Source organism: Leucoraja erinacea, chromosome 22 (genome assembly GCF_028641065.1).
Source record: "Leucoraja erinacea ecotype New England chromosome 22, Leri_hhj_1, whole genome shotgun sequence".
Lineage (NCBI taxonomy): Eukaryota > Metazoa > Chordata > Chondrichthyes > Rajiformes > Rajidae > Leucoraja > Leucoraja erinaceus.
This window is the reverse complement of record NC_073398.1, coordinates 36,249,768-36,391,851: the sequence shown is the minus strand read 5'-3', so window position 1 is coordinate 36,391,851 and position 142,084 is coordinate 36,249,768. Positions and strand designations below refer to the sequence as shown.

Below are 142,084 nucleotides of genomic sequence, written 5' to 3'. Positions count from 1 at the left end.
GAGGAAAGCACTTCAATGTAGTTTGTATCAGACGACATGTGTAGGAAGGAACTGCAGACGCTGGTTTAAACCGAAGGTAGACACAAACTGCTGGAGTAACTCAGCGGGACGGGCTGTATGATGGACTGGACTTTAGAGACACTGCAGGTACACAGACCCTTCGGCCCGACGAATCAATGTCGATTAGCGATCCCCGCACACTAACACTATCTTACACACTGGAGACAATTTACATTTACACCAAAGCCAATTAACCTACAAACCTGCACGTCTTTGGAGTGTGGGAGGAAAACGGAGCTCCCAGAGAAAACCCACGCAGGTCACGGGGAGAACGTGCAAACTCCGTACAGGCAGCACCCGTAGTCAGGATGGAACCCGGGTCTCTGGCGCTGTGAGGCGACATCTCTACATGCTGCGCCACTGTGATATATCTTCTCGATAGAAGTTATATTTGCTTGTGAAATACACCCCGCTAAACCAACTTTGACTCAAGACTCAAGTGTACAAGTGATGGAGATTATATTGTGAGTGAATTGACCTTTGCGCTTGAGATTGCATCAGTGGGGAGTTTTCCCCACGAGCTGCCACTGACGTTGCCTTCTGACTTCTGAGTTTTGGTTGAACACGTTCTGCCAGATTTATTTTCTTGGTAATCCTGTAAGTGTTTGCTGGTTTTAATGTGTTTGTATGGGTGTATATATATATATATATATAGAGAGAGAGAGAGAGAGAATCTCATTGTTCTGTTTGGGACACATGACAATAAAACATTCTTGACTATTGACAGTGAGAGCTGACACATTATTTGTGATAAATGCTGACTGAACTGATTTCAAAGCATGACTGAAATGTATAAGAAAGATTTGTAATGCTGGTTCAAATCAAAGTAGACACAAAATGCTGGAGTAACTCAGTGGGTGAGGCAGCATCCCTGGAGAGAAGGAATGGATGACGTTTCGGGTCGAGACATGCAGGTCTGTGAGACGGACTGGGCTACATCTACAATGGTGTTGAGTGGGGACAAAGAATGGGTGACATTTCAGGTTGAGATCCTTTGGGTCTCGCCCCGAAACGTCACCCACTCCTTCTCTCCTGAGATGCTACCTCACCTGCTGAGTAACTCCAGCATTTTATGACTGAGATGGACAATAGACAATGGGGTATAGACAATAGAAAATAGACAATAGGTGCAGGAGTAGGGCATTCGGCCCTTCGAGCCAGCACCGCCATTCAATGTGATCATGGCTGATCATCCCCGATCAGTACCCCGTTCCTGCCTTCTCCCCACATCCCCTGACTCCGCTATCTTTAAGTGCTCTGTCGAGCTCCCTCTTGAAAGCACCCAGAGAACCGGCCTCCACCGCTCCTATCCTCATGTTGTTGGCCTCTGTCTCTGCAGTCCGTTGCTTTGCTCGTTGTTTTTGAGCTTTCAGTAAACCAGGTGCATGTACAGCTTTAGGGAGATCTGCATTCCGGGGCAAGGTGTAAACTGTCGATAAGACAAACATTTCCTGACCTTCCCAGCTTGTGAATGCACAACTACTTGGAGACAGAGTCACATGGATCAGAAACAGTCCCTCTCCCCTCTCACCTTGGGTTTTAGATTCCCCTACCCTGGGGGAAAAACTCTACACAATCACCCTGTCTATTCCCCTCATGACCTTATGACAGCTTGGCTTGGGAACAGCTCTGCATAAGACCACTAGAAATTACAATGTAGATGTAGCCCAGTCCATCACACACACCACACTCCCCACCATTGTAGATGTAGCCCAGTCCCACACACACCACACTCCCCACCATTGTAGATGTGGCCCAGTCCCACACACACACCACACTCCCCACCATTGTAGATGTAGCCCAGTCCCACACACACACCACACTCCCCACCATTGTAGATCCGGTAGGCGGCGCGGCTCTGGCCAGCAGCGGCCTCTGCAGCCTGTCCACGTTTTTATTATTTTTTGTCTGTGTTTTTATGTAGTTTTTGTTATTTTATGTTGGGGTGTGTGTGTGGGGGATGGGGGTGGGGTGGGAGGGGGGGGGGGGAACTAGAATCTCTCCTGCACACACACACCCGACCCACCATCGTCGGGTCTCAGGTCCCACACACACCACACTCCCAACATGGAGCGGCATCCAACGGGAAGTCGTTGACCGGTACTCTGGTCCGACTCACCTCTTTGCGGTCATTGGACTTTGTCTGCCGAACTGATGCACTACACCACTATATTGGAGCAGCTGTGCTTCCCCTTTGCTCTACCTGTTGGACTGGAGTTTGCTGACTGCTGTACTGTATTATCTGACTGATTGCCACGCAGAACAAAGCTGCTGATACACCTAAATAGCTGCTACTGACGGGCTGCGGTACTGTTTAGTTTAGCACCGGGAGCCGGCGGATCCCTGGAGACCCTTCGGACCGCTTTTCGGCCGACCAGCGATGCAACGGCTACACAATTCTCCTGAAAAAAGTCACCACATTCCTCCCTCCAGAGATGCACCCTGACGCCTGCTGTTACTCCAGCATTTTGTGTTAACCTGACCACACTTGTCGTCTTTGGTGTGGGGCCGAAACCGACGCACCCGGAGAAAACCAGCTCGGCCAGGTTTGCGAGCGCACCCAGCGCAGGCAGGTGGGACACCAATGTTTGCCCGTGTGGACAAGTTGGGCCATCCCCACCCTGTTCCACATTGACTCTATGACTCTAGTGGTCAGGGTTTTCGGTAGAGACTCTGTATCAGGGGCAGCCAGTGGGGGCTTGGTAGAAGTCAAGAGATCACATTATTAGCCATTCGCCCTTCATCAGCTCCTGATGTCGTGGCTGATGTATCGACACCCTCCTAACCCCATTCAATTATGTTCTCCCTCTGGGGGGGACTAGTGCACAGTGGAGAGATAAGTTTTTTTGGCCTTCCATCACAGCCCCCACTGACTGTGATGTGATGTTTGTGTAAAATGTAATTATGTTGTGTCTCCATCTCCCTCTATTTGTGTGTAATGTATGGCTGCAGAAGCTGCATTTCGTTTGGACCTACATGGGTCCAAAAGACAATTAAAGTGTCACTTGACTCTTGACTCTTGTAGATGTAGCCCAGTCCCCCACACACACACCACACTCCCCACCATTGTAGATGTAGCCCAGCCCATCACACAGACCACACTCCCCACCATGGACTCCATCCACTCCATGCTGACTTATCGTACTTATCCTACTGTCCGATTCACCTCTACCCCATTGCGGACATTGGACTTTGTCTGTGGAACTGATGCGCTACAATGCTGAGAACTATATTCTGCACTATGTATCTTCCCCTTTGCTCCACTTGTTAGACTGGAGTTTGAACTGACTGTATATATGTACGGTATTATCTGAACTGATTGGATAGCACGCAGAACAAAGCTACACGTGACAATAATACACCTAAATAGATCTCTGAACCAACGGGGACTATACGGCCCGGTACTGTTTAGTTTAGTTTAGTTTAGTTTAGAGATACAGCACGGAAACAGACCCTTCGGCCCACCGAGTCCGTGCCGACCAGCGATCCCTGCACACTAACTACACACACTAGGGACACTTTACACATACACCAAGCCAATTAACCTACAGGTCTGAAGAAGGGTCTCGATCCAAAACGTCAACCATTCCTTCTCTCCAGAGATGCTGCCTGTCCCGCTGAGTTACTCCAGCATGTTGTGTTAACCTACACACTTGTCGTCTTTGGAGTGTGGGACGAAACCGGAGCACCCGGAGAAAACCAGCTCGGCCAGGTTTGGAGGGATATGGACCAAGCGCAGGCAAGTGGGACTAGGGCAGCTGGGACATGTTGGCCGGTGTGGACGAGTTGGGCCGAAGGGCCTGGTTCCACATTGACTCTATGACTCTAGTGGTCAGGGTTTCGGGTAGAGACCCTGAATCAGGGGGCAGCATGGTGGCGCAGCGGTAGAAGTCATTAGATCATGTGATAGGAGCAGAATTAGGCCATTCGGCCCATCAAGTCTACTCCGCCATTCAATCGTGGCTGATCTATCTCTCCCTCCTAACCCCATTCTCCTGCCTTCTCCCCATAACCCCCGACACCCGCACTAATCAACAATCTGTCAATCTCCGCCTTAAAAATATCCACTGACTTGTGGCCTCCACAGCCGTCTGTGGCAATGAATTACACAGATTCACCACCCTCTGACTAAATACATTTCTCTTCATCTCCTTCCTAAAATAATGCCCCTTAATTCTGGCGCTGTGACCTCTAGTCCTAGACTCTCCCACTAGTGGAAACATCCTCTCCACATCCACTCTATCCAGGCCTTTCACTATTCTGTATCTTTCAATAAGGTACGTTTTGGGTCGAGACCCTTCTTCAGTCTGAAGAAGGGTCTTGACCCAAAACGTCACCTATTCCTTCTCTCCATAGATGCTGCCTCACCCGCTGAGTTTCTCCAGCATTTTTGTCTACCTTTGATTTTTCCAGCATCTGCAGTTCTTTCTTAAACACCTCCAGATTCAGGGACAGTTTTTTCCCCCAGCTGTTATCTGGCAACTGAACCATCCTCTCACTATCTCAGGAGTTCCGCAAGGCTCGGTGCTGGGGCCGCTATTCTTCACGTTGTATATTAATCTTGGACGAGGGGATTGAAGACTTTGTGGCCAAGTTTGCGGGTGATACGAAAATAGGTGGTGGGTCGGGTAGTGTAGAGAAAGCAGGGACTCTGCAGAAGGACCTGGACAGGTTGGGAGAGTGGGCAGAGAAGTGGCAGATGGAATATAGTGTAGCAAAGTGTGGGGTCATGCATCTTGGGAATAGGAATAAGGGGTAGACTATTTTCTAAATGGGGAGACAATCCAGAAATCGGAGGTGTAAAGGGAATTGTGAGCTGGTGCAGGATTCCCAAACAGTTAATCTGCAGTCGAATCAGTAGTAAAGAAAGCAAACTCAATGCTAGCATTTATTTCAAGAGGGCTTGTATACACAAACAGGGATGTAACGCTGAGGCTCTATAAGGCGCTGGTCAGGCCACATTTGGAATATTGTGAGCAATATTGCTCACCGCCGACACCACTCCTCATGGCCGATCATCGGTTCATGAGTTGGATGGAATGCCGGGATTTGCACGTGACGTTGCGGGGCCCGGGCCAAAACTCCTCAGCTGGCCCCGCCGGCTGGGCTTTGTGTGCAGTCCAGCACCCGGGGCCAACTCATCATTCACCCAGACACGGCCCAGTCGGTCAACGAAATGCCGTCAGGAATTTGTCCCGTATTTTGACCTTTTCTCCCTTATTTGGGAACGAGAAAGTTGGCCACCCTGGTTATCGGGCTTCTGAGCGGCCCTTCCATAAGCTAGGGTACTGTCCGATTCACCTCTACCCCATTGCGGACACTGGACTTTGTCTCTGGAACTGATGCACTATAATGCTGAGAACTAGATTCGACACTACGATGCGATCCCAAGGGGGAAATTGGTCTGCCAATGGTCATAAAACACAAGATATATTAAATTAAAGTGACGAGTGAAAGGATTGGGGATTTTGCACTGGGGGGGGGGGGGGGGGGGGGGGGGGGGGGAAATCAGTCTACCCCACGACAGAAGGGGGAGGAGTTGTACAGTTTGATAGCCACAGGGAAGAAGGATCTCGTGTGATGTTCTTTGCTGCATCTTGGTGGGACCAGTCTGTTGCTGTATCTTCCCCTTTATGCCCCTGTCCCACTTCGGACACCTGAATGGAAACCCCTGGAGACTTTGCGCCCCACCCAAGGTTTCTGTGCGGTTCCTGGAGGTTGCAGGTGGTTGCCGGAGGTTGCAGGTAGTGGAAGCAGGTAGGGAGACTGACAAAAACCTCCGGGAACCGCACGGAAACCTTGGGTGGGGCACAAAGTCTCCAGAGGTTTCCGTTCAGGTTTCCTAAGTGGGACGGGGGCATTACTCTACCCATTGTACTAGAGTTTGGCTAGATTGGATTTACCGATGGTATTATCTGATCTGATTGGAAAGCATGCAACGCCAAGCTTTTCACTGTACCTCGGTACACGTGACAATATTAAACCTAAACTTACAGTATGTTCCTTATATTTGAGCGCTGTTAGTTAGTGGATCACAGATGGGAAGAAATTGGCCACAAAGAGTTCTCTTTAAAACTGTTTCTGTGATTATGTCAGCATTTTCCACATGAAGTCCTTCACCTCAATAATAATATTCCATTGTTTTGACTGCAGCTAACCAAGATAGCAGTAAAATATTTATCTTCTCAAACGCATAGACAGGGAGCTAGAGTACAGTAAATGCCACTCCGTCTAAACAATGATGTTTCTGAATCTTACAGCCTGAAGCCAAATCTATTTACGGACCATGCAATGAGACTGTCATTCACCATAACACCTCCTATTCATAACGCTATTCACCATTTTATAATTCCTGAAACATTGGTATGAGTGCAGGCAGGTGGGACTAAGGGGAAAAAAAAATTTGTTCGGCATGGACTTGTAGGGCCGAGATGGCCTGTTTCCGTGCTGTAATTGTTATATGGTGTTATATGGTTAAAATATTTACTTTGGTTCCTATAACTCAACACACAAAGGTTGCCATTATTATTTTGAAAGTCATAAAGTAGTACAGCACGGAGACAGGCCCTTCGGCCCACCTTGTCCATGCCGACCAAGTTAGCATACTGGGCTAGTCCCATTTGGCCTATATCCCTCCAAATGCTGCTGATCCATATATCTGTCCAAATGCCTTTTATAGGCGGTCAGGTGGTCCAACCAGTAACGCCTCTGCCTCCCAGCGCCAGAGACCCAGGTTCGATCCTGACCTTGGGTGCTGCCTGTGTGGAGTTTGCACCCTCTTCCTGTGATCATGTGGGTTTCCTCCGGGTGCTCCGGCTTCCTCCCATATCGTAAAGGCTTGTGGGTTTGTGGACGAATTGGCCACTGTAAATGTCCCTGAAGGTGCGGGGAGTGGATGAAAAAGAGGGATAGCATAGAATCAGTGTGAACGGGTGAACAATAGTCGACGTGGACTCGGTGGGCCGAAGGGCCTGTTTCCAAGTTGCTTAAGATGGAACTGCAGATGCTGGAAAATCGAAGGTAGACAAAAGTGCTGGAGAAAGTCAGCGGGTGCTGCAGCATCTATGGAGCGAAGGAAATAGGCGACGTTTCGGGCTGAAACCCTTTTACTGCTATCTTGGTTAGCTGCGGTCAAAACAATGGAATATTATTATTGAGGTGAAGGACTTGATGTGGAAATGCTCGTGCACACTAACACTATCCTACACACACTGGGGACAATTTACAATTTACCGAAGCCAATTAACCTGCAAACCTGCACGTAATTGGAGTGTGGGAGGAAATCGGAGCACCCGGAGAAAACCCACGCAGGTCACGGGGAGAACGTGCAAACTCCGTACAGACAGCGCCTGTAGTCAGGATGGAACCCGGGTCTCTGGCGCTGTGAGGCAGCAGCTCTACTGTGACTCCCCTAACGCTGCCCGATGCCCCTCTTCTGAAGCCATGTATCTTGTTTATCATTTCACTGAATCCTTGCTGTCACATGTGGATTTGTCCAACATCCCAGAGGGGCGAGGGGGGAGAGGTAAACAAAGAAGACACCAGAGACTTCACATGTTGGCACCTGGAGCAACAAACACATTGCTGGGGGATGTTCACACTGCTCCCAAAACGTCACCAATCCATGTTCCCTACAGATGCTGCCTGACCCGCTGAGTTACTCCAGCACTCTGTGAAACGTCACCTATCCATGTTCTCCACAGATGCTGCCTGACCCGCTGAGTTACTCCAGCACTCTGTGAAACGTCACCTATCCATGTTCTCCACAGATGCTGCCTGACCCGCTGAGTTATGGTGCAGCAGCATCTATGGAGCGAAGAAAATAGGCAACGTTTCGGGGCCGAAATCCTTATGGAAATAGGCAACGTTTCGGGCCGAAACCCGGACAATGAACTGGCCTCAACTACCCTCTGTGGCATAGAATTCCAGAGATTCACCACTCTCTGTGTGAAAAAAGTTCTTCTCATCTCGGTTTTAAAGGATTTCCCCCTTATCCTTAAGCTGTGTCCCCTTGTCCTGGACTTCCCCAACATCGGGAACAATCTTCCTGCATCTAGCCTGTCCAACCCCTTAAGAATTTTGTAAGTTTCTATAAGATCCCCTCTCAATCTCCTAAATTCTAGAGAGTATAAACCAAGTCTATCCAGTCTTTCTTCATAAGACAGTCCTGACATCCCAGGAATCAGTCTGGTGAACCGTCTCTGCACTCCCTCTATGACAATAATGTCCTTCCTCAGGTTTGGAGACCAAAACTGTGCGCAATACTCCAGGTGTGGTCTCACCAAGACCCTGTAACCACCTGGCAACAACAACCCACAGCGGCTCGTGACCTCCGGGGCAACAGCAAGAGAATGGGGTTGAGGGGGAGAGATAGATCAGCCATGATTGAACGGCGGAGTAGACTCGATGGATCGAATGGCCTAAATCTGCTCCTATGGCTGATGAGCTAATGAACTCATAAACAAACACAGAAGAGGCTGGAAGTACTCGGGCAACAATGGAGAGAGGAAACACTAATGCTTCAGGTCAGTCACCTTTCATTCTTTCGTGTTTGATAGATTCTGCTGCATTAAATATTTTGCTGAATGGAATGTTCACAATAAACCAGCCCCTGCTCCATCAAGCAACTCACATTCCTCAAACTACGGGCATTCGCCAAGTCATCGTCAAACCCTGAATCTTATTTATACTGATATTAGTAGGGAGAAAGCTGGAGATGAGAGATGCAGACAGGACAAAGGTAGACTAGTGGTCTCAACCCGAAACATCGCCCGTTCCTTCTTTCCGCAGATGCTGCCTGACCCACGAACTCCACATCGCCCGTTCCTTCTTTCTGCAGATGCTGCCTGACCCACCTGAGTTACTCCAGCACTCTGTGAAACGTCACCTATCCATGTTCTCCATAGATGCTGCCTGACCCGCTGAGTTATGGTGCAGCAGCATATATGGAGCGAAGGAAATAGGCAACGTTTCGGGGCCGAAATCCTTATGGAAATAGGCAACATTTCGGGCCGAAACCCTTCCGGGTTTCGGCCCAAAACGTTGCCTATTTCCTTAGCTCCATAGATGCTGCCTGACCCGCTGAGTTACTCCAGCACTCTGTGAAACGTCACCTATCCATGTTCCCCACAGATGCTGCCTGACCCGCTGAGTTACTCCAGCACTCTGTGAAACGTCACCTAACCATGTTCTCCACAGATGCTGCCTGACCCGCTGAGTTATGGTGCAGCAGCATCTATGGAGCGAAGGAAATAGGCAACGTTTCGGGGCCGAAATCCTTATGGAAATAGGCAACGTTTCGGGCCGAAACCCTTCCGGGTTTCAGCCCGAAACGTTGCCTATTTCCTTAGCTCCACAGATGCTGCCTGACCCGCTGAGTTACTCCAGCACTCTGTGTCTACCTGTAGACAAGTGCTAGGTGGGTACAGGTTGCCAGTCGAGGTGTTTGAGGTTTACTGGAACCTGCTGCAACCCAATGCGATGATGAGCTTGTATTGATGGGCGGGTAGAGCTGCTGCCTCACAGCGCCGGAGACCCGGGTTCCATCCTGACTACGGGTGCTGTCTGCACGGAGTTTGCATGTTCTCCCCGTCACCTGCGTGGGTTTTCCCCGGTTTCCTCCCACACTCCAAAGACGTACAGGTTTGTAGACTAATTAATTGGCTACTAAAACAGTAAATTGTCCCCAGTGTGTGTAGGATAGTGTTAGTGTGCGGGGATCGCTGGTCGGCGCAGACACAGTGGGCCGAAGGGCCTGTTTCCACGCTGTATCTCTAAACTAAATTAAAACATCAGCTGAAGAAACATGACTGAGCCTCAATCAGCAAGACCAGCATGGACTATCAATGTACAGAATCATGAGAGGAATAGATCGGGTAATCGAAGCTGGGAGGTCACGCTGCAGTTATACAAGACGTTGGCAAGGCCACATTTAGAATATTGTGTTCAGTTTTGGTCACCCTGATACATAGAAAAAAAACATAGGAAAATAGGTGCAGGAGGAGGCCATTCGGCCCTTCGAGCCTTGTTATAGGAAAGATGTTGTCAAGCTGGGGAGGGCACAGAGAAGATGTACAAGGGTGTTCCCAGGACTCGAGGAGCCTGAGCTACAGGGAGAGGCTGGGACTTTATTCCCTGGAGCGCAGGAGGATGAGGGGAGATCTTATAGAGGTGGATAAAATCACCAGAGGAATAGATCGGGTAGACGCACAGTCTCTTGCCCAGAGTAGGGGAATCGAAAAGCACAGGACATAACCATATAACCATATAACCATATAACAATTACAGCACGGAAACAGGCCATCTCGGCCCTACAAGTCCATGCCGAACAAATTTTTTTTTCCCCTTAGTCCCACCTGCCTGCACTCGTACCATAACCCTCCATTCCCTTCTCATCCATATGCCTATCCAATTTATTTTTAAATGATACCAATGAACCTGCCTCCACCACTTCCACTGGGAGCTCATTCCACACCGCTACCACTCTCTGAGTAAAGAAGTTCCCTCTCATATTACCCCTAAACTTCTGTCCCTTAATTCTGAAGTCATGTCCTCTTGTTTGATAGGTTTAAGGTGAGGGAGGAAAGATTTAATAAGCACCTGAGGCAGAACTTTTGGTAGATAGAGGGTGGTGGGTGCATAGAATGAGCTGCTGGCAGAGGTAGTTTAGGCAGGGATGATCATAATGTTTATTCAGGTCCATGGATAGGACAGGTTTAGAGGGATATGGGACTAGCGCAGGCAGGTGGGACTAGTGTAACTGGGACATGTTGGTGGGTGTGGGTACGCTGGGTCGAAGGGCCTGTTTACACTCTGTATCACTTTATGACTCCATGACACCCTAGCTGAGACTAATTAACTTTTTTGAGGATGAGGGGTAGAATTTAAAGGGATTAAAAGAGAGGACTAGAATAGAACTATGCTGGCTGGAGATGAAGAAACAAGGAACACCAGATGCTGGTTTACAAACTGATCATTCTGAAGAAGGGTCCCAACCTGAAACGTCACCTATCCATGTTCTCCAGTATTTGAGGCAATTATATTCACCAGGAGACACATCCGAGGATACAGCACAGAGCAAATGGATTTTTATTCCCACATCCCATCAAACTGGTCCAGTTCCATTCCTTGCATTATCTTCAGATCGCAACCTGACAATGGGAGCAGTCAGTGCGTAAAGCCGAGACAATTATTATTCCTGTGATCTATGCTGTTCACCATCATTCGTCAAGCCTGCCTCAGGCATACTCACGTTAGGTCATGAATTCATGAATGATAGGTGTGGAATTAGGCCATTCGGCCCATCAAGACTGCTCCGCCGTCCAATCAAAGCTGATCTATCTCTCCCTCCTAACCCCATTCTCCTGCCTTCTCCCCATTACCCCTGACACCCGCACTAATCAAGAATCTATCTATCTCTGCCTTAAAAATATCCACTGACTTGTGGCCTCCACAGCCGTCTGTGGCAAAGAATTCCACAGATTCACCACCATCTGGCTAAAGAAATTCCTCCTCATCTCCTTCCTAAAGGAACATCCTTTAATTCTGAGGCTGTGCCCTCTGGTCCTAGACTCTCCCACTAGTGGAAACATCCTCGCCACATCCACTCTATCCAGGTCTTTCGCTATTCTGTACGTTTCAATGGACCTTAATTGGTGCATTGGACAATCAACTGCCCTTGAAACCTTCAATGAGATCCCCCCTCATCCATCTAAACTCCAGCGAGTACAGGCCCAGTGCCGTCAAACGCTCATCATATGTTAACCCACTCATTCTTGGGATCAATCTTGTAAACCTCCTCTGGACCCTCTCCAGAGCCAGCACATCCTTCCTCACATATGGGACCCAAAATTGCTCACAATACTCCAAATACTGCAGTCTGAAGAAGGGTCTCGACCCGAAACGTCACCTCTTCCTTCGCTCCATAGACGCTGCCTGACCCGCTGAGTTACTCCAGCACTCTGTGAAACATCACCTATCCATGTTCTCCACAGATGTTGCCTGACCCGCTGAGTTACTCCAGCACTCTGTGAAACGTCACCTATCCATGTTCTCCACAGATGCTGCCTCACCTGCTGTTACTCCAGCATCTTTGTCTACCAAATACTACAAATCAGTTTACTGCTGAGTCAAACATTTGTGTTCACTTTAGAAGATGTGTGCACACTAAACAATTTATAAACTCCCCACAGATAACTACTGCCACCTCAGCAGCCACTTTTATAATCTACCGCTAATTACCTGTGGTGTGAGATTAATATAGTCATCATACTGGATTGCAACAGGTAACAGCGAATTTCAGGTAACAACAGGTAACAGCGAACAACAATATCATCTTCTGTGTGTTGGAAAGAACTGCAGATACTGGTTTAATTCGAAGATAGACACAAAATGCTGGAGTAACTTAGCGGGTCAGGCAGCATCTCTGGAGAGAAGGAATCCTCCTTTTCAGGCAGTGTCAGAACAGGTATAGCTTGACTGTATCACTTATCAATCTTTCTCCTGTCTGCATCTCACGTTTCCAACTTTCTCCATCCTAATATAATCAGTATAAGACACCTGAAACATATCCATGTCCATGTGCTCTCCACAGACTCTGTGAAACGCTATCCCTCCACAGATGCCCCCGCTGAGTTACTCCAGCACTCTGTGAAACGTCACCTATCCATGTTCTCCACAGACTGACCCGCTGCCTGGCCCGTGAGTTATGGTGCAGATGCAGCATCTATGGAGCGAAGGAAAAATAGGCAACGATTGCCTGGGGCCGAAACCCTTATGGAAACAGGCTGAAACGTTTCGGGCCGAAACCCGGAAGGGTTTCGACCCGAAACGTTGCCTATTTCCTTAGCTCCATAGATGCTGCTGCACCCGCTGAGTTACTCCAGCACTCTGTGAAACGTCACCTATCCATGTTCTCCACAGATGCTGCCTGACCCGCTGAGTAACTCCAGCACTCTGTGAAACGTCACCTATCCATGTTCTCCACAGATGCTGCCTGACCCGCTGAGTTACTCCAGCACTCTGTGAAACGTCACCTATCCATGTTCTCCACAGATGCTGCCTGCACCCGCTGAGTTACTCCAGCACTTTGTGTGTGGTGCTTTTTTTGTTAAATCAGCATCTGCAGTTCCTTGGCCCTTCACCTTGACTTCCAGGTTTAGTTTAGAGATACTGAACGGAAACTGGCGCGTTGGCCCACCGAGTCTGCGCCGACCAGCGATCCCTGTACACAAGGACTATCCGACACAATAGGGACCATTAACAATTTTACCAAAGCCAATTCCCCTACAAACATTTACATCTTTGGATGGCGGGAGAAAACCGGAGCATCCGGAGAAAACCCACATGGTAAGGTGAGAATGTACAAACTCTGTACGTAATCAGGATCGAACCTGGATCTCCGGCGCTGTAAGGCAGCAACTCTACCACTGCGCCACTTACAGGTAGAGAACAAAGCTGTAACAAAGCCCCCGACAACATTCCTTCAGCTTCCAAGTAACTAGTCCCAGTCTGAAGAAGGGTTCCCACTCAAGAATTAGGCCATTCGGCCCATCAAGTCTACTCCGCCATTCAATCATGGCTGATCTATCTCTCCCTCCTAACCCCATTCTCCTGCCTACTCCCCATAACCCCTGACACCCGCACTAATCAAGAATCTATCGATCTCCACCTTAAAAATATGCATTGACAGCAATGAATTGTGGCAATGAATCGCACAGATTCACCACCCTCTAGCTAAAGAAATTCCTCCTCATCTTCTAAAAAGAAAGTCCTTTAATTCTGAGGCTGTGACCTCTAGTCCTAGACTCCCCCACTGGAGGAAACATCCTCTCCACATCCACTCTATCCAGGCCGTTCACTATTCGGCAAGTTTCAATGAGGTCCCCCCTTATTCTTCCAAACCCCAGGTTGCAACCAGTATGAATGTCATCGTTGTATTGCAGGTACATACAACTGAAAGGGTTAAAAACCTGTTTCATAAATGGCCCTGACATAACCCTGCAGCTGTGATAAATGACTCCTTTACAGAGCCAAAAGCACCCACACATTTGGTGGTGGTGACTCAGCCAACACACCTTCCTTTCTGAGTCAGAAAGTGACAGGTTCAAATCCCACTGCAGGCAGGCACTGATCACCAGTGGCAGACACAAAATGCTGGAGTGACCCAGTGGGTCAGGCAGCATCTCTGGACAAAAGGAATGGATGACGTTTCAGGTCGAGACCCTTCTTGGGTCTGAAGAAGGGTCTTGACCCAAACCGTCACCTATTCCTTCTCTCCAGAGATGCTGCCTGACCCGCTGAGTTACTCCAGCAATTTGTGAAACATCACTGATCCATGTTCTCCACAGATGCTGCCTGACCCACTGAGTTACTCCAGCATTCTGTATCTATCTTCAATGTAAACCAGCATCTGCAGTTCCTTCTTTCCTACAAATATGGGTCACCAGTGGTCGGACTGACCCTCCGTTGCAGGGAAGAGGCATGTTGCGTGATGAGTGGCCACTGGCCAGTGGCTTTGTGCAAGAATCTAAGTTGTTTCGAGAGCACATGTAGATCCCACAAGCATGCAAAGTGCCCTCAAATGTTACATGTCCAAAGTGTCCACAACACGCTACATGTCCACAACACGCTACATGTCCACAACACGTTACATGTCCGGAGCGTCAGCAACACAGTGGACGCACGGTGGTGCAGCGGGTAGAGCTGCTGCCTCACAGCGCCAGAGACCCAGGTTCAATCCTGACTACGAGTGCTGTCTGTACGGAGTTTGCACGTTCTCCCCGTGACCTGTGTGGGTTTTCTCCGGGCGCTCCGGTTTCCTCCCACACTCCAGAGACGTACAGGTTTGTAGGTTAATTGGCTTTGGTAAATATTATAAACCGTCCCTAAGTGTGCAGGATAGTGTTGACGTGCGGGGTTTGCTGCACTCTACATATCTACATTCTCCAACATGCTACATATGAAGTGTCCTCAACACGCTACATGTGCAGAACACCCACAACATGCTACATGTACAGAGAATCCAAAACACGCTACACATCCAGTGCCCTAAACACACTACATGTCAAGAGTGTCCCCAACATGCTACGTCAAGAGTGTCCCCAACACGCTACATGTCAAGAGTGTCCCCAACACGCTACATGTCAAGAGTGTCCCCAACACGCCACATGTCAAGAGTCCCCTCAACACGCCACATGTCCAGAAGCACAAATCTTCTAGATCTTCACGAAATACTGCTCCTACTACACCCAATGCCTCACACCAACAAGCAGGTGGAACAAGCAGTTGATGGTTAAAGCTACATTGATTGTCATGTTATGGCAATGTGAGAACACAACAACAGATGCCTTGCCACAGGGCACGTGCCAAACCAGATCTGGAGGATTGCGTACAGTTTTAGGTTCCTTACTTAAGAAAGGATTTACTTGGCATCAGAATGTAGCCTCTAATTACCAGACTGATAAAAAAAAAAAACGACACATTGCTGGAGTAACTCAGCAGGTCAGGCAACATTTCTGGAGAAGGAACTCGACCCGAGACATCACCCATTCCTTCCCTCTAGAGATGCTGCCTCTCGCACTGAGTAACCCCAGCAATGTGTTTATCTGTGGAGAAGATGGATCGGTGATGTTTCGGGTCAGGACCCTTCTTCACACTGATTGTGGGGCTGGCGACAAACCTGGATGAGAGGTGGGAGTGGGCAAAGCCTGGCAAATGTTGCCTGATGCTTCCTGGGTTGAATCCAGAGGTGGCGGGGGGGGCTGTGGTATCAGGAGATGTTCGATGTCCCAAACTTGGGCGGCAGGAGGAAGAGTCGCTGCCTCACAGTCCCAGAGACCCTGGTTTTTTACACAAGGTGCAGGAGTAGGCCATTCGGCCCTTCGAGTCAGAATTTAGGAGATTGAGAGGGGATCTTATAGAAACTTACAAAATTCTTAAGGGGTTGGACAGGCTAGATGCAGGAAGATTGTTCCTGATGTTGGGGGAGTCCAGGACAAGGGGTCACAGTTTAAGGATAAGGGGGAAATCCTTTAAAACCGAGATGAGGAGAACTTTTTTCACACAGAGAGTGGTGAATCTCTGGAACTCTCTGCCACAGAGGGTAGTTGAGGCCAGTTCATTGGCTATAGTTAAGAGGGAGTTAGATGTGGCCCTTGTGGCCAAGGGGATCAGAGGGTATGGAGAGAAGGCAGGGTACGGGATACTGAGTTGGATGATCAGCCATAATCATATTGAATGGCGGTGCAGGCTCGAAGGGCCGAATGGCCTACTCCTGCACCTAATTTCTATGTTTCTATGTTTCTATGAGCCAGCACCGCCATTCAATATGATCATGGCTGATCATCCCCAATCAGTACCCTGTTCCTGCCTTCTCCCCTAAAAGTGTTTCCTCGTCCCCGTTCTAAATGGCTTACCCCTTATTCTTAAACTGTGGCCCCTGGTTCTGGTTTTTCTCACAGAGAGTTGTGAGTCTGTGGAATTCGCTGCCTCAGAGGGCGGTGGAGGCCAGTTCTCTGGATACTTTCAAGAGAGAGCTAGATAGGGCTCTTAAAGATAGCGGAGTCAGGGGATATGGGGAGAAGGCAGGAACGGGGTACTGATTGTGGATGATCAGCCATGATCACATTGAATGGCGGTGCTGGCTTGAAGAGCCCAATGGCCTACTCCTGCACCTATTGTCTATTGTCTATGTATATTGACAGGTGTGGAGGGATATGGGCCAAACGCAGGCAGGTAGAACTAGTGTAGCTGGGACATGTTGGCCGGTGTGGGCCAGTTGAAGGGCCTGTTTCCACACTGTATCACTCCAAATGGATGCTGCAGACTCTGTGTGTGTGTGTGTGTGTGTGTGTGTGTGTGTGTGTGTGTGTGTGTGTGTGTGTGTGTGTGTGTGCAGGCTGCAGTCTGCTGGAGTATTTTCCTCAACTCATAGATGGGGCTGTGAGACCGAGTCATTGTGACTGGGGACAGGAGGCGGGGAGACATGGTGAGGTGTTGGTCCCGGTGAAACAACGCACCTTTCCAAAAAACACCAGCTGTCGGTACAGCCCCCAGATCCAACAAACCTCGCCACCTTTATTCCCACTCCCTCTCTGTCCCTCCTTCTCTCTCTCCCCCTCTCTCCCTCCTTCTCTCTCTCCCTCCTTCTCTCTCTCTCTCCCTCCCTTCTCTCTCTCTTCTCCTCCCCCCCTCTCTCGCTCTTTCTCCCTCTCTCCTCTCATCCTTCATCCCATCCAACGCAGCACGCCATTGGAATAAGCTCTTCATTAAAAAACAAAAGGACCAACATTCACCACCACAGACATCAGCTCCGCCAATAACCCGGGCAGCAGCAATCACTGAATTATATAATTGCAGCAGGATTTAGATTTAGGGAGCAGCCACAATGCATTGTAACAGGGAATTCATTTGTGATTTAGGTGCAATATTTCCCAGATACAATAAGATATAGCTGTCATTGTGCGAGGCAGCTTTGGGCGAGGTGGGATAAATCATCTCTCGCAGATGCTGGTTTAAATCAGAAATACAAGACATGTTTTTCAGTGGCGTTGCCCAGAAGCCAGCGACCGTGGAGAGAGAAGCACATACATGATAATATGTTGGGGGTAAGGTGCCTCACTCACTCACCTTAGTGCAAGCCGGCAGTGCCCAGACCACAGCGGCTCCGTGCAGCAGGATCAGAGCTGCCACCCCGACCAGACCCATCGCAGCCGCTCTCCCTCTGCCCCTGATACACAGACAGACACACACAGCAGCTCCGACAATACACCCACGGCGCGCGTCCCCGCCTGCCTGCCTGCCTCCCCATGCGCGCTCCCGACGCACTGCAACGTGCACGCCTTGTATTGCATGTGCGATGTACAAGAGTGTGTCAGTCTGTCTGTCTGTCTGGGTATCTGTGTGTGTGTATGTTTCTGTGTGTGTTTGAATGTGTGTCTGTGTGTTTGTGTCTGTGTGTCTTTATGTGTGTCTGCGTTTATGTGTGTGTGTGTGTGTGTGTGTGTGTGCATGTCTGTCTGTGTATGCCTGTGTGTGTCTGTGTGTGTCTGTGTGTGCTGTGTGTGTGTGTGTGCTGAATGTGTCATGTATGTCTGTGTGTCTGTGTGTGTTTATGTTTCTGTGTGTGTTTGAATGTGTGTGTGTGTGTGTGTGTGTGTGTGTCTCTGTGTGTGTGTGTTTGTGTCTGTGTGTCTTTATGTGTGTGTCTGTATGTGTGTGTGTGTGTGTGTGTGTGTGTGTCTGTATGTGTGTGTGTGTGTGTGTGTGTGTGTGTCTGTATGTGTGTGTGTCTGTGTGTGTGTGTGTGTGTGTGTGTGTGTGTCTGTATGTGTGTGTCTCTGTGTGTGTGTGTGTGTGTGTGTGTGTGTGTGTGTGTGTGTGTGTGTGTGTGTGTGTCTGTCTGTGTGTGTGTGTGTGTGTATGTGTGTGTGTCTGTGTGTGTGTGTGTGTCTGTATGTGTGTGTGTGTCTGTGTGTCTTTATGTGTGTGTGTGCATGTCTGTCTGTATGTCTGTATGCCTGTGTGTGTGTGTGTGTGTGTGTGTGTGTGTGTGTGTGCTGAATCTGTCTATGTCTGTATATCTATGTCTTTTTATGTTTCTGTGTGTGTGTATGTCTGTGTGTGTGGAATCTGTATGTGTGTCTATGTCTGTTTATGTTTCTGTGTGGGTGTTTGTGTGTCTGTGTGTATGTCTGTGTGTCCGTGTGTGTGCCAGTGTTGAATATGTGTGTCTGTGTGAGTGCCTGTGTGTATGTCTGTGTGTCAGTGCTGAATATGTGTGTCTGTGTGGGTGTCTGTCTGTGTATGTCTGTGTGTCAGTGCTGAATATGTGTGTCTGTGTTTGTCTGCGTGTGTATGTCTGTGTGTCAGTGCTGTCAGTGCTGAATATGTGTGTGTGTGTGGGTGTATGTCTGTGTATGTCTGTGTGTCAGTGCTGAATATGTGTGTCTGTGTTTGTATGCATGTGTATGTCTGTGTGTCAGTGCTGAATATGTGTGTCTGTGTGGGTGTCTGTCTGTGTATGTCCGTGTGTGCTGAATATGTGTGTCTGTGTTTGTATGCATGTGTATGTCTGTGTGTCAGTGCTGAATATGTCTGTGTGGGTGTATGTCTGTTTGTATGCATGTGTATGTCTGTGTGTGCTGAATTTGTGCCTGAGTCTATGTTTGTGTGCTTGTGTTAGGCTTTGTTCAGTTTAGAGATACAGCATAGAATCAGGCCCTTCAGCCCACCGAGTCCACGCCGACCATCGATCACCCATTCACACTAGTTCCCCATTATCCTATGTTCTCATCCAGACTAGCGGCAATTTACAGAGGGCCAATAAACCTACAAACTCACGGCCTGACATTTATCCTGCATTCTCCAGCTTTACAATCACAAGTTCAAGTCAAAGGAGTAGATTTAGGCCATTCGGCCCATCGAGTCTACTCCGCCATTCAATCATGGCTGATATAACCATATAGCAATTACAGCACGGAAACAGGCCATCTCGGCCCTACAAGTCCGTGCCGAACAACTTTCTTCCCTTAGTCCCACCTGCCTGCACTCATACCATAACCCTCCATTCCCTTCTCATCCATGCCTATCCAATTTATTTTTAAATGATACCAACGAACCTGCCTCCACCACTTCCACTGGAAGCTCATTCCACACCGCTACCACTCTCTGAGTAAAGAAGTTTCCCCCTCATGTTACCCCTAAACTTCTGTCCCTTAATTCTGAAGTCATGTCCTCTTGTTTGAATCTTCCCTATTCTCAAAGGGAAAAGCTGATCCACATCAACTCTGTCTATCTCTGTCTATCTCTGATCTCTGCTTCCTAATCCCATTTTCCTGCCTTCTCCCCATAGCCCTTGACATCTGTTCTAATTAAGAACGTGTCTATCTTTGCCTTCAAAACATCCACTGACTTGGTTTCCACAGCCGTCTGTGGCAATGAGTTCCACAGATTCACCACCCTCTGAATAAAGAAATTCCTCCTCATCTCCTTCCGAAAAGAACATTCTTTATTTCTGAGGCTGTGCGCTCTGGTCCTAGACTCTCCCACTAGTGGAAACATCCTCTCCACATCCACTCTATCCAGGCCTTATCACTATTCTGTGCGTTTCAATGAGGTCCCCCCTCATGGTTCTAAACTCCAGCGAGTACAGGCCCAGTGCCGACAAACGCTCATCATATGCTAACCCACTCATTCCTGGGATCATTCTTGTAAATCCAAACCCTTAGAGCAAATGATCATTTTGGAGGGGTGAAGGAAAGAGCGTTCACTTCGATCGCGGGCCTGTTTCCACCACCACACACAAGAAGCGACCAGACAGACACCATTGTATGCAGATGCCCAGACGCACGCTCAGCTCTTGTTGAACAACTTCTAATCTTGTGTGTGGACTCGACAAGAAGAAGATCATCTTGGAGAGGAATCCCGACTCGAACAGTCATCGAATCGTTCCCTCCACAGATATCTGCTAAGTGTTAGGAGGTGAGAAAGGGTGTGGTGTACCACAGGAGCCACAGAACCTCATATACAGGGCTAGACTCGTACCTGTCAACTGTTGCACAAAACACCTGTGTCATCTTGAACACAAATTGAGGTGTGTGACACCGCATTGTAGAGTCCAGGTTCACGAGCAGCTACCTCCCTGCAACCAGCACGCTATTTAACACTGCAACCTCCACACAAGCTTTGGGGCATTGGTTTTGTCTTCGCATTGATATTGTTACATAAATAACAAATATATGCATACTGTTACACACACGTGCATAAATATATAAAACAAATTTGCTGGCATTGATCTGAGCATTAAGGGCTCCATCCTTTATGCATTAAGTTTTATATTAATTTGTTCTATGCACCTTTTCATATCTACCAGTTCCCGCTCCTCTGACTCTCTGTCTGAAGAAGAGTCTCGACCTGAAATGTCACCTGTTCCTTTTCTCCAGAGATGCTGCCTGAACCGCTAAGTTACTCCAGCACTTTCTTTGTAAGCCAGCATCTGCAGTTTCCTGTTTCCTCCCTCTCATTCTTGTTTCCCCAATCCTGGGGAAACAAAACACTTTGTGCATTCACCCGATCTATTCCCCACATGATTCTAAACACCTCAGTTTCAGTTTCGTTTATTGTCCCGTGTACCGAGGTACAGTGAAAAGCTTTTGTTGCGTGCTAACCAGTCAGCGGAAAGACAACACATGATTACAATCGAGCCGTCCACAGTGTACAGATACAAAGGTTTCAAAGGACTTTTATTGTCAAGTGTACCAATTAAGGTACAGTGATATGTGAATTACCATACAGCCATACGAAAAAACAGCAACAAGACACACAACAACATAAAAGTTAACATAAACATCCACCACAGTGGATTCCCCACATTCCCCACGGTGATGGAAGGCAAAAAGGTCCAATCTTCTTCCTCTTTATTCTCCCACATCGGGGAAGTCAAACCATCCGTCAGGGCGATTGAAACTCCCGCAGCCGGCGGTTGAAGCCCCCGCGTCGGGGCAATCGAAACTCCCGCGACGGGGCGATCGAAACTCCCACATTGGGGCTGTTGAGACACCCATGGTTTGGAGTCCCCGAAGTCGGTCTCTGAATAGAGGCCGCGGGCTCCATGATGTTAAAATCCGCAGGTGAAGCTTCTCGGAGACGGTCTCCAGCAAAGGCCGCCAACTCCTCAATGTTTGGCCACAGTACGGATGGTGATACAATACGTGGAAAAAAACGCATCTCCATCAAGGTAAAAGATTAGAAAAAAGTTTCCCCCAACCCCCCCCCCCTAAATCTTCTTTTGTGTCCATCTTCCATGTTTCAAATGTTGACCTCGCTGTCATCGTCCATCGACAAGCTTCCGGTGGCAATCAGTGGGAGCCATCACTTGTTGCAGTAGATGATGGTGGTAGCAGAATTAGCATGGGATACTTCCAGTTTCCAACCTCGCCACATGGACGCTTCTGCTATGGGGCCCCCCGCCCACATAAAACAAGCTAAAGAACCCAAAAAAACATACATTTAACTCATACGGTTGGTGAAGCAGCCATTGCTGGTGCCACCTGGTACATGATAATTGAATAACGTTTAGTGCAAGGTAAAGTCCGATCAAAGTCCGATCAAGGATAGTCCGAGGGTCACCAATGAGGTAGATAGTAGTTCAGGACCACTCTCTAGTTGTGGTAGGATGGTTCAGTTGCCTGATAACAGCCGGGAAGAAACTGTCCCTGAATCTGGAGGTGTGTGTGCGTTCGTTTTCACACTTCTGTACCTCTTGCCCGATGGGAGAGGGGGGAAGAGGGAGTGGCCGGGGTGAGACTGGTCCTTGATGATGCTGCTGGCCTTGCCGAGGCAGCGTGAGGTGTAGATGGAGTCAATGGAAGGGAGGTTGGTTTTGTGTGTGTGTGATGGTCTGGGCTGCGTCCACAACTCTCTGCGATTTCTTGCGGGTCTTGGATGGAGCTGTTCCCAAACCGTGCTGTGATGCGTCCCGATAAAATGCTTTCTACGGCGCATCTGTAGAAGTTGGTGAGAGTTGTTGGGGACATGACTAACCTCCTGAGCAGGTTGAGGCTAAAACATGCCTGGAAAAAAACCCACCTCGCTTCTGAGGCGGTGGAAGAAAGGAAGGTGAGAACAAAGAGCTGACTCAGTCCATGTCTAGATTCAGCTTTCCAGATCCCTGCGTCAGAGTGCAGAACGTGGAAGCAAATGACAAACCTGCCTGGTTTACACAATCCTTGGATACATCAACTCAACTCAACACCCTGAAGGTCCTAGAAAGGACACAAGGCTAGTCAAAGTCAAAGTCAAAGTATCTTTTATTGTCATTCAGACCTTTCGGTCTGAACGAAATCTCATGCCTTTCAGCCATACATATAATAAAAATAACAAGAACTCACACAATAAACATACATTTAACATCCACCAGGATGTTAAATCCACCTAGTCCATAACGTCTACCTAACTTTGCAGGATGAGGATAGACCCGATAGAAGTTATGTATAAAATCATGAGAAGTTAAGATAGGGTAGACAGTCATAACCTTTTCCCCAGGGTGGAAATATCAAAGACTAGAGTGCATAGTTTGAAGGTGAGAGGGGTAAAGTTTAAAGGAGATGTGCAGGGCAAGTTTTTCCAAACAGAGGGTGGTGGGTGCCCGTCAGGAGTGGCAGTGGTGGCAGATACCTGTGTAAATGTTTCTTAAATGTTGTGATACTCCCTGCCTCAACTACCTCCAGAAGTGGCGGCACTGCCCAGCAGCTGCAGCTCGCCTGCAGTCAAGATTCAAGATTCAAGAGAGTTTATTGTCATGTGTCCCAGATAGGACAATGGAATTCTTGCTTTGCTTCAGCACAACAGAATATTGTTGGCATGAATAAATAGAGAACAGATCAGTGTGTCCATATACCAATGAATATATATATGTACACACATAAATAAACAGATAAAGTGCAATGGGCTATTAATGTTCAGAGTTTTGTTTCAGTTAAGTTTAATAGCCTGATGGCTGTGGGGAAGTAGCTATTCCTGAACCTGGATGTCGCAGTTTTCAGGCTCCTGTACCTTCTACCTGAAGGCAGCGGGGAGATGAGTGTGTGGCCAGGATGGTGTGGGTCTTTGATGATGCTGCCAGCCTTTTTGAGGCAGCGACTGCGATAGATCCCCTTGATGGAAGGAAGGTCTATTCCCTTTGTTTATTACTCTAAACGCATAAAGAGGAAGCGGTGAATGAGTAACTTTAATATTGTACGGCAGTTTCCGATATCGAGGCAAAAACAAATAATAATACCTTAATACTTTCAGTGAAAGGACAGCACGGTGGCCCAGCGGGTAGAGTTGCTGCCTCACAGCGCCAGAGACCCAGGTTCCATCCTGACTACTGGTGCTGTCTGTACGGAGTTTGCACGTTCTCCCTGTGACTGTATGGGTTGTCTGCCATCTGCTTCATGAGGTCCTGCCACTATCTTCTGTCCTCGGGTAGCCTGCTAGCTCTGACCAGAGAGTTGATGTTCTTTTTGCTGCAGTCTGCTCTCAGGCAGTCACTCCATCTTTTAGATGGTCTTCCTGGGATGTCAGGACTTTCATATGAAGAAAGACTGGATAGACTCGGCTTGTACTCGCTAGAATTTAGAAGATTGAGGGGGGATCTTATAGAAACTTACAAAATTCTTAAGGGGTTGGACAGGCTAGATGCAGGAAGATTGTTCCCGATGTTGGGGAAGTCCAGAACAAGGGGTCACAGTTTAAGGATAAGGGGGAAATCTTTTAGGACCGAGATGAGGAAAACTTTTTTTCACACAGAGAGTGGTGAATCTGTGGAACTCTCTGCCGCAGAGGGTAGTTGAGGCACAGTTCATTGGCTATATTTAAGAGGGAGTTAGATGTGGCCCTTGTGGTTAAAGGGATCAGGGGGTATGGAGAGAAGGCAGGAACAGGATACTGAGTTGGATGATCAGCCATGATCATATTGAATGGCGGTGCAGGCTCGAAGGGCCGAATGGCCTACTCCTGCACCTATTTTCTATGTTTCTATGTTTCTATGTTTCCTCTCGGGCGGTTTCCATGGACACGTGCCTCAAATGCTAGTTTGGGAAAGCGTGATGGTGGATATTGCCGAAGTAACGTTGTCTTTTTGTCCGCGCTGTATCTGTATACCAAACCTAAACTGAACTGCGCTATTTGAGATGAGCCTCAATATTTTAGAGTCAAGAGTCGGGAGAGTTTTATTGTCATGTGTCCCAGATAGGACAATGAAATTCTTACTTTCTGCAGCACAACACAATATGTAAACATAATACAAAACGGCAAATAAAAGTTCAATGTGTCTATAGACCATAGACAATATATACACAATAAATACACAGATATAGTGCAATAGTAATAATAGTGTTAATGTTCAGAGTTTGTTTGTTGTCATGTTTAATAGCCTGATGGCTGTGGGGAAGAAGCTGTTCCTGAGTTCCTGTACCTTCTTCCCAATGGCAATGGTGAGGTGAGTGTGTGGCCAGGATGGTGTGGGTCTTTGATGATGTTGGTAGCCTTTTTGAGGCAGCGACTGCGATAGATCCCTTTGATGCTGGGGAGGTCAGAGCCGGTGATGGACTGGGCAGTGGTCAGCATGCTCTCTACTGTGCACCTGTAGAAGTTCGAGAGAATCCTCCTTGACATACCGGCTCTCCGTAATTTTCTCATGAAGTAGAGGCACTGATGTGCCTTCTTTAAGGGCCTGTCCCACTTACACAACTTTTTCGGCAACTACTCACCCGCCATGCGTTCTACTCACTACTCATTACTCACTCGTTCTACAGAAGATGCACACAGTACTCACTCATCTGGAAAACAAAAACACCTACGCCAGAATCCTGTACATTGACTTCAGCTCAGCCTTTAACACCATCATCCCACAGAGACTTGTGGAGAAACTAACCCTGCTGGGCCTCAACACCACCCTGTGTCACTGGATCTTGGACTTTCTGACAGAGAGACCGCAGTCAGTCCGTGTTGGCAAGAACACCTTGGGCTCGATCACGCTGAGCACCGGCTCCCCTCAAGGCTGTGTGCTCAGCCCGCTGTTGTTCACACTGCTCACACATGACTGTGCTGCCAGATTCAGGGACAGTAAGATCATAAAATTTGCAGGTGACACAACAGTGGTGGGACTCATCAGCGGAGATGACGAATCAATGTACAGGGAGGAAGTAAAACAACTAGTGGACTGGTGCGGCAACAACAATCTAGCATTAAATGTCGACAAAACAAAGGAGATGGTTGTCGACTTCAGGAGGTCGCAGCCAAACATACACCCCTCAACATCAGTGGCACCACGGTGAAGAGAGTGGAGAGCATAAAGTTCCTCGGTGTGCAAATTACAGACAGTCTCACCTGGTCCAGGAACAACACGGGGATTGTCAAACGGGCCCATCAGCGACTGCACTTCCTGAGGAAACTCAAACAGGCCTCACTCCCTACCAACATCCTCAGGACTTTTTACAGGGGCACGGTGGAGTCTGTACTCACGTACTGCATGAACACGTGGTACAGGTACTCTAACTGTAACTGCTCAGACAGGAAGGCTCTGCAGAGGGTAGTGAGGGGAGCAGAGAGGATCATTGGCGTCTCCCTACCCTCGGTACAAGAACTGTTCCAGAGCCGCTGTCTGAAAAAAGCTCTGAGAATAGCTAAGGACAAACTGCACCCCCTCCACACACACCTGGATCTCCTGCCATCAGGCAAGAGGTACCGTAGCATCAAAACCCGAACTACCAGACTGCTAAACAGCTTCCTGCCACAGGCTGTGAGGCTGCTAAACAGTCACTCTGTACTCACAGTCACTTGATTCTGCTGCTTTGCACTGACATTTTAATAACTCTGGCACTGGCCACTCAAATCAGCTGCCATGGACATTTTAATGACTGTTTTTACTGTATTTTAATGTTGCTGTTTTACCTGCTTTTAACTATTTATACTGTTTCATCTGGGACTGGATTGATTTTACTGTTATTATGTGTGAAATGTTTAAGTTTTATGTGCGATGCTCAGGTATTCCCTGGGAAATGTCTTCTCATTTTGCACTGTACAGTTGTTGCTTTGCAAGATGACAATAAAAGATTGATTGATTGATTGATGGGTCGTTGCAGGTCGCCGAAAATGTTCAACATGTTGAAAATCCAGCGGCGACCAGAACAAGGTACGACTCTTTGGGCGACCACTCACGACCATAAAGGTTCACATGTCTCCAGAGTGTCGCCTGTATAGTCGTGAGTAGTTGATATAAATGGGATTGTGGGTCCCTATCCTCCCCCTTCCAAAGTCCACAATCAATTCCTTGGTTTTGCTGGTGTTGAGGGCCAGGTTGTTGTGCTGGCACCATTTGGTCAACCGGTCAATCTCACTTCTATACTCTCTCATCACCATATGTGATTCGTCCATTATTGACATTAAATGGATTGGATTGGATCCACATATATTGGATGTAGATGGCAGAATTATTCTTCATTTACTGTAATAACTGACCAGAAACAAGCAGATCACTATCGCTAGTCTCTGCTGATTTTACCTCTCCCCATCCCTGGCCGTCCCTGCATGCTCCATCTAACTAATCCCCCCGTGTTAATCCCTGACTTTTAACCTTTTCCACCAGGATGTCGCTGGCCTCCAGGATGTGCCTGCTCTGTTTGATCTGCAGAGTGGGTGGGTCACATCTACAGTGAACAAGTTGAACTAGCACAGCCTGAACAGCAAGAATCTTCTCACAAAGAAGTCGACCTTTGTCAATACATGTTTCAGAGACGGAGTGGTAAAAGAGGCACATGATATGCTTGCCTTCGCTTATCATGGCATTGAGTTTAAGAGTCAGGAAGTCACGGTGCAGCTTTATCAGAGATTTGGTCAAAGGAAGGACATTCTTGCTTTGGGGGTGTGCAGCGTAGGCTCACCTAGTTAATTCCCAGGATGGTGGGATTGATAAACGATGAAAGAATGGGTCGACTGGGCTTGTTTTCACTGGAATTTAGACCGATAAGAGGGGATCTTATAGAAACATATAAAATTCTTCAAGGATTAGACAGGCTAGATGCAGGAAAGATGTTCCCGATGTTGGGGGAGTCCAGAACCAGGGGTCACAGTTTAAGAATAAGGGGTAGGCCATTTAGGACTGAGACGAGGAAAAACCTTTTCACCCAGAAAGTTGTGAATATGTGGAATTCTCTGCCACAGAAGGCAGTGGAGGCCGATGTTGGACATAGCTCTCAGGGCTAATGGACTCAAGGGATATGGGGAAAAGGCAGGAACGTGATACTGATTCTGGATGATCAGCCATGATCATATTGAATGGCGGTGCTGGCTCGAAGAACCGAGTGGCCTACTCCTGCACCTATTTTCTATGTTTCCCTGTTTCTATGTAAAAAGACACAGTGCTATCATAATTCAGCGGGTAAGGCAGCATGGACAGGTGATGTTTCGGGTCGGGACCTTTCTTCAAACTCTCACTTTTTCACTTAACAACTTCTCTCGCGACTCATTTCACTTTTTCAATGGACGTCCAGTCCTTTTACACTTCCATCCCACACCAGGGCGATCTCAGGACCCTCAGGTTCTTCCTCGAACAAAGACCCTATAAGATTGCTTACAATCTTACAACAAAAGGCAGCTTACAACACAGCGGTATGAATATTGATTTCTCTAACTTCAAGTAACCCTTGCATCCCCTCTCTCTCTGTCAATAGACAATAGACAATAGGTGCAGCAGTAGGCCATTCGGCCCTTTGAGCCAGCACCGCCATTCAATGTCATGATCATCCCCAATCAGTACCCCAATAGATAGTAGACAATAGGTGCAGGAGTAGGCCATTCGGCCCTTTGAGTCCCTACCCCACCCTAGTTGTCGTAGTAGTTAGAAACATAGAAACATAAAAAATAGGTGCAGGAGTAGGCCCTTCGAGCCAGCATCGCCATTCGATATGATCATGGCCGATCATGCAGAATCTGTACCCCGTTCCTGCTTTCTCCCCATATCCCTTGTTTCCGTTAGCCCTAAGAGCTAAATCTAACTCTCTGTTGAATACATTCAGTGAATTGGCCTCCACTGCCTTCTGTGGCAGAGAATTCCACTGTTTCACTGTTATGTTGAGTTTCACTGTCTGCATAACTCATTATCACCAAGCCCAAGTCAACAATGGAGCATTGTGGGTTCCACATTACCTTGATAATCGTTGTTTTTTGCATATCTTTCATTCATTATCTTCACCAGATAAAAGGTATCCAGGGTCCAAGGGACCTCCCCAGAGGAGCATGGGAGAAGCTCAACTGACTTGGTACTGGAGTTGGGCGTTTCAATGCCAGAGCCCAGCCTGTGAATGCGGAGCAGAACAACAGACAGTCAACCATGTCATCTCTGGGTGCCCGCTCTACCACCCACCACATGGAGCTGTGTCAGGGCCTGGCAGACATTGGCGCCAACAGAGACAACAACCTGGCTGCTCAACACCTGGCTTGAGATCTAACTATTCCTTTGGTTTATGTTTCATTCGCAAGAAGAAGATTTGTTTGTCCAATACACCTTCCGTATCTCTCGGTCCCCTTTCCTCTGATCTCAAACTGAAGAAGGGTTTCGACCCGAAACATCACATAGAAACATAGAAACATAGAAATTAGGTGCAGGAGTAGGCCATTCGGCCCTTCGAGCCTGCACCGCCATTCAATATGATCATGGCTGATCATCCAACTCAGTATCCCGTACCTGCCTTCTCTCCATACCCCCTGATCCCCTTAGCCACAAGGGCCACATCTAACTCCCTCTTAAATATAGCCAATGAACTGGCTATAGCCAGAAATATAGCCAATCACCTATTCAATTTCTCCAGAGGTGCTGCCTGACCCGCTGAGTTACTCCAGCTTTTTGTGTCCATCTTCCGAATGAGATTCCCTCCGCTCTCTCCTCTGCCAGACAGAACTTATCTCCCTTTATCACTTATCCATGTTCTCCAGAGATGCTGCCTGACCCATTGAGTTCCTCCAGCACTTTGCATCTCATTTTGTAAACCAGTATCTGCGCTTCTTGGCGACTGTAGCGTTATAAGTCTTTGGTCAGGCTGCATTTGAAAAATTGTATGCATTACAGGAAGAATGTGGAGGTTTAGGAGAGGTTGCAGAGGGGGGTTACCACACGGGTACCACCATGTCAGTGCCAAATATGAATCCAACACTATCACTTATCTGAATTTTGAATTTACCAAGGTACAGAGGTGCAGTGAAAAGCTTTTGTTGTGCAGAAACAAGTCTGCCTGCACGTGATCCCTAAACCTCTATTCCCTGCATATCCACGTGCCTATGTAAAAGTCCCTGAGACATCGCCATCGCATTTGTCTCCAGCACCAGCCCCGACAGCACGTTCCATGCCCCACCACCCTCTGTGTAAAAAAAACCTTGCCCTGCACATCTCCTCCGGCATATAATAAGTCCTGCAGATAGACACAAAAAGTTGTAAATTGTAAAAAGTGTAGGATATTGCTAGTGTGTGGAGATCACTGGTCAGCTCATTGAACCAAAGGGCTTGTTTCTGCACTGTATCTCCAAACTAAACTCAACTTCGGAACATTGTCTTTGTATTTTTATTGTTTGTTTGTATAAATATATATATAAAAAATATATTATGTAAAAGAATATGTGTGTTATGATTGTGTTTATAATTTGTTTGATTGTTTTGTTGTTTGTCTTTTGCACAAAAGTCCGCGAGCATTGCCACTTTCATTTCACTGCACATCTCGTATGTGTATGTGACAAATAAACTTGACTTGACTTGACTTGACTATATATTACAAATATATATAATAATATATATATATATACTGAACTTTTTCTGTTGTTTATCATGCATTTTGCAGACTATGTTTACATACCTGTTGTGCTGCTCCAAGTAAGAATTTCATTATTCTGTTACAGGAAATATGACATTAAAACACTCAACACTTGAGATTATGGAATATGTTGATAAAGTTGTAGATAAAGGTTGTAAGTGTGTGCGCGTTTTGGTGTGGGGCGGCTTGTATGTGTGTACATGTATGTATGTGCGTGTGTATGTGCTTGTGGTGAGACGGCTATAAGTGTGCATGTATGTATGTATGTGTTTGGTCTGGGGTGGCGTGTGTGTGCATGCATGTATGTATGCGTGTATGTATGCGTTTGGTCTGGGGTGGCATCTGTGTGCATGTATGTATGTATGTATGTATGTATGCATGTATGTGTTTGGTCTGGGGTGGCGTGTGTGTGCATGCATGTATGTATGCGTGTATGTATGTGTTTGGTCTGGGGTGGCGTGTGTGTGCATGTATGTATGTATGTATGTATGTATGTATGTGTTTGGTGTGGGGTGGCATCTGTGTATGCATGTATGTATGTGTTTGGTGTGGGGTGGCGTCTGTGTGCATGTATGTATGTGTTTGGTGTGGGGCGTCCAGCATGTGTGTGGTGTATATGTTTAGCCTGTATGTGTATGAGCTGCAGGAATGTTACTGAGGAGGATGTGCAGCGGTAATGAGAAGGGTGGGAGTGAGGGGGAGGGTTAGTAGTGGTAGTGAGGGTGTGGGGCAATGGGAGTGGGAATGCGGTTAACTGTGGTAGTGAAGGTAGAGTTTGTGGTAGTGAGGAGTGAGTGAGTTGTAGCAGTGAAGGTGAGGGAGGGAGTAGGCTGTAGTAGTGAGGCTGCGGGGCGGGCAGGCCGCGTTGCCATGGCGGCAGTGGGCTGTAGTAGTGAGGCTGCGGGGCGGGCAGGCCGCGTTGCCATGGCGGCAGTGGGCTGTAGTAGTGAGGCTGCGGGGCGGGCAGGCCGCGTTGCCATGGCAGTAGTGGGGAGGAGAATGAGCTGTTGTAGTCAAAGATACTAGATGAGTCAAAGATTATAGAGCTCCTCTAGTATCTTTGGTTGTAGTGAGGCGGCGAGTGTGCGAGCCCCGCCCAGGCCGCATTGCCATGGCTGCAGTGAGCTGTAGTAGTGAGGCCGCGGGGCGGGTAGGCCGCGTTGCCATGGCTGCAGTGGGCTGTAGTAGTGAGGCTGAGAGTGTGTGCGGGGCGGGCAGGCCGCGTTGCCATGGCTGCAGTGGGCTGTAGTAGTGAGGCTGAGAGTGTGCGGGGCGGGCAGGCCGCGTTGCCATGGCTGCAGTGGGCTGTCGTAGTGAGGCTGCGAGGGTGTGCGGGGCGGGCAGGCCGCGTTGCCATGGCTGCAGTGGGGTGGAGGAGTGAGGCTGAGAGTGTGCGGGGCGGGCAGGCCGCGTTGCCATGGCTGCAGTGGGCTGTAGTAGTGAGGCTGCGGGGCGGGCAGGCCGCGTTGCCATGGCGGCGGGGCGGGTGCGGGGCGGAAGTGGACGGCGGGCGGGCGGGTTTCCGGCGGCAGGCGGGCGGCCTGGTGCTGGTGTCCGGCCCAATGTCGCCGAGTGCCCGCACCTGGAACAGGAAGTGAGGGAGTGAGGGGGGGGGGGGGGAGGGAGGGGGTGTGCGGGGAGAGGAGAGGAGTCTGTGGCGTCTGTGTGCGTGATCACCCCCTCCCCCCCCCCCCCTCCCCCCACTCGGCGCGGGCCGCACACCCGCCTGCAGCTCGGCCCCACCGGGGGAGGAGAGGGAATGAGGGTGGGTGAGGGGAGGGAGGGAGGGTGTGGGGGGGGTAGGGAGGGAGGGAGGGAGGAAGAGGGGAGAGGATGGAAAGGAGGTGTGAGGCTGGAGAGGGGAGGAGTGAGGGAGGTGAGGGGAGAGGGTGGGACAGATGGTGGAGGGGTGGGGGGGGAGGGTGAGGGGCAGAGTAGAAATTAGGTGCAGGAGTAGGCCATTCGGCCCTTCGAGTAGCTGTGGAGTGGGTGGGGGAGGGAGGGAGGGAAGTATGAGGAGAGTGGGTGGATGGAGAGGTGGGGTGAAGTAAGTGAGGGGGGGGTCAGTGGAAGGGGTTGGGGGTGGGTGGGCATGTTGTGGTGAGTGGGCATGTTGTGGTGGGTGGGCATGTTGTGGTGAGGGGCATGTTGCGGTGAGTGGGGCATGTTGTGGTGAGGGCATGTTGTGGTGAGTGGGCATGTTGTGGTGGGTGGGCATGTTGTGGTGAGTGGGCATGTTGTGGTGAGTGGGCATGTTGCGGTGAGTGGGCATGTTGCGGTGAGTGGGCATGTTGCGGTGAGTGGGCATGTTGCGGTGAGTGGGCATGTTGTGGTGAGTGGGCATGTTGTGGTGAGTGGGCATGTTGTGAGGAGTGGGCATGTTGTGGTGGGTGGGCATGTTGTGGTGAGTGGTGGGAATGTGGTAGTGGGGATGAGGGTGAATGTGGTGAGTGGGCATGTTGTGAGAGTGGGCATGTTTGATGTGAGTGGGCATGTGTGGAGGGGGTGAGTGGGCATGTTGTGAGAGTGGGCATGTTGTGGTGAGTGGGCATGTTGTGAGAGTGAGCGAGTGATGCGGTGAGTGGGCATGTTGTGGTGACTGGGCATGTGTGGTGATTGGGCATGTTGTGAAGAGTGGGCATGTTGTGGTGAGTGGGCATGTGTTGAGAGTGGGCATGTTGTGGTGAGTGGGCATGTTGTGGTGTGGCATGTTGTGGTGAGTTGTGTTGAGTGGGGATGTTTGAGAGTGGGCATGTTGTGAGAGTTGGCATGTTGCCGGAGACCCAGGGGCATGTTGTTGGTGAGTGGGCATGTTTGAGGAGTTTGCTATGGAGTGGGTGATGTGGTGAGTGTGGCATGATGTGGTGAGTGGGCATATTGTGGTGAGTGGGCATGATGTGGTGAGTGGGCATGTTGTGTGAGTGGGCATATTGTGGTGAGTGGGCATGTTGTGGTGAGTGGGCATGTTGTGAGAGTGGGCATGTTGCATGTTGGACCATGGGTGTGGTGAGTGGGCATGTGGTGAGTGGGCATGTTGTGAGAGTGGGCATATTGTGGTGAGTGGGCATGTTGTGTGGTGAGTGGGCATGTTGTGAGAGTGGGCATGTTGTGAGAGTGGGCATGTTGTGGTGAGTGGGCATGTTGTGGTGAGTGGGCATGTTGTGGTGAGTGGGCATGTTGTGGTGAGTGGGCATATTGTGAGAGTGGGCATGTTGTGGTGAGTGGGCATGTTGTGGTGAGTGGGCATGTTGTGGTGAGTGGGCATGTTGTGGTGAATGGGCATATTGTGAGAGTGGGCATGATGTGGTGAGTGGGCATGTTGTGGTGAGTGGGCATGTTGTTGTGAGTGGGCATATTGTGGTGAGTGGGCATGATGTGGTGACTGAAGTATGAATGGTGATATTGGGGGATGAGGGTGAAGTGCGTGAATGGGATACATGGACCGAGTGGGATGCAGATGGGAATGTCGCGGTTGTGTGGAGGGGAGTAGCAGGTGGTGGGGAGTACGGTGTGGACAGAGTGGTGGTGGAGAGGAACATAGCTGAACTGAGCGAGTGAAAGCCCTCTGTAACATGCTCCCTGTCTCCTTGTGCACTTTGCAATAAACGTATTGGTACTTTATTTAAAAAATATATCTTGAGCACCATGTGTTAGAATATGTTTAAAACATGAATAGATATAACTATTTTAAGCTGGAAAGAGTGCAGAGAAGTTTTGCAAGGATGTTTAAGGACGGCACAGTGGTAGAGTTGCTGCCTTACAGCGCTGGAGACCCAGGTTTGATCCTGTTCTTGAGTGCTCTCTTCACGGAGTTTGCTACGGAGTTTGTACATTCTCCCTGTGACTCCGAGGGTTTTCTCCGGGTTCTCCTGTTTCCTCCCACATCCCAAAGACGTGCAGGTTTGTGCGTTAATTGGCTTCTTTAAATTGTCCCTAGTGTGTACGATAGAACTAGTGTACGGGTGATCGCTGGACCGTGGGTCGAAGGGCATGTTTTCACACAATCTCTAAACTAAACTAAACTAGACTCGAGGGCCTGAGCTGCAGGGAGAGGTTGTGCAGGCTAGGACTTTATTCCTTGTAGTACAGGAGGCAGTGGTTTAAGATGAGAGGGGAAAGATTTAATAGGAACCTGAGGGGCAACTTTTTCACACCCAGGGTGGTGGATATATGGAATGAGCTGCAGAGGAGGTAGTTGAGGCAGGTACTATATCAACATTTCAAAAATAGTGGACGAGTACATGAATAGGAGTGATCTAGAGAGATATGAGGCATCTTGTTGACTTGGATGAGTTTGGCTGAAGGGCCTGTGTCCATGCTATGTGACTACTTAGTATTGTACATGGTCCAATACTTGTAGTTAGTGAAGTTTATGGCACGTGTATTTGTTGATATAATGTATTCAGATATATGTGACAGTCTGTTTATTTTTCTATTCTTGATATTGATGAATCATAGCATGACTCGTAAGTTTGCAGATGGCATTAAAATAGCTGGTATTGTAGACTGGAAACGATTGCTGTAATAGCTTTGTCATTAACGATAAATAGATCCTTGATGATGTCTGTATGTAACTTTTGAGGCAGTTTTAAAATTAAATTTAATACACTGGCAAGTCTCGACACATTTGTATGACAACACAAATTACAGTTTGTTTAACAGTTCGGATAAAGATTACATCAATGTGGTTTTGTCAAAGCTAATTTTTTGGCATTCATTGTGGTTAATCTAATTTGAGGTTCATTTATGTACGACCTTTTTAAAATTGGCACAAAATACTGCAGTAACTCAGCGGGTCAGGCAGCATCTGTGGAGAACATGGATAGGTGACGTTTCACAAAATACTGCAGTAACTCAGCGGGTCAGGCAGCATCTGTGGAGAACATGGATAGGTGACGTTTCACAGAGTGCTGGAGTAACTCAGCGGGTCAGGCAGCATCTGTGGAGAACATGGATAGGTGACGTTTCACAGAGTGCTGGAGTAACTCAGCGGGTCAGGCAGCATCTGTGGAGAACATGGATAGGTGACGTTTCACAGAGTGCTGGAGTAACTCAGCGGGTCAGGCAGCATCTATGGAGAACATGGATAGGTGACGTTTCACAGAGTGCTGGAGTAACTCAGTGGGTCAGGCAGCATCTATGGAGAACATGGATAGGTGACGTTTCAGAGTGCTGGAGTAACTCAGCAGGACAGGCAGCATTTGTGGAGAACATGGATAGTTGACGTTTTATTTAAGGCAAATTCTTTGTATGTGAATACTTGGCCAACAAACATACTTGCTTACTTTTGGGTCGGGATCCTTCTCCAACATTTTCTTAGTCTTGAGATTTTTCTTGGTAAGTTCAAGGAGCAGAATCATGCCATTCAGTTCAAGTCTGCTCTGCCGTTCGATCATGGCTGATCTATCTTTCCCTCTCAACCCCCCTACTCCTGCCTTCTTCCCATGACCTTTGACACCCATACTAATCAAAAACCTGTCAATCCTCTCGTTAAATGAATTCTGTAGCAATGCATTCCACATATTCACCTCCCTCTGGCTAGAAAAATTCCTCCTCCATTCTATCGGGCATTCTATCTCCTGTTATCAGGCAACTGAACCATCCTGTCAGAGCGGTCCTGAGCTACTATTTACCTCATTGTAGACTCTAGAACTATCTTGAATCGGTCACTTCTGGACTTACCTTGCACTAAATGTTGCACCTTTTACCGTGTATCTGTACACTGTGGACGGCTCAATTGCAATCATGTAAAGTCTTTCTGCTGACTGGTTAGCACACAATAAAAGCTTTTCATTGTACCTCGGTACACGTGACATTGAACCAAACAAACTAAAGGCACATCCTTTTATTCTGGGGTAGACACAAAATGCTGAAGTGACTCGGTGGGACAGGCAGCATCTCTGGGGAGAAGGAAATTGTGTCTACCTTCGATTTAAACTGGCATCTGCAGTTCTTTCATACACCTTTTATTCTGGGGCAGTGCCCTCTGGTCCTGGACTCTCCCAATAATGGAAACATACTCTCCACATCCACTCCAGTAAAGAGATGCCAAAAAGTAAATGAGTTTTCATCTATCCCACAGCTGACAATGGCTGATGTCTTTCTCGTCGTTATTTTTTTGCATATCTTTTATTCATTTATTCTATGTCTCTCTATATCACCGTCTATATTTCTCGTTTCCCTCTCCTGAAGAAGGGTCTCGACCAGAAACGTCACCTATTCCTTATCTCCAGAGATGCTGCCTGACCAGCTGTGTTGCTCCAGCTTTTTTGTGTCTATCTTCAGCTGTTAAATGCATCAGTGACAGCAGAGGGCAGCAGAAGCAAGCTGTGCAGCATGATTCAATCCTGCAGATGCAGGAAATCTGACACAAAAACAGAAATCGCCAAAAATATTCATCAGGTCATAGAGTCTTATAGTCTCTTTGTGTAAACCAGCATCTGCAGTTGTTTGTTTCAAAGAATTGTCCCACCCTTATCATTCCTTGACCATGTCTGGCAGAAGGTACAGAAGCTTGAAAGCGCGCACCACCAGACTCAGGAACAGCTTCTTCCCCTCTGTTATCAGGCTTCTGAACGGCCCTTCCATAAGCTAGGGTGCTGTCCGATTCACCTCTACCCCATTGCGGACATTGGACTTTGTCTGTGGAACTGATGCGCTACAATGCTGAGAACTATATTCTGCACTCTGTATCTTCCCCTTTGCTCCACCTGTTGGACTGGAGTGTGGCTTGATTGTATTATCTAATCTGATTGGATAGCATGTACTGTTCCTCAGTCAATGTGCCAATAATAATAATAATAACAAAAATAAACCTAATAAATAAACCCGATTAGCTTTGGAATTGGAGAAGGAAGCTGGTGAACCAGCGTTCAGTTCAGTTTATTGTCACGTGTACCGAGGTACAGTGAAAAGCTTTTGTTGTGTGCTAACCAGTCAGCGGAAAGACAATACATGATTACAATCGAGCCGTCCACAGTGTACAGATACAGGATAAAGGGAATAACGTTTATTGCAAAGTATAGCCAGTAAAGTCTGATCAAGGATCGTTTGAGGGTCACCAATGAGGTAGATAGTAGTTCAGGACCACTCTCTGGTTGTGGTGGGCGTGATGGACACGTTGGGTGATCAGTGGGCAGTATGTGCGGGCAGAATGGTTGCAGGGTGGGGTGTACTGCTGGCCTCTCCATGAATGCGTGCAACAGAAAGCTCTGCACATGCTGGACACTGAAATTAAAATAAGAAGAAAATGTTGGAATCACTCAGCAGGTCGGGCAGCATCTGTGGAAAGAGGATTATTTAATGATTCGAGTTACTTGGTCAGAACAGAAAATGTACAACCAGAATGTAGAAACATGGAACTGCGGATGCTAGTTTATTAAGGAAAGTGGGACAAAGTGTTGGAGAAACCCAGCGGGTCAGGCAGCATCTGTGGTGGACATGGATAAGAGACGTTTCGGGTCAGGACCCTTCTTCAGACTGATCTGAAGACTTGAACAATTAGAACTTGAATGACATTGATTTATCTCTCGTATTGATGATCTCTTATTCTTTCTCTTGTGTAGAGGGCGCAGCTTTAAGGTGAGAGGGAAAGTAGTTTAAAGAAATGTGTGGGGCAAGTTTGTTTTTATACAGAAACATAGAAACATAGAAATTAGGTGCAGGAGTAGGCCATTCGGCCCTTCGAGCCTGCACCGCCATTCAATATGATAATGGCTGATCATCCAACTCAGTATCCTTCTCTCCATACCCCCTGATCCCCTTAGCCACAAGGGCCACATCTAACTCCCTCTTAAATATAGCCAATGAACTGGCCTCAAATACCCTCTGTGGCAGAGAGTTCCAGAGATTCACCACTCTCTGTGTGAAAAAAGTTATTCTCATCTCGGTTTTAAAGGATTTCCCCTTTATCCTTAAGCTGTGACCCCTTGTCCTGGACTTCCCTAAGATCGGGCTGCTAGCCTGCTTGAATTTTGTAAGTAAGAGAGGGAAAGTCTATCCAGTCTTTCTTCATAAGACAGTCCTGACATCCCAGGAATCAGTCTGGTGAACCTTCTCTGCACTCCCTCTATGGCAATAATGTCCTTCCTCAGATTTGGAGACCAAAACTGTACGCAATACTCCAGGTGTGGTCTCACCAAGACCCTGTACAACTGCCGTAGAACCTCCCTGCTCCTATACTCAAATCCAGAAGGTGGTGGGTGCCTGTAACACGCTGCCAGGGGTGGGGGTGGAGGCAGATACCATGGTGGTGTTTAATAGGCTTTTGGATAGGTACGTGGATATGCAGGGAATGGAGGGATATGGATCACATGCAGGCAGAGGGGATTAGTTTAACTTGGCGTCGTGTCCGGCATGGACATTGTGGGCCGAAGGGCCTGTTCCTGTGCTGTACTGGTCAGTTAGTTTTAAGTGTGGGCACCCTTCCAGAATTTGGATTGTCCACAATGCCACTCGAGAAGATGGCTTGTCTCAAAGAGTATAGTGCTGGAGTAACTCGGCAGGTCAGGCAGCACCTCTGGAGACCATGGGCAGGTGAGGTTTCGGGTTGGGAACTCAACCCCATTGCGGACATTGAATTGAAGAAGGGTCCCAACCCGAAACGTCACCTATCCATGTTCTCCACAGATGCTGCCTGACCCGCTGAGTTACTCCAGCACTCTGTGAAACGTCAACTATCCATGTTCTCCACAGATGCTGCCTGACCCGCTGAGTTACTCCAGCACTCTGTGTCCTAAGATGAACTTCTTTATTCCTTTGACAATGTGCAGAAATTAGCTGGGGCAACAACTGCAAACAAGCTTTAAGATTATTTCAAGCAATTTTCAAAAAGCACGGGCAGTTCATAAGCACTAGAAAAAATGGAAGCCTATTTTCCTCGAAGTGTCAACTGAATTTCCCTAGGAAAATCTTTTTAATTAGACGATTGGTTTTCTTTAGCTGTGAGTATTTACTTGTTCTAACATTTGATGTGTTTTGTTGACTTTACAAGTGTGTGAATAATACATTGTTATTTCTGTGTGTTTCAGGTTGAGTATGAACACAATTGAAGGCGAATCTGACACAGTTACCTTGGAAACGATCAGCTCCGTAACTCTCGCCCAGGACACCGAAGGCAATCTAATCCTACATTGTCCTCAACACGGTACAGATAAACTGCGTCATTTGTTCCTTTTCTCCATATTTCTGTTTAAAGAATATTCAGAGACGTAAAGTTATTGATGCATCACCGGCTCGGTGTGTGGAGCGGTGCCTAGTTTAATGTTTCCCCTTCCTCTCTCGTCTGCTTCTCGTCCCTATTCTCCTTCCGTGCTCTCTCTCTCTGTTCTGGCTGTGAAGATCGGGGCAGCGGCCAGCATGACGGTGTCTCACGGGGCCACAGAGAGGTGGATGATCGGGGCAGAAGGAAGTCTGTGTAGATCCAACCTGCTTCAAACAACAGCTAACGGCAGTTTATGCTCCCAGATATTTAGTTTAGTCTAGTGATACAGTATGGAAATCTTCTGCCCACCGCGTCCGCGCTGACCAGCGATCACCCCGCACATCCGTTCTATCCCACAAACTAGGGACAATTCGCCCACAAACCTGCACTTCTTTGGAGTGTGGGAGGAAACCGGAGCTCCCGGAAAAAACCCACGCAGGTCACATGGGGAACGTGCAAACTCTGTACAGACAGCACCTGTAGTCAGGATGGAACCTGGGTTTCTGGTGCTGTGAGGCAGCAACACTGCTGCGCCACCGTGCCACCCATCTCTGGAGAAAAAGGATGGTTGATGTTTCGGGTCGGAAGCCGTCTTGAGACTGAAACTGAGGTGGCATCAAACCACGCTCTGATGCCGATTCTCTGTTGGAAAGAACGTCTTTTCCTCTTCCTTCTAGAAAGATCACCGCTTTTTAGTGCCTCACCTAATTTATTGGCCAAGATTGGGAATATTTCATTTCATTACTTCAGAAGTTGGTGTGGGCAAGTTGGGCAGAAGGGCCTCTTTCCGTGCTGCATCACTCTATGGCGGTATCGCACTGTTCATCCGACTGCCTCATGCTTCGTTGCTCTTGGGCATGGTAAAGAATTGTCCAAAAGTTATTGTAAAAATGACCTTTTCGTTCTCTGTGAAGCTTTTTATGTTATGTTTCATAAACAGAATCTGAAGATAATCAGGAACCTCTGCATAAAAGGCTTTGTTTGTCGGCTGAAGATGACGGCAGTCTCGAATCCACGGGGATTGCGGGTCCCTTTGCAGCAGTGCAGTCCATCGTTACTCTCCCAAGTAAGATCATCCCGCTTCCTCCTTCTCATTCAGTCCTCTTAATTCATTCAATAAGCCAGTTCGGTATTCCGAAAAACGCAAGGAATCATGGGATTTGTCACAGGTCACTCGCTATAAAGAAAAAGCGAACTGCATAAACTGTATATAAATTCTTATCTTCATTCATGATTTGTGTGTAAACGGTATTTATGTGTAAAAATATATTTAATCTGAGGAAGGGGGGTGCCGGGTAGCGGGGGCAGATGCGAGTGGGAGACGGGGAGAGACTGGCGCAGCAGCGGCCATCAGCCAGCGCGGAGAATAAGCGCCGACAGGACAGCGGAACTCTCCTGCAGACACCCGCCCAGTAAGAGCCCCTCTCCCGTTCCCCAGTCCCTGCCTCCTCTCTCCTGCCATCTATCCCGTTCACCACCACTCCTTTGCACCTGCCCTCCCCCACAGTGAGTGGGACCCGAATCCTTCGGCATCATCACAGGTCACAGAGCAACCTTGGCGGGCCCGGGACCGTCCGCTGAGCCTCTCGCCTTTTCCAGTGGCTGTGGGTTGGATCCCTTTGTTCCGGAGCAGCCGAGGGGGAGGGCAGGTGCGATTCTCCACAGAACCCGAGCTCCGGCCTCAGTCGGTGCCGCGATGGGAATCGCTGAGCAGCGGTCAACGGGATAGATGGCAGGAGAGAGGAGGCAGGGACTGGGGAACGGGAGAGGGGCTTAATGCTCCCCCACCCACCCCCGTGCGGGGCTGCAATTCCGGGACCGCCACCGGACAGTGATGACCACGTCTGGCCGCCCTTCTGCATGGACCAGTGGAGAAGGGAGAACTAGTGTCGCTAACTCCAATAGCAAATCAACAGTGCTTGCAGCACCGGAGAACCAGTTCAATCCAATGTTTATCTACAGTGACCTATGACCTGGGCATGCGCAGTCGGAATGCTGAACTCTCTTGTTATGTATAAATATAGGTTTAGGTTTATTATTGTCATGTGAATAGTTTAGTCTTGCATGCTATCCAAACAGAAGAAATAATACCATGCATAAATACAAGCAGGTTGGTGGTGGGTGTATGGAACGAGCTGCTGGAGGAGGTAGTTGGGGCAGGGACATTCAAAATGCGGGGAGTTGGAACAAGCCAGGTAGGGCATGTTGGTCAGCATGGGCAAGTTGGGCCGAAGGGCCTGTTTCCATGCTGTATGACTCTATAGGTCAAACTCAAGTACACAAACTCAAATAGGTAGAGCAAAGGGGAAGATACAGAGTGCAGAATATAGTTCTCAGCATTGTAGCGCATCAGTTCCACAGACAAAGTCCACTGTCCACAATGGGGTAGAGGTGAATCGGACAGCACCCTAGCTTATGGAAGGGCCGTTCAGAAGTCTGATAACAGAGGGGAAGAAGCTGTTCCTGAGCCTGGTGGTGCACGCTTTCAAGCTTCTGTATGTGTAGGGAAGGATACAAGCCAAATACAGGCAAATGATACGAGCTCAGTATGTCAACTGGGTTGGCATGGGCAAGGTAGGCCGACGGCCCTCTTTGCTGCACCAACTCCATGATTAAAAGCATCCTAAGGTTTTGCAGTGGATCTTGGCTGCAGCAATAATCACTGCCACATTTCCAATCCCCGTCCATCTGAACTACTATCCACCTCATTGGTGACCCCTCGGACTATCTTTGATCGGACTTTGCTGGCTTTACCTTGCACTAAACGTTATTCCCTTTATCCTGTATCTGTACACTATAAATAGCTCGATTGTAATCATGTGTTGTCTTTCCGCTGACTGGACAGCCCACAGCAAAAGCTTTTCACTGTACCTCGGTACACGTGACAATACTCTAAACTGAACATAAATTAAACACAAGCACTCCCATTAGCACATCACACGTTTATTCATCCTTGTTTTTTAGATTTACAAAATTGTCATGTTTTCCGATTCCCTTGGATTTGCCGTTTATTATTGTGAGCGTGTGTGTAATTTTTGTCATTGACAGTCTCGGACAACGATCACAGTTTTGAGGTAACCATGACTGGCGAGGCAGCTTCAGAACTGTCTCACGCCGACGACATAGAAGACACTGAAACTATTACTCAGATACAGGTAAAACTTTGTTCGTGTGTGTGTGTGTGTGTGTGTATATATGTGAGCGTTTTAGAGTGAACTGCAGATGCTGGAAAAATCGATGGTAGACAAAAATGCTGGAGAAACAGCTTGGAAGAAACGAGGTGAGGCAGGATCTATGGAGCGAAGGAATAGGTGATGTTTCAGGTCGAGACCCTTCTTCAGACTGATGTGGGGGGGAAGAAGGCTGGAAGAGGCGGAGACAGTGGGCTGAGGGAGAGCTGGGAAGGGGAGGGGAAAGAGGGAGAAAGCAAGGACTATCAGGTAGTCCTTGCTTTCACCCTCTTTCCCCTCCCCTTCCAGCTCTTCATCAGTCCACTGTCTCCGCCTCTTCCTTTACTCTTCCCCCCCACCCCCACATCAGTCTGAAGAAGGGTCTCAACCCGAAACGTCACCTATTCCTTCGCTCCATAGATGCTGCTTCACCTCCAGATTCAAGGACAGTTTCTTCCCAGCTGTTATCAGGCAACTGAACCATCCTACCACAACCAGAGAGCGGTCCTGAACTACTATCTATCTCATTGGTGACCCTCGGACTGTCTTTGATCGGACTTTACTGGCTTTACCTTGCACTAAACGTTATTCCCTTTATCCTGTATCTGTACACTGTGGACGGCTCGATTGTAATCATGTGTTGTCTTTCCACTGACTGGTTAGCACGCAACAAAAAAGCTTTTCACTGTACCTCGGTACACGGGACAATAAACTCAAGTAAACGGTGTGCTGATGGTTTCTTCATAGATCTTGCACAATGAGGATCAAATGGAGGGAATTTCGCCCCAGAACAACGAGGATCTCGATCCAGTCAGCCAAGCCTGGTTTACTACAAAAGAAGACAAGGATACGTTGCAGAACAAAGGTAGAGAGACGATGCTCTTGGAATAACCAATGATGAGTGCACTGGGCCTGCACTCGCTGGAGTTTAGAAGGATGAGGGGGCCCCTCATTGAAACTCACCGAATAGTGAAAGTGGATGTGGAGAGGATGTTTCCACCAATGGGGGAGTCTAGGACTAGAGGTCACAGCCTCAAAATAAATAGGAAGGAGAAGAGAAGGAATTTCTTTAGCCAGAGGGTGGTGAATCTGTGGGATTCATTGCCACAGACGGCTGTGGAGGCCAAGTCAATGGATATTTTTAAGGCAGAGATAGATAGATTCTTGATTACTGCGGGTGTCAGGGGTTATGGGGAGAAGGCAGGAGAATGGGGTTGAGAGGGAGAGTTAGATCAGCCATGATTGAATGGCGGAGTAGACTTGATGGGCCGAATGGCCTAACGCTGCTACTGTAACATAAACATTTGAACTCCTCATGATAAGTGTACATTTATCTGACGACTCTTTAGTGTTTTAGTTTAGAGATACAGCATAGACTCAGGTCCTTTGGCCCACCGAGTCCACACCGACCAACGATCACCATCCTATCCTACAGACTAGGCAGGGACAATATACCAAAGCCAGTTGACTTACAAATCTGCACGTCTTCAGCAGTTGGAGGAAACTGGAGAATCTGGAATAAACCTACACAGGCCACGGGGTGAACGTACAAACTCCGTCTCGACAGCACCCGAGGTCAGGATCGAATCTGGGTCTCTGGCACCGTGAGCAGCAACTATGCCCACTGTGTCCCTGGCGAAAAGGAAAATTCAGTCCTGCATACATAGCTATTAAAGTGAAAAGATTATTGTGAGGTCATAAAATGGTTCACCACCCTCTAACTATAGAAATTCCTCCTCGTCTCCTTTCTCCAGTATGCTGGAGTGTAATATTTTTAAATATATATTTATTCTGTTTCCAATCCAGGTCACAAGTGGAAGCAGGGGATGTGGTCGAAGGAAGAAATAGATGTTTTAATGAGCAATATTGAAAACTACTTACAGGTGAGTGAGTTACGATTGGTAATGTCCTTAACCAAGGCAGTTATTTTTAACCTATCTGGTGGTACAGCGGGGAAATGGACAACTTGATCCAAATGGTGCACGTTAGACACTTGCAGCTCCTGGTCGGCGCGGTGGTGCAGCGGGTAGAGTCGCTGCCTCACAGCGCCAGAGACCCCAGTTCCATCCTGACTATGGGTGCTGCCTGTACGGAGTTTGCACGTTCTCCCCGTGACCTGCGCGGGTTTTCTTCGGGTGCTCCGGTTTCCTCCCACACCCCAAAGACGTGCAGGTTTCCAAGTTAATTGGCCCTTTCTAAATTGCTCATGGATCTGCGATCAATCACTGCACTCTTTTACACCTCGACTGCCACACGTCTGTGCAGTGTGGACGGCTTGATTGTAATCATGTATAGTGTATCCGCTGACTGGATATCTTGCAATGAGAAAGCTTCTCGCTGTACTTCAGTAGACGTGACAATAAACTAACCTCAACTAGAATGGATGAGAAAGTGGGATAGCATAGAACTAGTGTGAGTGGGTGATCGCTGGCCGGCATGGTAGACAATAATACTGGAGAAGCTCAGCGGGTGAGGCAGCATCTATGATCACAGCCTCTATGATGCTGCCTCACCCGCTGAGTTTCTCCAGCATTTTTGTGTTCCTTCGGTTTTTCCTGCATCTGCAGCTCTTTCTTAAACAATGATTGGCATGGGCTCTGTTGATCAAATGGCCTGTTTCCCTTGAAGATCCTTTTAATGTAAGAATCACAGTGTAAAAATAACTCGTTCTGAAAAGGAAATTAGTTGTTGCATAACATGACTGACTTTAGACTTTAGAGATACAGTGTTGAAAAAGGCACTTCAGCCCACCGAGTCCGTACCAACCAGCGATCCCCGCACACTAACACTATCCTACACAATAGGGACAATTTACAGAAGCCAATTAACCTACAAACCTGTACGTCTTTGGAGTGTGGGAGGAAACTGGAGCACCTGGAGAAAACCCACGCAGGTCACGGGGAGAACGTGCAAACTCCGTACAGACAGCACCCGCAGTCAAGATGAAACGCGGGCCTCTGTGACGCTGTGAGGCAGCAGCACTACGCGCTGTGCGGCCCTATCCTTTCTTTGGGACCAGTGCAACGGATTAAAACCCTGAAGTCATGTTTTGCCTGTTTTCTCAAAAGATTCACGGACTGAGTGATGCCACAGAAGTCATATTTGAAATGTCTAAAGACGAAAGGAAAGATTTCTATCGAACAATAGCACGAGGTCTTAATCGGCCGCTGTTTGCGGTGTACAGAAGGGTGCTGCGCATGTACGATAACAGGAACCACGTGGGGAAGTAGGAAATATATTATCACATCATTTATTAAACATTGAAAGAATATTGACCAATAAATTGCTTAACAGTTTTCAATTGTTCTTTTTCCCAGGTACACTCCGCAAGAGATTGAAAAGCTTAAAGAGTAGGTATTTTGAGTATTATTGTTCTGTATTGAATTCTCCAATTTATCTCAATTTATTCTCACAGTCTTCTCGCTGCTGACCTATAGTCGCTAAAGATAGACACAAAAGGCTGGAGTAACTCAGCGGGTCAGGCAACATCTCTGGAGAGGAAGAATAGGTGACGTTTCGTTGGACTGAGAGTCAGGGGAAAGGGAAACACGAGATATAGGCTGTGATATAGGGAGATATAGAACAAATGAATGAAAGAAATGCAACCAAGAGTCACCTATTCCTTTTCTCCAGAGATGCTGTCTGAGTTGCTCCAGCTTTTTGTGTCGTTCTTTGGTTTAAACCAGCATCTGTAGTATTGTTGCTAAAGATGTTTACAGCCTTCAGTGTTGCTAATATCCAGTCAGATAATACCAGGAGATAATAGTGGAGGCACGGTGGTGCAGCGGGTAGAGCTGCTACCTCACAGCGCCAGAGACCCGGGTTCCATCCGGACTTCAGGCGCTGTGTGTGTGTGTGTGTGTGTGTGTGTGTGTGTGTGTGTGTGTGTGTGTGTGTGTGTGTGTGTGTGTGTGTGTGTGTGTGTGTGTGTGTGTGTGTGTGTGTGTGTGTGTGTGTGTGTGTGTGTGTGTGTGTGTGTGTGTGTGTGTGTGTGTGTGTGTGTGTGTGTGTGTGTGTGTGTGTGTGTGTGTGTGTGTGTGTTTTTTGCATGTTCTTCCTGTGACCGTGTGGGTTTCCTCCGGGTGCTCCGGTTTCCTCACACGTACTAAAGACGTGCGGGTTTGCAGGTTAATTGGCCCTCTGTAAATTGCCCCCTAGTGTGTAGGGAATGAAGGAGAAAGTGGGATTGGATGGAACTGGTGTGAGCGGGTGTGAGATTTAAGTCAGATGTCAGGGGCCACCATTCCCCACTGAGGGGAGTCTGCATTTGGAACAAACTGCCAGGCAAAGCTATAGAAGCAGAAGACTTTTAAAAGCTGTTTGGACAAATGTCTGGATATGCAGGGTTTAGGATATGGGCCAAATGCAGGCAATTGCGACGAGCCCAGGAAGCTAGCTTGCTCAGCATGGACAAGGCGTTTCTTGATTAGTACGGGTGTCAAACATTGCAGGAAGAAGGTAGGTTATTAATCTTGAGAGGGAAAAATAGATCGGCCATGATTGAATGGCAGAGTCGACTTGATGGGCCGAATGGCCTAATTCTGCTTGTATGTTTTAAAGACAGTCCACGGTTTGCAGTTGGGTGAGTGCCGTGCAGTGTTCGAGAGCATGATGGTTGTTAGGAAGATGCTGAATGGCCTATTTCTCATGTTCTTGTGATAGGAGCAGAATTAGGCCATTCGGCCCATTTAGTCCACTACACCATTCGATCATGGCTGATCTATCTCTCCCTCCTAACCCCATTCACCTGCCTTCCCCCCCCCGTAACCTCTGACACCCGTTCTAATCAAGAATCTATGTATGTCCGTCTTCTCCACGCAACCCTAACGGATCAAGAATCTGTCAATCTCCACCATAAAAATACCCACTGACTTGTGGCCTCCACAGCCGCCTGTGGCAATGAATCCCACAGATTCACCACCCTCTGACTAAAGAAATTCCTCCCCATCTCCTTCCTCAAGGAAGGTCCTTTTATTTTGAGGCTACGACTCAATAAATGACTGTGACTGAGACATTTCTGCTGTGCTTTGGCTATCGTTTAGGTTGCGATCCAAGCATGGCAATGATTGGGCAACTATAGGGGCTGCTCTGGGGAGAAGTGCTTCTTCTGTAAAAGACCGCTGCAGACTGATGAAGGACACCTGCAAAACTGGTAAAGTTCTCTTCTATTCATCTTCATAGGTTCTAGCAGCAGAATTAGGCCATTCGGCCCATCAAGTCTACTCCACCATTCAATCGTGGCTGATCTTTCTTTCCCTTTCAACCCCATTCTCCTGCCTTCTCCCCTGACACCCGTACTAATTAAGAATCCATCCATCTCCGCCTTAAAAACTACCCATAGACTTGGCCCCCGCAGCCATCTGTGACAATGAATTCCACGGATTAACCTCTGACTAAAGAAATTTCTCTTCATCTCCTTTCTAAAGGTACGTCCTTTAATTCTGAGGCTGTGCCCTCTTGATACTAGACTCTCCCACTAGTGGAAACATCCTCTCCACATCCACTCTATCCAGGCCTTTCACTATTCGGTAAGTTTCAATGAGGGTACCCCTCATCCTTCTAAACTCCAGCAAGTACAGGCCCAGTGCTGACAAACGCTCATCACATATTAACCCACTGATTCCTGGGATCATTCTTGTAAACCTCCTCTGGACCCTCTCCAGAGCCAGCACATCCCTCCTCAGATACGGGGCCTAAAGTTTAACTTTACCAAACTTTACTAAAACGCAAGGCTTCTAACTTCTGCATGTGGCTATCACTCTACACATTTCATATTACGTTAAATTCCACTGTCCAAATGAGTAAATGTTTCTGGTTTTATCACATGCTTCATACCAACTCCATTTTAAGAAGCTTAAAACATACAAGGAAGAGAGTTTTTGTCATTTGTACTGACAAAAGCAAAAACAAATTCTTACTTCTGCAACATAAATGAGTTTATTGTCACGTTTGGGGTGGTTTAGGTTGCGTTTAAGGCTTGGCTTATTAATGTCACGTTTACCAAGGTACAGTGAAAAGCATTCGTTTGTAGCATGCTATCCAGTCAGCAGAAAGACAATCGAGCCGTCCACAGTGTACAGATACATGATGAAGGGAATAACGTTTAGTGCAAGGTAAAGTCCAACAAAGTCCGATTAAAGATAGTCAAGGGTCTCCAGTGAGGTATATTAGTAGTTCAGGACTGCTCTTGTTGTGGTAGGATGGTTCAGTTGCCTGATAATAGTTGGGAAGAAACTGTCCCTGAATCTGGAGGTGTGCATTTTCACACTTCTGTACCCCTTGCCCGATGGGAGAGGGGAGAAGAGGGAGTGACTGGTCCTTGATTATGCTGCTGGGCCTTGCAGAGGCAGAGGAAGGGAGCTTAACAGGCCTGTAAATGCAATTACAGACAGATACATATATAATAATAAATGATACAAGAAATTAATAATAGTAATATTAGATAACCATGATAATGCAAAGCCGAAGTCCGTTGAACAACCAATGACCCGGTCCGTAGATGATCACAGTCGCTGAGGTCAGTGTTGTGCAGAGTTCAAGAGCCTGATGGTTGTTGGGAAGAAGCTGTTCTTGAACCTGGAGGTCCCGGTTTTCAGGCTCCTGTACCTTCTTCCCCATGGTGGCAGCGAGATGAGAGCGTGGCCAGGGTGGTGTGTAATCAAGAATCAGAGAACATAGGCTTAAAGTGAGCGGGGAAAGATTTCATAGGGACCTGAGGGGGTAACTTTTCCACACAGAGGGTGGTGGGAGTATGGAACGAGCTGCCAGAGGAGGTAGTTGAGGCAGGGACGAGCGACATTATACGAGGTTTGGACAGGTACATGATAGGAACATTTAGAGGAATATGGGCTAAACTCGGGCAAGCGTGAGCAGCTTAGTTGGGACATCTCGGTCGGCATAGGCAAGATGGGCAGAGGGCCTTGCTCCGTGCAGTGTCGGCTCGATCCTGCAGATGCTGGTTTACACCGAACATAGAACATAGACAGAATGCTGGAGTTACTCAGCGGGTCAGGCAGCATCTCTGGAGAGAAGGAATGGGTACCGTTTCAGGTCGAGGCCCTTCTTCAGACTGAGAGTCAAGGGAGAGGAAGACACAGAGATATGGAAGGGTAAGGTGTGAAAACAAGATATTGGGGGGACAAAGCTCAAGGAAATTGTAGAATAGATTGTTGTTAGCGAGGGGAAGGTGACAACGAGGCGTACAGAGATAACATTAAATCAGGAGGACAGTCAAACTAGCCAGAAAACTAGGATGGGGGAGGGATGGAGAGCGAGGGAAAGCAAGGGTTACTTGTTGGAGAAGTCAAGTGCCGTTTGACTCTGACTCTTCCACTTAGCCTGCGTTTGTTGTCACCAACCAATCTACTCTCCTGCTGTGATAGATCATAAAGAATGGTGTGTATTAAAAATAAATAAAAATCATAAGAATCAAAAGTAACTGCCTCCGGCACGGTGGCGCAGCGGGTAGAGCTGCTGCCTCACAGCGCCAGAGACCCGGGTTCAATCCTGACTACGGGTGCTGTCTGTACGGAGTTTGCACGTTCTCCCCGTGACCTGCGTGGGTTTTCTCCGGGTGCTCCGGTTTCCTCCCACACTCCAAAGACGTGCAGGTTTGTAGGTTAATTGGCTTGGTATAATTGGCCCTAGTGTGTGTAGGGTAGTGTTAGTGTGCGGGGATCGCTGGTCGGCACGGCTGGACTCGGTGGGCTGAAGGGCCTGTTTCTGCGTAACTTTGAACTCTAAAGACCAAACTGTTAGTGAAGACTTGTTTTCACTGCGACCTCTCTTGCAACACTTTGTCCGCTTATCCAAGTGATATGTTCACATTTCAAAGCAGGCTGTTTTGTTCCTGAACATGCTGTCTTACTGGCTAATTGATATTTTGTACATCATGACCACAGTAGCATTGGACACAGATCCATCCCAGCACAGTTTTAAAATGTTCAGAAAACTGTTTCAAAATGATTATGGGAGAACTTTCAAGTCCAGCATAATTGCGTTTTGGGGGTTCAACTGAAAGTTTAACAAATTACTTTCTAAAAGAGTGGAAAAAGTTAAGGAAGAAAGGCATGCATTCTCCAACACACGTTAGATAGATTGACTACTAGCTTAGTTTAGTGACACTGCGCAGAAACAGGCCCTTCGGCCCACTGAGTCTGTGCCGACCAGCGATCCCCGCAGTAGGGACCATTGCCTTTTGTTTTATACCAAGCCAATTAACCTACAAAACTGCACGTCTTTGGAGTGTGGGGAGGAAACCGGAGCACCCAGAGAAAACCCACGCAGGTCACGGGGAGAACGTACAAGTTCCGTACAGACAGCACCCGTAGTCGGGATCAAACCCGGGTCTCTGGTGCTGTGAGGCAGCAGCTCTACCACTGCGCCACCGTGTCACCCCATTAAAAATGAAAGACAAAGGCTTGTCTTCACACTTGAAGCTAACAGCAGCTTCCAGGTCTCTAGTCACATGAGGTATTTCATTAACTAAATTATATTTGGTTCCAAGATCTAAAACATGAGAACTCTCTTAGGAAGGAAAGACCTTGCTGTGTCTGCATGTTATGTGTAAATGACTATTGTATTATTAATTATTATTGATGAAAAATTGCTGTTTCAAATTAAAAAGTAATTTAATATTTTAGCTTAAAATTCCTAGTGTGTGATATTGATCTAGCTTAATTGGTTTATTTCAGTCACACAAGTACAAACTTTAATGTAATTTAATCTATATACTATAGACAATGCTGGAGAAGCTCAGTGGGTGAGGCAGCATCTATGGAGTGAAGGAATAGGTGACGTTTTGGGTTGAGACCCTTCTTCAGACTGATGTCTGAGAGTCTGAAGCAGGGTCTCGACCCGAAACGTCGCCTATTCCTTCGCTCCATAGATGCTGCCTCACCCACTGAGTTTCTCCAGCACTTTTGTCTACCTTCGATTTTACCAGCATCTGCAGTTCCTTCTTAAACATATAGTTCTGATATGATTCTTTACAACTTTTAGAGTGTCCCTTCCTCATATTTGCATTTTGCATTCTGTACTCTGAGTATGGTTCTGTGTTTGTGAATGGTAGAGATTTCTCATTTCTCTTTGCTCCTGGCATCAGTATTGGTTTCTGATTGTGGTGTGTACCAAGATGCAGTGAAAACACTTTGTGTATGCCTGCTCTCCAGCCAATTCGTACTGTACACGAGTACAGTGAAGCCACACACAAGCACAGCAGGACCTGCAAAGAGAAAAATACCAGAGTACACAATATAGTGTTACAGTGCTATAGGGTACAAATGCAAACATAGATAGGTGATGTTTTGGGTTGGCACCCTCCTTCAGAATGAAGATGGCCCTTCCATAAGCTAGGGTACTGTCCAATTCACCTCTACCCCATTGCAGACACTGGACTCTGAAACTGATGCGCTACAATGCTGAGAACTATATTCTTCACACTGTGTCTTCCTCTGTTGTATTTGAGTTTGACCTGATTGTATTTATGTACAGTATGATCTGATCTGTTGCTTAGCAACACCTTTCACCATACCCCGGTAGTACAGGCGGCAATAATAAAGATGAAGCTATTTGTTTGCCCCTCTTTTCCCAGGGAAATGGACGGGGGAGGAGGAGAGGCGGCTGGCTGAGGTGGTCCACGAGCTAACGGCGACGGACCCTGGCGATATCGTCACACAAGGGGTGTCGTGGGCCGCAGTGGCGGAGCGAGTGGGGACTCGATCCGAGAAGCAGTGTCGCTCCAAGTGGCTCAATTACCTCAACTGGAAGCAGAGTGGTGGCACGGAGTGGAGTAAGGACGACGAGATGAACCTCATTCTAAGGTAGAGGCACAAGGAGCTGCAGGTGCTGGTCTACAATAGAAAGACAAAGTGCTGGAGAAACTCAGCGGGTCAGGCAGCATCTCTGGATAAAAAGAATAGGTGACGTCACCTACCGGTCTAAAAAAGGCTCCCAACCAGAAATGTCACATATCCATGTTCTCCACAGATGCTGCCTGACCCGCTGAGTTACTCCAGCATTTTGTGTCTATCTTCAGTTTACACCAGCATCTGCAGTTCCTTTCCTACATAAGCATTTTTCTGGTTCTTCAGAGACAAATGTGCATCTTGACATGCTTCTAGAATCAAACATCGACCTGTTTTCAAGAGAGAGTTATATTTAGCTCTTGGGGCTAACGGAATCAAGGGATATGGGGAGAAAGCAGGAATGGGGCATTGATTTTGGATGATCAGCAATTATCATATTGAATGGCGGTGCTGGCTGGAAGGGCCGAATGGCCTACTTCTGCACCTATTTTTCTATGTTTCTATCTTTCTATCTTTTAATTGCCTTGGTGTAGAATAGCGGAGCTGAACGCCGAGGATGAGAGTGAGATTAACTGGGACATCATGGCGGAGGGATGGAGCAGTGTCCGATCCCCGCAGTGGCTGAGAAGTAAATGGTGGACCATCAAGCGACAAGTCACCAACCACAAAGACCTGACCTTCGCAGGTATGGAGACAGCAGCAGATATATTCTCCAATGTCAGGGAACTGATCAACATGCTGGAGTAACTCGGTGGGTCAGGCACTCTGAAACGTCACCTATCCATGTTCTCCACAGATGCTGCCTGACCCGCTGAGTTACTCCAGCAATCTGTGAAACGTCACCTATCCATGTTCTCCACAGATGCTGCCTGACCCGCTGAGTTACTCCAGCACTCTGTGAAACGTCACCTATCCATGTTCTCCACAGATGCTGCCTGACCCGCTGAGTTATGGTGCAGCAGCATCTATGGAGCGAAGGAAATAGGCAACGTTTCGGGGCCGAAATCCTTCTGGAAATAGGCAACGTTTTGGGCCGAAACCCTTCCGGGTTTCGGCCCGAAACGTTGCCTATTTCCTTAGCTCCATAGATGCTGCTGCACCCGCTGAGTTACTCCAGCACTCTGTGAAACGTCACCTATCCATGTTCTCCACAGATGCTGCCTGACCCGCTGAGTTACTCCAGCACTAAGTGATAGGTGGATACGGTTGAGGTGGTGGGGGAGGTTTGTTATACAGGTCCACCACCACCAGAGCCTTTCTGGATTATCCGTGTTGCCGGACCAGCAGAGGTCACGGCCTCCGAGAGGAGTCCAACGGTAGCGGATCGTTCCGCCTAGACCGAGATCCCGGCCCACAATGGGACAATGGGAACGGATCTGCCGGCTCAGGCCGTGCTGGAGTTCCAGAGCCTCGGCTGTAGGGGGCAGATTCCACCCACCGATTGGCCGCCTCACCCGGCCTAGGGGGTGACTTCCAGGGGGGGATTTGAAGTGCGTTCCAGTAATTTTGTCCGGATTCAAGGAGGTGCCAGACCAACAGTTGTGGGAATATCGGTGGCGGACCTGTATTAGAAATGCACGTAAACTTGATCGTTGGCCGTAGTAGCCTGACTTGGCAGCCATGGCGGACACCGCCTGGAGGCAGTACTACCCGCCGCTCTGACACTAGCATTGCTGCCGTTACAGAACTGGTGGAGAGTCTACGGCAGCTGGTGGAGAGCCTGAAGCAGCCGCATGCCGTCATGCACCAGCTGTGCGACGGGCAGACCGGGGCGGGCTCACGCCAATCCAACCCTGCAGCCGTGCAGCAGCTGCGCGTCCGCCTCACACAGATGGAGGAGAGCGGCAGCATGCCCAGCAGTCCGGTGGCAGCACTACAGATCCCAGTACAGATCACACATCTCGGTACGTCCCGTACAGTTCATTGGGTTGGGTTGGGTTTGTTGGATTGGTCTGGGTTGTTGGATTGGTCTGGGTTGGGTTGGGTGGTCTGGGTTGGGTTTTGTTGGTCTGGGTTGGGTTTGGGTTGGGTTTGGTTTGGTCTGGGTTGGGTTTTGGGTTGGGTTCTGGGTGGGTTTGTTTGGTCTGGGTTGGGTTTTGGTCTGGGGTTGGGGGTTGGGTTTTGTTGGTCTGGGTTGGGTTGGGTGGGTTGGGTTGGTCTGGGTTGGTTGGGTTGGGTTTGTTTGGGTTTTGTTGGTCTGGGTTGGGTTCTGGGGGGTTGGTCTGGGTTGGTTTGTGTTGGGTTGGTCTGGGTTTGGGTTGGTCTTGGTTGGGTTGGGTTGGTTGGTCTGGGTTGGGTTTGTTGGTCTGGGTTGGGTTGGTCTGGGTTTGTCTTTGGGTTGGTCTGGGTTTGTTTGTTGGTCTGGGTGGGTTGGGTTTGTTGGTCTGGGTTGGGTTGGTTGGTCTGGGTTGGGTTTGTTGGTTCGGTGTTGGGTTTGTTGGTCTGGGTTGGGTTTGGTTGGTCTGGGTTGGGTTTGGGTTGGTCTGGGCTGGGTTGGTCTGGGTTGGGTTGGTCTGGGTTGGGTTGGGTTGGTCTGGGTTGGATTGGGTTTGTTGGTCTGGGTTGGGTTGGGTGTGTTGGTCTGGGTTGGGTTGTGTTGGTCTGGGTTGGGTTGGGTTTGTTGGTCTGGGTTGGGTTGGGTGTGTTGGTCTGGGTTGGGTTGTGTTGGTCTGGGTTGGGTTTGTTTGAACAAAGTAGAACAATGACATTACTCTTTCAGCAGCAACGGGCGAGTCGTGCGGCACCAACACAGACTGTGAAACAATCACCCTCAACACTGGGACGCTGCAGAGGTTTGAATTCCTACCCGTAAGTATGATAAATCATCTGGGATTATAATGACCTGATCCTGATGAATTCTGATCGCTCTCAAGAATCGCCCAATACAACCGACCTCGTGGATGAATCTGGTTTTGCGGGAAACCACTAACATAGAAAGTTAATTGATTGTACTAAGATCTATGTTGTGCCAGAGGTGGCTGGTTTTAACTGAGATGACAGCCCTTGGCAGGGCAATGAGAGGTAGCCTGAATGCAATCCTGTGAGATGGTGATACAGCATGTCCATGCTGACCAAGGTACCCAATCTAAGCTTGCCCCATTTGCATGCATTTGGCCCATATCCCTATACACCTTGCATCAACCATCTCCTCTGGCAGCTCATTCTATACACCTACCACCAACTTGAGTGAAGAAATTGCCACTCTATAAGAATCTCTGGTTATTGATTCCCCTAGCCTGGATAAAAGACTTTGTCCACTCACCCCATCTATTCCCTTCATGATCTTATTCACCTATAAGATATAATCCTCATCCCGTGCAGTCCCAGCCAGCCCACATGTCCTTGTAGCTCAGCCTATAGATGTAGGACAAGAACAGGAACGAGGGTGAACAGTAAATCCACGTGTGCACAGAACCACTTCTATATCCAACCTGCATAACATCCGACTTGAGCAACACTCCGCGGGACGTAACGCTTACTTACGCGAGTCGGGGAGCGTCTGTAACAATGTGTTTAGTAAGTAATGCTGGATGATGTCAGGGTGGTGCAGCGGGTAGAGCTGCTGCCTCACAGCGCCAGAGACCCGGGTTCCACCCCGACTACGGGTGCTGTCTGTACGGAGTTTGCACGTTCTCCCCGTGACCTGCGTGGGTTTTCTCCAGCTGCTCCGGTTTCCTCCCACACTCCAAAGATGTGCAGGTTTGTAGGTTAATTGGCTTCGGTAAAATTATAAATTGTCCCTTGTGTGTGTAGGATGGTGTTAGTGTGCGGGGATCACTGGTCAGTGAGGACTCGGTGGGCCGAAGGGCCCCGTTTCTGCACTGATTTACAAGGATGTTGCCAGGACTCGATGGCCTGAGCTGTAGAGACGGGATGTGGAGGCGAGGACTTTATTCCTAAACTAAACTAAATAAATGATAGTAAATGTTTTGAATAAATATTTGAGTGAAGGTTATTTTTTCTGCTTGTACGTAGTCTTTCCGACTGCAACCCACAGGAACACCGGGAACCTACCTGATCCAGACCAGCTCGAGTCAAAGCCTTCCCCTCACACTGACCACCAGCCCAGCTGTCACACTCACCTCACCACCCTCCCCAGAACAGATTATCGTCCACACCCTCTCGGTAAGTCTAGCCTTGCGGAGTTAAAGTGACCATCATTACATGTCGCCATGTGTTTTCTGCGAGTTTAGTTTATTGTCACGTGTACCGAGGTACAGTGAAAAGCTTTAGTTTCGTGCTGTCCAGTCAGTGGAAAGACAATACAATCGAGCTGTCCGCAGTGTACAGATACAGGAAATAATGGTTAGCGCAAGACAATTGGCTGCAGAGTTGCTGCCTCACAGCACCAGACCCAGTTTCCATTCTGACTACGTGTGCTGTCTGTACGTTCTTCCCGTGAGCCCGTGGGTTTTCTCCGGGTGTACCGGTTTCCTCCCACACTCCAAAGACGTACAGGTTTGTAGGTTAATTGGCTTCGGTAATACTAAATTATCCCTAGTGTGTGTAGGATAGTGCAAGTGTACGGAGTGATTGCTGGTTGGTGTGGACTCGGTGGGCCGAAGGGCCTGTTTCAGCTGTAGTTAATGCATAGTTCCTTGAAGGTGGCATCACTGTTAGATAGGGTGGACAAAAGATTAATCAGAGTATTGGGTATAGAGGTTGGGAGGTCATGCTGCAGTTGTATAAGACGTTGGTGAGACTGCGTTTAGAGTATTGTGATCATTTCTGGACAGCATGTTATAGAAATATGTTGTTAAGTTGGAAAGGGTGCAGAGAAGATTTACAAGAATGTTGCCAGGACTAGAGGATCTGAGCTACAGGGAGAGGTTGAGCAGGCTGGGTCTCTATTCCTTGGAGCGCAGGAGGATGAGGGGTGATCTTATAGAGGTGTATAAAATCATGAGAGGAATAGATCGGCTAGATGCACAGAGTCTCTTGCCCAGAGAGGGGGAATTGAGGACCAGAGGACATGGGTTTAAGGTGAAGGGGAAAAGATTTAATTGGAATGTGAGGGGCAACTTGTCCACACAGAGGGTGTATGGAGGAGGAGGTAGATGTTCGATGTTGTAATTTATTCCTGTGCGGCAGGCTCTGGTCTCTCCCTCTATCGACGCAGACATTGATGAAGAAACAACACTCATCGTTTCCGCGGACCACAGCTTTATTCAGTCAGACGACATTGACAATGATTCGGTTTTGCCATTATCAACGTTGACTGGTAAGGAACCGTGACTGCGTGTCGTGTGATTAAATGCACATAGTTTCTGCCACCAACTCTGATCTGCATTCACTTGTAATTAGGATAGACCCTGGTCCCCACAAAGACTAGAGGGAATAGCTCTAAGGGCATCTCGGATACAGAACTCCTGTGGCTGCATCGACCCATTGCCTGCATATTCACGTGCCTAAAAGCCGTCTGAACACCTCTTGTATCTGCTCCTACCACCCATCCTGCATCACAATCCAGGCACCCACCACTATTTAAATAACTGCCTCACACATCTCCTTTAAACTGTACCCCCCCCCCCCCCCCCCCCACACAATTATACATACTGCTATCATGTTTCTCCACGATCTCTGACATCCCAGAGAAAACATTTCAAGAACCAGAGGACAGAGGTTTACGGCGAGTGGGGAAAGGTTCAATAGAAACCCGAAGGGGCAGCATTTTCCACAACGGTCAGTGGGTGTATGGAACGAGCTGCCAGAGGAGGTAGTTGAGGCAGGGACTATAACATTTAAAAGACATTTCAACAAGTACATGGATAGGAATGGTTGAGGGATGTGGGACAAGTGTGGATGGGCAACTTGGTCAGCATAGACGAGTGGGGCCCGTTTGTGCTGTGTGACTCTGGCCTGGATAGTGGATGTGGAGAGGACCTTTCCACTAGTGGGAGAGTCTCGGATTAGAGATCACAGCCTCAGAATTAAAGGACATTCTTTTAGGAAGGCGATGAGGAGAAATATCTTTAGTCAGAGTGTGGTGAATCTGTGGAATTCTTTGCCACAGATGGCTGTGGAGGCCAAGTCAGTGGATATTATTATGGTAGAAATAGATTGATTCTTGATTAGTACGGGTGTCAGAGGTTATGGGGAGAAGGCAGGAGAATGGGGTTAGGAGGGAGAGATGGACCAGCCATAATTGAATGGTGGAGTAGACTTGATGGGCCGAATGGCCTCATTCTTATGATAAAAGTTAAATTCAGTCGAGTGGGTGTAATTCCCCAGTAGTTTAATTGCCTTCCCTTGTATACAGGGGGTACCTCAGTTGGCATTTCCCTTGTGCCTCTGGATAGCACCAGCAAATGCCAATTAATGTGCCCGATAAAAACAAAAGGAAGGCAACTGTGGAACAATCAGCGTTAATGTCGCCTCTGAAACCCTGTGCGATGGTCAGATGGGAATAAAATCCCCAGGAAAGATTTTGGTTGGACTCTTCTGAGAAACCCAAACCTTGAAGCATTTTTAGTGTCAGCGTGATACAGTGTGGAAACAGGCCCTTCAGCCCAACTTGCCCATACTAGCCAACATGTCCCAGCCACACTAGTCCCACTTGCCTGCATTTGGTCCGTATCCCTCCAAACCTGTCCTATCCATGTACCTGACTAACTGTTTCTTAAACATTGCAATAGTCCCAGCCTCAATTACCTCCTCTGGCAGCTCGTTCCATACACCCACCACCCTTTGTGTGAAAAAGTTACCCCTCATTTTTTTTGAAAAGCTTGCAGAAGGATTGAACTGTTAGCGTTTGAAGATAGCCACAGTGACTAGTGGGGGGGATGCAAGGCTCAGTGCTGGGACTCCAGTGGAGGCCAAGTCACAGGATGTTTTCAAGAGAGAGGGGAGAAGGCAGGAACGGGGTACTGATTCTGGATGATCAGCCATGATACAGTGTGGAAACAGGCCCTTCAGCCCAACTTGCCCATACTAGCCAACAGTGCTGGCTCGAAGGGCCGAATGACCTGCTCTTGCACCTATTTTTTCTGTTTCTATGTTCCTACCTGACATGCGTGACCTTCCCATTGCAGATCCCATTTTACACCCACAAGGAGACTGCTCAGACATCATCAGCTCATCGTTGGAAAGCCCAGATCCTGATGACTAGAGTACCTGCAACAGCAACACTGATCATTCACCGTAGGGGGTGGGGGGTCCTGATATTTCTACTATGGTGCTGCCTTCAAACTAACCTGCAAAACGTTGAGAAACCTAAAAGAATCATTGTCATTTGATTTCAATTTTCTGTGGTGCAGATTAACTAAATGTGACATTGTGCTACGGAATACATTCATTAAATACAACCCCCTTCCCCCTTATTATGTTATCAAAGATTAACAGATAGGATTATTTATTTGAACTGTTTGTGAAATGGAAGTTATTTTTTTTACCGGATGAACTAAGTTTCACCATTAAAACTGTTTGTAAGTTTCTAGTTTAGGGATCTTCAGCTTAAAGTAATTTTGTACAAACTCTATCCCCAAAAGCTTTGAACCACATCACCCCTTGTTTAATAACAAGGAACTGCAGATGCCGCTTTGTACCACAGAAAGGCTCAGAGTGCTGGAGTAACTCCGCGGGTCAGGCAGCATCTCTGGAGAAAATGGATACAGAGACAATAGGTACAGGAGTAGGCCATTCGGCCCTTCGAGCCAGCATCACCATTCAATGTGATCATCCACAATCAGTACCCCATTCCTGCCTTCTCCCCATATTCCGTGATTCCACTAGCCCTAAGAGCTATATCTAACTTTTTTGAATGCATCTTGTGAATCAGCCTCCACTGCCTTCTGAGGCAGAGAATTCCACAGATTCACAACACTGTGTGAAAAAGTTTTTCCTCATCACAGTTCTAAATGGCCTACCTCTTATTTTTTAAACAGTGGCCCTTGGTTCTGGACTCCCCTAACATTCCTGCATCTTGCATGTCCAATCCCTTAATAATTTTATGTTTCTATAAGATCCCCTCTCATCCTTCTAAATTCCAGTGAATACAAGCCCAGTCTCTCCATTCTTTCATCATATGACAGTCCCGCCAACCCGGGAATTGACCTTGTGAACCTACGCTGCACTCCCTCAATAACAAGAATGACCTTCCTCAAATTAGGTGACATTTCAGAGTGATGGAGTAACTCATGCGGGTCGGGCAGCACTTCTGGAGAATGTGGACAGGTGACGTTTTGGGTCTGAAGAAGGGTCCTGATCAGAAACGCCACCTATCCATGTTCTCCACAGATGCTGCCTGACCCGCTGAGTTACTCCAGCACTCTGTGAAACGTCACCTATCCATGTTCTCCACAGATGCTGCCTGACCCGCTGAGTTATTCCAGCACTCTGTGAAACGTCACCTATCCATGTTCTCCACAGATGCTGCCTGACCCGCTGAGTTATTCCAGCACTCTGGGTCTTTCTTACCCATTGTTTCGATGGAGTGCACACACATTCATACCTCCTGTTGCCACTCTGTAGGATGTTAGAATGTCCCTCTATGTCTAACGAGTCAGATAAAAACAATATTCTGGTTCTGCCGCTCACAATAAATAGCAAACACAGAAAGGTAAAATTACAGACAAAACTACCCAAAGCAAACTGCACTACAGCAATGATAAATTTGATAAAATACTTAATTTCACAAACCCTCCACCAATTACCCTCAATAGTATTCACCTTATTTTTTAATGCACAAATGAACAGAAAGCATAATGCAAGTTCAATGTATATAAATTATTTTATTACTATTTATTCTTTAAAACAAAGTAAATGCTTTCTACAGTTGTGTTCTGCAGTACCAGTTCAGTCTTGGTTTGGCTGTGACTTCATTGTATAAACTCCATAGAGTTAAGTGGTTCCATGGTGCAATCATTTCCTTACTTAAAAGACAAAATAAACATTGGTCTTGCAGTATTCTTATTTCCATCTTGTTATATACTTTGTAAAAACTCATCATGGTCCGTCAAGTGCTTTGATTCAATAAAAGAGGGGGTGGAAATAATGCTGCTCATACAAAAAGAGAACGTGTTCATCTCAAAACGTTGGCAAAGTCTGGAATGTTTAGTGCAAAAAGGTTTAAAATGTACTTCAGCAAGTGTTTGTGCCCTTTGCCCCAGCCGGCATCATGTGCGGAGAGCTGGCTCCAAGTCCGGTTGGTGTTGCCGCTGGTGAATCTGCCTCCACCGAGGCCGTACGTGGCGACACGGACAGGCAGGTCAGACAGTGTGGACCAGTGTCCGTGACGCTCCACCTGCAAGCGCTCATACACAGGGTGCTCTCCCTCGCTGGCGAATGGTGGCTCTCATTTCCCCACATCATGGAAGTACAAGTTGGCACATATACACAACAGGAGGATGCAAAACAGGTTGTAGTAGATCAGGTTGCGGAATTTGGGCTCCAGATCTCCTTGGCGATACCAGCAGATCTGAAAAAATATTACGTCGGTGCAGCGTGAAAGAAGGTTCCTGGCATTAGAAAAATAGGTGTAGGAGGAGGCCATTCAGCCCTTTGAGCTAGCACCGCAATTCAATGTGATCATGACTGATCATCTAAAATCAGTAGCCCGTTCCTGCCTTCTCCCCATATCCCTTGATTCCGTTAGCCCCAAGAGCTAAATCAAACTCTCTCTTGAAAACATCCAGTGAATCGGCCTCCACTGCCTTCTGTGGCAGAGAATTCCACAGATTCACCACGCTCTGGGTGGAAATGTTTTACCTCATCTCAGTCCTAAATGGCCGACCCCTTATTCTTAAACTGTGTGGATGGCAGGCAGTCAAGGACCAACAGAACCATTGCAGATGGGCATAGAGTGGATGTGAAGAGGATGCTTCCACTAGTGGAAGAGTCTAGGACCAGAGGTCACAGCCTCAGAATTAAAGGACGCTCTTTTAGAAAGGCGAGGAGGAACTTCTTTAGGCAGAGGGCAGTTAATCTGTGGAATTCATTGCCACAGAAGGTTGTGGAGGCCAAGTCAGTGGATATTTTTTAAGGCAGAGATAGACAAATTCTTGATTAGAACATGTGTCACTGGTTATGGGAAGAAGACAAGAGAATGGGGTTGAGAGGGAGAGATAGATCCTGTGGATTGGAGGGTAGCTAATGTTATCCCACTTTTTAAGAAAGGCGGGAGAGAGAAAACAGAATTATAGACCAGTTAGCCCGACATCGGTGGTGGGGAAGATGCTGGAGTCAATTATAAAAGATAAGATAGCCGAACATTTGGATAGCAGTAACAGGATCGGTCCGAGTCAGCATGGATTTACAAAGGGGAAATCATGCTTGACTAATCTCTGGAATTTTTTTAGGATGAAACAAGTAAAATGAACAAGTAGTGTATCTGGACTTTCAGAAAGCATTTGATAAGGTCCCACACAGATCAGTGGGCAAAATTAGGGCACATGGTGTTGGGGGTAGGGTGCTGACATGGATAGAAAATTGGTCGGCAGACAGGAAATAAAGAGTAGGGATTAACGGGTCCCTTTCAGAATGGCAGGCAGTGACTAGTGGGGTACCGCAAGGCTCGGTGCTGGAACCGCAGCTATTTATAATATACATCAATGATTTAGATGTAGGAATTAAAAGTAACATTAGCAATTTGCAGATGACACAAAGCTGGATGGCAGTGTGAACTGTGAAGAGGGTTGGGTGAGTGGGCAAATGCATGGCAGATGCAGTATAATGTGGATAAATGTGAGGTTATCCACTTTGGTGGCAAGAACAGGACGGCAGATTATTACCTGAATGGTGTCAGGTTAGGAAAGGGGAAGTACAACAAGACCTGGGTGTCCTTGTACATCAGTCACTGAAAGTATGCATGCAGGTACAGCAGGCAGTAAAGAAAGCTAATGGCATGTTGGCCTTCATAACAAGAGGAGTTGAGTATGAAGGTGGAATCTCATGTAGATTGGGTGGTAAAGAATTTTGGTGTGCTGGCCTTTATAAATCAGAGCATTGAGTATAGAAGTTGGGATGTAATGTTAAAATTGCACAAGGCATTGGTGAGGCCAATTCTGGAGTATGGTGTACAATTCTGGTCGCAAAATTATAGGAAAGATGTCAACAAAATAGGGAGAGTACAGAGGAGATTTACTAGAATGTTGCCTGGGTTTCAGCAACTAAGCTACAGGGAAAGGTTGAACAAGATGGGTCTTTATTCTTTGGAGCGCAGAAGGTTAAGGGGGGACTTGATAGAGGTCTTTAAAATGATGAGAGGGATAGACAGAGTTGACGGATAAGCTTTTTCCATTGAGAGTAGGGAAGATTCAAACATGAGGGCATGATTTGAGAATTAAGAGACAGAAGTTTAGGGGCAACATGAGGGGGGACTTCTTTACTCAGAGAGTGGTAGCTGTGTGGAATGAGCTTCCAGAGAATGTGGTGAAAGCAGGTTTGTTTGTATCATTTAAAAATAAATTGGATAGGTATATGGACAGGGAAGGAATGGAGGGTTATGGTCTGAGTGCAGGTAGATGGGACTAGGTGAGAGTAAGTGTTTGGCACAGACTAGAAGGGCCGAGATGGCCCCGATGTTGCATGTGGCCCCTGGTTCTGGACTCACTCAACATTGGGAACATGTTTACTGCATCTAGCCCGTCCAATCCTTTAATGATTTTATATGTTTCTATAAGATCCCCTCTCATCGTTATTTCCTGTGAATACAAGCCAGTCGCTCCATTCTTTCATCCAATGACAGTCCCGCCATCCCAGGAATTAACCCGGGTAACCTATGCTGCACTCCCTCAATAGCAAGAATAAGGGATAGGCAATTTAGAACTGAGATGAGGAAAAACATTTTCACCCAGAGAGTTGTGAATTTGTGGAATTCTCTGCCTCAGAAGGCAGTGGAGGCCAATTCACTGGATGCATTCAAAAGAGAGATAGAGCTCTTAACAATAGCGGAATCAAGGGATATGGGGGAGTTGGCAGGAACGGGTTTTTTTGTGGATGATCAGCCATGACCACATTGAATGTCGTTGCTGGCTTGAAGGGCCAAATGGCCTACTCCTGCACCTATTGTCTACGTTTCTATGTAAGGTAATTAACTTAGAAACCTGTACATCTTTGAAGTGTGGGTGAAAACCGACGCGGTCACGGGGAGAACGTAGACAGCATCCGTAGTCAGGATGGAACCTGGGTCTCCGGCGCTGTGAGGCCGCAACTCTACCGCTGTGCCACCCACATTTGAGTACAGAACACATATTTCTCCCTCCTGTAGACACAAAATGCTGGAGTAACACAGTGGTACAGGCAGCTTCTCTGGAGAGAAGGAATGGGTGAGGTTTCGGGTCAAGACCCTTCTCCAGACACGCTACCTGTCCCGCTGAGTTACTCCAGCATTTTGTGTCTACCTTTGATTTAAACCAGCGTCTGCAGTTCCTTCCTGCACATCTTCTCCTTCCTGTTAATAATTAACACCAGTTCTGGGAAGGTTTCATATTCACCATCCACAGGAGTGACTAATGACCACACAAAGCAGATCACGAGATGTCAATACTTACAAGAACAGCAATTGACGTGCAACTCAGTACGATGCAGACAGCAAAGAAAATATTCAGCGGCTTAGGAGGTAATTGAGGGAAAACAAATGCACTAATGATCGTTACCTATGGGATGAAATTAGAAAGAAAACAGTAAGATGGATGAGACAAGGATTGATGCTGAGATTAGTACTTTCAACACAACACCGTGCCCTCTGGCAATCGATTCCCCTACTCTGGGCAGGAGATTCTGTGCTTCTACCCAATCCATTCCTCTCAAGGTTTTACGATGCGATACGATAGAACTTTATTTATCCCAGGAGGGAAGTTAATCTACCAACAGTCATAAAATACAAGATACATGAACTTAGTGACGAGTGAAAAGGATTGGGGATGTCAAAGATTGAGGGGGGGGGGGGGGGGGGGGGGAAATCAGTCTACCCCACAGAAGGGGGAGGAGGTGTACAGTTTGATAGCCACAGGGAAGAAGGATCTCCTGTGGTGTTCTGTGCTGCATCTTGGTGGAACTAGTCTGTTGCTGAAGGTGCTCCTCGGGTTGACCAGTGTGTCACGGAGGGGGTGTGAGCTGTATTGTCCAGGGTGTTCTGCAGTTTGAGGAGCATCCTCCCCTCCAAGACCACATGCCGTGAATCAAACTCCGCCCCCAGGATGGAGCCAGCCTTCCTGACGAGCTCATACACAAATGTACAGGAGGATTAACTACGCTAAAGTAATTCCACTGTACTTGGGTACACATGATTAAAGTACCAGTGAACCATTGGAACACACTGAGAAGCCATTGCTGATTCTAATTACAAACAGCCCAAGATTCCAGCCCTTGATACTTACTAATAGCAACAGTGAAGTGAGGACACCAACTACAATGTTGATGATTCGATCCTGAAAGAGGAAAAAAAAAGATCAATTAAAATCTCAAAGGTAGACAAAAATGCTGGAGAAACTCAGCGGGTGAGGCAGCATCTATGGAGCGAAGGAAATAGGCAATGTTTCGGGTCGAGACCCTTCTTCAGACTGATGCGAGGGTGGAGGGGGCAGGTAGTCCCTACTTTCTCCTCCCCTTCTCAGCTCTCCCTCAGCCCACTGTCTCCTCCTCTTCCTTTCTCCTTCCTGGATCTCAGTGGGCCGAAGTGCCCGTTTCTGGGCTGTATCTCTGAAGTCACTTATTTGCCAATGGTGTTTAATTCTCATGTGTACCATCAATTACTTTCTTACTTGCTGCAGCTTTATTGGTACATTTATGCAAGACACACAAATAAATATACAATCAATAATATACCGGTTGACTTTAGACTGGAGACGGACCAGTTTCCGTGCTGCATCTCAAGTCTAAAGTCAACGGATTTATTATTGATTGTCTATTTATTTGTGTGTTTTGTATAAATGTACCTATAAAGCTGCAGCAAGTAACAATACTGGATACAGCTCGGAAACAGGCCCTTCGGCCCACCGAGTCCACACCGACCTGCGATCCCAATACACCAGCACTATCCTACACACTAGGTACAATTTACAAATTTTACTGAAGCCAATTAACCAACAAACCTGCACGTCTTTGCAGTGTGGGAGGAAGCCGAAGCACCCGGAGAAAACCCACGCAGGTCACGGGGAGAACGTACAAATTCTGTCGAGTCAGGGTTGATCCCGGGTCTCTGGCATGGTGAGGCAGCAACTCTACCGCTGCGCCACCGTGTCACCCTATAACTTTGAGTGCAGCATTCTGTACTGTTGGAATGTAGGCCTAATAGATAACTAAATGAACACTAGGTTACAAAAAGCTAGTCGAGATCGTACAGCATCATGAATACAATAATCAACGTTCAGATTGACATTTAAGGTTAGATTACATCCAGGTTTTGGCATTTAACTGTAATGATGTTATTCACTCCAGAATCACAGGTTTTTATTAGATTTGCATTGCTTCTTATCACTGCACATTGTAAGGAACTGAACCTTAAACCTCAGCAGTATAAACATTGACTTCTCCAATTTCAGGTAGTCCCTGCTTTCTGCCCCCCTTCCCCGCCCCCCCCCCACCCCCTGTCTCCGCCTCTTCCTTTCTTCTTCCCCCCCCCCCCCCCCCCACATCAGCCTGAAGAAGACAAAAATGCTGGAGAAACTCAGCGGGTGAGGCAGCATCTATGGAGCGAGGGAATAGGCGACATTTCGGATCGAGCCATGGAGAGCATCTATGGAACGAAGGAATAGGTGACGTTTCGGGTCTCGACCCAGAACGTCGCCTATTCCTTCGCTCCATAGATGCTGCCTCACCCGCTGAGTTTCTCCAGAATTTTTGTCTACTGCACATTGCAATGTCATTCCACCAACAGAAGATGTGCAACTTCAGAGTTGAAACGTTGAGAGCAAGAGTAGAGAGAGATGGAGAGCATAATGACTGATTGCATCACAGCCTTGATCAGCAACTCAAAGCCTCACGAACAAAGGATCTGCTTCCAAGATACCACCCAACCCAGGCGACTATGTGCGTGCTGGCCACAGAAGCAGATCTTCACTCACATATTACAAATGCTCCACACCCTTACATCTTTACCCTTACAGCAGCATTTCTTACTTTAACTGATCTTCTTAAACTCCTCTCCATACTCTGTTAATGGTTCGATTGTAATCATGTATTGTCTTTCCGCTGACTGGTTAGCACGCAACAAAAGCTTTTCACTGTACCTCGATACACGTGACAATAAGCGACACTAAGGATTACAGAGTGGGAGACGCATCACGGTTCTACTTGGCTGTTCTTTCATATATCCTGTACAATGCTATGGATCAATTCACCTTGTAATATTATTTGTGTAGAAAGGAACTGCAGATGCTGGAGTAACTCAGTGGGACAGGCAACGTCTCTAGAGAGGGGAATGGGAGACGTTTCAGTTGAGACGTCTGAAGAAGGATCTCAACACGAAATGTAACCCATTCCTTCTCTCCAGAGATCTTGCCTGTCGCACTGAATTACCCCAACATTTTGTGTCTAGCTTTGATATATTATTTATGTTTAGTCTGCCGACTACCTTTTAATTTTTAATGGATAATTTTGTATGAATGTTTTAAAGTTTCCATTTATCCTGAATCTGAATATCCTTTGACAGCACATAATGGTTAATTGCTTTTATTTTTAATTGAAGCTTGTTTTTCTCAGTAGCAGGGAGCACCACCCAACCAATCTAATGGTGTAGGAAGGAACAGAAGATGCTGGTTTACACCAAAGATAGATACAAAAGGCTGGAGTAACACAGCGGGACAGACAGCATCTCTGGAGATCCTTCGCTCCAGAGATGCTGCCTGTCCCGCTGAGTTACTCCAGCTTTTTTTGTCTACCAATGTACTGGTGTTACAAATCCTTGTTCCACAAAGCTTGGCAGCTCTTGTAATAATGATCACACATCCGGTGCTATAGGGAAAAATAACTCAGCCCTATCCTGTTGTAATACATCTGTATTCGGAATTCCCAGTCAATCAGTACCTTCCGGTTGCTAGAATTCACAAAAAATACATTACATGGTTCTATCTGGAGTTTTTGTACATTGGAGATGCAATTTATTTAAAGTTAGTTACAATAATGGTTATCAAGTCTACTTGGCCATTCAAGTCTACTCCGCCATTCAATCGTGTCTGATCAATCTCTTCCTCCCAACCCCATTCTCCTGCCTTCTCTCCATAACCCAACATCGTACTAATGAATCCTACAACCTATCAATCTCCGCCTTATTAAATACCCAATGACCTGGCCTCCACAGCCTTCTCAGTGGTTGATACTCAGTGCAAAATCAAAGTCCACAGATCCTCTGATCCCTTCCCACCCAAACCCAGTTGCATTCCCCTACAACTGCAGATGTAACACCTGCGCCTTTACCTGCTCCCTCACCTCCATTCAGGGACTCCGACAGTCCTTGCAGGCGAGATGGAGGTTCATGTCAGGCAGCATCTCTGGAGAAAACAGGTGACGTTTTGGGTCAGAACTCACCTCAGACTGGAAGTCTGAAGAAGGGTCCCGACCCGAAGCGTCACCTATCCATGTTCTCCACAGACGCTGCCTGACCCGCTGAGTTACTCCAGCACTGTGAAAAGTCACCTATCCATGTTCTCCACAGATGCTGCACCCGCTAAGTTACTCCGGCACTCTGTGAAACGTCACCTATCCATGTTCTCCACAGATGCTGCCTGACCCACCGAGTTACTCCAGCACTCTGTGAAACGTCACCTATCCATGTTCTCCGCAGATGCTGCCTGACCCGCTGAATTACTCCAGCACTGTGACAATTTCTGTAAACCAACATCTGCAGTTCCTTGTTTCTACATATTACAAGATAACAATTATATACTCCTATTATACTAGTCGTTGTTAAATATAACTATAAAGTTTGAGTGTGTGCTTTCACAATCTAAAAATAATTTGCATTGAAAATGTAGTCAACTCCCTGAAGATGCAAAACAAGTTTGTGAACCTTAGTTTAAGAATTATTACCCCCCATGCACCTGGAAATAGAAATGTACAAAAATAGCAATGGGAGAAAACGTAAGCAGGTCACGGGGAAAACGTACAAACTCCACACAAACAGCACCCAGTCAGGATCGATCATGGGTCTCTGGCGCTGTGAAGCAGCAACTCTACCGCTGCATCACCGTGCCGCCCCAGATGTTATCAGGCAACCGAACCATCCTCTCACCAACTAGAGAGCAGTCCTGACCTCCCATCTACCTCATTGGAGACCCTCAGCCTATCTTTAATCGGACTTTACCTTGCACTAAACGTTATTCCCTTTATCGTGTATTACTGTGGATGGCTTGAATGTTATCAAGTATTGTCTTTCCGCTGACTGGTTAGCACGCAACAAAAGCTTTTCGCTGCACCTCGGTACAAGTGTCAATAAACGGAACTAATGTGCACAGGGATACTTCTGATAACCCGTCAACTTTCACCTTTATTATGTCAATTATTAATTTTAAACACTTCAATTATTTTAATTCAAACTAAAAACAGGCACGGTGGCACAGCGGTAGAGTTGCTGCCTCACAGCGCCAGGTACCCAGGTTCGATCCTGACTACGGGTGCTGTCTGTACAGAGTTTGTATGTTCTCCCTGTGACCTGCGTGGGTTTTTTCCCGGTTACTCCAGTTTCCTCTCGCACTCCAAAGACTTGAGTTTGCAGGTTAATTGGCTTTGGTTAAAAAAAAAAGTAAATTGTCCCTAGTGTGTAGGATAGTGCTGGTTGGCGGAGATTGCTGGTCGGCACAGACTCGGTTGGGGTGAAGGGCCTATTTTTGCTCTGTATCTCCAAACTAAAGTAACAAAATAAAGAAATGCAAGAGTCCTCTGGGCTCCAGTGACTCAGCTGAAACTAAATAAAAAAAATTGGCCAGCTTTCAAACGGCTGTGTGGAATGAGAAGATTTGAGATGGCAGTGGTAACTTGTACACGCCCTTACCCTCGCTGACGTCTCTCCAAACAAGGGCCGGTTGTCCTGTACACTAGTCCCGTATGACCTCGTGGCAAAGTCATCCATGGCAACTTTGGGCGGTGGTACACACTCATGCAGACGGTAATCTCACCAGCACTCCTTAGCCTTATCCCAAGCACATTGTGGAAACTGTATCTGCTTGAAGACATCGGACAGCTAGCGCTTCACGGGTTAGCTTTCTTCTTGGTTCTCATGGTGAACGACTCTGAGAAGTAAAAATCGAGACAGTTAGAACGAGCGAACCCTGCTGCTGCCGACTAGTCACAAGAAACAGAGTATCCACTGCACAAATGGACAGCGCATACGAGTACACTCCACTAAAGTAACCAAAACATCACATTATCAAATAAACCAGTCTGCTCCTTGCACAGATGCATTGTTATACGAGAACAAAACTCCTCATTAAGAACGACACAAGGCAAATAAGCTGCAATTAACTAATTAGCTTCACAACAAAAAGACATGTTCTAAAATGATTTTGTTTCCCTTTCCACTGAATCTCCGTCTGAAGAAGGGTTTCGATCCAAAACGTCACCTATCCATGTTCTCCACAGATGCTGCCTGACCCGCTGAGTTACTCCAGCACTCTGTGAAACGTCACCTATCCATGTTCTCCACAGATGCTGCCTGACCCACTGAGTTACTCCAGCACTCTGTGAAACGTCACCTCTCCATGTTCTCCACAGATGCTGCCTGACCCGCTGAGTTACTCCAGCACTCTGTATCTATCTTTGACATGAACTGCCATCTTTTTAAATTTCCCTCCTCCTCTTCTCTCCATATCTGACCCCCTTTTGTCACCTGTTCACCTCCAGCCTTTCACTTACTCCACCCATCTGCCCATCCCCCCCCCCCCCCATATCCACCTATCACTCGCCAGGGTTTGTCCCACCGCCACCTCTCTCTCTCTCTCCCCCAGGTTTCTCCCCCCTCCCCACTCCAGCAGTCTGAAGGGTCCCGACCCAAAACGTCATCTGTCCGTTCCCTCCACAGATCTGCCTGACCCGTTGAGTTCCTCCAGCACTTTGCGCTTTGATTGTGGCACAGAAGCAGGAGCTTTGTGTGTAATTCAGTTCCACTCATCTCCAAAGGTGAAAAAGTCCTGTCTCCACTACCCTCTAAAACTCAGCCCTACCCTAAACCCATGCCCTCTGGTTTCACACCCCACTGCTGTGGAGAAGGGTGTTTTGCTGAAAGTAAGCGTGCAGGTACAACAGGCAGTGAAGAAAGGATTTAAATTTAGGAGCAAAGAGGTCCTACTGCAGTTGTACAGGCCCCTTGTGAGACTGTACCTGGAGTATTGTGTGCAATTTAGGTCTCTTAGTTTGAGGAAGGACATTATTGCCATTGAGGGAGTGCAGCGTAGGTTCACCAGGTTAATTCCCGGGATGAAAGAATGGAGCGACTGGATTGTATTCACTGCAATTTGGAAGAATGAGAGGGGATCTTATAGAAACTTAAAATGCTTCAAGGATTGGACAGGCTAAATGCAGGAAAAATGTTCCCAATGTTGGGGGAGTCCAGAACCAGGGGTCACAGTTTAAGAATAAGGAGTAGGCCATTTAGGACTGAGATGAGGATACATTTTTTCACCCAGAGAGTTGTGAATCTGTGGGATTCTCTGCCACAGAAGGCAGTGGAGGCCAATTCACTGGATGTTTAAGAGAGAGTTAGATATAGCGCTAAGGGCTAACGGAATCAAGGGATATGGGGAAAAGGCAGGAACAGGGATCTGATTTTGGATGATCAGCCATGATCATATTGAATGGCGGTGCTGGCTCGATGAGTCGAATGGCCTCCTCCCGCACCTATTTTCTATGTTTCTTTGTTTGCCATCTACCCCTCATTGTGCATACGTCCTCCTGGGGAGGAGGAGAATGAGGGGTGATCTTGTAGATGTGCATAAGTTCATGGGGAATAGAGAGGGTGAACACACAGTCTCTTGCCCAAAGTCAGGGAATCGAGAACCAAAGGCCTTTCGTTTAAGGTGAGGGGGAAAAGATATAATATGAACCAGAGGGTGTATGGAACGAGTTCCCAGCAGAGGTAGTTGAAGCAGGTATGATCACAATCTTTAAAGGGCATTTGGACATGGATGTGGACAGGACAGGTTTGGAGGGATATGGGCCAAACGCAGGTAGGTGGGACTGGTGTAGCTGGGACATGTTGGTTGGTGTGGGCAAGTTGGGCCGAAGGGCCTGTTTCTACACTGTATCATTCTATAACTATGAATCACAGTGCCTGCATCAATACATGCTGTAGCCTCTCCAAAAAATGCAATCACATTAGTCGGATTGTGTCTCCCCCTAACAAAGCCATACTGACTGTTTGAAATTAATCCCGGTCTGATTAATCCCAATCAGAGGCCGATCTGATCGTTAGCAGTGGCTTTAGCCTGTGGTTCGCTAGCTTATCCCTACTGCCTTTCTTGAAGAAATAGCCCGGGTGGCGAGTAAATTCCTTCCATGCCCCTGGTCAACCTTGTCCTTGATAAAGTTGTGTGTACAAAGAAACTAAAGATGCTGGATCACACCAAAGATAGACAGTGCCGGAGTAAGTCAGCATCTCTAAAGGTCAGGCAAAGCTCCATGTTCTCCACAGATGCTACCTGACCCACTGAGTTACTCCAGCACTCTGTAAAACGTCACCTATCCATGTTCTCCACAGATGCTGCCTGAACCGCTGAGTTACTCCAGCATTCTGTGAAACGTCACCCATCCATGTTCTCCACAGATGCTGCCTGACCCCCTGAGTTACTCATGCACTCTGAAACATCACCTATCCATGTTCTGCACAGATGCTGCCTGACCCGCTGAGTTACTCCAGCACTCTGTGAAACGTCACCTATCCATGTTCTCCACAGATGCTGCCTGACCCACTGAGTTACTCCAGCACTCTGTGAAACGTCACCTATCCATGTTCTCCACAGATGCTGCCTGATCCGCTGAGTTACTCCAGCACAGTGTCTATCGTCGATGATATAGCGACCATTCGCACAATCCCCATACCCCTCTCGATTCAGCCCCTAAATTCTCTCTCGTGTCACATAATCAGTTTATGAAAAGTACATATAGATTGTGTCTGTTTTTTGTTGCTGCCATCTGTTTCCTTTACATTTCCTGTGTTTTAAACATAAATCACACAAAACCGGAAAGCGAAAAAGGTTCTTACAAAAGCAGAAGTTACACGATTGGGTGGTGGGTGTTTTGGACGTGGGGGTTTCTTGGAGCTGTAGTTGGCTTCCTCGCTGTGATGGCTGAACTATGCTACCTAGAACAGGCTGCTGTTTCATCTTCTTCACCAAATCATTAAGTTCTAGGAGTAGAATTAGACCATTCGGTCCATCAAGTCTACTCCGCCATTCAATCATGGCCGATCTATCTTCCCCTCTGAACCACATTCTCCGGCCTTCTCCCCATAATCCCTAACACCTGTACCAATCAAGAATCTATCTATCTACCTTTATTTAGTTTAGAAATACAGCGCTGAAGTAAGCCCTTCGGCCCACCGAGTCCGCACCAACCAGCGATCCCCGTACACTAACACTATCCTACACACATTAGGGACAATTTACATTCATACCAAAGTCAATTAACCTGCAAAAGTGCACGTCTTTGGAGTGTGGGAGGAAACCGAAGATGTCGGAGAAAACCCACAGGTCACAGGGGAGAAGGTACAACTCCGTACAGACAGCACCCGTAGTCAGGATGGAACCCGGGTCTCTGGTGCTGTGAGGCAGCAGCTCTACCGCTGCCGCCCTATCTATGCTGTAAAAATATCCTGGTGGTTATTCCTTTGCACGGTTGCTATCCCCAACCCTTGCCGTTTACAACCATGTGAGGGAAGAGGAGAAAGACTGAGAGCTGGCTGGCTCGTTCTGAGTTGATGCAAGCAGCTAACTCCCATCCATCTGAGCCACAGACCCCCAATAAATAATTGTGAAAGGCAAATCAACTCCTGCTCTTTTGCAGCGTTTTAAATCAAACGTGCAGCGGTTGAAACCACAGGCCATCAATATGTTCACTCCACAAACACATCTATTACGTTACTTCCTGCCATGAAACTCTCTGCTGTTGTCAGCTGAAACAATGGGGTCATGGTGAGAGAATAGTAAAGCATGGAGATGGAAAACGATTCTACAGGAGAGCACACTTCACACTTCTGGGATAATGTGGCTCACACATTTTAAAATAACCGTGCTTCTAAATTCAGCTAAATAATGTGGCTGCAAAACAATAGGACACGGGCGGCCCAGTGCCACAGCGGGCCGCCGTGTGTGTGTGTGTGTGTGTGTGTGTGTGTGTGTGTGTGTGTGTGTGTGTGTGTGTGTGTGTGTGTGTGTGTGTGCTCCAAGTGACTGTGTGGGTAGGGAGTGGATGAGCAAGTGGGATAACATAGAACTAGTGTGAACGGGTGACTCGGTGGGTTTTAGTTTAGTTTACAGATACAGCGCGGAATTCAGTCTGTCTGATTCAGTCTGAAGAAGGGTTCAGACCCAAAACAACTCAGCCTGTCCCACTGAGTTACTCCAGCTTTTTGTGTCTTTCATAGGAATGATTAATCAGCACTGCCTTGTAGGAGGCAATTGAAAATGGGTAACTTTAATGCTTAAGCCATTAATAAAAATAAAATTCTACGCGAGGTGGTCTTATAGAGGTGTATAAGATCATGTGGGGAATAAGGAGTGAAAATGCACAGTCTTTTACCAAGAGTAGGGAAGTCAAGAACCAGACATGGGTTTAAATTGAGAGTGGAAAGATTTAATAGGATGTGGTCATAGGAACCTGTTGGGGTGGGGTGTAGATGGAATGAGTTGCCAGAACAGGTTGTTGAGCAGGTACTATAACAACAATTAAAGGAAATTTAGACTAGTACATGCATAGGACAGGTATGGCCCAAATTGCAGGCAGGTGGGACTAGTGTAGATGGGGCATGTTGGTCAGCGTGGACAAGTTGGGTGACGGGTCTGTTTCCACTCTGTATGACTATGACCAGGCTAAGTGCTAATGATGAGGGGAGGTTAAACTAAGTGCTCTGTACGACTGAGATAGCGCAGGCTGTAGCCCATCCACATCAAAGCCATTTGCAGTGTTGTTAGTCTCCAGTGAACAGTCATTGCACAATCTCCACGTTTGATGATTTCCGAATAAACAAATAGCTCAGCTCAACATCAAACTCTGCAGCCAGCATTTGAATATTTGATATATATGCAAAGATACACAAAACAACCTCTTGTCCAAACTCAGCGGGTCAGGCAGCATCTGTGGAGAACATGGATAGGTGACATTTCACAGAGTGCTGGAGTAACTCAGCGGGTCAGGCAGCATCTGTGGAGAACATGGATAGGTGACGGTTCAGGGCGGGACCCTTCTTCAGACTGATTCTCCTCTCATCCACACAGACAGTGTATTCAGAACCCTAGTTTTTCCAATTCCATGTTCCGGAGTACAGCAAGTCTAGAGTTTAGAGATACAGCATGGGAACTGACCCTTCGGCCCACTGGATCTTGTACCAACCAGTGATCCCACACACACTAACACTATCCATCCTACTAACCAGCAGGAAATTTCAATAAACTTTCTTTGACCCAAAATATTCTCTCTCGTTTGTCCTGCAAGTACCTCCAGAACTCCCTGCTGTTATTTTGCATTTCAATCATCTGCAATAATTTGCTGTTGTACTAAAGCACATCTCAGTCAGAGAGGAGTCTATGCCCAATCATTGAACTCCTGGAATTTGCAACCTACTCATACATACATCTCCTTGTATCCTTTGAAAGACCTTTGTTAACCAGTAGTGTTACTATTAACCATCACTGTTTCTGCAGGAGTCTCCACACATCTGCCAACTTCTACCTGTATTAAATGCTTCCCAATTAGGGTTAGGGTTAGCAGATACAGCACGAAAACAGGCCCTTCGGCCCATGGAATCCGCACCGACCAGCAATCCCCACTAGGGACAATTTACACTTATACCAAGTAAACAAACACAAGCCAATTATCCTACACGTCTTTGGAGTGTGGTTGGAAACCAAAGATCTCAGAGAAAACTCACGCGGTGAATGTAAAAACAGGCAGCACCCGTATTCAGGATTAAAGCCGGGTCTCTGGCGTTGCAAGCACTGCAAGGCAGCAACTTTACCGGTGCACCACCGTTCTGCCCCAACGATGGGTGGAGTAGGTGACAAGGGCTGGAGGTGAACAGAAGACAAAAGGGCGTCAGATAACAAATGGAATGGAATACTTTATTGTCACGTGACTAGGCACGGTGAGATTCTTTGCTGGGGTGGGGCAGTGCAAGAAATGAGAGGCCTAAATTGTACAGGAAACATAAACAAGCTGCTGGAGTAACTCAGCATATCAAGCAGCAGCTATGGTGGGGGAACAGTCTATGTTTTTGATCAAAACACTGCATCAGGTTAACTGAATCTGAATTGTATAATGTTTCTTTACACTTCATTCCCATGGAGTCCAGAGTCAGTCTGATAATTCAACACTCCACAGCAAAGATGTGGTGTCCAGAACCATTAGGTGTGGTCCAGTCATGTAGTATAACGCCCTCTTACTTTAGTCATTTGGACAAGAGTACAAAGAGTGGTGGGTGTATGGAGCGACCTTCCGGAGGAGGTAGTTGAGGCAGGGACTATCACAATATTTAAGAAACATTGAGGCAGGTACATAGAAAGGACAGGTTTAAAGGGCTATGGGCCAAACTCAGGCAGGTGGGGCTAGTGTAGATGGGGCATGTTGGTCGGAGGGCCTGTTTCCCTGTTGTGTGACTGACTTAGAAACAAAATCATCGTGCGAACCTATTCATCCGTGACAATGTTATACACCAGCATCAAAGAGAGACATCTACTAGTGCGGCACAGCGTAGAGTTGCTGTGACCGCATGGGTTTTCTCCAGGTGCTCTAATTTCCTCCCACACTCCAAAGACACGCAGGTTTGTAGGTTCATTGGTTTCGATAAAGTTGTAAATCACCCCTAATTTGTAGGGATGGTGCTTGGGTACGGGGTGATCGCTGGTCGACACGGACGCGGTTGACCGAAGTGCCGGTTTCCTCGCTGTATCTCTAAAGTCTAATGAATCATAAAATGGAAGCACAAGACACTGCAGATACTGGAGTCCTGAGCAAAACACACAGCGTTTAAGGAACTCAGAAGGTCAGCCAGCTTCTGTGGAGGGAATGGACAGATAAATTGGCAATTCGGGACGCTTCTTCAAGCCGATGAGGTAGAGGCAAGAAGGCTGCTAGAAAGCAGTGAGTAGAAGCAGTGGAGGGCAACAGCGAGTGATAACTCACCCAGATCCACCGATCACTAGCTTCAGCCCCAGCCCCTTTTCCACCAGCCATCTCACTTCTACCTCATCAGTCTGAAGAAGGGTCCCAACACAAAATGTCATCTGTCCATTCCCTCCACAAATGCTGCCTGACCCACTGGGTTCATCCACAGACAGACAAAAATAAGACACAAGCAAAAAAATGACCATTGTGCTTACGCCACGTAAGCATAACAAAACTAATGGCGATATCTGTAAATTATCAACCACATATTGAAGATCACATGATGGACTTTGAGTTGTGCATGGGACAGGAGTAGAACACACTCCCCACCATTGTAGATGTAGCCCAGTCCATCACGCAGACCACACTCCCCACCATTGTAGATGTAGCCCAGTCCATCACACACACCACACTCCCCACCATTGACTCCATCTACACTTCACGCTGCCTCAGGAAAGCAGCCAACATAATCAAAGATTTGTCCCACCCCGGTCATTCCTTCTTATTCCTGCTATTAGTTTGGTATCATAGAATGAAAGTGTGGAAACAGGCCCTGTGGCCCAACTTGCCCATACCGGCCAACATGTCCCTGCTACACTAGTCCCACCTGCCCGTGTTTGGTCCATATCCCTCCAAACCTGTAAGCTCAGTTAAAAAGTACCCATTTAAAACACACAAAGTCAGTTACTGTTCACAAACAGTGTACTGAGACTTAAACACTGTCATAGCCATACGGCCCAACTCGTCGATGCTGACCTAAGCTAGTCCCACCAGTCAGAGCACCACCAGACTCAGGAACAGCTTCTTCCCCTCTGTTATCAGGCTTCTGAACAGTCCTTCCATAAGCTAGGGTACTGTCCGATTCACCTCTACCCCATTGCGGACATTGGACTTGTCTGTGGAACTGATGCACTACAATGCTGAGAACTATATTCTGCACTCTGTATCTTCCCCTTTGCTCTACCTAGACACAAAGAACCACAAATGCTGGTTTACAATCAGTCTGAAGCAGGGCCCTGACCTGAAACATTACCTATCCATGTTCTCCAGAGATGCTGCCTGACCCACTGAGTTACTCCAGCACTCTGAAACGTCACCTATCCATGTTCTCCACAGATGCTGCCTGACCCGCTGAGTTACTCCAGCACTCTGTAAAACGTCACCTATCCATGTTCTCCAGAGACGCTGCCTGACCCGCTGAGTTACTCCAGCACTCTGTAAAACGTCACCTATCCATGTTCTTCACAGATGCTGCCTGACCCGATGAGTACTCCAGCTTTTTGTGTCTATCTTCAGTTTAAACAGTCAAATTAAGTTCTTTCCTGAACACTTATTATCCGAGTCCTTTGGATAGCATGCAAAACAAAGCTTTTCACTGGACCTCAGTTCACATGACAATAATAAATGTAAACTTGCATCAGGTTGGCTTCACCACAGCCCAAGGCATAGTAGTGGTAGGCTGGCAGAAGGAATAAGGCCTATATATTTGAGGATGAAGTAGGGACCAAAGGGGGCTTCTCAAATACAGCAAGGCTAAAATAAATACCACACAACTTTCAAAACTCAAGCACTGTAACATGAAGGCATTTAGAAAAATACATTTTAACTTTTTGGGGATTAATTACAAATCCTTGCAATAACAACATATTAATTGTCCCTTCAGCAGACCAGTGTAAATGCCACGACAGGCAATAATAAAACCAAACCAGGGGCATCCTGAGAGGGGGTTGTGTGGATGCAGGTGGATTTGGGGGTGGGAAAGAAAGGGAGACCTTGAGTCTGGGGGTGGAGGGGGGGGGAGAGAGAAAGACAGTGGGTCTAGGGGAGGGGGTGAAGAGAGAGACACACATTGGGTGTGGGGTGTGGGAATGAGTTGGGGGGGAAAGATGCTAAGTCTGGTGGGAATGAGGGGATGACGGGGAGAATTGCTGGGGAGAGATTGGTGGGGTGGTGGGGGGTGGGGAGTGTGTGGTGGTGGGGGGGGGGGTGTGTGGGGGGGGGAGGGGGGGGGGGGGGGGGGGTGGTGGGGGGGGGGGGGTGGTGGTGGGGATGGGATGGGGGGGGGGGGGGGTAGGAGGAGGATAATGGAAGAATGACCCTGAGTGGTGGGATGGGAGGTATTAGCAGACCCCCTCACCTTCTATCCCTCCCTCACTGGATCCTACCCCCACCATTCCCTACTACTCAGCCCCACTCCTCCCTCCCTCCATTCTGCCTCCCCCACCCTCACCACATCCTCCCCCTCCCCTCAGCCTCTTCACTCCTCCCTCACACACCCTACACTCCACCTCCCCCACTAGATCCTGCTTCCCCTCTCACCTCCAGCCCTCATTCACTCACCCCTCCCCCCTCACTACCCCCCTCCCCCCATTACACCCCCCATTCCCACCCATCCCCTCACTCCCCCCCCCCCCTCTGTGTCCCCTCCACCTCCCGTCCCTCAGCACCCCTCCCCCCACTATCCCCTCCCTCACTACCCCCACACACATCTGTCCCCAGCAACTCACTCACTCACCCTCCCTTTCCAGTCCGCGTCTCCCCGCCCTCTCCCCACCAGCCCCCGCCCGGCGGAGCGCGCGCAAACACAAATGGCCGCCCGCTCTTAAAGGGACAGGACCAGCGCGCGCCCCCGACACACACAGGCGCGCCCCCCCCCAGGCGCGGGGAGGAGTGAGGCACGGTCTGGTCCGACCCCAGACCAACCCGACAGCCGAGGTGAGGTGAGGTGAGATGAGTTAGCCCAGCCTACCCGCTGTTGGTGGCTGTGCTGCAGTAGCAGTAGTGTCTGATGGTGAGGGGATGGGGGTATATTTGAGGGGGTGAGGAATATTTGATTTGGGGGGTGCAGGGTATATTTGAGGGGGGGGTGCAGGGTATATTTGAGGTGATGAGGTACATTTGAGGGGGTGGGGTGAGGGTATATTTGAGGGTGAGGGGAGGGTATATTTGAGGGGTGAGGGTATATTTGAGGGTGAGGTGAGGGTATATTTGAGGGTGGGGTATATTTGAGGGGGTGAGGGTATATTTGAGGGTGAGGGTATATTTGAGGGGGTGCAGGGTATATTTGAGGGGGTGCAGGGTATATTTGAGGGTGAGGGTATATTTGAGGGTGAGGGTATATTTGAGGGTGAGGGTATATTTTGGGGGTGAGGGTATATTTGAGGGGGTGAGGATATTTTGAGGGTGAGGGTATATTTGAGGGGGGGTGAGGGTATATTTGAGGGTGAGGGTATATTTTTGAGAGGGTGAGGGTATATTTGAGGGGGGGTGAGGGGGTATATTTGATTTGAGGGGTGAGGGTATATTTGAGGGGTGAGGGTATATATTTGAGGGGGGTGAGGGTGAGGGTATATTTGAGTGGGGTGAGGGGGTATATATTTTGAGGGGGTGAGGAGGGTATATTTGAGGGGGTGAGGGTATATTTGAGGGTGGGGGTATATTTGAGGGGTGAGGTGTATTTGAGGGGTGAGGGTATATTTGAGGGGGTGAGGGTGAGGGTATATTTGAGGGTGAGGGTATATTTGAGGGTGAGGGTATATTTGAGGGGGTGAGGGTATATTTGAGGGGATGAGGGTATATTTGAGGGGTGAGGGTATATTTGAGGGTGAGGGTATATTTGAGGGTGAGGGTATATTTGAGGGGTGAGGGTATATTTGAGGGTGAGGGTATATTTGAGGGTGAGGGTATATTTGAGGGGTGAGGTATATTTGAGGGGTGAGGTATATTTGAGGGGGTGAGGGTATATCTGAGTGCAGTGTGTGGTAATCGTGTCTGATTCTAACACCTCCTGTGTCATTGCATTTTCGATATCAACCGTTCTCAGTGTGAAAAATAAATTTATCCCTCAGATTCCCTGTAATACTCCTTCCTCTCACCTTAAACCCGTGTCCAGTCTCATGAAGGATTTCGATCACCCATTTCTTCTTTCCAGAGATGCTGCCTGCCTATTGAGTTACTCCAGCATTTTGTGTCCATCTTCGGTGTAAACCAGCATCTGCAGTTCCTTCTCAAACCCGTGCCCTCGTGTTTTTGATATCCAAACCATGGGAAAAATAGATCTCAATTATCTGTCTAATCTTTATGAAATGACAAATATTATCGCACTGTTAACAGAGGAGAGAGATCAGATCTCATCATGGTAGTTAGGAAAATTAAATTTAGTTAATAAATCTGAATTAAAATGCTAATCCAATAATGTTGACCGTGAAACAAGTGGTCTGTCAGAACAGAAAACAGTCCGAAGGAAAGAACTGATTTCAGTCTGGGCACCATGTTGCAGGAAAGATGTTGCCAAGCTGGAAAGGGTACAGAGACTAGACACAAAAAGATTCAGATTCAGATTCAGATTCAATTTAATTGTCATTGTCAGTGTACAGTACAGAGAACGAAATGCATTTAGCATCTCCCTTGAAGAGCGACATAGCAAACGATTTGAATTAAAAAAAAATAAGTGTAAGTGGGAGGGGGGGGGTGGTGATTGGCAGTCACCGAGGTACGTTGTTGAGTAGAGTGACAGCCGCCGGAAAGAAGCTGTTCCTCGACCTGCTAGTTCGGCAACGGAGAGACCTGTAGCGCCTCCCGGATGGTAGGAGGGTAAACAGTCCATGGTTGGGGTGAGAGCAGTCCTTGGCGATGCTGAGCGCCCTCCGCAGACAGCGCTTGCTTTGGACAGACTCAATGGAGGGGAGCGTGGAACCGGTGATGCGTTGGGCAATTTTCACCACCCTCTGCAATGCCTTCCGGTCGGAGACAGAGCAGTTGCCATACCATACTGTGATGCAGTTGGTAAGGATGCTCTCGATGGTGCAGCGGTAGAAGTTCACCAGGATCTGAGGAGACAGATGGACCTTCTTCAGTCTCCTCAGGAAGAAGAGACGCTGATGAGCCTTCTTGATCAGAGTAGAGGTATTGTGGGTCCAAGAGAGGTCATCGGAGATGTTGACTCCCAGGAACCTGAAGCTAGAAACACGTTCCACCTCCGTCCCGTTAATGTGGATGGGGGTATGCGTGCCGCCTCTGGACTTCCTGAAGTCTACAATGAGCTCCTTGGTCTTCTTGGAAAAAGCTGAAGTAACTCAGCGGGACAGGCAGCATCTCTGGAGAGAAGGAATGGGTGACGTTTCGGGTCGAGACCCTTCTTTAGACTGGTTAGGGATAAGGGAAACAAGAGATATAGGATACAGAGAAGATTTACAAGGATGTTGACAGAACTCAAGTAGGCTGGGTCTCTATTCCATGGAGTGCAGCAGGATGAGGGGAGATCTTATGGAGGTGTACAAAATCATGAGGGGAATAGATCGGGTAGACACACAGTCTCTTGCCCAGAATAGGGGAATCGGGAACCAGAGGACATAGGTTTAAGATGAAGGGGGAAAGATTTAATAGGTACATGAGGGGTATCCTTTTCACACAGAGAACGATGGGTGTATGGAACAAGCTGCTGGAGGTGGTAGTTGAGGCAGATATTATTGCAACGTTCATGAAACATTTAGATAGGTACATGGATAGGACAGTTTTCGAGGGATATGGGCCAAATACAGGTAGGTAGGACAAGTGTAGATGGGACATGTTGGTCAGTGTGCGCAAGTTGGGCTGAAGGGCCTGGTTCCATGCTGAGTGGCTATGAAAACAGGATACTTCAGAGAAAGCAGTGAAACATTCACAGATCAGGCAGCATCTGTTAAGAGAGGTGCAGGGTTAATGTTTCAGATCAATATCAGTCTGAAGAAGGGTCTCGACCCGAAACGTCGCCCATCTTTTCTCTCCAGAGATGCTGCTTGTCCCGCTGAGTTACTCCAGCTTTTTGTGTCTATCCAGTTTAAACCAGCATCAGCAGTTCCTTTTTACACAATAATCTTTCAGATCTTTCCAACATCTGCAATATTATGTTAAGAGAATATGCTAAATGATTAGCTTTTGTTCTCTATAGGTCTGTACAGCATTGGGATAGTTACAACCCAGTGGATGAATATTGATATCTCTAATTTCAATAAGAACTTGTGCATTCCCTCCCCTTAACATCTCTTCAGCCTCCCTCATCTTAGTCGTCCTACCAGTTCCACTGTTCACATCCTCTCATTAGCACATCTTCACCTGCCAACAATGGGCCATTGTGGGCTCCCTCCTCCTGAGGTCATCTGTTGATGGCCCTGAATTGTTGTGGCCTTTTCCTGCATCCAGTCCCCCCACATACCTCTTACCTTTCAGTCTGAAGAAGGATCCCGACCCGAAATGTCGTCTGTCCATGGCCCTCCATAGATGCTGCCTGACCCGCTGAGTTCCTCCAGTACTTTGTGTTTTTCAAGATAACTTTATTTTGTATTTGAATCAGTATGTCACCTTATCTTCAACTGAATGAAGTCATCACACGTAGGTTTACTCGTGGGCTGTCAAGATCACTGATTAAGGTCGTCCTGCTGAATTGGTGAAATGGAGTTTTAACTACATCATGTGAGGTTGGCCCTGTGGGGGAGTGATGCAAGCAGCCAGTATCTTAGCTTAATCTGAGTATAAGGAGCAATTTGTCAAGCTGTTGCTCCAGGGAAGATCAGTAAACCTTTGCAAATGCAATTGCGATCTTTTCCCTCTTCTTCAATCTCTTCAGTCGGATAAGTTATAGTTGCAGACTTCTAAATGTGAATTTAGACTCTAGGGCGCAATTCTATTATATATGGAGGCTGAGTGTAGTTTAGTTTAGAGAGACAGTGTGGAAGCAGGCCCCTTCGGCCCACCAAGTCCACAGCGATTGGGTGGAATGAAAGCTAGAAGAGAGAAAAATCATAAAATATTTCAGACAACATGTCAGCATTTGGGGATCGAGGGACTTTGGCAACTGCCCAAAAGTTAGAAGAAGGGTCTCAACCCCGAAACGTCACCCATTCCTTCTCTCCAGAGATGCTGCCCATCCTACTGAGTTACTCCAGCTTTTTGTGTCTACCTTCGGTGTAAACCAGCATCTGCAGTTCCTTCCTGCACATAAAAAATCTCATACTGGTTCCATCTGCTGGTGCTTCATTGCAATGGAGGAACCGTTGTAAATGGGTGATTGCAGGCGGTTGTGAACATTTCAGAGAACATGTCAGTATTTGGGGATCGAGGTACTTTGGAAACTGCTCAAAGTCTGAAGAAGGGTCTCAACCCGAAACGTCACCCATTCCTTCTCCCCACAGATGCTGCCTGTCCTTGAGTTACTCCGGCATTTTGTGTCTATCTTTCAATGGAGAGTGAAATCACTGAGACTGCTTAATCTCTGTAAGTTCCCATTCATGCAAACCTCACTAGTTGCCTCATTCTCTCCTGTTATCTGAGCAGATCTGACAATACATCCTTTATGTGTTGGGCGAGGTAAGGTCTGAGCTGCATTTTAGGAACCCCTCTTCCCATTTTAACCCCAAACTATTGGCAGCACGGTGGCGCAGCGGTAGAGTTGCTGCCTCACAGCGCCAGAGACCCGGGTTTCATCCTGACTACGGGTGCTGTCGGTACAGAGTTTGTACGTTCTCCCCGTGACCTGCGTGGGTTTCCTCTGGCGCTCCTGCTTCCTTCCACATTCCAAAGACGTGCAGGTTTGTAGGTTAATTGGCTTCTGTAAATTGTCCCTAGTGTGTGGGATAGAAGTACTTTATGGATGATTGTTGTTTAGCTTAGACTCAGTGAGCCAAAGGCCATGTTTCCGTGCTTTATCTCGAAACTAAACTAAATTATCTCTAAACTAAACTAAATTAATAAACACATCAGTTCTAGATTTGAAACTCTTTCCTGGACAATGCACATTTTGTTTTATTTATTGACCTCCTCCCAATCGTAAAAGCAAGTAAGAATATCCTTGTCCTGTCCGGGACATATGACAATAAAACACTCTTGACAATCTGTAGAAGGGTTCCGACCCGAAATGTCACCAACGTGGCCACGGTAGAGTCGCCACCTTACAGAGCGTACAGTGCCAGAGACCAAGGTTCGATCCTGACTACGGGTGCTGTCTGTACGGAGTTTGTAAGTTCTCCCCGTGACCTGCGTGGGTTTTCACCAGGACCTCCGGTTTCCTCCCACACTCCAAAGACGTGCGGCTTTGTAGGTTAATTGCCTTGGTATGAATGTAAATTGTCCCTAGTGTGTGTAGGATAGTCTAGTGTGCGGGGATCACTGGTCGTTGTGGACTCGGTGGGCTGAAGGGCCCGTTTCCGCTCTGTATCCCTAAATTAAACTATGAATGTACCTGTAATCAGGTGCTGAACACCTTCATAAAACAGAGTTCAGTGTGTACAAATGCACTGAACAGGTCCCTCACATCAAACTGGCCGTTTAATAGGACAGAATCATAAAGGTTTTAAAACACGAACCATTGATCTACCACTTGTTGTAATATCGTGCAGCGGGTAAAGCCGCTGCCTCACAGCTCCGGAGACCCGGGTTCGATCCTGACCTCGGTTGCTGTCTGTGTGTGTGGAGTTTGTATGTTCTTCCCGTGACCTGCGTGGGTTTTCTCCGGGTGCTTCGGTTTCCTCCCACATACCAAAGACGTGCGGGTTTGTAGGTTAATCGGCCCCTCTGTAAATTGCCCCCTAGTGCGTAGGGAGTGGATGAGAAAGTGGGATAACATAGAACTAGTGTGTACGGTGATCGCTGGTCGGCATGGACTCGGTGAGCTGATTCCACGCTATATCTTTTAATCAATTAAATTTCTCTGGTCTAATAAATTGCCTTTCATTTTCAGATTTAATAATAATACCTCAATTTACTTCAGTGTTGAAAATAAATGAGAAATTAAAAGTGATAAACAAAAAAAAATGCTAATAGTGTGAAGAAAAACCTAGAGCCACCTACGCTGCCTCCCAGTTTAAGTAAATGAAGCTCAGCAGTGATTTGGGGCAGCACGGTGGCGCAGTGGGTAGAGTTGCTGCCTCACAGCACCAGAGATCCGGGTTCCATCCTGTCTGTACGGAGTTTGTATGTTCTCCCCGTGACCTGCGTGGGTTTGGTTCCTTCCCACACTCCAAAAACGTGCAGGTTTGTAAGCTAATTTGGCTTTGGTAAAAATTGTAAATTGTCCCTTGTGAGTAGGACAGTGCTAGTGTGCGGGGTGGATCGCTGGTCGGTACAGACCTAGTGGGCCGAAGGGCATGTTTCCGCACTGTATCTCTAAACTAAACACAGAGCCATCACCTGCAGGTTACAACCCAGCGGTATGAAAAATGACCTCTAACTTCAAGTAACCCTTTCTTTCCCTCTCTCTCCATCCTTCCCCCATTAGTTCTCCGATTAGTTTCACTGTACTCCTGTTTAATTTTTACCGATTGTCCGCCTCGTTGTCACCTTCCCCTCAGCTAACAAGGAACCATTGGAGATTTTCCTTGATCTCCATCCCCTTTAGAGTCATAGAGTGATACAGTGTGGAAACAGGCCCTTCGGCCCAACTCGCCCACATCGGCCAACAATGCCCCAGCTACACTAGTCCCACCTGCCTGCGTTTGGTCCATATCCCTCCAAACCCGTCCTATCCATGTTCCTGTCCAACTGTTTCTTAAACGATGAGAAAGTCCCAGCCTCAACTACCTCCTCTGGCATCTTGTTCCATACACCCACCACCCAACCTCTGTATGAAAATGTTACCCCTCGGATTCCTATTAAATCTTTTCCCCTTCACCTTAAACCTATGTCCTCCGGTCCTTGATTCCCATACTCAGGGTAAAAGGCTCTGTGCATCTACCCGATCTATTCCTCTCATGATTTTGTACACCTCTATAAGGTCTCCCCTCATCTTCCTACACTCCATGGAATAGAGACCCAGCCTGCACAACCTCTCCCTAAAGCTCACACCCTCTAGTCCTGGCAACATCCTCATAAAGATTTCTCGTTTTCACTCCTTACCCTTCCCTATCTCTGTGTCTCCCTCTCCCCTGACTCTCAGTCTGAAGAAGGGTCTCGACCTGAAACGTCACACATTCCTTCTAGCCAGTGATGCTGCCTGACCCGCTGAGTTACTCCACCATTTTGTGTCTACCTGCCAGGTTAGCTTTTATAAGCATGGCTTGAGTGTAATACATTTCCGTTAACTTTTAACCTGAACAGGAAGGAGAATCACAACTTTGAGGATGAAAACCATCCAACCAAATAACTTTGTAACTGATTTATTTACACTAAAAAGTGTGGTGAACAAGATTGGTTCAATAGGCGTAGACCTTGACTTTTTGAACATCGTTGTCCTCACATTCCCTTTTCCTGCTGTAGTAATAGAAGGTATTGTCACGTCTCTGTAGCTTCTTCACATATCCTGTCTCCGGCCAGCGATCTACCTGCATCAACACAACATCTCAGTCTTGTCGCACTTCATGTCATTAACTCAGACCCGCGGCGCAGTGCTGAAGAGCGCTGGCTGGACAGCACTCAACAGATCCAACTTTACTGGCTTTACCTTGCACTAAACCTTAATCCTTTATCACGTATCTGGACACTGTAAACGGCTCCATTGTAATCATGTATTGTCTTCCCGCTGACTGGAAGCTTTTCACTGTACCTCGGTACACGTGACAATAAACTCAGGACATTTAGGCTGGAGCTATATTCTGCAGATGGTCATAGAGAAGGCAGCATGGTGGCGCAGCAGTAGAGTTGCTGCCTCACAGCGCCAGAGACCCGAGTTCAAACCTGACTTCGGGTGCTGTCTGTACGGAGTTTGTTTGTTCTCCCAGTGACCGCGTGGGTTTTCTCCGGGTGCTCCCGTTTCCTCCCAAAGACGTGCAGGTTTGTAGGTTAATTGGCTTCAATGAAAATTGTAAATTGTCCCTAGTGTGTGTAGGATAGCGCTAGTGTGCGGGGATCGCTGCTCGGCGTGGACTCGGTGGGTCGAAGAGCACTTTTCCATGCCGTATCTCTAAACTAAACTAAACCTACGGCAGAGTGCTAAAGAGGGCTGACAGTCTAGCACGCAACAGAAGCTTTTCACTGCACCTTGGTACACGTGACAATAAACTAAACTGAACTAAAAGGCACGTTTCTTGGTACATTTCCCGATCTCTGGCTGTGGTTCAATCTAGTGCAGGAATCGAGGTGATCAGGAATCACGTTGAGGCATTTATTTTACAAAATCAAGTTTGTTTGCAGGTACAAAATGGCAATTAAAACATAGAAACATAGAAACATAGAAAATAGGTGCAGGAGTAGGCCATTCGGCCCTTCGAGCCAGCACCGCCATTCAATATGATCATGGCTGATCATCCAACTCAGTATCCTGTACCTGCCTTCTCTCCATAATCCCTGATCCCTTTAACCACAAGGGCCACATCTAACTCCCTCTTAAATATAGCCAATGAACTGGCCTCAACTACCTTCTGTGGCATAGAATTCCAGAGATTCACCACTCTCTGTGTGAAAAATGTTTTCCTCATCTCGGTCCTAAAAGATTTTCCCCTTATCCTTAAACTGTGATCCCTTGTTCTGGACTTCCCCAACATCGGGAACAATCTTCCTGCATCTAGCCTGTCCAACCCCTTAAGAATTTTGTAAGTCTCTATATCGTAGAAACAAGGAACTGCAGGAGCTAAATAAACTAAACTCAAGAAATTTAGCCTGAGAACTATATTCTGCAGACAGACACGAAATGCTGGAGTAACTCAGCGGGACAGGCAGCACCTCTGGAGAAAAGGAGTGAATGACATTTCAGGGCGAAACCCTTCCTATATTCTGCACTCTGGTATCCTTCTCTGCATTCCACCTATTGTGCCTGTGTTTGGCTTGACTGTTTAGTTTAATTTAGAGATACAGTGCAGAAACAGGCCCTTCGGCCCACCGCATCCGCACCGACCAGCGATCACCCTGTATACTAGCACTATCCTACACACACTAGGGACAATTCACAGAGGCCCAATTAACCTACAAACCTGTATGTCTTTGTAGTGTAGGAGGAAACCGGAGCACCCGGAGGAAACCCACACAGGTCACGGGGAGAACACACAAACTCCGTTCAGACAACCCCGTAGTCAGGATCGAACCCGGGTCTCTGGCGCTGTGAGGCAGCAGCTCTACCGCTGCGCCACCGTGCCACCCCAAGAAAAGTCTGTAGAAGGGTCCCAATCCAAAATATTTCCAATCCATGTTCTCCAGATGCTGCCTGACCGCTGAGTTACTCCAGCACTCTGTGTCCTTTTTTGTAAACCAGCAACTGCGATTCCTTGTTTCTACATTTTATGTCTCAAGGGCAATTGAGGATGGGGAATAAATGCTAGCCTTGCCAGCAGAGGCCACACGTTATAAACAGAATACACAAAAATAACATACCCCATCAACTTTCTTAATTTGCTTGTATTCTATTTCATCCCTATATCCAGCTTGTTGGAACCTGTACAAGTTTTCTATTTCTTCAGTCCAATGTTTGGCCCGACTCATGAACTTTGGTTTAACTTCCATTCCATCAGGTCCAAAGGTGTGTAGCGACATAATGTAAAAAATACCTGAAGAGCAGAAGCAAGAACATTTTTTATGTACTGGTCTGAAGAAGGGATCCGATCCAAAACATCTCCTATCCATGTTCTCCACAGATGCTGCCTGACCTGCTGAGATACTCCAGCACTCTGTGAAACGTCACCTATCCATGTTCTCCACAGATGCTGCCTGACCTGCTGAGATACTCCAGCACTCTGTGAAACGTCACCTATCCATGTTCTCCACAGATGCTGCCTGACCCGCTGAGTTACTCCAGCACTCTGTGAAACGTCACCTATCCATGTTCTCCACAGATGCTGCCTAACCCGCTGAGTTACTCCAGCACTCTGTGAAACATCACCTATCCATGTTCTCCACAGATGCTGCCTGACCCGCTGAGTTACTCCAGCACTCTGTGATACGTTACCTATCCATGTTCTCCACAGATGCTGCCTGACCCGCTGAGTTACTCCAGCACTCTGTGAAACATCACCTATCCATGTTCTCCACAGATGCTGCCTGACCCGCTGAGTTACTCTGAGTTACTCCAGCACTCCAGATACACCACATCCACTGGCTCTCCCTTATCCATTCTACTTGTTACAACCTCAAAAAATTCCAGAAGATTAGTCAAGCTTGATTTCCATTTCATAAATCCATGCTGACTTTGACCGATCCTGCCACTGCTTTCCAAATGCGCTGCTATTACATCTTTAATAATCGACTCAAGCATCTTCCCCACTACTGACGCCAGTGGTAGAGGTGAATCAGACAGCACCCTAGCTTATGGAAGGACCGTTCAGAAGCCTGATAACAGAGGGGAAGAAGCTGTTCCTGAGTCTGGTGGTGCGCGCTTTCAAGCTTCTGTGTCCTTTGTCCAACTTGCCCACACTGACCAAGATGCCCCATCGACACTAATCCTCCCACTCCACATTTGGTGCCTATCACTAAACCTTTCCTATCCGATTAGCCAGGGTCACTGGTTGTTACCACCCACCACACGACAATTAGAAAGTGCTGGAGGAACTCAGCGGGTCAGACAACATCTGTGGAGGGAATGGACAGGTGATGTTTCTAGTCGGGATCCTTCTTCAAGAGAGGATTTGAGTTTTGGAGCAAGGAGGTCCTACTGCAGTTGTACAGGGCCCTGGTGAGGCCGCACCTGGAGTATTGTGTGCAGTTCTGGTCCCCTACTTTGAGGAAGGACATTTTTGCTATTGAGGGAGTGCAGCGTAGGTTCACCAGGTTAATTCCCAGGATGGCGTGACTGACATATGATGAAAGAATGGGTCGACTGGGCTTGTATTCACTGGAATTTAGGTTGAGAGGGGATCTTATAGAAACATATTAAATTCTTAAGGGATTGGACAGGCTAGATGCAGGAAAAATGCTCCCAATGTTGGGGGAGTCCAGAACCAGTTTAAGAATAAGGGGTCGGCCATTTAGGACTGAGATGAGGGAAACCTTTTTCACCCAAGAGAGTTGTGAATCTGCGAATTGTCTGCCACAGAAGGCAATGGAGGCCAATTCTTTGGATGTTTTCAAGAGAGAGTTAGCTCTTAGGGCTAACGGAATCAAGGGATATGGGGAGAAAGCAGGAACGGGGTACTGATTTTGATGATCATTCTTGATCATATTGAATGGCGGTGCTGGCTCGAAGGGCCGGATGGCCTACTCCTGCACCTATATTCTATGTTTCGAACCTCTCCCGCCACAGATGCTGTCTGACCCACTGAGTTCGTCCAGCACTTTGTGCTTTGCGCAAGATCCCTGCGGTTCCATCGTGCAGGCATCTGGAACTTACCCGGTCAACTGGTTGGACTGGGTTTGGCAGAACTGAGTCCCACTCTCTCATCCGCGACGTCCGAGAGGAGCTGTCACTGGACTGGCGATCGAAGGACACGCGTTCAAATCACACCAACAACCGCTGCCTGTGCAATGGAAAGTCACGACACTCAGTTTGCTCAACTTTAACTGTTCTGCTTGTTGGGGGGAGTCCAGAACCAGGGGCCACAGTTTAAGAATAAGGGGTAAACCATTTAGAATGGAGGTGAGGAAACACTTTTTCACACAGAGAGTTGTGAGTCTGTGGAATTCTCTGCCTCAGAGGGCGGTGGAGGCAGGTTCTCTGGAAACTTTCAAGAGAGAGTTAGATAGGGCTCTTAAAGATAATGGAGTCAGGGGATATGGGGAGAAGGCAGGAACGGGGTACTGATTGGGGATGATCAGCCATGATCACATTGAATGGCGTTGCTGGCTGGAAGGGCCGAATGGCCTCTACTCCTGCCCCTATTGTCTATTGTTGACATGTGTTGCAAAGCTCCAGATGCCACGTTGTTCTGAGGAATGCCTTGGCCAAATGATTGGAGCATTGTGTACAGATACCTGTTTCTCTGTGTGTGATGTTATTGTCTGTTATCTGCAAAACCAAAGGTGCCGATGCACGGGTCTGAGTAATGTAATTTAGGTGGTTTCAATAAAATCGCAAACAAAGGGTCTCGCCCAGAAACATCACCTATTCCTTCTCTCCAGAGATGCTGCTTGTCCCGCTGAGTAACTTCAGTAGTTTATGACTCCCTGACTTAGCGTTTTAAGGTGTGCACATATACTTGTTCGTTCGGTGGTATATAATCCCGTGCCGTCTGTACACTTGAGGAACTATGTCCCGGGGCAGTCCCTCCGTGATATCATGTATTAAAGTCTCGCTCTCCATCAGTCCGAGTCCTCGATTGATTTCTCTCACAATCAATTAAGCTGGAATCAAAAGTTAGTTTTACCAATGGTGACCCCACAACTATAAGCACGGTTTTGGAACAGCTCCATCCGAGACCGCAAAAAATTGCAGCCCAGACCATCACATGAACCAACATTCCCTTCCATTGACTCCATCTACACCTCACACAGCCTCGGCAAGGCCTGCAGCATAATCCATGACCAGTCCATTATCAAGGACTAGTCCAAGGTCCAGTCCTCCCCTTCGTACTGGAGTTGGGCGTTTCAATGCCAGCGTGTGGAGAGGGGGGCTTTCGGGTGGAGACCCTTCTTTAAATATGTGGTGTCATGAGATTCTTGCTACAGTGAACAGCATCATGTCAATGCCTCCTGTTATATCACCGCATGCATTATCAATTATATACAGGGTACATTTCAGTGAAACGTGTGTAATGGTATATCAGGCTGATCTAATCTTGCTCAGTCATACATCCAGCTATGTCTGAATAACTATCACCAGCCTTAAACAGAAGCTTGCAAGCGGGCACCACCAGACTCAGGAACAGCTTCTTCCACTCTGTTTAAGGAAGAACTGCAGATGCTGGAAAAATCGAAGGTATACAAAAATGCTGGAGTAACTCAGCGGGTGAGACAGCATCTATGGAGCGAAGGAATAGGTAACATTTTGGGTCGAGACCCTTCTTCCCCTCTGATACCAGGCTTCTGAACGGTCCTTCCATAAGCTAGGGTACTGTCCGATTCACCTCTACCCCATTGCGGACACTGGACTCTGGAACTGATGCGCTACAATGCTGAGAACTATATTCTGCACTCTGTATCTTCCCCTTTGCTCCACCTATTGGACTGGAGTTTGACTTGATTGTATCTATGTTTGGTATTATCTGATCTGTTTGGACAGCACGCAGAACAAAGCTTTTCACTGTACCTCGCTACACGTGACAACAATAAACCTTAACCAGTGTGAATTAATGCAGTGAGTTATGTGTTTGCTGATAAAGTCATAGAGTGATACAGTGTGGAAACAGGCCCTTCGGCCCAACTTGCCCACATCGGCCATCATGTCCCATCTACACTCTTCCCATCTGCCTGTTGGCCCATTTCCCTATACACCTGTCCTCTCCATGTCCTGCCTCAATTACCTACTCAGGCAGCTCGTTCCATACACCCACATGAAAAACAAAAACATAGAAAAAAATTGTTGCCTCAGGTTCCTTTAAATCTCCCCCCCCCCCCCCCCCCTCACTTTAAACCCACGTCCTCTGGTTCTTGATGAAATAAATGCATGAATAGTTTTCAAGAGTTAGATTTAGCTCTTAGGGCTAACGGAATCAAGGGATATGGGGAGAAAGCAGGAACGGGGTACTGATTCTAGATGATCATATTGAATGGCGGTGCTGGCTCGAAGGGCTGAATGGCCTACTCCTGCACCTATTGTCAATGTTTCTATCTGTAGTTTAGTTCTCGATTCCCCTACTCTGGGTAAAAGACTCTGTATATTGTCTGAAGAAGAGTCTCGACCTGAAACGTCACCTATTCCATAGATGCTGCCTCACCCGCTGAGTTTCTCCAGCATTTTGTATCTACTGTCCATTAAACTCCCCTGTCTGTTTCCTCTCTTGACCTTGTACACCTCCATAAAGCATATACTTGGGGAGCGGGGGCGGGGTAGGGATGGGGGTGGTAGTAAAAGGGAACGGTTGCCAATAACCTCGACAAGGGGAGAGGAGATTCATAACTGAAATCTCGGGTCCGGTTTTGTGGGAGGTTGGGTGAAGTTATGCAATAAATTACACAAGAGTGCTGGAGTAACTCAGCGGGTCAGGCAGCATCTGTGGAGAACATGGATGGGTGGCATGTCGGGTCGAGACTCCTCTTGAGTCTAGCTAACTTCTCTCTCTCTTTTCTCTTTCTTTCTCTCTCTCACACTTTCTTTCTTTATTTCTCTCTCTATCACCCCCGATGTTGTCCACCGCCCTGTATTCTGGAGGTGGATACTTACCGCGAGTATCTTGTGGCTTGTCAGTGAGCGAGGACGCACACACTCTGTGTGTATGTGTGTGAGTCTCTCTCTCTCTCTCGGCTCCTGTCGCAGCCCGGACGTTGGGAGTTTGCTGATGGAGTTGTTGTGCTCGGTTGCTCGGCAACGTTTGACGCTACAATATTCTGCCAGCACTGGGTAACGTCCGTGTGGAACTCCCCGCCCACCGCGTGTGGCAGCGCAGGGCTCCCCTGTCTGTCTGTCTGTCAGTGCCAGCCCAGAGTCTTAGAGTGAGTGGTACAGTGTGGAAACAGGCCCTTCAGCCCAACTTGCCCACACCGGCCAACAGGTCCCAGCTACACTATTCATAGAGTGATACAGCATGGAAACAGGCCCTTCAGCCCAACTTGCCCACACCAGCCAACATGTCCCAGCTACACGAGTCACTTCTGGTGAACTTCTACCGCTGCAGCACCATCGAGAGCATCCTTACCAACTGCATCACAGTATGGTATGGCAACTGCTCTGTCTCCGACCGGAAGGCATTGCAGAGGGTGGTGAAAATTGCCCAACGCATCACCGGTTCCACGCTCCCCTCCATTGAGTCTGTCCAAAGCAAGCGCTGTCTGCGGAGGGCGCTCAGCATCGCCAAGGACTGCTCTCACCCCAACCATGGACTGTTTACCCTCCTACCATCCGGGAGGCGCTACAGGTCTCTCCGTTGCCGGACCAGCAGGTCGAGGAACAGCTTCTTTCCGGCGGCTGTCACTCTACTCAACAACGTACCTCGGTGACTGCCAATCACCCCCCCCCCCCCCGGACACTTATTTTTTTTTTATTCAAATCGTTTGCTATGTCGCTCTTCAAGGGAGATGCTAAATGCATTTCGTTGTCTCTGTACTGTACACTGACAATGACAATTAAAATTGAATCTGAATCTGAATCTGAATCTGAATCACACCTGTAGAAACAATAGACAGTAGGTGCAGGTGGAGGCCATTCGGCCCTTCAAGCCAGTACCGCCATTCAAGGTGATCATGGCTGATCATCCAAAATCAGTACCCCATTCCTGCCTTCTCCCCATATCCCCAGACTCTGCCATCTTTAAACCTAGAACATAGAAACATCAAGTCAAGTCAAGAGAGTTTATTGTCATGTGTTCCAGATAGGACAATGAAATTCTTGCTTGCTTCAGCACAACACAATATTATAGGCATAATACAGAACATAGAAAAATCGGCGCAGGAGTAGGACATTCGGCCCTTTGAGCCAGCACCACCATTCAATATGATCATGGCTGATCATCCAAAATCAGTACCCTGTTCCTGCTTTCTCCCCATATCCCTTGATTCCGTTAGCCCTAAGAGCTAAATCCAACTCTCTCTTGAAAACATCCAGTGAATTGGCCTCCATTGCCTTCTGTGGTAGAGAATTCCACAGATTCACAACTCTCTAGGTGTGTACCTCCAGATTCAGGGTCAGTTTCTTCCCAGCTGTTATCAGGCAACTGAACCATCCTACCACAACTAGAGAGCGGTCCTGAACTACTATCTACCTCATTGGAGACCCTAGGATTATCTTTGATCGGTCTTTAATGGCTTTACCTTGCACTAAACGTTATTACCTTATCATGTTTCTCTACCTTCAAGTAACCCTTGCTTTCCCTGTTCCCTACCTGTCCCACTGAGTTACTCCAGCTTTTTGTATCTATCATATATCTGTACACTGTGGATGGCTCGATTGTAATCATGTGTTGTCTTTCCGCTTACTGGTTAGCACGCAATAAAGGCTTTTCACTGTACATGTGATAATAAACGAAATAAATTAAACTGAACCTGCCCGCGTTTGGCCCATATCCCTCCAAACCTGTCCTATCCATGTACCTGTCTAACTGTTTCTTAAACGATGGGATAGTCCCACCCTCAACTACCTCCTCTGGCAGCTTGTTCCATACACCCACCACCCTTTGTGTGGAAAAGTTACCTCTCAGAATAAATCTGTTAAAAAAGTTACCTATTAAATCTTTCTCCCCTTCACCTTAAACCTGTGTCCTCTGGTCCTCGATTCCCCTACTCTGTGCGTCTATCCTATCTATTCCTCTCATGATTTTATACACCTCTGTAAGATCACTCCTCCTCCTGCGCTCCAAGGAATAGAGACCCAGCCTGCTCTACCTCTCCCTGTAGCTCACACCCTCTAGTTCTGACAACATCCTCGTAAACATTATCTGACTCCTCTGTGTATACGTGGGAGCCCAGAGCTCCTGTCTGGACACTGCATTCCCCTCCTAGGGACATCTGCAATCCTTGGCTTTATCCTGCTCAAGAAACACACACCTGCAGACAAACTTGATCAGTACGGGTGTCAGAGGTTATGGGGAGAAGGCAGGAGAATGGGGTTAGGAGGGAGAGATAGATCAGCCATGATTGAATGGTGGAGTAGACTTGCTGTGCTGAATTCTACTTCTGTCACTAATACTGACTTTATGACTGGAGATGCTGGTTTACACCGAAGACAGATACAAAGTGCTGGGGTAACTCAGCGAGTCAGGCAGCATCTCTGGAGAAAAAAGAATGCAGATGTTTTTGGTCGAGGCCCATCTTCAGACGTTTCAGGTCAGGAATCTCCTTCTTTAGAGTCTGAAGAAGGGTCCCGATCTGAAACACCACCCATCTTTATTCTGCAGAGAAGATTTGTGACCTGCTGCCTTACTCGCTGCATTTTAATTTTGGACGAGGGGATTGAAGGCTTTGTGGCCAAGTTTGCGGATGATAAGAAAATAGGTGGAGGTAGTGTAGAGTAAGCAGGGACTGCAGAAGGTCTTGGACAGGTTGGGAGAGTGGGAAGAGAAGTGGCAGATGGAATATAGTGTAGCAAAGTGTGGAGTCATGCATTTTGGCAGTAGGAATAAAGTCGTAGACTATTTTCTAAATGTGGAGGGAATCCAGAAATCGATGATGCAAAGGGAATTGGGAGCTGGTGCAGGATTCCCAAAAAGTTAATCTGCAGTCGAATCGGTAGTAAAGAAAGCAGCATTTATTTCAAGAGGGCTAGAATACAAAAACAGGGATGTAATGCTGAGACTCTATAAGGCGCTGGTCAGGCCGCATTTGGAATATTGTGAGCAATATTGGGCCTCATATCTGAGGAAGGATGTGCTGGCTCTGGAGAGGGTCCAGTGGAGGTTGACAAGAATGATCCCAGGAATAAGTACATTAACATATGATGAGTGTTTGTCAGCACCAGGCCTGTACTCGCTGGAGTTTAGAAGAATGAGGGGGAACTCATTAAAACGTACAGAATAGTGGAAGGCTTGGATAGAGTGGATGTGGAGAGGATGTTTCACTAGTGGGAGAGTCTAGGACCAGAGGTCACAGTCTCAGAATTAAAAGACGTTCTTTAAGGAAGGAGGTGAGGAGGAATTTCTTTAGTCTGAGGGTGGTGAATCTGTGGAATTCTTTGCCGCAGACGGCTGTGGAGGCCAAGTCAGTGGATATTTTTAAGGCAGAGATAGATTGATTCATGATTAGTACGGGTGTCAGGGGTTATGGGGAAAAGCAGGAGAATGGGGTTAGAAGGGTGAGATAGATCAGCGATGATTGAATGGCAGAGTAGACTTGATGGGCCGAATGGCCTAATTCTGCTCCTATCATATATGAATTTATGAACATCACCCATTCCTTCTCTCCAGAGATGCAGCCCGTCCTGCTGAGTTACTCCAGCATTTTGTGTCTATATTTGATGTTGTCTGGCCTATTTTCAACACTTTGATGCAATTGCAGTAACAACTTAAGAAAAATCTACCATTCAAATGTGTTTGCAACATATAAATGTCAAATATTGTTAAAGCAGGAAATGTTTTGCACATTTGCTTTTTATATTTTGACATTGTAGACATTTTAATCCCCACTGCCCAGACAGACAGACAGACGTTCCTCACGGCCCAGACAAACGCTTCCGTGCTCACCGACTTCCGGGTTCCCCAGATCCCGCCCCCACCGCGCGCTGATTGGCCGGTCTGTGAGGCGGCCTGTAACAGTTTGCCCGCGGACGCGGCAGAGAGAAGGGGGGACACGGGGGGGAAGCGGCGGCGATGAGCTCGTTCGGGGGCCGCATGGCCGAGTATCCCAGCCTGTCCATCGACAGGTTCGACAGAGACAACCTGCTGGCTAAGGCCTTCTTCCTCTCCCACTGCCACAAAGGTGCGCATCGCGAACCCGACCCGACTCCTCTCCTCTCCGACTCTCTCCTCCCCCCTCTCCTCCCTCCCCTCTCCCCCTCTCCCCTCTCCCCTCTCCCCTCTCCCTCTCCTTTCTCTCCTTTCTCTCTCCCCCTCTCCTTTCTCCCTCTCCCCTCCCCTCTCTCTACCCCCCCTCATCTCCCAGCCCCTCTCCCCCACCTCCTCCCTCCCTACCCCCCTCTAACCCCTCACCATCATGCCTCCTCCTCCCCACTCCCTTTCCCTTCCTCCCTCCCTACCCCTTTCCCTCCTCCCCCCCCCCCCCCCCCCCCAACATCCCAAATGGTCTGGTTCTTGATTTCCCTACTCTGAGTAAAAGTCTATCTATTCACCTCTTAAACACCTGTAAGATCACCCCCTCCAAGGAATACAGTTCCAGGTTACAGAGAAAAAGTACACGGGCCTTAATGTGCTAGATGGGGAAAATCAGGACTAGACCCTAGCTGTACACAGAGTGCTGGAGTAACTCAGCGGGTCAGGCAGCATCTCTGGAGAAAAGGGATGGATGACGTTTCGGGTCGAGACCTTTCTTCAGACCGTGAGGGAGGGAGGGAGGGAGGACGGACTGTGAGTAATCGTGTTTCCCAACCATTGTGTCCGCAGATCACATGAAAGGGTTAAAAGCACCCGCTCTTCAGCGGCGCCTGGAATGCAGGTACGATCCCCCTACCTCCGTGTCCTGCCTGCTATTTGTCGTTGTGGCTGGCTGGTGTTTGTGGTGGGCAGATGTCTCAATAGTCAATGGTGCTTTATGCAATACATGTTACATGTGTGTGGCACGGTGGCGCAGCGGGTAGAGCTGCTGCCTCACAGCGCCAGGGACCCGGGTTCCATCCTGACTACGGGTGCTGTCTGTATGGAGTTTGTACGTTCTCCCCGTGATTGCGTGGGTTTCCTCCGGGTGCTCCGGTTTCCTTCCACATCCCAAAGACGCGCGGTTTTCGTAGGTTAATCGGCCCTCTGTAAATTGCCCCCTAGTGGGTAGGGAGTGGATGATGAAGTGAGATAACATAGAACTAGTGTGAGCGGGCGATCGATGGTCAGCGTGGGCTTGGTGGGCCGAAGGGCCTGTTTCCATGCTGTATCTCTAAAAACACAAAAATGCTTCTTTTCACGTTCACTCGCACAATGTCACCATCATGACATGACCATTATTCATTCACCATCTGAAACTGTCCCTAAGAAGGTCATGGTGAACTTTGTTCTTGAATTGCAACCAAAGACACTGTCCGTATACGATCACAGTTGCTGAGGTCAGTGTTGTGCAGAGTTCAAGAGCCTGATGGTTGTTGGGAAGAAGCTGTTCTTGAACCTGGAGGCCAAGGTTTTCAGGCTCCTGTACCTTCTTCCCCATGGTAGCACCGAGATGAGAGCGTGAGCAACATGGTGTGGGTCCCTGATGATGCTGGCTGCCTTTTTGAGGCAGTGACTCCTGTAGATCCCTTCGATGGTGGGGAGGTCAGTACTGTGATGGACATTCGATGGTGGGCATTTGAATTACTGAATTAATACTAAAGAATTATTCTTTATTTCCTTTTCATTTTAGTTTGAAGCTGAGACTTTACTGTTCACCAGTGACAAAGGAAATTCTACTAACAAGTAGCAAATACAAATTCTGGGAGAACTATATCGTAAGTTCCTTTCTCAGTACCCTTATAGGTCTAAGCGGAAGCTCAAAGGGGATAGAGCCTTTTCTGTTGCTGCCCCGGCACTCTGGAACACCTTGCCGCTGCAGATCAGACAGGCCCCTTCACTGTCCATCTTTAAATCCTCCCTAAAAACTCACTTTTATTCACTGGCTTTCGACACTGGCTGAGACATTGTTCCTGTTTTAGTGCTTTTAATGTCTTTTAATTTTTACTGTTTTTATAGTCCTGTCGTCTTAATGGTTTTAGTAGTTTGTAATAACTTTTTGTTGACTTCCCATGTACAGCACTTTGTGGTAACTGATGTTGTCTAAAAGCGCTTTATAAATAAAGTTATTATTATTATATATCCTAAATATCTTTAAACTTACCCTGGACATCTCTTTTAAACTTTGTTCCTCATTGTAGATGTAGCCCAGTCCCTCACACACACCACACACTCCCCACCATTGTAGATGTAGCCCAGTCCATCACACACACCACACTCCCCACCATTGTAGATGTAGCCCAGTCCATCACACAGACCACACTCCCCACCATTGTAGATGTAGCCCAGTCCATCACACAGACCACACTCCCCACCATTGTAGATGTAGCCCAGTCCCTCACACAGACCACACTCCCCACCATTGTAGATGTAGCCCAGTCCCACACAGACCACACTCCCCACCATTGTAGATGTAGCCCAGTCCATCACACAGACCACACTCCCCACCATTGTAGATGTAGCCCAGTCCATCACACAGACCACACTCCCCACCATTGTAGATGTAGCCCAGTCCATCACACACACCACACTCCCCACCATTGTAGATGTAGCCCAGTCCATCACACACACCACACTCCCCACCATTGTAGATGTAGCCCAGTCCATCACACAGACCACACTCCCCACCATTGACTCCATCTACACTTCACGCTGCCTCGGGAAAGCAGCCGACATAATCAAAGACTTGTCCCTGTCCCACCCCGGTCATTCCTTCTTCTCCCCGCTCCCGTCCGGCAGAAGGTACAGAAGCTTGAAAGCGCGCACCACCAGACTCAGGAACAGCTTCTTCCCCTCTGTTATCAGGCTTTTGAACGGTCCTTCCATAAGCTAGTGTGCTGTCCCGATCTTTGTCTATTGTCTTCCAACCTACCTTGCTGCAGACCTTGGACTTTTTCTCTGGAACTGTTGCGCTCCAATACTCACTCTTTCTTTGTCTTGACTCTACCTATTGTACTTGAGTTTGACCTGGTTGTATTTATGTGTAGTATAATCTGATTAGATTGGTCAGCATGCTAAACACAGCATTCCACTGTACCTCGGTACACGTGACAACAATGAACCTGAACCTAAACCAGATACTTCATGACTGTGAAGGATCCTAGAAGGGATGTGAAAGGCACTATTAAAACAAACATTTCACAAAGCCAGCTGTCCCATAGAAACGTAGAAATTAGGTGCAGGAGTAGGCCATTCGGCCCTTCGAGCCTGCACCGCCATTCAATATGATCATGGCTGATCATCCAACTCAGTATCCCGTACCTGTCTTCTCTCCATACCCCCTGATCCCCTTAGCCACAAGGGCCACATCTAACTCCCTCTTAAATATAGCCAATGAACTGGCCTCAACTACCCTCTGTGGCAGAGAATTCCAGAGATTCACCACTCTCTGTGTGAAAAAAGTTCTTCTCATCTCGGTTTTGAAGGATTTCCCCTTTATCCTTAAGCTGTGACCCCTTGTCCTGGGACTCCCCAACATCGGGAACAATCTTCCTGCATCTAGCCTGTCCAACCCCTTAAGAATTTTGTAAGTTTCTATAAGATCCCCTCTCAATCTTCTAAATTCTAGAGAGAGTATAAACCAAGTCTATCCAGTCTTTCTTCATAAGACAGTCCTGACATCCCAGGAATCAGTCTGGTGAACCGTCTCTGCACTCCCTCTATGGCAATAATGTCTCAAAGGTGTTGAGGATGTAGATTTTAATTGAAAATTCCACGAGAAATGTTGAAAGGGAAAAGTGCAGTAAATGTTTGTTTTTTTCAGGCTGCCATTGAAGTTGAAACTCCAACTCAAATCTCCTTGGTTGATGAAGCTGCAGGAAAGGTAGAGCTTAACCTTGTCCTCCCTCTGGTCCTCACTCTGGGCCAGATGTTCAAATAAGTATTATCATCTGAAAATGTTTTTTTTTAAATGGGTATGAACATTGTAGTGACAGAGTTACAGCATGGAAACATGCCCTTCGGCCCAACCTGACCATTCCATCCTAGACCCTTCTGCAGACCTAGTCGAGAGGGGGAGAGGGATAGACTCTTCTTCAGACCTAGTCGAGGGAGGGGGGAGAGGGAGATACAGAGATAAGGAAGTGCAAGGTGTGAAGACAAGGCAAGGGAGATGGAGATCAAGGAAAATGTGGAGTAGATCATTGTTGGCTTGGAGAAAGATACAACAACAGAGATAAGATGTAAGCGAGGACAGTCAGACTGGTCGGAGAACTGGGAAGGGATGGAGAAAGGGAAAGCAAGGGTTATTTGAAGTTAGAGAGTTCAATATACTTTGTATTTTCTGCTACTGAACCTTGACCTACTTTGCCCATGGTGCAAGCTAGCCTTGTTGTTGGCTTGTGGTTGTGAGAAAAGCCTTGCAGCTGTGCAGAGTACATTGTTGAACACATGCTCCCTCTGTATAACGCTCCAAGCACACACACTCGCCCTGTGGGACACCTGTTGTAGGGTACACTGCTGGTCTTACACTGCGTGGTTTATGTACTGCAAGTATTTAGGAAGGACAGATTCGAAACCTTCAATCAACACAGTATCAATGTAAAAACAAGGAACTGCAGATGCTGGTATACAAATAAAGGGCACAGAGTGCTGGAGTAACTCAGCGGGTCAGGCAGCATCTGTGGAGAACATGGATAGGTGACGTTTTCTATAAGGGCTGAAGAAACATCCCAACCACATCACAAATGCATGTTTTTAGTTTAGTTTAGAGATACAGCGTAGAAACAGGCCCTTCGGCCCACCGAGTTCATGCCGAACAGCGATCACCCCGTACACTAGTTCTATCCTACACACTAGGAACAATTGACAGAAGCCAATTAACCTACAAACCCGCACGTCTTTGGAGTGTGGCAGGTAACTGGAGCGCCCAGAGAAAACCCACGCAGTCACGGGGAGAACGTACAAACTCCGTACAGACAGCACCCGTAGTCAGGATTGAGCCTGGGTCTCTGGCGCTGTGAGGCAGCAGCTCTACCCGCTGCACCACCGTGCACCCTTCTCCAGAGATGCTGCCTGACCCACTGAGTTTGTGTCTCTTTTTGCTTCAATCAATACATTTTCACAGGAAAAAAATGATGGTGCAGCGGTAGAGTTGCTGCTTCACCGCGTCAGAGACCCAGGCTCAATCCTGACTATGGGTGCTGTCTGTACGGAGTTTGTACGTTCTCCCTGTGACCTGCGTGGGTTTCCTCCGGGTTCTCCGGTTACCTCCCACATACCAAAGACGTGCGGGTTTGTAGATTAATTGGCTTCTGTAAATTGTCCCCTAGTGTGTGTCAGATAGTGTTAGTGTGCGGGGATCGCTGGTCAGCGCAGATTCGACGGGCTGAAAGGGTCTGTTTCTGCACTGTAGCTCTAAACTAAACTAAATAAAAACTAAATAGCTTATGGGTCTAACAGCATCATAGAAAAATAGGTGTAGGAGTAGGCCATTCGAGCCAGCACCACCGTTCAATATGATCATGGTTGATCAACTAAAATCTGTACCCCGTTCCTGCTTTTCACCATATCCGTTGATTTTGTTAGTCCAAAGAGCTAAATCTAACTCTCTCTTGAAAACTGAGATGATATGGGGAGCAGGCAGGAACGGGGTACTGATTTTGGATGATCAGCCATGATCATATTGAATGGTGGTGCTGGCTGGAAGTGCTGAATAGCCTACTCCTGCACCTACATTTTATATGTTTCTAAACTAATGATCTGCCTTTTGATTGTTTTTGCGTAAAACTTACGGATGCTATTTTGACTTTGAACAGAAGGAAGACATTCTGGTGACTCTACTACCTGCAGGCCATTGCCCTGGATCCGTTATGTAGGTACCATTGTGTTTTATGCCATTGCTTTACCAAGCTCCGATCCTCAGTGCAATTATTAGTGTAGGAGCCTTTTATGTTTATTGTTGGCATATCATATTATTTTGCTGAGATATATCTTGCAGTATTATTATGGACACTAGGGGGGCGGCCATTAGACGCTGAAGAGGGTGTACATACACGGGCGGAGGGGACAGGGAGTGGCAGGCACAGGGAGGGAACGCATACAGTTCTCACCAGTCCAGGGACAGAGCAGTCAGCTACAACCTGTACGTTCATCTCTTTGTTTATACGACTATTTCCAGGGGGGATTTCAAGCACGTTCTCTTGATTCTGTCCGGATTAAAGGAGGTGCCGGACCAGCAGTTGCTGGAAAATCGGTGGTGGATCCATACAACAAACAATAATACATTAATACACACCGGAGATCCCAGTTCCATCCTGACCACGGGTGCTGTCAGTACGGAGTTTGCATGTTCTCCCCGTGACCTGCGTGGGTTTTCTCTGGGTGCTGCGGTTTCCACCAACATTTGCAAACACGTACAGGTTTGTAGGTTTGGTATAAATGTAAATTGTCCCTAGTGTGTGTCGGATAGCGTTAGTGTGCGGGGATCGCTGGTCATCGTGGACTCGGTGGGCTGAAGGGCCTGTTTTTGTACTGTATCTTAGTTCTGTTTAGAGGCACAACGCGGAAACAGGCCCTTCGGCCCACCGAGTCCACGCCGACCAGCGATCCCCGCACACTAACACTATCCTACATACACTAGGGACAATTTACACATACACCGCCAATTAACTTACAAACCTGGAGTGTGGGAGGAAACCGGAGCGCCCGGAGAAAACCCACTCAGGTCACAGGGAGAACGTGCAAACTCCATACAGGAAGCACTCGTAATCGTGATGGAACCCGGGTCTCTGGCGCTGTGAGACAGCAGCTCTACCCGCTGCACCATCGTGGCCGCGCTCTAAACTATCTAAAGCATGCAGGTACAGCAGTCAGTGAAGAAAGCCAATAGCATGTTGGCCTTTATAACAAGAGGCGTATAGGAGCAAAGAGGTCCTTCTGCAGTTGTACAGGGCCCTAGTGAGACCACACCTGGAGTATTGTGTGCATTTGGTCCCCTAATTTGAGGAAGGACATTCTTGCTATTGAGGGAGTGCAGCGTAGGTTCACAAGGTTAATTCCCGGGATGGCGGGACTGTCATATGCTGAGAGAATGGAGCAGCTGGGCTTGTACACGCTGGAGTTTAGAACGATGAGAGGGGATCTTATTGAAACATATAAGATTGTTAAGGGTTTGGACACGCTAGAGGCAGGAAACATGTTCCCGGCGTTGGGGAGGCCAGAACCAGGGGCCACAGTTTAAGAATAAGGGGTCGGCCATTTAGAACGGAGACGAGGAAATAATTTTTCTCACAGAGTTGAGAGTCTGTGGAATTCTCTGCCTCAAAGGGCGGTGGAGGCCAGTTCTCTGGATGCTTTTAAGAGAGAGCTAGATAGGGCTCTTAAAGATAGCGGAGTCAGGGGATATGGGGAGAAGGCAGGAACGGGATACTGATTGGGGATGATCAGCCACTACTCCTGCACCTATTGTCTATCTCTAAACTAACGGCCACTTTGTGCTGGGGTTGTGCTGTGTGCTTGGTTGCAGGTTCCTGTTTGAGGGGATGGGTGGCACGGTGCTGTACACTGGAGATTTCCGGCTGGCCAGCGGAGAGGCTGCTCGTCTGGAGTGGCTACACTCAGGTGGCAGGTAACGCAACATCAACCTTGACCCTTCCCAGTGTCAGCTCCTAACCCAGTCTAATGCACAAACCAGCACCCCTCACCCCCCCACCATCGACTCCATCTACACCTCTGAAGAAGGGTCTCGACCCAAAACCTCACTCATTCCCAGACTTGATGAGCCGAATGGCTGCAGGGACCCGGGTTTGATTTTCATGCTGTCTGTACGGAGTTTGTACGTCCTCCCATTCTCCTGCGTGGGTTTTCTCCGGGTGCTCCGGTTTCCTCCCACACTCCAAAGACGTGCAGGTTTGTGGGATGATTGGCTTCAGTAAAATTTGCCCTTCGTTGTAACTTGCCCACACCGGCCAACATGTCCCATCTACACTAGTCCCACCTGCCCATGTTTGGTCCATATCCCTCCAAACCTGTCCTATCCATGTACCTGTCTAACTGTTTCTTAAACATTGCGATAGTCCCTGCCTCAACTACCTCCTCCGGCAGCTCGTTCCATACACCCACCACCCTTTTGTGTGAAAAAGTTACCCCTCATATTATTTTTGAATCTTTTCCCCTTCACCGTGAACCTATGTCCTCTGGTCCTCAATTCCCCTACTCTGGGCAAGAGACTCTGTGCATCTATTTCTCTCATGATTTTATACACCTACATAAGATCACCCCTCATCCTCCTGCGCTCCAAGGAATAGAGTCCCAGCCTGCTCAACCTGTAGCTCACACCCTCTAGTCCTGGCAACATCCTCGTAAATCTTCGCAATACCCTTCCCAGCTTGACGACATCTTTCCTATAACAATGTGCCCAGAACTGAACACAATACACTAAATGTGGCCTCACCGACGTCTTATACAACTGCAGCATGACCTCCCAACTTCTATACTCAATGCTCTGACTGATGATGGACAATATGCCAAATATCTTGTGATGTGGGCGATGTGACTGCTGAAGATAGCATGTATTGGATGGCCCGAATGGCCATGACCGTTCTGTCATTCTTCTACCTCAGGGTCAAAGACATATCGACTGTGTATTTAGACACGACATTCTGTGATCCACGATTCTACCAAATCCCTAGCCGGGTAAGTATATCTGAACTTCAACGCACATCTCAGATTTTGACAAGAGTTTCATTTGTCCTCCCCGGGACCCCCAAACATGAGTTCATGAGTTCATATGTGGTAGCAGCAGAATTAGGCCATTCTGCCCATCAAGTCTACTCCGCCATTCAATCATGGCTGATGTATCTCTCCCTCCTGAACCATTCTCCTGCCTTCTGCCCGTAACCCCCGATGCCCAACCTGATGACATTGGTTTAAGGTGATGAGAGGAAAGACCTTACAGGAACCTGAGGGGCAACTTTTTCACACAGAGGGTGGTGGGTGTAAGGAACGAGCTGCCGGAGGAGGTATAACAACAGGGACTATAACAACATTCTATGCCGGCAGGGACTATAACAACATTCTAAAAGGCATTTGGACGGGTACATGGATAGACCATAGACAATAGGTACAGGAGTAGGCCATTCGGCCCTTCGAGCCAGCACCACCATTCAATGTGATCATGGCTGATCATACCCAATCAGTACCCCGTTCCTACCTTATCCCCATATCTCCAATCAGCAAGGTTAAGTCCCGCCATCCCGGGAATTAACCTTGTAAACCTTTGCTGCACTCCCTCAAATAACCCTTTACAATCTGATATGTTTCAATAACCCGGTTCTCTGGCGATGTGAGGCAGCAACTCTACCACTGCGCCACAGTGCCACTGTAAATTCATAAATTGACCCCAGTGTGTGTAGGATAGTGTTAGTGTGCGGGGATCGCTGGTCGGCACGGACTCGATGGGCCGATGGGCCTGTTTCTGCGCTGTATCTCTAAAGTGTGAACTCTGCAGCGGGTCTTGATGTATTAATGTTGGAGATGTCTGTGGGACTGAGTGTGTGGTTTGGTGCCCAGGAGGAGTGTCTGAACGGGATCATGCAGCTAGTCGGCAGCTGGGTCACCCTCAGCCCTTACCACGTGGTCTGGCTCAACTGCAAGGCGGCCTACGGATACGAGTATCTCTTCACCAACCTCAGCGAAGAGTTCGGCATCCAGGTGAGCACTTCATAAATCATAGCGGCACTATTAGGCCATTCGGCCCATCAAGGCAGGGGACTATCCCAACGTTTAAGAAACAGTTGAACGGGTACATGGAGAGGACAGGTTTCGAGGGGTATGGACTAAACGTGGGCAGGTGGGACTAGGGTGTGGGCAGGTGTGGGCCGAAGGGCCTGTTTCCACGCTGTAACACTCCATGACTCTCTAAGTCTACTCTGCCAGTTGATTGGCTTGGTATAACATTTTAATTGGCTTGACTGTATCTCGAAACTAAACTAAGCTAAAACTAAACCTTTCTCCCAACCCAATCCTTGTGAGGAAACAGGCCCTTCGGCCCATCGAGTCCGCGCCGGCCAGCGCTAACACTATCCCACACACACTAGGGACAAGTTACATTTATACCAAAGCCAATTAACCTACAAACCTGACGGTCAATAGACAATAGGTGCAGGAGTAGTTCATTCGGCCCTTCGAGCCAGCACCGCCATTCAATGATCATCCCCAATCAGTGCCCCATTCCTGCCTTCTCCCCATATCCACTGACTCCGCTATTTTTAAGAGCCCTATCTAGCTCTCTCTCGAAAACATGCAGAGAATCTGCCTCCACCGCCTACTGAGGCAGAGAATTCCACACGCTCGCAACTCTCTGTGAAAAAAAGTGTTTCCTTGTCTCTATTCTAAATGGCTTACTCCTTATTCTTAAACTGTGGCCCCTGGTTCTGGACTCCCCCAACATCGGGACCATGTTTCCTGCCTCTAGCGTGTCCAAACCCTTAACAATCTTATATGTTTCAATGAGATATCCTCTCATCCTTCTAAACTCCAGAGTGTACAAGCCCAGCTGCTCCATTCTATCAGCATATGACAGTCCCGCCATCCCGGGAATTAACTTTGGAGTGTGGGAGGAAGCCGGAGCACCCGGAGAAAACCCACGCAGGTCACGGGGAGATCGTGCAAACTCCGTACAGACAGCGCCCGTAGTCAGGATGGAACCCGGGTCTCTGGCGCTGTGAGGCAGCAGCTCTACCCGCTGCGCCAGTTCTAAGGTTAATTTCTGGTATGTGTTTCATAGGTTCATCTGAACAAGCTAGACATGTTCAAAAACATGCCGGAGATCCTGCACCACGTGACCATGGACCGCATGACACAGATCCACGCGTGTAGGCATCCCAAGGTAGCTGTGACCTCCGCACATTCTGCCAGTTTTGTTACTTGTTTCGCCGCTGTGAGGCAGCAACTGTGTGATGTTTCCACAGGAAGACTACTTTGTCCGTGCGAACAGGCTTCCGTGTGGGAACATCGCTGCGGACGGCACTCCCCTGCGCATCATCAGCATCAAACCCTCCACCATGTGGTTTGCGGAAAGGATAAAGAGGGCCAACGTGATAGTCAGGTGAGGGGACCCCCCCCCCCCCCCCCCAGTCTAGCCCCCCCCCCCCCCAGTCTAGCCCCCCCCCCCCCCCCCCGTCTAGCCCCCCCCCCCCCCTCCCCCGGCCTAGCCCCTCCCCTGGTCTAGCCCTCCCCCGGTCTAGCCCCCCCCTTTATGACTCTCTCCCGCCGAGAGGAGGTTCAGTGAAACGATTGTTAGTCTGCGCTTGTTCCTGCCGATGTATAGGGTGATGCAGCGGGTAGAGCTGCTGCCTTACAGCGCCAGAGTCCCGGGTTCCATCCTGACTACGGGTGCTGTCAGTACGGAGTTTGCACGTTCTCCCCGTGACCTGCGTGTGTTTTTTACGGGTGCTCCGGTTTCCCCCCACACTCCAAAGACGTGCGGGTTTGTAGGTGAATAGGCGTGGTTATGAATGTAAATTGTCCCCAGTGTGTAGGATAGTGTTTAGTGTACGTGGATCACTGGTCAGCACAGAGTAACGACTTCTCTAATTGTAAGTAACCCTTGGGTCCGCTCTCTCTCCGACCCTCACCCACCCTGGTCGTCGTACTAGTTTCACTGTCGTTCTGTTGAGATTCACTGTTGGCATCCGCTCGCTATCACCTTCCCCGCTGCCAACAATGGACCATTGTGGGCTCCACCTTTCCTTGACCATAGTTAATGGCTTTCATTCCTTTCATTCATTTTCTTCTTTGTGCCCTTTAACATCCCTCGTTTCCCTCTCTCCCGACTCAGTCTGAAGATGGGTCTCAAGCCCAAAACATCATCTATCCATGTTCTCCAGAGATGCTGCCTGACCCGCTGAGTTACTCCAGCACTCTGTGAAACGTCACCTATCCATTTTCTCCACAGATGCTGCCTGACCCGCTGAGTTACTCCAGCACTCTGTGAAACATCACCTATCCATGTTCTCCACAGATGCTGCCTGACCCGCTGAGTTACTCCAGCACTCTGTGAAACATCACCTATCCATGTTCTCCACAGATGCTGCCTGACCCGCTGAGTTTCTCCAGTATTCTGTGTCTGTCCCAAGATGACTATATCAGTCTTTAACTTCTAGTTCAGTTAGTCATACAGCGCGGAAACAGAACCCTTCGGCCCACCTTGCCCCTGCCGACAAACATGTTCCATCTACACTAGTCCCACCAGCCTGCATTTGGCCCATATCCAAAGAATAAGGGGTAGGCCATTTAGAACGGAGATGAGGAAACACTTTTTCACCCAGAGAGTTGTGAATTTGTGGAATTCTCTGCCTCAGAGGGTGGTGGAGGCAAATTCTCTGGATGCTTTCAAGAGAGAGTTAGATAGAGCTCTTAAAGATAGCAGAGTCAAGGGATATGGGGAGAAGGCAGGAACGGGGTGATCTGATTGTGGATGATCAGCCATGATCACAGTGGGTGGCGGTGCAGGCTCAAAGGGCCGAATGGCCTACTCCTGCACCTATTGTCTATCCCTCTAAACCTGTCCTATCCACGTATCTGTCTAAATGTCTTAAATATAGACACAAAATGCTGGGGTAACTCAGCAGGTCAGGCAGCATCTCTGGAGAAAAGGAATAGGTGATATTTTGGGTCGAGACCCGTCTTCAGACCCTCAGTTCCTCCAGCACGTTGTGTTTTGCTGAAAGGTAAGAATTTGCAGACTGTCTTATCCTCAGAATTAAAAGACGTTCCTTTAGAAATAAATTTCTTTAGCCAGAGGGTGGTGAATCTGTGGAATTCATTGTCACAGACGGCTGTGGAGGCCACAAGTCAGTGGATATTTTTAAGGCAGAGATAGATAGATTGTTGATTAGTGCGGGTGTCAGGGGTTATGGGGAGTAGGCAGGAGAATGGGGTTAGGAGGGAGAGATAGATCAGCCATGATTGGATGGCGGAGTAGACTTGATGGGCCGAATGGCCTAATTCTGCTCCTATCACCGTGAACATGAACCAAGGATGCAGGAAAATGGGTGGTGGACCTATATATCTATTTGCACGTCATTGTGTTAACAGGCCTGTAAATCTGCATCTTGCAAGTATCTCATTCTTCTGTTCTTTGTACATACGACAATTAAACACTCTCGATGGCGGAGTAGACTTGATGGGCCGAATGGCCTAATCCCGCTCTGATGAACATATGAACGTTTCACTAAACCTCGGTTCACGTGACAATAGACTAAACTGTAAACTATAAAACTCAAGACCCTTCAGCTCCTCCCGCCTAATTCCAATAAAGCTGCTGTGAGTTCCCACCAATGTCGAGGTCTCTATCTTACGACCACAGAGCCCTGTGAGGTTACGATGGTGTCGACATGAAACCACCTGGAGCAACGTTTCCCACAGCAGCTGCACCACTGGCACCCATGCAGAAACCGTCACAGAGGCGCAGCGGTAGAGTTGCTGCCTCACAGCGACAGAGATCCAGGTTCGATCCTGACTACGGGTGCTGTCTGTACGGAGTTTGCACGTTCTCCCCGTGACCTGCGTGGGTTTTCTTCGGGTGCTCCGGTTTCCTCCCACACTCCAAAAACGTGCAGGTTTGTAGGTTAATTGGCTTTGGTAAAATTGTAAATTGTCCCTAGTGTGTGTAGGATATCCATGTTCTTCACAGATGCTGCCTGACCCGCTGAGGTACTCCAGCACTCTGAAACGTCACCTATCCATGTTCTCCATAGATGCTGCCTGACCCGTCACCTATCCATGTTCTGAGTGCCTACTACTCCAGCACTCTGTGAAACGTCACCTATCCATGTTCTCCACAGATGCTGCCTGACCCGCTGAGTTACTCCAGCACTCTGTGAAACGTTACTATCCATGCATGCTCTGACCCGTGTCTTTTTTCTGTGAAACGTCATATCCAAATGCCTGGCTGATTTTCCCGTGGAGTGTTTTTTTTCTGGATAAATTGGATTATTTTCCGTGGAGTGGAGGGGAGGACATATATTTAAATTATGAGAGAAATAGATGCGGTACTTTGTAAACCAGCATCTGCAGTTAGTTATCTTATAGAAACATATAAAATTCTTAAGGGATTGGACAGGCTAGATGCAGGAAAAATGTTCCCCATGTTGGGGGAGTCAGGAACCAGGGGTCACAGTTTAAGAAGAAGGGGTCAGCCATTTAGGACTGAGATGAAGAAAGCCTTTTTCACCCAGAGAGTTGTGAATCTGTGGAATTCTCTGCCACAGAAGGCAGTGGAGGTCAATTCACTGGAATGTTTTCTAGAGAGAGTTAGATTTAGCTCTTAGGGCTAACGGAATCGAGGGATATGGGGAGAAAACAGGAACGGGGTACTGATTTTGGATAATCAACCATGCTCGTATTGAATGGCGGTGCTGGCTCGAAGGGCCGAACGGCCTACTCCTCCATCTGTTGTCTATGTTCCTTGTGTGTACATCTCCTTAATCTGATTGTCTGTATTTTTCCAGGACTAGCGAGAGTTGCTACCGCGCCTGTTTCTCCTTCCATTCGTCCTTCACTGAGGTAATAATCAACAGCTTAGCGTCACATCGGAGCTTCAGTTGGTAGAGCTGCTGCCTCACAGAGCCAGAGGCCCCTGTGTGTGTGTGTGCGAGTTTTGCACAGCTTAGTTTAGAGATACAGCGCAGAAACATGCCCTTCGGCCCACCAAGTCCACACCGACCAGCGATCCCCGCACACTAACACTATCCTACACACTCTTTTCTCTTTAATTTAAATAACAAGAGAAACAATGTAAAGAGATATTTTGTTTAAGAAGGAACTGCAGATGCTGGAAAAACGAAGGTAGACAAAAGTGCTGGAGAAACTCAGCGGGTGCAGCAGCATCTATGGAACGAAGGAAATAGGCAACGAAACGTTGCCTATTTCCAGAAGGGTTTCGGCCCGAAACGTTGCCTATTTCCAGAAGAGTTTCGGCCCAAAACGTTGCCTGTTTCCAGAAGGGTTTCGGCTGGAAACGTTGCCTATTTCCTTCGCTCCATAGATGCTGCTGCACCCGCTGAGTTTTGACTATCTAAAGAAATATTTTCTTTAAATAAAATGAATTCTTTGTTTCTTCTCTCCCGCTCTCTCTCTGCCAGATAAAGGATTTCCTTTCGTATATCCAACCAGTGACTGTCCACGCTAATGTGCTACCTATGGGCAAGACGTATGAAGAGGTAAAGGAGATGTGAGTAGACCAGTTGATACAAGCTCTGAGCTCATGTGATTTTCACTGTGGTGGCATTTGGACAATAGACAATAGGCGCAGGAGTAAAGGCCATTCGGCCTTTCGAGCCAGCACCGCCATTCACTGTGATCATGGGTGATCATCCACAATCAGTGCCCCATTCCTGCCTTCTCCCCATATCCCCTGACTCCACTATCTTTAAGAGCTCTATCTAACTCAGAGAATCAGCCTCCACTGCCTTCTAAGGCAGAGAATTCCACAGACTCACAACTCTCTGTGTGAAAACGTTTTTCCTCATCTCCGTTGTAAATGGCTTACCCCGTATTCTTAAACTATAGTCCCTGGTTCTGGACTCCCCCAACATCCGGAACATGTTTCCTGCCTCTAGCGTGTCCAAACCCTTCATAATCTTGTATGTTTCAATAAGATTCCCTCTCATCCTTCTAAACTCTGAAGGGTTTTGGCCCGAAACTTTGCCTATTTCCTTCACTCCATGGATGCTGCTGCACCCGCTGAGTTTCACCAGCACTTTTGTCTACTTTCTAAACTCCACAAGCCCAGCCGCTCCATTCTCTCAGCATATGACAGTCCCGCCATCCCGGGAATGAACCTGGTGAACCTACGCTGCACTCCCTCAATAGCAAGAATGTCCTTCCACAAATTTGGAGACCAAAACTGCAGATAATAGGAGAACAAACATGGGCACCGTGGCAGGTGGGGGTCTGGGGAGTGTTGTAGAGCAGAGGGATCGAGCAATGTAGATAAAGACACAAACAGCTGGAGTAACTCAGCGGCTCAGACAGCATCTCCGGAGAGAAGGAACAGTTGACGTTTCAGATCAAGACGCAACAGTGTAAAGGATAAATACAATAATGTTCTAGTGCAAGGTAAAGTCCGATCAAAGATAGTCCGGGGGTCACCAACGAGGTAGATAGTAGTTCAGGACCGCTCTCTAGTTGTGGTAGGATGATTCAGTTGCCTGATAACAGCCGGGAAGAAACTGTCCCTGAATCTGGAGGTGTGCGTTGGTTTTCACACTTCTGTACCTCTTGCCCGATGGGAGAGGGGAGAAGAGGGAGTAACTGGGGTGAGACTGGTCCTTGAGTTTCCTACCTGTCTTCTCCAGATTGAAGTCGTTCTGCAGGAAGGATTGTGGAGATGAAGCCGTCTACAAACCACTGGGGAAGCTGAAGAGATGGAGGCAGAGCTTCTCCAACGAGGGAGGTGAGTGTGAGGAATATGTGGGATGGGGTTAGTTGGATCACTCCGAGTCTTTCCCAGGAAGCTCCCAACATCACCTCATCCCACCCACTCTGAAATTAGTTCCTCCAGCACTTTGTGTTTTGCTTAAGATTCCAGCGTCTGCAGTTCCTTGTGTCTCCGTCCAACTGCAGCATGAGGTCTGGTCCGCATTGTTTGACCAACAGGTGGACAAATAGTTTGATGTGTAAATGAGGGGGTCAGACACTGACACACACGCACACACACACACGCGTGTGCACGGACAGAAAGACAGACACACACACATACACAGCCAGGCACAGATACACACACACACACGGACAAGACACACGCGTGTGCACACACACACGCAAGACAGCCAGGCACAGACAGATAACACACACACACACACACACACACGATGTCACTCTCTCTCGACCCGAAACGCCACCTGTCCTTTTCTCCAGAGAAGTCTCTGAGTTACTCCAGCATTTTGTGTCTCGACACACACGCACAGCCTGGTCACTCAAAAACAGACAGGTGATTCTAACACACACACACACACACACACACACACACACACACACACACACACACACACACACTCACACACACACACACACACACACATTCTCACACACACACACACACACACACACACACACACAGTGAGAGAGAGTGTGAGAGAGAGAATGAGAGCGAGAGGGAGAGTACGAGAGAGTGAGAGTGAGTGAATGAGAGAGTTTCCTGAGTCCAGACACAGGTGAGCTTCCGTTCCCCAGTGAGGTGTTCGGGCACCTCGGTGTATCCGGCTCCACCCACGGATATGGGCTGTGATGATCAACCTTGCTCCTGGTGAGGTCAGTGCTGTCTGGAGAGAACATGGGAACAGTCTGATAAACAAACCAAAGTCCATGCCTTTCACCTCTCGCTGCCCTCTGGCCAAATAACAAGGCAGGTGTTTACAATGTGATTGTGTGGTTGCTGGTCGACCAAGTGTTACACACAGCCCTGTCCCTCCTGACACACACAGTGCTGGAGTATCTCAGCGGCTCCTAGTTTAGATTACAGATACAGCGCCGAAACGGACCCTTCGAGTCCGTGCCGACCAGCGATCCCCGCACACGATCACTGTCCTACACACACTAGGGACAATTTACAATTTGCCAAAGCCCATTAACCTACAAACCTGCGCGTCTTTGGAGTGTAGGAGGAAACCGGAGCACCCGGAGAAAACCCACGCAGGTCACAAGGAGAACATGCAAACTCCGTACAGACAGCACCCGTAGTCAGTATGGAACGCGGGTCTCTGGTTCTGGGAGGCAGCACCTCTACCCGCTGCGACATTTCCGTACGGTGACTGACTCTGTCTTCAGGAGGTATCTTGTTTAGTTTATTGTCTAATGCTGTTCCTCTCTAGAGAGCGGTCCTGAATTACTATCTACTTCATTGGTGACCCACGGACTACCTTTTATACTGGCTTCACCTTGCACTAAACGTTATTCCCTTTATCCTGTATCTGTACACTGTGGACGGCTCGATTGTAATCATGTATTGTCTTTCCGCTGACTGGTTGGCACGCAACAAAAGCTTTTCACTGTACCTCGGTACACGGGACAATAAACTCAACCAAAACTACTTACTCACAAAAAGCTGGAGCTACTCAGCGGGACAGGCAGCTTATTTGGAGAGAAGGAATGGGTGGCGTTTCTTCAGTCTGAAGAAGGGTCTCAACCCAAAACATCACCTATTCCTTCTCTCCAGAGATGCTGCCTGACCCGCTGAGTTACTCCAGCATTTTTGTCTCCCTACGATTTTTCCAGCATCTGCTGTTCTTTGTTAAACAAAATGTTGGAGTAACTCAGCGGGACAGGCAGCATCTGTGGAGCAAAATAGGTGACATTTCAGGTCGAGACCCTTCTTCACGCTGAGACTCCCCTGACTCTCAGCGTGAAGAAGGGTCTCGACCCGAAACGTCACCCATTCATTCTCTCCATAGATGCTGCCTGTCCCGCTGAGTGACTCCAGCTTTTTGTGTCTATCATCAGTTTAAACCAGCATCTGCAGTTCCTTCCTCCACAGATGGTGATATCGATGGTCTCTTCGACGACTACCATGTAATACCGGTGAAACGGGCGCTGTGCGTCCCACCTCCCTCGCCCCCCACGGACAGACGTGAGCCAGACGACGAGGTCCTGGTGAACAGCGAACCTCCCGCCTGCTTCATCCCCGAGTTCCACGATTGCGAAGAGTCGAACGAGGAGGATGAAGAGGAAGAGATTGACGGAGCCAACGCTGAAGAGACGAGCGCGCCGAGGGCCAGCGGGGGCGCAGGGCAGCGGGCCGGGGGCACGGCGAGCGAGGAGACAATCGCCCCCAGCTGGCACTCGTTCTTCCAGCGGGAACGGGATGAAGATTGGGAGCGGGAGATGGCTCCTCACTCGCCAAAACTCTTCAGCGACTCCGAAGATGGCGACTCCACCCACTCCATCCCGAGTTCGTCGCAGTCCACGCACATATCGGAGCGGGCCAGTCAGGGCAGCGGGCTGGAGACGGAGTGAGTCGACCCACCCGCAGGTAGGGAGAGGCGGTGTGTGACCACGAGAGATGGCAGGGGACGAGCAGGGGACCGACCAGTGTGGACTGTTTCCGATCGCTGACCCGCGATCTGTTCAGCCTGAAGCCGCGGTCTGCGGGCACGGCGTGGACTTACCATCCGGAGCCGGATCCCTGGAGAAGAGCTCCGACCGCCGGCCTGCGGTCTACATCATCGTGAAGCCGTGGTCTCCGGTAGGGAAGCACCAATTCGGGACTTACCGTCCCGACGAGAGGGCCTGTACATCTGGCCGCCCGCAGCGGCGACTGCGGAGGGTTCATGGCCCCAACCACGGGGAACAATGGAGGACTCACTGTACATTGTGCCTTCTGCCACAGTGAAGGATGTGTGGTGAATGTTTTTGTTACATTTTATCCTGTATTGTGTGTTCTTTTTGATCGTATCGCTGCTGGCAAATTCATTTCACTGCACTTCAATGTGTAGATGATCAATAAATCTGATTGATTGATTGATTGATAAACTCCTTGAGGGTTTGACGGAGGCCTGCGTCAGGGTTCCAGCGAGACTGCAGCAAAATCATGGTTTTCATCTTCAATCGATCGGGCTGTTGGAGTCACAGAGCGATGCAGCATGGAAACAGGCCCTTCTGCCCATCTATCCTAGTCCCAACTCTACTGCTGCGCCACCGTGCCGCCCCTAGACTGCAGGACCTTGAGGGGTAACGGGCAGGAAATGGTGCTGAGAAACAAGCAACTGCAGATGCAGAAATCTCAAGCAAATCAAGCAAATCACAGTGCTGGAGTAACTCAGCGGGTCAGGCAGCATCTGTGGAGAACATGGATAGGTGACGTTTAGGTTCCAGTATAGACGTCACCCATCTATGTTCTCCAGTAGTGCTGCCTGACCTGCTGAGGTCATAGGAACAGAATTATGCCATTCGGCCCATCAAGTCTACTCCACCATTCAATAATGGCTGATATCTCTCCCTCATAACCCCATTCTCCTGCCTTCTCCCCATAACCCCTGAAACCCGTACTAATCAAGAATCTATATATCTCTGCCTTAAAACAGTGTGTCTTTATTTTGTAAACCAGCATCTGCAGCTCCTGGCATCTCCATGTGATGGTGAAGATTAACAAGAGACCATTGCAGAACCATTCCTTTAAGCAAACACGCTACACCAATTTGCAATTCACAGCTCAGTATAAAGAGGTATACAAGACTCGAAACAATCCTACTACAAAAAAATAACTGAATGCAACCTTATTTTCTCCACACCGAGGTCTCGTGACCTCAAAGCAATCGGTGGTCCAGGCCATGGTTGGAGATGTTCCTATACCCCAGACACAAAATGTCCCCCTTCCCTTGGTTCAACATGAGATACCCACTTGACCAAGGAGAGGGGTGACATAGCTGGTAGATGTTCCATTTGGCATCTTCAAGTATCTGTGGAGAACCATTGTTGAACATCTCCCCTGGAGACACTCGGTGAGCTGAGCTCATGCACACACGCACACACTCACACACACGCGCGCAGTCGGTCGGTTCAGTGTGCGACCCGTTTAGCACCAAAAGTTGCAGCCGACAACATTACGTTGCCACTGTCTCCACCTTTCATTTCAACTCGAGCTGCAAACACAACATCTCTGCTGTTTTTCTAAAGAGAGCTCTCCCCAAAGCACAAGAGTGCGGCGATTTTTGTTATAAGGAAACAAAAAAGCAAATACAAAAATAGAATTTTCCAATGAAGAAAATGGAGTCGTCTTTCATGTCAAAAACTGTTGGTAGAAACAAACTTCCATGGGAGATCTAGTGATCTGTTCTAGCTGTACGTTTAACCCGATATCCTGAGACTTGCAGACAAGATTTAAGAAAGCAAAAGGCCTAGTCTTGTCAACGTTAAAAATCCCTCTTCTTAAAACGTGAAGAGGTATTGCTGTTGGAAGAAGTCATTGTGTCTCAAATCAGCTGCTCGCAACAAGCCCTCCAGTTGTCGGGCTGCGGTGAGATACAACAAGCTCTGCACTCAGCGCACGACACGATATCGCCAGCAATGCTCGAATTTTAAAACAGTTTGTGAATATTTCCTGAAAGACACAACAGAAGGTGTGGCGGTCGTCTGATACTGATCATTGAAGCAAGCTGGCTGAAGATTAAGAATTACATTTGCGGTTCTAATCTTAATTGGGTGTGTTTAATTGTTCCGCTCACACTGTGGGGGCAAAATCCTTCCTCTCGAGTACCTGAGAGGTCAAAACGCGAGCCTTGTTATTGCCTGGAGATTAAGGGGTGGTGTGAATTATTTGACTCTAATCCTTAGGCAAACGCACACCTTTGTCCGTTAACGATGCGTCTTGAGATTTGGCGGCCAGTGTTACCTGCACAATCTCACCTGGAGAGGACAGAATGCTGCCCTGACAGGTGACCCGCAGGTTCCACACAGCGGCTGACTTCTCGATTCATCACACCTGGACATTCGCCTCCAGAGAGTAAAAATCTAAACGGTCTTCGAAGACTCGAAAGGCAGAAGGACGTGGTCACAACCTGAACCAGTGACATCAGAGAATGTTCAGCTGAAACAGGTCACATTTCACGGGGGGCGGGGGGGGGGGGGGGGGGGGGGGGGGGGGGGGGGGGGGGGGGGCACACACAAAGCTGCCCCCCACCAAGTCTGCCCAACCCAGGTCACGGAACAATTAGCAATTATCCAAATCCAAAGCAAACAATTAAAAAGGGGAAACTTTTCTTCCCCGAGAGGAAACCTCCTCACAGGAGCTGCCTTCAGTCCAGGGGCCAAGTGGAGGGGTCACCTTCTGACAGAGGTCCCCCTCTCACCAACGCCTCCAATCTCTGGGCCTCTGGAGAACACACTCCCGCTGGTCCAACACCAAGCATGGCTTCCTATCCTCGGTGTGGCGGGTTAGTTCATGTAGCCTCTGCACGAGACTGAGCCGCACTTGCATTCCATCCTGCGCTGCTTCTTACTCGGCCCGTTGGTCTCTGATGCCTCGGTGATCGACACATCGCCCGAGCCTACACAAAAGATTAAATACAACGTTTAGTGTGTAAGAAGGAACTGCAAGTGCTGGTTTAAACCGAAGATGGACACAAAATTGCTGGAGTAACTCAGCGGGACAGGCAGCATCTCTGGAGAGAAGGAATGGGTGACGTCTGAGGTCGAGACCTTTCTTCAGGCTAACATTGCTTCTTCATTGACGTAGAGACAACAACCTGGCTGCTCAACACCCGGCTTGAGATCTAACTATTCCTTTGGTTTATGTTTCATTCACAAGAAGAAGGCTAACAACGGCCTGTTTCCTTCATCTTCGTTACTTTTTTGCATATCTTTCGTTCATTTGTTCTATATCTCTCTACATCACCAACTATATCTCTCGTTTCCCTTTCCCCCGACTCTCAGTAAGAAGAAGGGCCTCGACCCTAAACGTCACCCATTCATTCTCTCCAGAGATGCTGCCTGTCCCGCTGAGTTACTCCAGCTTTTTGTGTCTACCTTCGGCCCACCGAGTCCACGCCGACCAACGATCCCCGCACACTAACACTCGAGACAATTTACATTTATCCCAAGACAATTAACCTGCAAACCTGCACACGTCTTTAGGAGTGTGGGAGGAAACCGGAGCACCCGGAGAAAACCCACGCGGTCCGGACTCACCCTTCATCTGGTAGTCAAATGTCAGCTCTTCACCAATCTTGATGGAGCGCGTGGAGAACAGGGCGATCCTCGGTAAACGTGTGTCCAAACTATCGATAAAAACATTGTAAACCTGAAGGTTGGGATCACACTGTGGAAAAGAAAAACAAATTGGAATCCAACTCCGAAAATTAGCGCCAGACCCTTCTCCACAAACATAAAACAAATCATATTAAATAAGTTATGGGAAGGAACCAGCCCACACCGACCAACATGTCCCTGGGATGTCAGGACTGTCTTATGAAGAAAGACTGGATAGACTTGGTTTATACTCTCTAGAATTTAGGAGATTGAGAGGGGATCTTATAGAAACTTACAAAATTCTTGAGGGGTTGGACAGGCTAGATGCAGGAAGATTGCTCCCAATGTTGGGGAAGTCCAGGACAAGGGGTCACAGCTTAAGGATCAGGGGGGAAATCCTTTAAAACCGAGATGAGAAGAACTTTTTTCACACAGAGAGTGGTGAATCTCTGGAACTCTCTGCCACAGAGGGTAGTTGAGGCCAGTTCATTGGCTATATTTAAGAGGGAGTTAGATGTGGCCCTTGTGGCTAAGGGGATCAGAGGGTATGGAGAGAAGGCAGGTACGGGATGCTGAGTTGGATGCTCAGCCATGATCATATTGAATGGCGGTGCAGGCTCGAAGGGCCGAATGGCCTCTACTCCTGCACCTATTGTCTATGTTTCTATGTCCCATCTACACTCACACCGCCTGCCTGTGTATGGCCCATATCCCTCCCAACCTGTCCTATACATGGACCTGCCCAAATGGAACAGCAGATGCTGCTTCTTCTTGCGTATGGCATGCACAGCCTAAAGTTGTAAGACAACTTGTTCTGTTTGTGCACGCCAGGTTGATTGCATTCGTCGAAACAGGGCGGACCACGTGAAGGTTGCAATCTCCCACCCCAGTGCTGGTTTAGACACAAAGTGTTGGAGTAACTCAGCGGGTCATGCATCATCTCTGGAGAAAAAGAATGGTTGACGTTTAAAGAAGTCTGAAGAAGGGTCCTGACCCGAAACGTCACCCATTCTTTCTCCCCAGAAATGATGCCTGACCCGCTGAGTTACTCCAGCATTTTACATCAAACTTCAGATTAAATAAGGTTTGATGCAATTGCAGTTTCAACAGTAGTGTTTCATTGTCATAACTACCGACAATAGAGCAAAAATACTCTCACCCAGCAGCAGTCTGTAAACACAGTCGACGCAGATAATATACTGGCAACCAAACATTCAAATTATGAATCAGAAAACTGGTGCAGAAAAGCTGTAGTCGGTATTGCAGCCACAGACCCGGTCCATAGACGATCACAGTCGCTGAGGTCAGTGTTGTGCAGAGTTCAAGAGCCTGATGGTTGTTGGGGAGAAGCTGTTCTTGAACCTGGAGGTCACGGTTTTCAGGCTCCTGTACCTTCTTCCCCATGGTGGCAGCGAGATGAGAGTGTGGCCAGGATGGTGTGGGTCTCTGATGCTGCTGGCTGCCTTATTGAGGCAGTGACTCCTGTAGATCCCTTCGATGGTGGGGAGGTCAGTACTGTGATGATGGACCGGGCAGTGTCAGGACAGAACCATCAAAGTGGGGAGGAGTCAAACTTTGATGAGAAGAACTTTTTTCACACAGAAAGTGGTGAATCTCTAGAACTCTCTGCCACAGAGGGTAGTCGAGGCCAGTTCATTGGCTATATTTAAGAGGGAGTTAGATGTGGCCCTTGTGGCTAAGGGGATCAGGGGGTATGGAGAGAAGGCAGGTACGGGATACTGAGTTGGATGATCAGCCATGATCATATTGAATGGCGGTGCAGGCTCGAAGGGCCGAATGGCCTACTCCTGCACCTAATTTCTATGTTTCTATGTTTCTATTCCGTATATCAGTGAATATTCTATCGAACCTCTACGCATGTACACTAGAGAGAGCAGACTGACTGGTTGCATCACGGCCTGGTTCAGCAACTCAAACGCTCAGGAATGAAGGAGAGTGGTGGACACTGCCCGGTACAAACTCCATACAGACAGCACCCGTAGTCAGAATCGAACCAGGTCCCTGGTGCTGTGAGGCAGCAGCTCTAACGCTGCACCACCGTGCCGCCCACTATAATGGTGTTGTACCAAGTAGAGGGGAGAGATTTAGAGCAGGACATTCAAGGTGGTTAGCGTGGACAAGTAGCTTTTCGCTGTACCTCGGTGTACCTTATAAAGGACCCCACACATCTCCATCATGGACTGTTCACTCTGCTGCCCTCGGGTAAAAGATAAGGAGCAGAACGGCCCGGTTTTGCAACAGCTTCTTCCCACGAGCCATCAGAGTCTTGAATGCCTTGTAATGGGCAGCCACCATTATTTATTTTATCTTTTTATCCATTTTATCCTTCTGTTTATTTTTGTGTTGCACGGGGAGCCAATTGCAACGGAATTTCGTTTAGAATTGCACGTATCGATGTATTTCTCAATGACAATAAAGTTTTGATTGATTGATTGGTGACAATAAACCAAACCGTAACAGTAACACTTACACTGTGATTGACAAAGTGCGATATATTTCCAAACCGCGCGGCATCCACCGTATATTCGTCCTCCACGTAGTCCAGGTCGAACAGGTAGGTGATGCCCTTACTGTCGTAGAATCGTCCGCGGCGTTCCGCCTCCTCACTGGTGATCACCTTCCAACAGAGACGGGGAACAGTCACACAAAGCCAAACGTACCGACACAGACACAGACACAGAGTGCTGGAGTAACTCAGCGGGTCAGGCAGCATCTGTGGAGAACATGGATAGGTGACGTTTCACAGAGTGCTGGAGTAACTCAGCGGGTCAGGCAGCATCTGTGGAGACATGGATAGGTGACTTTTCAGACTTCTTCAGACCATCTTCGGGTCTAAAGAAATATCACCCATCCTTTTACTCTAGAGATGCTGCCTGACCCGCTGAGTTACTCCAGCACTTCCCCTGTGACCCGTCACCTATCCTGTTCTCCACAGATGCTGCTGATCCGCTGAGTTACTCCAGCAGCTATCTATGAGCCAGGAAATAGGCAACGTTTGCCTGAAACCCTTCTGGAAATGACGTTTCGGGCCAGCACTCTTGTCGGAAACGTCACTATTACTCCTGTGAAAGAGCTCCATAGATGCTGCTGCCTGACCCGCTGAGTTACTCCAGCACTCTGTGAAACGTCACCTATCCTGTTCTCCACAGATGCTGCCTGACCCGCTGAGTTACTCCAGCACTCTGGCACCTATCCATGTTCTCCACAGGCTGCCTGAAATAGGAAATAGGCAACGTTTCGGGCCGAAACCCTTCCGGGTTTCGGCCCGAAACGTTGCCTATTTCCTTCGCTCCGTAGATGCTGCTGCACCCGCTGAGTTACTCCAGCACTCTGTGAAACGTCACCTATCCATGTTCTCCACAGATGCTGCCTGACCCGCTGAGTTACTCCAGCACTCTGTGAAACGTCACCTATCCATGTTCTCCACAGATGCTGCCTGACCCGCTGAGTTTACTCCAGCATTCTGTGAAACATCACCTATCCATGTTCTCCACAGATGCTGCCTGACCCGCTGAGTTACTCCAGCATTCTGTGAAACGTCACCTATCCATGTTCTCCACAGATGCTGCCTGACCCGCTGAGTTATGGTGCAGCAGCATCTATGGAGCGAAGGAAATAGGCAACGTTTCGGGCCGAAACCCTTCTGGAAATAGGCAACGTTTCGGGCCGAAACCCGGAAGGGTTTCGTCCCGAAACGTTGCCTATTTCCTTCGCTCCATAGATGCTGCTGCAACCGCTGAGTTACTCCAGCACTCTGTGAAACGTCACCTATCCATGTTCTCCACAGATGCTGCCTGACCCGCTGAGTCTTGTCTTTTAAATAAAATATTGGTCCTGTGAGGTTGTGCAGTGGGTGGAACTGCTGCCTCACAGCGCCCGAGACCCGGGTTCGATCCTGATTTCAGATGTTGTCTGTGTCTGTGTGGAGTTTGCACGTTCTCCCTGTGACCGCATGTGTTTCCTCCGGGCGCTCCGGTTTCCTCCCACATCCCAAAGACGCGCAGGTTTGTAGGCTAGTCGGCCCTCTGTAAATTGTCCCTAGTGTGTGTAGTGTACAGGGCCTGTTCTGCGTTGTATTTCTAAACTGGAAGGTGCCGTGTTTCCTGAGTCTTGTTGAAGGCTCACAGAGAGCGTTCCTTCAAACTCCAGACACGAGCCTTGGAGCAACAGAATGGACGGGCTCTGGAGTGAGTCAAAAAGCAGGCCGTGGCATTTTAGACAGGCACGTGGACATGGAGGGATATGGATCACGTGCAGGCAGAGGACAGTTTAACTTGGCATCGTGTACAGCATGGACATTGTGGGCCGAAGGGCCTGTTCCTGTGCTGGACTGTTCTACGTTCTATGAGAGATGGGATATAACTGTTGAGAGGTATAGATCGGGTAGATGCACAGAGTCTCTTGCCCAGAGTAGGGGAATCGAGGGCCAGAGGACATTGGTTTTAAGGTGAAGGGGGAAAGGATTTAATAGGAATCTGAGGGGTAACTTTTCCACACAGAGGGTGGTGGGTGTATGGAATGAGCTGCCAGAGGAGGTAGTTGAGGCTGGGACTATTCCAACGTTTAAGAAACAGTTGTACAGGTAGGACAGATTTGGAAGGATATGGGCCAAACGCAGGCAGGTGGGACGAGTGCAGATGGGACACGTTGGTCGGTGTTGTCAAGTTGGGCCGAAGGGCCTGTTTCCATGCTGTATCACTCTGTGACTCTATCCTCTGTATTCTCAAGGCCAGAGTACACTGGCTTTACACACTGGCAAGAGGTACATTAATAAGAGGGGTCACCGCTGAGGGGAATATTCACTTACTGATGTCTAAATGCAGGGGAACTTTGAGCAATAGACAATAGACAATAGGTGCAGGAGTAGGCCATTCGGCCCTTCGAGCCAGCACCGCCATTCAATATGATCATCCCCATGGCAGATGAAGTTTAATGTGGATAAGTGTGAGGTAGCAAAACAGGAAGGAAGATTACTATCCAAATGGTGTCAAGTTGGGAAAAGGGGAAGTACAACGGGATCTGGGGGGTCCTTGTTCATCAGTCTATGAAAGTAAGCATGCAGGTACAGCAGGCAGTGAGGAAAGCCAATGGCAGTTCTATTCTCTGTGATTCTATCAATAAAGTTCGATCGAATTCTCTGGAGTTTAGCAGGATGAGAGGGGATCTTATTGAAACATATGATTATTAAGGGTTTGGACCCGCTATAGGCTGGAAACATGTTCCCAATGTTGGGGGAGTCCAGAACCAGGGGCCATAATGCAAGAATAAGAGGTAAGCCATTTAGAACGGAGACGAGGAAACACTTTTTCTCACAGAGAGTGGTGAGTCTGTGGAATTTTCTGCCTCAGAGGGTGGTGGAGGCAGGTTGTCTGGATACTTTCAAGAGAGAGTTAGATGGGGCTCTTAAAGATAGCGGAGTCAGGGGATATGGGGAGAAGGCAGGAACGGGGTACTGATTGGGGATGATCAGCCATGATCACATTGAATGGCGGTGCTGGTTCGAAGGGCCGAATGGCCTACTCTGGTTGTGACACGACGTATCGTAAGCTAAGACGTACCTCTCCCACGTATTCCATGACGAACCGATTCTTCTTGATTTTCTGCAGGGTCTTGATGCCCCAGCCTCTGCCGTTGGAGGTGCGGAAGATGCAGAGATCATAGAGAGTTCCTTGCTGCACCACACGGTTTGGACACAGCGGGCCACAGCGGCAGCACGAGTTACACTCGAAGATTGGCTTCCCCGGAGCGATCCTCAGCTTGCGCTCGGCGTTGTAGGCAAACTTTGCCCCTGCCTCCTCTGGGCAACACTTCTCCACCAGACAGTCCGAGCACTCGCACCCGACCAGCGGTTCCCGGCTGAGGTTAATCCCACGTGACGGCAAGTACTGGTTGATGTAGTGGAAGTCCAGGGGCGGAGGCTCAAAGTCCACCTCGTTCTCCACCAAGATCTTCCCCTGGTGGGTCTTCTTCCTGTTCAGTTGCTCCTCCCAGCATTTCAGGGCCAGCCTGTGCATGGACTTCCTCACCACGTACTCAGTGAAGGCCATGCCATGGTCCCGGACCCGGCAGTTGTTCAGCTTCAACTTCCTGGCCGCCTTCACCTGCTGATGGAACACCCTCTGGTCTTCCTGGAACTGCTTGATCAGCCCGAGGCAGTGGAGGTGCCTCCGAGGTTCCCAGGTGTTGGTGCTTTCCGGCCATCCCTTCCACTTCACCAGGTAGTACTCCGTACCCTGTACAACACACACACAAGCAAACACCTCTTAGCGTAAAGAAGACACACGCCACATGCTGGAGTCACTCAGCGGGACAGGCAGCATCTCTGGAGAGAAGGAACGGGTGACGTTTCGGGTCGAGACTTGTTTATGTGAGATTTCGAATAGAAAAAAATCACATGTGGTTATAACACGAAGCTGGGGGGCAGTGTGAGCTGTGACGAGGATGCTAGGAGGCTGCAAGGTGACTTGGATCGGCTGGGTGAGTGGGCAAATGCATGGCAGATGCAGTATAATGTGGATAAACGTAGAAACATAGAAATTAGGTGCAGGAGTAGAGGCCATTCGGCCCTTCGAGCCTGCACCGCCATTCAATATGATCATGGCTGATCATCCAACTCAGTATCCTGTACCTGCCTTCTCTCCATACCCCCTGATCCCCTTAGCCACAAGGGCCACATCTAACTCCCTCTTAAATATAGCCAATGAGGTTATGTGAGGTTATCCATTTTGGTGGCAAAAACAGGAAAGTAGACTATTACCTAAATGGTGGCCGATTGGGAAAGGGGGAGATGCAACAAGACCTGGGTGTCATGGTACACCAGTCATTGAAAGTAGGCATGCAGGTGCAGCAGGCAGTGAAGAAAGCAAATGGTATGTTAGCATTCACAGCAAAAGGATTTGAGTATAGGAGCAGGGAGGTTCTCCTGCAGTTGTACAGGGTCTTGGTGAGACCACACCTGGAGTATTGCAAACAGTTTTGGTCTCCAAATCTGAGGAAAGACACTCTTGCCATAGAGGGAGTACAGAGAAGGTTCACCAGACTGATTCCTGGGATGTCAGGACTTTCATATGGCGAAAGACTGGATAGACTTGGTTTATACTCGCTAGAATTTTGAAGATTGAGGGGGGATCTTATAGAAACTTACAAGATTCATAAGGGGTTGGACAGGCTAGATGCAGGAAGATTGTTCCCGATGTTGGGGAAGTCCAGGACAAGGGGTCACAGCTTAAGGATAAAGGGGAGATCCTTTAGGACCGAGATGAGAAAAACATTTTTCACACAGAGAGTGGTGAATCTCTGGAACTCCCTGTCACAGAAGGTAGTTGAGGCCAGTTCATTGGCTATATTTAAGAGGGAGTTACATGTGGCCCTTGTGGCTAAAGGGATCAGGGGGTATGGAGAGAAGGCAGGTACAGGATACTGAGTTGGATGATCAGCCATGATCGTATTGAATGGCGGTGCAGGCTCGAAGGGCCGAAAGGCCTCCTCCTGCACCTATTTTCTATGTTTCTAAGTGCACATTGTCAGATTTTATTAAAGGGTATTGTTTTACATTTTGGCTTCAGAGAAAGAGGGGTGGGGGGGGGGGGGGGGGGGGGGGGGGGGGGGGGGGGGGGGGTATCTGTAGAAGTTAACTAATATTGGAGAATTTACCATTCATACCAATGGTCGGCGTGGACTCGATGGGCCGAAGGGCCTGTTTCCACCCTATATCTCGAAACTAATTAAACAAAGGTGTCACGGTGGCGCTGTGGGTAGAACTGCTGCCTCACAGCGCCAGAGACCCGGGTTCCATCCTGACTACGGGTGCTGTCTGTACGGAGTTTGCATGTTCTCCCCGTGACCTGCGTGGGTTTTCTCCGGGTGCTCCGGTTTCCTCCCACACTCCAAAGACGTACGTGTGTGCAGGTTAAATGTAAATTGTCCATGGTGGGTGTAGGATAGTGTTAGTGTGCGGAGATCGCTGGCCGGCACGGACTCGGTGGGCCGAAGGGCCTCTGTGTATCTCTAAACTAAACTGAACTAGAGACAGACACAAAATGCTGGAGTAACTCAGCAGGATAGGCAGCATCTCTGGAGAGAAGGGATGGGTGACGTTTCGGGTCGAGACCCTGCTTCAGACTCCACACAAAGTGCTGGAGTAAGCCGGAATTAGTTAGTGCGGGTGTCAGGGGTTATGGCAAGAAGGCAGGAGAATGGAGTTAGGAGGGAGAGATAGATCAGCCATCAGTGAATGGCGGAGTAGATTGATGGGCCGAATGGTCTAATTCTAATTCTACTGCATTTGGCAAGCGCCTACCTTCTCCTTCTTGAATCCACACAGATATTCGACCTCGTACTCCGTCAGCTCGCCCCGCCCGATGCCAAGCGCCGCGCAGGTCAGTTCCCCCGTCCGGCACAGCTCCTGTAGGATCTCCAACGATGCCAGGCATGGCACGCACCACACTGCACACACACACACACACACGCAAGGGGCAGCAAGACCAGGGCATTAGTGGGGAGCGGGCAGGGGGAGGGTCCGTAACGTCTAGCAGCACAAGTACGCCAATACGCCCACCATTGTATAGGTACGTTACAAAACTTACCTTCAGCGGCGGGCGCTGCGGTTCTGCCACTGGCCGTGTGCGTGACTTTGGTGCCTTTGAGGGGGGGGGAGGGGGTTTAAAATGCAGTTTACTTCTGCCTGACCGAGATATATTTTCTCGGGCTACTACCTGATGCTGAAAAATCGTTCCGACTTCCGTTCTCGGAAGTTTAAAAACAAAATCGCGGGACAATTTCATCGCTGGAGTAAAATAAAAAAGCGACTTCTAACGCCGTCAACGCATACAACAGGACGGATCTCACGTAGGGGACAAAACAAAAGATAAGTCGTCTATTTTACATATAAACTTGCCTCTCAGGATGAATTTAATCCAAATTTCATTGGCTTTTTGGCTCCATACGAACCAACAGTATTTTTCCTGCCAATATGGGATTTAAATTCACCACAACCGCAACGTTACAATCGATCTCGTTCCACAAAATCCCACACGCAAGATGATTTAAATGGCCATTAATTTACGGGAATTAAACAATTCCTTCTATTTGGCCTATAAATTAATGTCAATGAGATTTAAAAATCATGTTATATTGTAAATTCTTGTGTGAATGTTACTTGGACACTTGGGCTATTTAAAATGTTAATCTTTTCTTAAGAAATGGATAGATGTTTAGATCTAATAATTGAATTTTGTAATTAGCTACAATTGGGTAACTAACTAATTATATGCTTTAATTTGCAGGTCATCCAAGTAAGATTGTTTCATATTTGTTTCAGAATGCTTCAATCTATAATAACTGAAAATTTCTTTCAGTTCTCTTAATTTTTAAGAAGGTTATGGGCTTTTGACTGTCCTCGATCACAGCTTTTTCGTTAAGTCAATGGAAAATCAATAGGGAACAAGATGCTAATTTCCGACTTTGAAAATGGCCATAACTTTTTTAATACTGAAGATATGAAAGTGAATTAGGTGTCAAATTAAACTTCTTGTTGATGCTTTATCTGATGGGATAAATTGCAGACTTGATTTTTTAAATCTCAAAATTTTGTAACATTGCTACATTGTAATAGCAGGAGTAGGCCATTCGGCCCTTGATCTCGGTATATATCTCGGTATATTCAATGTGATCATGGCTGATCATCCCCAATCAGTACCCCGTTCCTGCCTTCTCATGTGTTGTCTTTCCATTGACTGGTTAGCACGCAACAAAGAAGATTTTCACTGTACCTCGGTACACGAGACAATAAACTAAACGTAAACAACTGCCTGAGCCGCTGAGTTGCTCCAACATTTTTTGTCTTTCTCTTCTATTTAGTCGCTGGCATGGAAGTCGGCAGCTGGACTGGTCTTGGACAATAACGATCACCAGAAAACCTACGCCGGCAGCAGGCGGAGTGATGCTTCGCCCCGGCCTGTCCTTACACACGGTGGAGCAGCGGGTAGAGCTGCTGCCTCACAGTGTCAGAGACCCCACTTACATCCTGACCTTGGGTACTGTGTGTGTGTGTGTGTGTCTGTGTGTGTCTGTGTGTGTGTGCAGTGTGTGTGTGTGTGTGTCTCTGTGTGTGAGTGCGAGTGTGTGTGTGTGTGTGTGTCTGTGTTTGTGTGTGTGTGTGTGTCTGTGCGTGTGTGTGTGTCTGTGTGTTCGTGTGTGTGTGTGTGTGTGTGTGTGTGTGTGTCTGTGCGTCTCTGGGTGTGTGAGTGCGAGTGTGTGTGTGTGTGTGCGTATGAGTGTGCATGTGTGTGTGAGGTGTGTGTGTGTGTGTGCGTGCGTGTGCGTATGTATGTGTGTGTGTGTGTATGTGTGTGTGTGTGTGTATATGTGTGTGTGCGTGTATGTGTGTGTGTGTGTGTGTGTGTGTGTGTGTGTGTGTGTGTGTGTGTGTGTGTGCGTGCGTGTGTGTGTGTGTGTGTATGTGTGTGTGCGTGCGTGTGCGTGTGTGTGCGTGCGTGTGTGTGTGTGTGTGTGTGTGTATGTGTGTGTGTGTGTGTATATGTGTGTGTGCGTGTATGTGCGTGTGTGTGTATGTGTGTGTGTGTGTGTGCGTGCGTGCGTGTGTGTGTGTGTGTATAATGTGTGTGTGCGTGTGCGTGCGTGTATGTGCGTGCGTGTGTGTATGTATGTATCTGGCCGCCATTGCTGTCCGGTCCCCAGCTCGCCGCGACCACTGAAAACCAATGTAGAATCACTACCTGGAGCTGGAGTAACTCCCTGAAGTAACTATTGCTTCAGGGACCAAGAGTTACTCCAAATATATTCCAAATGGAATTTAAACTGGAGTGGACCCTCCACCACCAAACTCCAAACTCTGAAAAATAACAGCCTGTTGCACTTTATCTGTTTATTTATTGTGTGTATATATATGGTCTATGGTATATAGACACACTGAACTGTTATCTCCTGTTCTGTATTATGTTTACATATTGTGTTGTGCTGCAGCAAGCAAGAATGTCATTGTCCTATCTGGGACACATGACAATAAAACTCCCTTGACTCTTGACTTGGACTTGAACAAAAAATGGTTCTTGGGAAAAAAGAGGTACCTTAAATTTAGTTGCATCTGGTTGGGTAACTATGGTAGGGTGAAGACTATTCCATGCTTTAATTGTGCGGGGAAACCCCATGGAGCAGCCAGCAACTCTGTATAGAAGAAATTGGGTGACGTTTCGGGTAGAGATCCTTCTTTAGACTCCCTCTGGTTTTAGTGTTTTTAGTTTAATTTATGCATGGAAACAGGCCCTTCAGCCCATCGAGTCCACGCTGACCACTGACCACCCGTACACTAGTTCTATCCCACACTTAACGACGTAAGTCAAGAGTGTTTTATTCTCTCACGTCCCAGTTAGAACAATGAAACCCGTACTTGCAGCGGCACAACAGAATATGTAAACATAGTACTCTGTAAAGTTATAAACGAGAAAACAAAACGGTGTATATTTATATATGAATATATATCTATCCATGTAACAAGTCTCATCTTGACCACTTCCTGTCTGCGTTATATATTCAATTTAGAAAAAACGCTACCATATATCACTATGATTTTTGCCCATCTTACTCATAGTCCTCCATTGCTGAGGCAGCCCGGAGATTTTTCTGATCGACGAAAAAAAAAGGTTATGAATGTTTAAAAAAATCTTGAGTTGATTGGCCCTCTCGCCTCTCAACCACCGTGGTGAAGGTAACGCCCCTTCCGCGCGGGGGGGGGGGGGGGGGGGGGGGGGGGGGGGGGGGGCAGGACTATGAAACCCCGGATGCCTGGACGTGAGTCAGTCACTCTGGAAGATCACGAGGGAGAGGCCACAACTGTGATTCTAAGCTGTGAAGCAACTGCACTGTGAGTCTGCAATGTACTTGTAATAAATGATTTGTTTGTCCTTAATGACAATGCAATGAGTTGTTTGGCCTGCCCTGTGCTTGAGACCGCAATGCAAAATGGAAATGACAATGAAATGAAATACCGCTGGGGTGTAAACTACCCAAGCGAAATATGAGGAGCTGTTCCTCCAATTTGCGGTGGGACTCACTCTGACCATGGAGGAGGCCCAGGACTTAAAGGTCGGATTCGGAATGGGAGGGGGAGTTGAAGTGTTGAGCCGCTGGGAGATCAGGTTGGTTATTGCGGACCGAGCGGAGGTGTTGGGTGAAGCGATCGCCAAGCCTGCGCTTGGTCTCACCGAGGTTGATCATACGCTGAATAATCCAACCACATTTTTGTTTGGAAGTGGAAAGAAATAATAGAAATTGCATTCATTGCAACGTGTAAAAAGAGTTGAGATACTGTATTGTAATTTTGCTGCATGTCATTGTGGTATATATCATGTCCTGATTGGTGAATATGTTTAGTTTGTGACTTTATTTGAAGCAGAAATAATATGTGAATGTTTCATTGACCATAATTCCGACTGGTCACTACGCACTTTGTCCGAGCACATTATCGCACGTGTCATGCAAACCGTCTTAAATCACCACCTAAACTGTCATTTGGCAACTTAAAAAGCTGCGTAGGTTGCCCTGTGGCAACGAGCAGGCACAACTGGTTTATCAGTAAATGAGTCAGCAAAGTTAAAATCGTTCCTTAGTGCATGGATAGATGTGTGAAGACATGAAACTGTTTGGAAACATAGAAACATAGACAATAGGTGCAGGAGTAGGCCATTCGGCCCTTCAAGCCAGCACTGCCATTCAACATGATCATGGCTGACCATCCAACTCAGTATCCTGTACCTACCTTCTCTCCATACCCCCTGATCCCTTTAGCCACAAGGGCCACACCTAACTCCCTGTTAAATATAGCAAATGAACTGTGGCCTCAACTACCTTCTGTGGCAGAGTATTCCAGAGATTCACCACTCTCTGTGTGAAAAATGTTTTTCTCATCTCGGTCCTAAAAGATTTCCCTCTTATCCTTAAACTGTGACCCCTTGTTCTGGACTTCCCCAACATCGGGAACAATCTTCCTGCATCTAGCCTGTCCAAACCCTTAAGAATTTTGTACGTTTCTATAAGATCCACCCCTCAGTCTTCTAAATTCTAGCGAGTACAAGCCGAGTCTATCCGGTCTTTCTTCATATGAAAGTCCTGACATCCCAGGAAAGGCCTGCACACGTCCCATTAATGTTGGTAAGCTTGCTTAAGGGCCTGTCCCACTTGGCAATTCTTTTCGGCGACTGCCAGCATTATTGACTGACATATCGGGTCGCCCAAAAATTAGCGGCGTAGTAAGGCGTAACACGACGTGATGACATATCCACGTGCGGTGTTTTTTCAAGCGTCACAACATTTTTTTTGTCGCCGCTGGATTTTGAAACGTTCAAAATCTTTTGGCGACACTGATATGACGCTGGCAGTCACCGAACAAAACGGCAAGTGGGACGGGCCCTTTAGTCTTATGGTTTAGTTTAATTTAATTATGCAGCGTGGAAACAGGCCCTTTGGTCCACCGAGTCCGTGCCGACCAACAATCACCCCGTACTCTAGTTATAGAGTCATAGATTGAGTTGAGTTTATTGTCCCGTGTACCGAGGTACAGTGAAAAGCTTCTTTGTTGCGTGCTAACCAGTCAGTGGAAAGACAATACATGATTACAATCGAGCCGTCCACAGTGTACAGATACAGGATAAAGGGAATAAGGTGAATAAAAATGAGTGCAAAATAAAACAGTAAAGATAGTCCGAGGGTAGATAGTATTTCAGGACTGCACTGTAGTTGTGATAGGATGGTTCAGTCGGATAATCCCACAGCATGGAAACAGGCCCTTCGGCCCAACTTGCCCACACCGGCCAACATGTCCCATCTACACTAATCCCACCTGTCTGCGTTTGGCCCATATCCGTCTGATCCTTTCATAGAGTTCTATCCCACACACACTAGGGGCAATCTACAGAAGCCAATTAACCTACAAACCTGCACGTCTTTGGAGTGTGGGAGGAAACCGGAGCACCCGGAGAAAACCCACGCAGGTCACGGGGAGAACGTGCAAACTCCGTACAGACAGCGCCCGTAGTCAGGATGGAACCCGGGTCTCTGGCGCTGTGAGGCAGCAGCTCTACCCGCTGCGCCACCGTCAATGGCCAAGCAGTACCACTCATTCATCAGCACACATGCAGATAGGCCCGGATAGAGTGGATGTGGAGAGGATGTCCACTGTGGGAGAGTCTAGGACCAGAGGGCACAGCCTCAGAATTAAAGGACGTACCTTTACGAAGGAGATGAGGAGGAATTTCTTCACTGGTGAATCTGTGGAATTCTTTGCCACAGACGGCTGTGGAGGCCACAAGTCAGTAGATATTTTTAAGGCAGAGATAGATAGATTCTTGATTAGTGCGGGTGTCAGGGGTTATGGGGAGAAGGCAGGAGAATGAGGAGAGATAGATCAGCCATTATTGAATGACGGAGTAGGCTCGATGGGCCGAATGGCCTAACTCTGCTCCTATAACTTATATACATGACGTACGGCTCTCCGTGTTTAAGAAGGAACTGCAGATGCTGGAAAATCGAAGTGCTGGAGTAACTCAGCGGGTGCAGCAGCATCTATGGAGCGAAGGAAATAGGCAACGTTTCGGGCCGAAACCCTTCTGGAAATAGGCAACGTTTCGGGCCAAAACCCTTCTGGAAATAGGCAACGTTTCGGGCCGAAATCCTTCTGGAAATAGGCAACGTTTCGGGCCAAAACCCTTCTGAAATAGGCAACGTTTCGGGCCGAAATCCTTCTGGAAATAGGCAACGTTTCGGGCCAAAACCCTTCTGGAAATAGGCAACGTTTCGGGCCGAAATCCTTCTGGAAATAGGCAACGTTTCGGGCCGAAAACCTTCTGGAAATAGGCAACGTTTCGGGCCGAAATCCTTCTGGAAATAGGCAGGGGATGAGGGTTTCGGCCCGAAACGTTGCCTATTTCCTTCGCTCCATAGATGCTGCTGCACCCGCTGAGTTTCTCCAGCATTTTTGTCTACGTACAGCTCTCCGCCATGCTGCTGCACTCTCAGGGAAACAAGCCATGTGCTCTGACACACTTCTGTAGCGGTGACTTGTATTCACGGCCACAGCCCTTCCATCACCACACAGGCCAGGAAGTTCAGTGGAAGTCTAACTATGGGTGGGGGTGGAGGATAAAAATCTCCCGCACTCGCCACCCAGCCCAAGAGCCGTCAACTCTCACCCAAAGTGAAACTAAAGTCAGTTAACAGACACCAAATGCTGGAGTAACTCAGCGGGACAGGCAGCATCTCTGGAGAGAAGAAATGTCTGTCTCGACCCGAAACGTCACCCACAGATGCTGCCTGTCCCGCTGAGTTACTCCAGCATTTTGTGTCTACCTTCAATCTAAACCAGCATCTGCAGTTCCTTCCAACACATAAAGTTGCAGTTTAGTGCAGTTCAGAGATACAGAGCGCGGAAACAGGCCATTCGGCCCACCGAGTTCGTGCCGACCAGCGATCCCCGCACACTAACACTATCCTACACACACTAGGGGACAATTTACAATTTTTACTAAAGCCAATTAACTTACAAACCTGCACGTCTTTGGAGTGTGGGAGGAAACCGGAGCACCCGGAGAAAACCCACGCAGGTCACGGGGAGAACGTGCAAACTCCGTACAGACAGCACCCGTAGTCAGGATGGAACCCGGGTCTCTGGCGCTAACTGTGCCGCAGTTGATCAGTACATCACCCCCACCGACACAAGGGAGCAGATGAAGCCAGTGGCTACCATTCACCAGGGAGTTAAGCCACCACAGGCCTGGAGATAGACACAAAATGCTGGAGTAACTCAGTGGGACAGGCAGCATCTCTGGAGAGAAGGAATGGGTGACGTTTCGGGTCGAGACCCTTCTTGAGACTGCCTTGGAGGACAGATACTGAATGCATTTAAACAAAAAGCTGTGTGGGAAGTTACTGCTGCATCTGTCTATCTTAAACAAAAAGATTGTGTGGGCAAGGGGGTAGTTTGGGGCAGGAACTGCACAGAGTGGCGACTAACAGCTGCTGGAGAGGTTGATAAACCAGCATGAGACTCTGGATTCCTACAGCATGCAGGGGCCAGGGCGCCAGTGGAAGGTCGCTGGACCCAGTGCAAGAGTCCAGAGGCCCAGTGCAATGATCCTGCCAGCCAGTGCGGTGATCCCACGTGCAGTGTGTGAGTCTGAGACCCAGTGCAAGAGTCCCAGACGCCAGAGCAAAGGTCCTAGGTGCCAGCGTGTCCTTGGGATCCAGTGCAAATGTCCCTGGACCCAGTGCAGACGTCCAGGGACCCAGTGCAGAGAGTCCTGGACGCCTGTTGCAAGAGTCCCGGGGAATCTATGCACTGGATCCGGGAGCCAGTGCAGATCCCGGGCGCCAGTGCAGGTCCCGGGCGCCAGTGCAGGTCCCGGGCGCCAGTGCAGGGCCTCAGTGCAAGGTTTGCCGCCGCCCCGCACACAAATACTCACTTCCTCGGGCTTCAGCCATCTTGCGCCTTCATTCAAACATGGGGGCGCGTTAAAGACGCTGCATTAAAATGTTAAACTCCTCCCCCGGCCTCGACACTGGGACAGGGGGCCGGGACAAAGAGAAGGAGGGAGGGAGGGGGGAGAGAGAGAGAGAGAGGCTGCCCACTGCCTGCACACCCTGCAAACTGCAGCCTTCACCCCTCTCTCTGCAAACTCCCCCTCTCTCTGCAAACTCTCCCCTCTCTCTGCAAACTCCCCCTCTCTCTGCAAACTCCCCCTCTCTCTGCAAACTCCCCCCCCCCTCTCTCTGCAAACTCCCCCTCTCTCTGCAAACTCTCCCCTCTCTCTGCAAACTCTCTCCCCCTTCACCCCCCTCACTCTTTCCCCCAGCAAACAACTCCCCCTTCACTCCTCTCTGCAAACTCCCCCTCTCTGCAAACTAATCCCCCTGCAGCCCCCTCTCTCTGCAAACTCCCCCCCCCTCCCCCTCACTCCTTCCCCAGCAAACAACTCCCCCCTTCACCCCTCTCTGCAAACTCCCCCTCTCTCTGCAAACTCCCCCTCTCTCTGCAAACTCTCTCCCCCTTCACCCCCCCTCACTCCTTCCCCCAGCAAACAACTCCCCCTTCACCCCTCTCTGCAAACTCCCCCTCTCTCTGCAAACTCCCCCCTCTCTCTGCAAACTCTCTCCCCCTTCACCCCCCTCACTCCTTCCCCAGCAAACAACTCCCCCCTTCACCCCTCTCTGCAAACTAATCCCCCTGCTGCCCCCCTCTCTCTGCAAACTCTCTCCCCCTTCACCCCCCCTCACTCCTTCCCCCAGCAAACAACTCTTCCCCCTTCAGTCCTCTCTGCAAACTCTACCCCCAGCCCCCTCTCTGTAAACTGCAGCCAGCCTCCCCCCCCCCTTCACTTCTCTCCGCAACCTCCCCCCCTCTCTGCAAACTCTCCCCCTCACCCCTTCCCCCAGCAGACAACTCTCCCCTTCACTCCTCTCTGCAAACTCTCCACCCTCCCCAGCCCCCTCTGCCTCTCACCCCTCTCTGTAAACCCCAGCATCTCCCCCCCCCTCTCTCCCCTTCACTGTCCCAGGCTGCAAACTCTCTCCCCCTTCACAATTCTCTTGCAAACTGATTGTTGCAAAGAACCAAAAAATAAAATGCACTGCAAATCTAAAACCCACGTCAGGAAAAGGTTAACGTTTCAGCATCAACGTCTATTTTGCTTCCTGGTTGCATTTAGAGGCGTAGTGTTGTATTATCATGTGTCCCCGCAGTGTTAAATCCAAGGAAGAGGCATCTAAATTGGACAGAGGAAGCAGCAAGCCAGAGGACTGGGAGAAAGTTAGAACAGAGGAGGACAAAGGGGTTAATTAAGAGGGGGGGGGAGCGAATAAACGAAAGCTTGCGGGGAATAAAAAACTGACTAAAAGCTTCTTTAGATATGTCAAAAGGAAAAGATTAGTGACGACAACTGTAGGTCCCTTACAGTCAGAGACAGGTGGATTTATAATGGAAGCAAAGAAATGGCAGAACAGTTAAACGAGTACTTTGGTTCAATCTTCACTAAGGAAGACACAAACAATCTCCCAGAAATACCTGGGGACTGAGGATCTAGTGGGAGGGGGGAACTGAAGAGAATCCACATTGGTCAGAAAATAGTGTTTGGTAAATTGTTGGGACTGAAGGCAGATAAATCCCCGGGGCCTGATGGTCTGCAGCCCGGAATACTCAAGGAGGTGGCCGTAGAAATCGTGGATGCATTGGTGATCATTTTCCAATGTTCTCTCCACTCTGGATCAGTTCCTGTGGACTGGAGGGGAGCCAATGTAACTCCACTTTTTAACAAAGGAGGGGAGAGAGAAACGGAACTATAGACCAGTTAGCCTGACATCGGTAGTGGGGAAAATGCTGGAGTCGATTGTTAAAGTTGTTATAGCAGCGCATTTGGAAAGCAGTGACATGATCGGTCCGAGTCAGCATGGATTTATGAAGGGGAAATCATGCTTGACTAATCTTCTGGAATTTGTTGAGGATGTAACTAGTAGAATGGATAATGGAGAGCCAGTGGATGTGGTGTATCTGGACTTTCAAAAAGCCTTTGACAAGGTCCCACACTAGAGATTAGTGTGCAAAATTAGGGCACATTGTATTGGGGGTAGAGTATTGACATGGATAGAGAACTGGGTGGCAGACAGGAAGCAAAGAGTAGGAATTAATGGGTCCTTTTCAGAATGGCAGGCAGTGACTAGTGGGGTGCCGCAAGGCTCAGTGCTGGGGCCCCAGTTATTTACAATATATGGTATATTAACGATTTAGACGAGGGAATATGACATCTCCAAGTTTGCGGATGACACAAAGCTTGGTGGCAGTGTGAGCTGCGAGGAGGATGCTATGAGGCTGCAGGGTGACTTGGATAGGTTGGGGGAGTGGGCAGATGCATGGCAGATGCAGTATAATGTGGATAAATGTGAGGTTATCCACTTTGGTGGCAAAAACAGGAAAGCAGATTATTATCTGAATGGAGTCAGATTAGGAAAAGGGGATCTTTGGATGGAGGCGAGGGGGACGGGTGTTGCATCTTCTGCGGTTGCAGGGGAAAGTACCTGGGGAGGGGGTGGTTTGGGTGGGGAGGGACGAGTTGACCAAGGAGTTTCAGAGGGAACGGTCTCTGTGGAAAGCACAAAGGGGTGGAGATGGGAAGCTGTGGCGGGATCACATTGGATTATTGATTAGTGCGGGTGTCAGGGGTTACGGGGAGAAGGCAGGAGAATGGGGTTAGGAGGGAGAGATAGATCAGCCATGATTGAATGGCAGAGTAGACTTGATGGGCCGAATGGCCTAATTCTGCTCCTAGCACTGCAGAACCTCTGAACTATTCACCCCTCCACTATTCTTATCTGGTCATCTCACACTTCTGGCCTTTGTCTAGCCTCCCATATCCTCCCTCACCTGTATCCACCCATCACTCACCAGGCTTTGCCCCGTCCCCACCTCTCTCACAGCTTTCTCCACCCTACTACAATCAGTGTGAAGAAGGGTCCCGACACCACATGTCCATTCCCTCCACAGATGCTGCCTGATCCGCTGAGTTCCTCCAGCACTCTGTGTTTTGCTCAGGATTCCAGCATCTGCAGTCTGTTGTCTTTAAACTAGGTTGCCTGTCATAGAGTGATAAGGGGGAAGTCTTTTAGGATCGAGATGAGGAAAACATTTTTCACACAGAGAGTGGTGAATCTGTGGAATTCTCTGCCACAGAAGGTAGTTGAGGCCACAGTTCATTGGCTATATTTAAGAGGGAGTTAGATGTGGCCCTTGTGGCTAAAGGAATCAGGGGGTATGGAGAGAAGGCAGGTATAGGATACTGAGTTGGATGATCAGCCATGATCATATTGAATGGCGGTGCAGGCTCGAAGGGCCGAATGGCCTCTACTTCTGCACCTATTTTCTATGTTTCTATATCCTTCCAAACATGTCCTATCCATGTCTGTCTGAAGAAGGGTTTCGGCCCGAAACGTCGCCTATTTCCTTCGCTCCATAGATGCTGCTGCACCCGCTGAGTTTCTCCAGCAATTTTGTGTACCTCCTATCCATGTACCCGTCTAAATGTTTCTTAAACATTGGGATAGTCCCAGCCTCAACTACCTCCTCCGGCAGCTCGTTCCATAGACCCACCACCCTTTATGTGAAAAAGTTGCCTATTAAATCTTTCCCCCTTCACCTTGAACCCATGTCCTCTGGTCCTCGATTCCCCTACTCTGGGCAAGAGACTCTGTGCATCTACCCGATCTATTCCTC

The 142,084-nt window shown here is 48.2% G+C and overlaps 6 protein-coding genes across 12 annotated transcripts in view; 2 read left to right on the top strand and 4 right to left on the bottom strand.

Moving 5' to 3' along the window:
* elapor2b (endosome-lysosome associated apoptosis and autophagy regulator family member 2b) overlaps window positions 1–17,883 on the bottom strand; it is a 65,582-nt gene extending 47,699 nt beyond the window's left edge. The window contains 1 exon segment of the mRNA XM_055653521.1: window positions 17,689–17,883. Coding sequence (XP_055509496.1) covers window positions 17,689–17,766 — 78 coding nt within the window. The 5' untranslated portion in view covers window positions 17,767–17,883.
* Window positions 17,884–31,905: 14,022 nt separating this feature from the next.
* On the top strand, window positions 31,906–61,630 carry dmtf1 (cyclin D binding myb-like transcription factor 1). Of its 4 annotated transcripts, none has more exons than XM_055653492.1 (16): window positions 31,906–31,998; window positions 39,434–39,549; window positions 40,547–40,672; window positions 42,655–42,761; window positions 43,524–43,641; window positions 44,583–44,659; window positions 45,845–46,002; window positions 46,094–46,126; window positions 47,819–47,928; window positions 52,369–52,597; window positions 53,116–53,267; window positions 54,268–54,486; window positions 55,305–55,390; window positions 56,558–56,707; window positions 57,674–57,803; window positions 59,614–61,630. In XM_055653492.1, the coding sequence occupies exons 1-16, from the start codon at window positions 31,967–31,969 to the stop codon at window positions 59,688–59,690; spliced, it is 1,920 nt and encodes a 639-aa protein (XP_055509467.1). In that variant the 5' UTR covers window positions 31,906–31,966; the 3' UTR covers window positions 59,691–61,630. The 4 variants fall into 4 exon arrangements, with proteins under 4 accessions (XP_055509467.1, XP_055509466.1, XP_055509468.1 ...); XM_055653491.1 differs by having other exon boundaries at window positions 55,302–55,390; XM_055653493.1 differs by having other exon boundaries at window positions 31,906–32,006; window positions 55,302–55,390.
* tmem243b (transmembrane protein 243, mitochondrial b) lies at window positions 61,292–80,463 on the bottom strand. 2 transcript variants are annotated; one of them, XM_055653500.1, is made up of 5 exons: window positions 80,343–80,463; window positions 70,509–70,746; window positions 65,899–65,949; window positions 65,071–65,175; window positions 61,292–61,997 (listed from the first exon to the last, which is right to left on the bottom strand). In XM_055653500.1, the coding sequence occupies exons 2-5, from the start codon at window positions 70,584–70,586 to the stop codon at window positions 61,875–61,877; spliced, it is 357 nt and encodes a 118-aa protein (XP_055509475.1). In that variant the 5' UTR covers window positions 70,587–70,746; window positions 80,343–80,463; the 3' UTR covers window positions 61,292–61,874. The 2 variants fall into 2 exon arrangements, with proteins under 2 accessions (XP_055509475.1, XP_055509476.1); XM_055653501.1 differs by lacking the exon at window positions 80,343–80,463 and adding an exon at window positions 76,596–76,702.
* A 7,477-nt stretch (window positions 80,464–87,940) lies between these two features.
* Window positions 87,941–95,123, bottom strand: meig1 (meiosis/spermiogenesis associated 1). 2 transcript variants are annotated; one of them, XM_055653502.1, is made up of 4 exons: window positions 94,977–95,123; window positions 92,049–92,175; window positions 90,101–90,273; window positions 87,941–88,119 (listed from the first exon to the last, which is right to left on the bottom strand). In XM_055653502.1, exons 3-4 carry the CDS (start codon window positions 90,257–90,259, stop codon window positions 87,991–87,993), a joined length of 288 nt encoding a protein of 95 aa, XP_055509477.1. In that variant the 5' UTR covers window positions 90,260–90,273; window positions 92,049–92,175; window positions 94,977–95,123; the 3' UTR covers window positions 87,941–87,990. The 2 variants fall into 2 exon arrangements, with proteins under 2 accessions (XP_055509477.1, XP_055509479.1); XM_055653504.1 differs by lacking the exon at window positions 92,049–92,175 and having other exon boundaries at window positions 94,977–95,088.
* A 3,845-nt stretch (window positions 95,124–98,968) lies between these two features.
* Window positions 98,969–118,570, top strand: dclre1c (DNA cross-link repair 1C, PSO2 homolog (S. cerevisiae)). Of its 2 annotated transcripts, none has more exons than XM_055653495.1 (14): window positions 98,969–99,157; window positions 99,799–99,850; window positions 100,742–100,826; window positions 102,872–102,931; window positions 104,865–104,920; window positions 106,574–106,675; window positions 107,670–107,742; window positions 108,619–108,759; window positions 109,835–109,936; window positions 110,019–110,155; window positions 113,562–113,616; window positions 114,195–114,283; window positions 115,410–115,507; window positions 117,572–118,570. In XM_055653495.1, the coding sequence occupies exons 1-14, from the start codon at window positions 99,049–99,051 to the stop codon at window positions 118,063–118,065; spliced, it is 1,653 nt and encodes a 550-aa protein (XP_055509470.1). In that variant the 5' UTR covers window positions 98,969–99,048; the 3' UTR covers window positions 118,066–118,570. The 2 variants fall into 2 exon arrangements, with proteins under 2 accessions (XP_055509470.1, XP_055509471.1); XM_055653496.1 differs by having other exon boundaries at window positions 98,970–99,157; window positions 117,587–118,570.
* A 2,139-nt stretch (window positions 118,571–120,709) lies between these two features.
* Window positions 120,710–138,438, bottom strand: LOC129707975 (histone-lysine N-methyltransferase SUV39H2-like). Its single transcript, XM_055653498.1, has 6 exons — window positions 138,288–138,438; window positions 130,115–130,260; window positions 127,374–128,048; window positions 124,286–124,432; window positions 121,735–121,864; window positions 120,710–121,094 (listed from the first exon to the last, which is right to left on the bottom strand). Exons 1-6 carry the CDS (start codon window positions 138,304–138,306, stop codon window positions 120,982–120,984), a joined length of 1,230 nt encoding a protein of 409 aa, XP_055509473.1. The 5' UTR covers window positions 138,307–138,438; the 3' UTR covers window positions 120,710–120,981.
* Between the last annotated feature and the right edge of the window lie 3,646 nt (window positions 138,439–142,084).

What these genes read in the sequence shown, in the direction of transcription:
- dmtf1 (XM_055653491.1), top strand. Translation starts at nt 31,967, where the DNA reads ATGTCGCCGAGTGCCCGCACCTGGAACAGGAA. An exon ending in AACAGGAACCACGTGGGGAA is followed by an intron (nt 46,003 to 46,093) that starts GTAGGAAATATA and finishes TCTTTTTCCCAG; the next exon opens with GTACACTCCGCAAGAGATTG. An exon ending in TTATCGTCCACACCCTCTCG is followed by an intron (nt 56,708 to 57,673) that starts GTAAGTCTAGCC and finishes CCTGTGCGGCAG; the next exon opens with GCTCTGGTCTCTCCCTCTAT.
- tmem243b (XM_055653500.1), bottom strand. Translation starts at nt 70,586, where the DNA reads ATGGATGACTTTGCCACGAGGTCATACGGGACTAGTGTACAGGACAAC. An exon ending in TTGGAGAGACGTCAGCGAGG is followed by an intron (nt 65,950 to 70,508) that starts GTAAGGGCGTGT and finishes TTCCTCTTTCAG; the next exon opens with GATCGAATCATCAACATTGT. An exon ending in TCACTTCACTGTTGCTATTA is followed by an intron (nt 65,176 to 65,898) that starts GTAAGTATCAAG and finishes TTCATCCCATAG; the next exon opens with GTAACGATCATTAGTGCATT.
- meig1 (XM_055653502.1), bottom strand. Translation starts at nt 90,259, where the DNA reads ATGTCGCTACACACCTTTGGACCTGATGGAATGGAAGTTAAACCAAAG. An exon ending in AAATTAAGAAAGTTGATGGG is followed by an intron (nt 88,120 to 90,100) that starts GTATGTTATTTT and finishes GTGTTGATGCAG; the next exon opens with GTAGATCGCTGGCCGGAGAC.
- dclre1c (XM_055653495.1), top strand. Translation starts at nt 99,049, where the DNA reads ATGAGCTCGTTCGGGGGCCGCATGGCCGAGTATCCCAGCCTGTCCATC. An exon ending in TTGATGAAGCTGCAGGAAAG is followed by an intron (nt 102,932 to 104,864) that starts GTAGAGCTTAAC and finishes GACTTTGAACAG; the next exon opens with AAGGAAGACATTCTGGTGAC. An exon ending in CATTGCCCTGGATCCGTTAT is followed by an intron (nt 104,921 to 106,573) that starts GTAGGTACCATT and finishes GCTTGGTTGCAG; the next exon opens with GTTCCTGTTTGAGGGGATGG.
- LOC129707975 (XM_055653498.1), bottom strand. An exon ending in TCATGGAATACGTGGGAGAG is followed by an intron (nt 124,433 to 127,373) that starts GTACGTCTTAGC and finishes CTCTGTTGGAAG; the next exon opens with GTGATCACCAGTGAGGAGGC. An exon ending in CGCACTTTGTCAATCACAGT is followed by an intron (nt 121,865 to 124,285) that starts GTAAGTGTTACT and finishes TCTTTTCCACAG; the next exon opens with TGTGATCCCAACCTTCAGGT.